Source organism: Tiliqua scincoides, chromosome 7 (assembly GCF_035046505.1).
Source record: "Tiliqua scincoides isolate rTilSci1 chromosome 7, rTilSci1.hap2, whole genome shotgun sequence".
Classification (NCBI taxonomy): domain Eukaryota; kingdom Metazoa; phylum Chordata; class Lepidosauria; order Squamata; family Scincidae; genus Tiliqua; species Tiliqua scincoides.
This window is the reverse complement of record NC_089827.1, coordinates 72,786,835-72,931,013: the sequence shown is the minus strand read 5'-3', so window position 1 is coordinate 72,931,013 and position 144,179 is coordinate 72,786,835. Positions and strand designations below refer to the sequence as shown.

General features: G+C 45.1%; 2 protein-coding genes, 1 long non-coding RNA gene and 1 pseudogene across 4 annotated transcripts; 2 read left to right on the top strand and 2 right to left on the bottom strand.

The window, feature by feature from the left end:
* The first annotated feature begins 23,690 nt into the window (after positions 1–23,690).
* LOC136657323 (uncharacterized) lies at positions 23,691–46,722 on the top strand. Its single transcript, XR_010794751.1, has 3 exons — positions 23,691–24,139; positions 25,758–25,804; positions 45,077–46,722. It is a non-coding gene; the product is annotated as an uncharacterized lncRNA (long non-coding RNA).
* LOC136657856 (5S ribosomal RNA) lies at positions 31,511–31,628 on the top strand (annotated as a pseudogene).
* Positions 46,723–71,072: 24,350 nt separating the features above from the next.
* On the bottom strand, positions 71,073–77,642 carry LOC136657208 (pleckstrin homology-like domain family A member 1). Its single transcript, XM_066633914.1, has 2 exons — positions 77,180–77,642; positions 71,073–74,939 (listed from the first exon to the last, which is right to left on the bottom strand). Exon 1 carries the CDS (start codon positions 77,610–77,612, stop codon positions 77,187–77,189), a length of 426 nt encoding a protein of 141 aa, XP_066490011.1. The 5' UTR covers positions 77,613–77,642; the 3' UTR covers positions 71,073–74,939; positions 77,180–77,186.
* Positions 77,643–85,021: 7,379 nt separating this feature from the next.
* LOC136656811 (nucleosome assembly protein 1-like 1) lies at positions 85,022–121,329 on the bottom strand. Of its 2 annotated transcripts, none has more exons than XM_066633134.1 (16): positions 121,205–121,329; positions 120,389–120,472; positions 111,241–111,277; positions 107,119–107,207; positions 106,417–106,519; positions 94,794–94,935; positions 94,481–94,561; positions 93,903–94,031; positions 91,274–91,345; positions 89,547–89,686; positions 88,481–88,626; positions 88,367–88,386; positions 86,930–87,052; positions 86,073–86,105; positions 85,841–85,891; positions 85,022–85,721 (listed from the first exon to the last, which is right to left on the bottom strand). In XM_066633134.1, exons 3-16 carry the CDS (start codon positions 111,255–111,257, stop codon positions 85,686–85,688), a joined length of 1,182 nt encoding a protein of 393 aa, XP_066489231.1. In that variant the 5' UTR covers positions 111,258–111,277; positions 120,389–120,472; positions 121,205–121,329; the 3' UTR covers positions 85,022–85,685. The 2 variants fall into 2 exon arrangements, with proteins under 2 accessions (XP_066489231.1, XP_066489232.1); XM_066633135.1 differs by having other exon boundaries at positions 93,903–94,028.
* Between the last annotated feature and the right edge of the window lie 22,850 nt (positions 121,330–144,179).

The following is a 144,179-nucleotide window of genomic DNA, read 5'->3' as shown; positions in this document are numbered from 1 at the left end:
TCACCACCAGATCCACAACCTCCTTGCCCCCGTTTTACCCTCTCCCCACCCAATTTCTTCCCCACCCCTGTTCCGCCCTCCCCCACTTCCTCCTGCCTTTCCTGCTGACTTACCTGATTCAGTGGCCTGAAAGCTACTTCTGGGTGGCCGGAAAGTCAACAATATGCACAACCTTCCTGGCAACATCTCCAGGAGCATACTATTCAGTGCGCTGCCAGAGCAACTTTACGATTGGTGCTAACTGCTTTACAACTGCTCCTTTACAGCAGTCAGGGGCAGCAGGAAAGGCTTTCCAACCACAGCCGTGGTAATTTGAGTACAGTTAATACCTCCAGTAGCGCTATTTCCTTCAGCGCTGTTTTGTTACAGCTCTCTTCATCTTGGTTTACTGGACAGATCTTACAGCCAATGGGATCTGAGCATTCTAGCCAATCTTCCTTTAGTTTCCTTTAGTGCTGTTTCAGGCAGAACTCAGGTTTCAAGGAATAGACCTCTGGCATCATCAAAGGTATTGCTGTACTTGGGAACAGGAGTCACTTAAATAGGAAACCCACATTTCAGTTTCTCGTCATCTAAAAATTTGTTTTGCCCTTCTTAGCTAGTATATGAAAAAAGTGTGATTCTGCCAATTCTGCTGCTTCACTCTAATTCAGTTGTAAGCGTGGAGAAGGATCTGTAAGGTAAAGCAGCCAGGGCCACTGAGAGAAATTTTATCAGGGGGTACAAAGTTTCTTTTGGGCCCCTTTGCAAAGGGGGAGGGGTGTGACAGAGTGGGGGAGGGTGGTGACAGGAGAGCAGAATGGAGGTAAGTATGGGCAAAACAGGATGGGGGAGTTTGGAGACAGCTGGATCTTTGGAGCCCAGGTCTACCCACCCATGTGGCATTGGCCGCTAGATACAGTAATATGGAAAACCAAACACACTCCTAAGTCTCTCTAAAATCTTTTAAATATAGAAAATCATGCAGAAAATTAGCATCATCATATTTAGACTTGCACTAGAATGGAAAGTGCCCTGCTTTTGCAGCAGCTGCACTCTTGCAGCTGTGTCCCTGAGCTCCTACATACTGCTTCATGGTAGGCAGATCCACAAGCCAAGGAGCTACTTAACAGGTCAGTTTCCTCCCAAATTTGCTACTGTGTTAAGGAACGTCTTGTATACATTCTTTGACCCAGCATATATAGCTTGCCAGTAGCTTGCAGCTGCATGCTCATGGTAGTATTCCTAGCATCCCAAGGCGGACAATAAGTGTGAGAAGATAGGGAAATGTAAGACCCCAGGAAATGTCTGGGCCTCCTTTGGCTTTTGGGCCCCCTTATTCACCCTGGGCCCAGGTACAAGTTACCCCCTCTTTACCCCCCTCCGCTAGGCCCTGAAAGCAGCTATTTTCAACCAGTGTGCCACTGCACATTGATGTGCTGTGAACTATCCACAGGTGTGCAGTAGGAGTTTGGGGGAGGGTCATTTATTAGTAGCACCACTGGGGGATGTGAGAACCCCACCTGCACTGCTGTGTGCTAATGGTGTGCCTTGACCATTTTAGCACCTTGTCAGTGCGCCATGAGATGAAGAAGATTGAAAATCACTGAGGCACAGCATCTCTAAAAGCATATGTCTTGGCTTCAAACTGACAGGCAACCATGGCTCCCCCTCTCCCCCCAAATTAGCAGGCACTAGTGTGTCCCCAACCCCACTCTCACAACATGCCTCTTTCCTTTTACCAAGTAGATGGCTCTGTGCAGTGGGGTAGCCAGAGGGGGGGTGCAAAGCACTAAGTTTTGCAGGGAGCCACACCGCAGTGTTCAACGAGCCCCTCCCCTTCGGAGCCATTCTGGATGGGGGGGGACAAAACAGAGGTGAATATAGGGAGGCAGGGAACAAATGCCTCCTTTTTGTTCTCCCCACTGGAATGGCTCTGAAGGGGAGGGGTCACTTGCATGCTGCAGTGAGGCTCCCTGCAAAACTTTGCACCTCCTCTAGTAACACCACTGCCTCTGTACAGCGAGGGATAGTCCCCCCTCCCTTTTGCACTGATTGCTTAAGCAGGGTGACATTTCTCAGAATGCCACATGCTGCTCAATGTAATGTGCCAGGTAGGTCACAGAATATTTGCTTCCAGTCCTGGCTCTCTACACGAGTACTGCCCTTTGAACTGTCAATGATAAACCTGAACATTTGGAGCTCAACTGACTTCATGTCATGCATTCAACGTCTGATATTTGCTGAAATGGAACATGAAAGGAAATGGGCAGCAAGAAGGGAAGCTGGGATCACGCCAGCAGCCAAAGTGCCAGCCTTTCCTTTCCTTTCCCTTTTTGGAAAGAGGAAGATCGTGTAATGAAGGCACACTGTTGAAGTCTAGGCTGATGGAGCGATGTGCGTATCACGGTGGAACCAAAAAGTGATAGTTGAGTGCAGGGGTGCCCAAATCCCAGCAGGTGTGCCATTTGCAGTTCTTGGGGACCCCCAATCCAGTCCTCGGGGAGCCCCCAGTCTCCAGTGAGCCTCTGGCCCACCGGAGACTTGCTGGAGCCTGTGCTGGCCCACTACTGTCCAACGCGAGCTGCGGGCTGAGTTTGCGCAAGGCCTCTTATAGGCCTGGAGCTATGGTGATACCTTCATGTTTTTGGAAACCAGGTAGGAATTTTTTGCCATCATCCAATTCAGCACCTGAGCAGATGGTTTTTTCCGCCTACCCCCAGACCAGCATGGGTTGGCAGTTTACTTGGGGCTCTGGTTCAATTTCCCACTTTTCTGTGCTTTTTGGGGTCACTTTAAGAAATGCAGATGACATGCAGGCCAGGTAGACAGGGCTCGAGTGATGGGCTACATCAGTCACTTGATTAACTGATTGAGTCATTGGAAAGGTCAGGGAATGAGCCAGGAAAACTCAGATCACTTACCTGGGTCAATGAGGCTGGCTGGCAAACAGATTGGAACAAGTAAAGACCAGACTAGGCTTGGCTGGGGACTTTGTGCTGCTCAGCTGCTGCGACAACACTTCAGGATTGGATCATCTTACTCTGTCCTTGATGGAGTTTGACTTGTAGTCAAGATGTGTCTCCTGTGTTAACCTGGGGGAGGTAGACAGCACCGTTTCCCCCCAAACGAGTGACCCACATGTATGAGTTGGAATTTAAGCTTACGTCCTGCTTCTGTTGTTGATTGTGAAATCAAGCAGCCCATGGTGCCAAGTCTCTATCTGGTGTGCTTTCTTTGGGGGTGGCGCATGGGGTGTGTGCTCAGAGGAATGCTCAGCTAAAAGGCTCTTATTGTAATGTTTTGTCAGATCCCAAGTAATGCAGTCCAATGTACGTATTAATGAATTACAATTCTGCCATTTCTCCCCCATCCTTTCTAATACCATAACTTGTGGCATTACTTAGTCATAACAGCAAGTAGTAAGCTCTTTCCATGGTGTGTAGTACTTTTACACACACACACACACACACACACACACACACACAGAAAGAGAGAGAGAGAGAGAATATGTGTACACAGCTAAAAGATAAAGAGCAGGCTTTGTTAAATCTGCCAGCATTTGGAGTCAGATTTTAATTGCAGTTTAAATGCAGAGGGCTTTGTGTTTACATTTAGAATGAATGTAATCTTTGGGTCTAGTGAGGCTCCCTGATTGCAAATAGCTTGGATTCTTCTCTGCCTTTCAAGTTCAGAGCTTTGTTTCCGACAGAGACCCTCATTTAACTGTGGAAAAGAGAAAAGAACATCTGCAAACAGTAGCAAGACCTGTGAATGATATGGACAGGGAGATCATTAACAAGGTTATTCCTTAGTTAGTATTCCTTTCAGGAGTCTGAAGCAGAAGTTTTTAATGGTTCTTTCATTTGCAGAGGTAGTATTTTTGACATTTTCCTTAACCTTGTCAGTGTTCTCTCTTGAAATACAAACTTGTATTCCTATTTAAAGAAAGTTGCAATGCAAATTCCAAAATTTCAGAAACAGAAGACCGATAAGGAGATTATTTAGAATTCAGCACTCTTCCTTCTGACGTTCTGGAGTTAATTTACCCAACGCCACAATTTCTAAACAGTTACTTATCCTATAGGGCCAATCTGCTGGCAGAACAGGTGCTCTGCAGGTGATGGACAGAGTGGATAGGGAGATGCTCTTTACACTCTCACATAACACCAGAACCAGGGGACATCCACTAAAATTGAGTGTTGGGAGAGTTAGAACAGACAAAAGAAAATATTTCTTTACTCAGCGTGTGGTTGGTCTGTGGAACTCCTTGCCACAGGATGTGGTGATGGCGACTGGCCTGGACGCCTTTAAAAAGGGATTGGACAAGTTTCTGGAGGAAAAATCCATTACGGGGTACAAGCCATGATGCGTATGTGCAACCTCCTGATTCTAGAAATGGGCTATGTCAGAATGCCAGATGCAAGGGAGGGCACCAGGATGAGGTCTCTTGTTATCTGGTGTGCTCCCTGGGGCATTTGGTGGGCCGCTGTGAGATACAGGAAGCTGGACTAGATGGGCCTAGGGCCTGATCCAGTGGGGCTGTTCTTATGTTCTTATGGGACAGGCCAACTGACCCAGATAAGTTAGCAGGGGAGGTGGAGCAGGGGAGGATGGAATGGGGCAGTCAGTGGCATAGCTAATGATCATGTAGCCTGGTGCTAAGCTCAAAATATTGCCACGGAAGTGATGTCACAACCGGAAGTGATGTCACATCTGGGTGTTTTTTTTTAAAGAAGAAAATTGGGAGGAACCCACCTCCCCCCCTCCCAGCAGCTCACCACCCACTCGCTCTGCTGCCTACCCCCAGTCAGGGGGTCAAAGAAGATTTTGTAGCTCCCCTCCATGATAAAATCAAGTTTAATTAAGTAAATAAATAAAAAAAATATTGGTTCCATGCTGTATCATCATAACATTTCATTGGCACTCAGAACAATCAGCCTCTTAGGTCAGGTTTGAGTTAAGCAAATCCACTTTTTGTTCCATAAAGGCAATTGTGTTTTCATTTTCTGGTTAATTGGCCATAACATTTGATAGAATACAGCTATTCCAATGCTGTTTGTTTCATTGCATTCTGCAATAAATTACCTTTCCAATGATATATAGCATGATTGTATTATTCATACATACTAAGATTTTCACAATTTTGGTCAATAGTGTCAAGCTCAGCTTGTTGCCCCCCTACAGCTTGATGCCCGGTGCAACTGCTACCCCTTGCACTCCCTTAGCTACGCCACTAGGGGCGGTAATGGGGGTGCAGTTGAGGGTGAATTGGGTCTGGAAAGGGGGCAGGTTTGAGAGTAGCAACAGCCACTGAATCCAAAACACCTCTCTGGACCCAATTCCATGACCCAAAATTGCTGGCACAGGTCCGAACAGACCCCTCCGAGCCTCAGAGGCTTATCCCCAGAGAAGGCCTCCGGAACTCCACCCCCACCCCCACCCCCATGCATGATGCAGCACAAGCCTTTTTGGCGCTGCTGCATTGGTGGAGGAGGAGAATCATAGGATTGGGCTGTTAACCAGTCTTTCATTTCCGTTTCAGTGGGTCTTTTCCAGAGTCTTGCTAAGGTGATTTTGTCAGCCACTGTTAAGCTAACACTGAGCAATCCTATGCATGTCTATTCAGAAGTAAGTCTCATTGTGTTCAATGGGGCTAACTCCCAGGAAACTGTATAAGACTGCAGCCTTGGAACACAATCCTAAAATTGCGCTAGGCCAGCATAAATCCCTTAAGCCGGCTCAGGAGTGTCACAGACATACCGTAAATCACGTTTGTGCCTCCTGCAGGGTCAGCCAGGTGAGTGCACCTGCCCACAGAGGCCAGATCCAGCCTCTGCGCCAAAGCGGATGGGTAAGTTTGTGCTGGTGATGGGCCACTGGTGTGGGGATTTAGGGAGGGCAGGGGTGTTCTGGGGGCATTCTGAGATAGGGGGATGTTAGGCAGTGGGCAGGCCAATGAGTGGGCCAGACCTGGGAGGGGGTGGTGCCAGGATCCAGCACTTTGGCCAGTTCCTAACCCCCCCCCTTCCTGAGCAGCTTGGCCTAATGCTGGGCTGCTTGTATCTGCAGCACCAATTTAGGTAGCACAGATCCAAGTAGCCCTGTTTAGCCTTCTGCTGCATTACTCAGGGCAAGGGGAATTAATTCCCCTTGCCCCGAGCTGCGCCACAGCTGGCCCCAGCCCTGCTCTGGATGTAGCACAGGCCTGTCAGCCTGCCTGCTCCAGGGCAGACTAGGTTTGGGCTGTTAATCAATTAGATCAATCAATAAAAACATTTTGATCAACTTAAAGGTTCATCCAAAGAAATCGGACAGTAGATTTTTTTTCTCTTTTTAAAAAGCCTATTTTTAACTCCAGTGCTCCTAAAAACTGCAGACGGCCAGCACCATCTTAATTGCTAGTCCAAGGAGACCCATTGCAGAGAGGAAGACTTACGCTGAATTTAAATCCCTGTTTGCCTCTGAAGCCTTCTGTTCCCCCCTCCCTCTGGAAAGAGTGCACCCAAATTTGGCCCAGCTGCACCAGTGGGGGAGGGGGGAGCTAGACTTTGGCTCTCAAAGTGCAGAAAGTATGGCGAGATGGGAGGAGGTTGGAGAACTTCCCCATCACTGCTTTTCGCCCTATATTCTTTTCCGACCTTGCAGTTTCAGGATAAAAAGTTTAGATGGGAGAGCATTAACTCTCGCCCTGCCCGTGCTGTGCTGTCTGTCACTCTCCACCCAGCTTCACATAGATTCAGCAGGGCACCCAAGTTGAGCTTGCCCTTGTCGCACAGCTAGTTTGACCTTGCCTCGGAATGAGCCGGAGACCGTTTTTTGGAGGAAGAGAAATGCTTTGTCTCATACATGTCAGACAGGCCATTAAAATAATGTTTCCACCCCATGAATGCAGCCGCAAAAATACAAGGTCACTTGGGTGCCAGCCTGCTTCTCCTCCCATTTTTAGCACTGCCAAATGGGAACTCGTGGAAGGGTCCTTTTCTGTGCCTTGGAAAGGCTCCATTCCCACCAAGTCTTTTCGAGCTCCATCATGTTGGAGTCGGCCTCTGCCAGCTTCCCACCGCTTTTATGTGATTGCCTACCAGGCAGTTGTCAGGGGTGTCCTTTTTGAATAAGCTGAAACTCTTGCCTGTATAAATCTAAGAGTAATTTGGTGACCTGCTAAGACTTAAGCACTCTGAATTGTGTTCTTGATTTGGAGCCATCTGCATAACAAGGCTTCCCAAGTCATTTCTCTCCCTCTTCCTTTCCCTCCTGTTGCTGGTTTTATTTGTCCTCTATTGAAAGAGGAACTATCCCCTGAACAATATGTGTCAGGCTTGAGAAGGGCCTTTTGTAACCACCAGAAGGGCAACCTGGTTTCTACTGCTTGTAGAATGAGGGTGCTGTTTCTACAACTCCTCAGGGGCTGAAGGAGAATCGCAGCCAAACTAAGAGTTCCAACAGTGGAAAAAGAATTTCACTGTCATACGTGACCATACAGCAGTGTGCCGTCGGTGGCCATATTGGAACCATTGTCACAAGCAGCAGTAGTGTCTGGCTACTAGTGTAGTGTTGTGTACTAGTGTAGTGTCTGGCTAGTAGTGTCTGGCAGGAGGTCTGGCTCAGTTGGTAGAGCTGCCCCCTTGTATGCCTGAAGATCTGAGGCTTCAGATCTGGTTCAAAACAACCAGAAGTACCAAAGAACTGACGACAGGCTGATATACTGAGGAGCAGACCCTCGGTGGCAGAGAGGAGTTGCCGTCAAGTGGAGCGTGGGAGGCGAAGGGCCAGAGAGAGGCCGGTCCAGGAAGGAATCCAGCTGGAAGGAGGAGTTCTATGAAAGACTAGAACTATTCAATTGTAAAAATCCCTACAGGGGTTTAGAACAGCCTGCCTATGCAAACCGCCTTGGATTAAAGTCTGCGGAGAAATCTGACGACCAAAGAAAGGCGGTATATAAATACCTGTATAAATATAAATAAATAGTGTTGCTTTGGGGTGTCTGTGGTAGCAGCAAGAGCACATCCTTCCGGGCCACTTGTACGTGGAAAGGCTGTGATCTGAAACCACCAGCGAACTTCACATTATAACCCCCTCGAGTTCAATTCCCCAAAATGTCAAGTTTAAATCTCTGATTGTTCTGCCTTCACATGTGGTTAGTGAGTGTAAACAGCTGTGGCCTGGCTGCCTGTTCCCTCCCATTTATGGCCAAACTGCAGAGAAACAGCGATACAACCAGAGAGGAGCATGGTTTTCCAGCGTTCACGCTTGTGATGAGTTGTAGACCATTACACATGACCACCCACTGCAGCTGACATATTATATGCTCAACTATGTGTTGAACATTTATAGCTAATTTTGCCCTCATCTGCACTGTAATTTTGTTTCATATCGTAAACATGAAATGAGCTTTATTGCTTTTCAATATGACTCTGCTTTACCGCATTTACATTAAGCCCTCCAGCATTTATGGGGATTTTTTTTTTTAAGCAACTTTATTAAATGAACTTGTTTAACGGCCGGGGAGATGCTGTTGTCATGGTAACAAGGTTATTTCCCAAAGTCGGTTCTCCGGCATCTTTGGTCTCGGCAAAGTAGCAGATTTCTCATTAAATCCCACAGTATACGGAATGTTTAAGATAATGGGCTAGCTACCTTTTGGCAGGAGCATCGCTGTGGAAAGGGGCTGGGATCGTACGCAATCGAAACCATTTCCCGTAAAAGCCTTTGGAGCTTTGGTGCAGCTCATCTCCGGTGCAGAGCAGAGAGAAAAATTACCCTAGAACCTCCGTTTGTCTTCTGGGGAAAAACTTATTTATTGAAAGTGGCTGCAGACAGACCTAAATAGATGCATTCTCTCCCTTCCCTTCCCCCCACTCTTCCTGCCATCCTTCGCCTTCTGAATCTCTTCCACTCAAGCCAGATGCTTTTGTCAGAAACTTTTTCTGCTCTGCTGATTTAACTTGCATCCCAGCCCTTGGGGTCCTGTTGATCTTCCTGCATGTCACAAACAATGTCATCAGAGCTGTTCTAGTGCCGCCAAAATTCTGGGTTTAGACTCGCCAAATGGCTGCCCAAAGCTCACCATCCCTCTGTTAACACAAAATGGCAAATTCCAGAGTGGCGACAGAGCCCAGAGAGTTTGAAGATGCAACACACTTTTAAGAGGGGAGACTGTGGAGCCAATTCACTTGAGATCCCGCCTATATACTATTTTTTTTCCCCACAGAGAGCTCTGAAACTAAGTTATGAATATGGAGAAGAAGCGCCATCCTTATTTTATTAACGGACACCCAGGAATTAACACTGAGAACATAAGAAGGTCCCTGCTGGACCAGGTCAAAGGCCCATCTAGTCCAACTTCCTGTATCTCACAATGGCCCACTAGACACTTCCGGGAGCACACAAGAGACCTGCATCCTGGTGCAACTCCCTTGCACAAGACATTCTGAGGTATCCTACTTCTTAAACCAGGATGCTACACATACCCATCAGGGCTTGTAACTTATGATGGACCTTTCTTTTAGAAATCTATCCAATCTCCCTTTAAAGGCATCTAGGCTAGATGTCATCACCACATCCTGTAGCAAGAAGTTCCACAGACTAATTACATGGAACATGGAGAGCCAGGCAGGCAAAGAACCCAAGGCTGGTCCCAAGGCTACTTTGCACAATTCATGTTGGGAAGTGATCAGAGGATGGATGTGGATGCAGGTCTCTTGTCAGACTAAAGTCTGAGTCGTACATTGGCTTTGCAAATCTGTATCTTTTCATGTGCCTTGTGACCAATTTAGACTTTATGGGGCATTTTTTTTTCCTTCCTGCGTGTACATTGGTGTCTGTAGCATTAAGTACAGTATTGTTAAATCTGATGAGGAGCTGAGTGCCTTCAGACAGTCAAGGGTATGCAACAGACACTCCCAAGAAGATGTGTAATGTCAACAGAGGAACAGTGTAAACAGAGTAAGACCCAATAAACAATGGAACAACAAATAAAGTAGAGCTAAAAGCAAAGAAAAAATGTTTCATAGTCCAACAAAAGCCCAGGAGACCTAAAATGCCTTCACCCAATGACATAAAAAATAGCAGAGTTGGTACCAGTTGAGCATCCCTGGAGAGAACATTCCACAAACTGGCATCACCAGGCCTCGAACCAGGGCCAGCCCAGAGAAGAAGCCAACAACATGGCATGACACTTCCTGTTTTATTTAAAGGGAATAGGCAAGGAAGTTGGCAGGGAAGCAGATTGCTGTCTTCTGTATTTTTTACAGAATACAGTGGCCACATTCACCACTACTACCACTACCCTACTTGGAAGTAAGGGGGGTAGGTAGTGGAGCATCAGTGGCGGAGAACAGCAGCAGCAAACCTTCTACCCCAGTGTTTCTCAAACCATGGGTCAGGATCCCCATTCATTTCAATATTTAATTTGTAATATATTAGAGTGATGCTACCGTAATATGTGACTGTACTTTTAACAGGCTGCTCTGTATATGCTTTTAACAATGATAACAAATGGGACTTACTCCTGGGTGAGTGTGGGTAGGATTGTAGCCTAAGATTTTTAAAAATTTTCCTGCAAATTTAAAAGCGAAAGCATATAGTACATCAAACCTCTGATAACTGAGTTTTTGTAATACAGCATTATCTCCAGTGCAGACCCGCTGTTTATGTTACTTTAGATTTGATTTTAACTGACAACATTGCCAATGACCTTAAGCGTGGTAACAGACCAGGTCGTGCTTATTTACAGGGATGTCCAATTGGAGGTGACTGTGGCCAACTTTGGGCCGTGAAGCAATTTATACTGCCTTTCTGGCTGCCTTACAAAAATATAATCAAGGTGCTTTACTAGCAAAGAACATACCGTTGTTTTCAAAGTGTGAGCCTGGCCATCCGTGTCTGTGAAGCTGTGCTTTGCAGGAAGACATTCACATTTCTGGCTTCTGAAGCACTCCTTGGAGATCGGAATGGCACAGGAGAATATATCAGGGATTCACATCTGGTTTATTGTAGAAAGCACCTGGGGACAGAGACTGACTTTGCAACAGGCAAACTCTTTCCCAACCTGAAGGCCCAGGCTGTGACTATGTTAGGCTAATCATGTAGCGGACTCCATGTCTCTCAAAAGCAAATGCTTTCAGACATCTCGAAATCAATCCAGGGCATGTCTGTGTTTAGAGAACAGGAAATTAAACATGATGAACTTAACTCAGAGCACCGCCTGAAGGGACATGAAGCTAAGCAGACCTCCATCTGGTCAATGCATGTATAGGAGACCACTTGGGAACCTGCTGTATGTGGACTTGAGTTCCTTAGAAGAAAGTTGGGATATATGTGTCATATATTATGTAAACTAGTGTGAAATGATTTAGTAATGGCTGAAAATATATCAAGAAACACCCTTCAATCCATTTACAACCATTTTTGTATATCACATCAGTTTACAAGTCCAATGTTTCTGGGGAGACTATCCCTTCTATTTATTTAGATTAGCCCAGTGAATTAATCACCCTTTGTTTATAGTCTAAATCCAGACTATTATTCTTTCACATTAATCTTTCCAGCTGCCCGTAAACATACTATTTATTACACTTGAAATTCTCCTTAAATAACATTCAATCATCTTTCGAGCAAATTCAGATGAGGAATGTTCCCATGGACTCTTTTACAGCATCTACTACTTTTTCACAGAGGAAAATGTATGCAGAGATAGATGGATAGCTCAGGCATGGTTAAATTTTTTTTTTTTTTCATTTATATGGTTTGTGCCATCATTGGTGGAAAAATAACCATAGTGTTTCTATTGGTCTGAAGCGTGCAGCTTTTAAGAAGTTGTTTGATAGGATCCTAATGCATTACAGAAGCCCTAACAGAACACCACCACCACCCAGCCCATTTTGGTGGGGAAAGGGATACGATTGGGCCGTTAATCATCTTCAGTGTGTACAGTGTCTTATGGGAATGTAGTTTCAACTTTGACACTGAAATAGGTGGAAAATCACCCTTTGGCAGCGGTTCCCAAACTGTTGTCTACAGTGCTTTAGGGTGTTGCAAAGTACTCAAAGGGGTGATACGGAATGTCCCTAGTGGCCAATCCAACCTGTTCTCCGAGGTGCCTCCATCTTGGATCTCGCAAATTTTTGCATGATTTGGGTGCTACCATCTTATGAGATTTTGAGGGATCCAAGATGGCAGCATCCAGCTGAGGTGGGAAGAAGAGGTTATTTGGCCACTGTGACCCTGGTAAGTTTGGGAATCACTTGTCCGTTGGAATTAACAGCCCATTCCTAACGTCTTCTGTGGTGATGTAGTGGTGCCAACTATATCTTATGGGACAGTTTCAGTCTCCGGAGGCCTCCTCAGTGTAAGGGAACATTTGTTCCCTTCCCCCAGGTAAGCCCCAGCTGGACTGTAGGGTCTACTTAGACCTGTGTGAGCTCCATAGCTTGCACAGATCTGCATGGACCCATGAAGATTGAGGCCAGAAAGGGGTTTGGATTCAGCAGATATCACTGCCACAAGCCTGTCCTCCTCCCGGTCCAGATCCGTCCTCTCCCCCACTCCCATGACCACCCTGTTACACTCACCCCTGCTTCATTTTGCCCACCTCTGCACCCTTCCACCCACCAAGCATACTTACCTGGGCCAGCAGCTCACTGCTTATGGCAGCAGCCAGCCCACACACTCCAGCTTGTTGCCTTTTGCAACAACCAGAAAGAGCCATACACTGCTGCTACACTTGGCAATAGGACTAGGCCCCAAATCTTCTCAGACCAATGAAAATTCATCACTCACCTATTAGTACATACTGTAACTAAAACAGTGCCTTTCTTTTGTAAAGCCAAACAGTTTTTAAGAGGTCAGCTTGGAGAGAGAGAGACTAAGACCTGGGTACGCTGGGGAGAGCAGGGACCCTGTCCTCCCTGATGCATTGTGATCTTCTATTCTTCCTCTTTGCTGTGCAGCAGTGGCATAGCTAGAGGGGGTGCAAAGCACTAAGTTTTGCAGGGAGCCTCACTGCAGCATGCAAGCGGCCCCCTCCCCTTCGGAACCTCCATTTTGCTCACCTCCATTTTGCCCCCAGAATGGCTCCAACGGGGAAGCAGAGGGACGGTTTGCATGCTGCAGTGAGGCTCCCTGCAAAACTTGGTGCTTTGCACCCCCTCTAGCTATGCCACCGCTGTGCAGAGTTGGCATCTATGCCTGAAACCTTACCTTCCAGAGCTCTTTTACATTGACAGAGGTGTGGCACCAACTCTTCCTCAGAAAAACCAAATCCTGGGGCAGGGGTAAGGCATGGCCACACAGGTGTCTACAGGTATGGTCCTTCCTTCCTTCCTTCTCTCTATGTTTACTGAATACAGAGGATTTTGTTAGAAGAGGACTTCAGAGGAAGAGACACCCAGAGAAGATGGCATGATATCTTTTCCCCCTATAGGTGGGAAAGCATTTGCAGAAGAAAAAAGGGTCTGCAAGAAAAGGGCTACCCTCCCTCCCCCATGACACAGTCACAATGCTAAATGTGATGTCTGTCACTGCTCTGTAAAAGAAAAAGAAAACCCTGGGGGAAGCAATCATGAAATTATGTCTCCTTTTCCATCTCTCCTCTCTTTATTGTGACAGCGTTTCTACTCAGTTGACTGTTGAGCTCCAGTGTCCAGCAATACCAATGGATAGCTCAAGTAATTCCCACTCACCGCCATAAAAGTCTTCTGAAGGTATCCCAGGGGAGAATCTGATTCCTTGTAGTTGAGATTAGCAGAACACAAAGCACCTCAATTAGAAAGAGAGCATCCAGTCAGAGAACAGGAATGTGAGATTATTTAGCGTTTATTTGCTGAGCCTTCACAATAACTGGAAGCAACAGATCATTGTTTAGATGTTCCGAGTTTTGATAAACATTATGTGTCATTAAACTAATGGGAACTAATGCATTTTGGAGACAAGAAGTCTTAGTCCATGGAGATGGGTGGATGCACACGCAACCCTTTCCAGTTTTTGAAGGCCAGACACGGCTCTCCGTTGCATTGTTCAGTTACATGCCCTTTATGAACTTTGCAGGCAAGTCACTCCCTTTGAATGCTTCCATAACCCCTGCAGCACATGGATGAATTTATTACTCTTGTGGGGTCTGCCTTATGTCGAGAGATTTGATGAGCATTTTACTTTGTATAGATCAGGCAGCTCATCTGAGAGAAGGAAAACTCTGATCCCAAATCTCCACTGCCTTGTGGCTACATCCAGTTATGGAAAAGGCTTTAGGAGGCAAAATCCAGAGCCCCTGAGGCAGTTCATGGCTGAACACAGTCACGTTCTGGCAACTCCTGCGACGCCGCTGGAACCAACCGTATTAATAATAATAATAATAATAATAATAATAATAATAATAATAATAATAATAATAATAATAATAATATACAGGTATTTCTATACCGCCTTTCTTGGTCCTCAGATTTCTCCTTAGACTTTATTCAAGGTGGTTTACATAGGCAGGCAAATTTAAATCCCCGTAGGGATTTTTACAATTTGAAAGAAGGTTTCTATCTTTCAAGAAACCACAACATTCAGATGTTTCTTTCTTGATCTGGTTGCACATTCTGGCCTCCATCCTCCCACGCTCAGAGCAGATGGAATAGCTCGGCTCAGCTTGTCAGCTGCTTCAAGGTCGCACGGTGCCGGTGGCCTCAAACTGGCGACCTTCAGATGTTATCTTCAGGCAAATGGAGGCTCAACCCTCTAGACCAGACCTCCTGTATTGGCTTCTGCCTTTCCATTGGACAATTTCAGCGACGTGGAGAGGGGGGGATTTGCTGCATGGGTAACAGCCTATCCTCCATATCTACTCTACCCAGGCTTTGTGCACTGGAGAGGACAATCTGTTCCGGAACCACCATTCAGAGCGCAATACCATAGTCTTCTGAGACTGAAGAATGCCAACATGAACACAAAGCCAAGAGGAGGTAAAGGGGCTGCTTGGATGCTCGGGTGAGGCTCCCTGCAGAAACTTAGTGCTGTGCACCCCCTCTAGCTAGACCACTGAGTCAGATTACACTGTTTCTTGTTGGCATCCTTCAGTCTCAGAAGACTATGGTTCATGGCTCTGAATGGTGGGTTCCGGAACAGATTGTCCTCTCCAGTGCACAAAGCCTGCGGTAGAGTAGATATGGAGGAATAGGACTGTTTCCCATGCAGCAAATCCCCCCTCTCACACTTGCTGAAAATGTCCAATGGAAAGGCAGAAGCCAATACAGGAGGTCTGGTCTAGAGGGTTGAGCCTCCATTTGCCTGAAGATAACATCTGAAGGTCGCCAGTTTGAGGCCACCGGCACCGTGCGACCTTGAAGCAGAGGCCAATACAGTTGGTTCCAGCGGTGTCGCAGGAGTTGCCAGAACGTGACTGTGTTCAGCCATGAACTGCCTCAGGGACTCCAGCTCTGGATTTTGCCTCGAGGTTGATTCCTGAAGCCTTTTCCATAACTGGATGTAGCCACAAGGCAGTGGAGGTTTGGGATCATAGTTTTCCTTCTCTCAGATGAGCTGCCTTCCCAGGCTGACGAGTCCCATCTACCCGGTGGCTGTTTAGTCGCCTCTTACGACAAGTACAGCCAAACTGAGGGCCTATACACAGGTAAGCTTGCTATAATTGCATGAACGTTAAAGAAACTCGCGGATCTATCCTCAAGTTCCAAATGTAGTTCCATGACCAGTGAGAATGTTTTTAAAAAGAAATTATTTCCTTGCTGTGATGCAGAAAATGAAATTTGACTTTTTCCCTACACCTAGGGAAGTACACGGACACGTGCACATAAGAGCAGTCATTGTAAACATACGCTGTAAACTAGTAAAGATTAATGAAGAACATAAGTACAAGGTCCCAATAAAATCAGAGAAGAATGGATCCTGTTTTGCCAAGATGCTCTGGAATACAAAACAGGCATGTCTAATGAAGATATAGCAGATAAACAAAGGTGACTCCCCGTGCAGTAATGAGATTCATAATTATGCTTAAGCAGCATTGTTTCTTGCCTAATTAATCTTCCTTAAAAACCCTATTACTAACCTGCTATATCAGCAACTTGATAATGATATTTTTTTATAAAAATGTAATGGCCATCTGGAAAGTTGTTGAGATAAACCCAGTGTCAGAACTACACCTATTCATTAGAAAGGTGCAATTACAAATTACTATATCATGGAACAGTGAACTCCGCCTTAACATTGAAGTTTCAATTCTCTTTCATTAAATGTTGTTAGAGGATTGTCACTTAACAGCACCATTCACGTTTACTCAAAATTCAATCACCCTGAGTTCAGTGGGGCTTACTCTTCCTTGAATGTGCATAGAATTGCAGCTGTGGTCATGCTAAGACAGAATCCAGGCAAGAAGGAGTTAATGCTGATCAGTGAGAGAGATGACTTTTGGATTATATACTCTGACCATCATGTGAGAAGGAGCATGTGTTCTGCATGTCTTCCACTGACCTGATATTTCATTCTCACATAGTCACGTGTGTGCGGGGAATGCAGCATCTGAGCTGCCTGTAAATATCTGATTTAAATAGTACTTTCAAATCAAGGGCACATTTAGGAATGGATGTTTGCCCCCATGTGACCATGTGGGGCTGGAACAGCACTTTGGGTAGGGAGACATGTACATGTTCCTCCTCACACAATAGCCAATGCCTGTTGTCTGAATGGGCTCACAATGATGTACTATTTTTTTTTTCACAAGTGTGAAATTTCACTGACCCCAGAATTTAGGATGAGATTCACATACCTGACTGGTTGTTTAATGCAACTGGGTTATATCATGTTGGCAACCTTCTGTCTCGAAAGACTATGGTATCGCGCTCTGAATGCTGGTTCTGGAACAGTGTCTAGTGTGGCTGAAAAGGCCGATTCGGGAGTGACAATCCCTTCCACAACGGGAGCAAGTGCAGTCTGTCCCTGGTCTGTCTCCCTGGCTGTGGGCCTTCCTTCTTTGCCTCTTTGCCTCAGACTGTTGGCCAAGTGTCTCTTCAAACTGGGAAAGGCCAAGCTGCACAGCCTGCCTCCAAGCGGGCCGCTCATAGGCCAGGGTTTCCCACTTGTTGAGGTCCACTCCTAAGGCCTTCAGATCCCTCTTGCAGATGTCCTTGTATCGCAGCTGTGGTCTACCTGTAGGGCGCTTTCCCTGCACGAGTTCTCCATAGAGGAGATCCTTTGGGATCCGGCCATCATCCATTCTCACAACATGACCGAGCCAACGCAGGCGTCTCTGTTTCAGCAGTGCATACATGCTAGGGATTCTAGCTCGTTTCAGGACTGTGTTGTTTGGAAGTTTGTCCTGCCAGGTGATGCCGAGGATGCATCGGAGGCAGCGCATGTGGGTTATACTGTAATAAGGAAATAGCTTCAAGCATAATTACAACAGCTTCTTTTACAAACATATTTTTCCCCATCTGTATTTAGGGGGCTTTAAAGGCTTTCAGCCAACCGTGATGAAATGAACCACAAAAACTTTTTACTTCATAGTATGTCCTCTTGCAAGCCCCAACACACACATATAGACAAAATAATAGTTTCTCAGCCAGGAGCGATTCTCATGTGATGCTCTCTAAGTGGTGCAGATGAAGGCCTAGATGGAATATTCAACGGTAGCCATAGTTACCATCCATTCTGTGAAGCTACAGTGAATACGATTCTCCTTCCTGAAAGCACGTACAGGAATCGCTGAGATCAAACCTCAGGCATTTTCCATTAGTGGTGATATTTTCCTTAAGTAGCAGTGCTATACAGTAATTTACGGTCTGGTCTCATCTGTACGTTGGTTCAGATGAGAAGTCTTCATCACCCAGCCCCGTGGGACAAATGATGGATGTCTCAGCCCCCTCCCTTCCTTTCTAGGACAGATTCGGACACTTTTGTGTCATCACTTTCCTCTGCATGTGCTGGAGGGGCCATGACATGCGTGTATCACGAATGAACACATCTTTTCTCCCATAAAGCAAGGCTGGGTGAAGAAATATCTTTCAAACTAACCCGGTTAAATCTGTAAATTAGAGAATTGCTTCCTGTGTTGTATATTACGAGATATTCTTAAAGCTGCAAGTTGTCTTCGGGAGCCGGGGCAGGAAAGATCTGTGTCCTTGAAGCCCTCAAACTTTAAGATAGCCTTCTTCTAGTAGCAAATTACAGATTTCACTAAGCATTAGTCACTTTCCAGTAACCGCTGCCAATCAAGGCATTGTTGATTAAGTAGTAGGACTAGAATGTCTGTGACAGCCAAATTATGCTTATCAGTTAGGCTTCCTCCCTTCCACCTGCCACCACTTCAAGGAGACTTCACCATGTTCCAACTTCCTTAAAGGAAATTAATTCCTTCTTCCTAACCAATGACACTTGGAAGGCTTTTGGGCAGGAAAATTGGTGGGAAAGTAAAGAGTTAAATAACCCCCTACCTCTGCACTGAGGTCCCAATCCAAATTGCAGACCTGAGCAGCTGTTTCTCACAAGGCATTCACCTCCATTTTGCTCCCCCCCCCACCCAGAATGCCTCCAAAGGAGAAAAGGAGGGGCCACTTGCATGCTGAGATGAGGCTCCCTGCAAAACTTTGTGCTTTGCACCCCCTCTAGCTACGCCACTGTCACCCATCCCACTGCATGGCACCATTGCACCCATGAAGCTAACCAATCCGTGTGTGTGTGTGTGTGTGTGTGTGTGTGTGTCTTTCTGTCTGTCCTTTCAGTAAACTGCAGGCAGTCTGATTACGTCTTTATTTTATAGATTTCTTTACTGATTTTGAGTAATGTCTCCAGGCAGTATCCCCATCACTTCAACTTACTGCTCCCCCCTTCCCCCCCACCCCGGTGCATGTGCTGGGCATCCAAAGTAGCAGATCCCTCCACCACAGACCGTTTTTTTCCTGCCACCCATAGCTCACCAGGCAGGAGAAAAGACAAAACAAACCACGGTAGAAGCGTTGTGATCCGTAAGCAAACCTCTGCAAAAGGTCGGAAGAACCCATTGAGGGAAGGTTCTGGTTATTCATTCTTGGGTCTGCAGTAAATGGGTTGGATTGGCCATCGGACTTCAGAGGTACGGTATTTCTCTACACTGCACACACCTGGACACAGGGTCACGATGCTCAATCAGGTCTGGTTTTCGAAAGGAGATCTGTGCTTTTCATGAGAACACTCAGAGCATCTGGGAAGCAAGCCAAGAGATGGCTCATTTTACGTCCCTGTGTGTGAAAACATAGGTCTTCAATGACTGCCTCACCCTCCCCAGCAAGATACTATTGTTTCTGTTTCGCTTTATTTGAATGGTTTGGAAGCTGGCTTGCGTAGTGTCCTAAAGACAGTTGCTCATGTCACCTCCAGGAGAAGCAGATGGTGGTTGGAGCTGCCAGCCTTAGTTTTGCTCGACATGGACGTGGCGGCCAAACAATTGCAATTGCGGCTCATGAATGGACAAGCCCACATATTCACAGGGCCAATCGGAAATCAGCCCTTATTCATAACTTTTCTCCTTCCATGGAGGGGAAACGCCCATTTCTGTCCATTTTCATTAGACAACACCAGGCGCCATCATCCCAAACTGGCAATCGTTCTCCCAGAGATAGTAATTATCTCCCGAGTCAGCAGACAAATTATATGAATAATTCAGTGTGCTACAATTTGTTTGATTTTCTGCTTCACCAGCTAATGCTTCCTTTAGCAGTGCAGCAAACGTGTCAGATCCATTTGCCATTGATATCTAAATAAATAACATAGAGCAGGCACAATGCTGAAAGTATACACTTTTAAATAGCTTCATCAACCAAAGCAGTTCGGCATTCCTCTGTTGACAAAGATCAATAGGGTTTTCTCCACTCCAAAAGAACAGTCATTCTGGGTTATACCAAGGAGGCATCATCAGTAAAGCAGATCTGATCAGTGATTATATCAGAAATCCCATGTTTTCTTTAAAATTTACCTCTATATTCGACTGATATTCTAGGGGAAAAAAAACAACCCAGATAGTATGGGCAAAGGATGTTGTCCTGTAGGCCTTGCCGAGACAAACAGCATGACTGTGAAGTGCCCATTCAAACTACAGTACATTTGATCCAGGAAAGAACAAGGTTTTCCACGAATTGATCCATCTCCATGAATCCAAGGGAGCACCATAAGAACATAAGATAAGCCTGGTTGGAACAGGCCAAAGGCCCATTTGGTCCAGCTTCCTGTATCCTGTCCTGGTGGACAGTGGTCCACCAGATGCTGCAGGGAGCACACAAGACAGCAAGGGACCTGCATCCTGGTGCCCTCCCTTGCAACTGGCATTCTAAGGTAGCCTATTCTAAGACAAAAGAAAATATTTCTTTACTCAGCGTGTGGTTGGTCTGTGGAACTCCTTGCCACAGGATGTGGTGATGGCATCTGGCCTGGATGCCTTTAAAAGGGGATCGGACAAGTTTCTGGAGGAAAAATCCATTACAGGGTACAAGCCATGATGTGTATGCGCAACCTCCTGATTTTAGAAATGGGCTATGACAGAATGCCAGATGCAAGGGAGGGCACCAGGATGAGGTCTCTTGTTATCTGGTGTGCTCCCTGGGGCATTTGGTGGGCCGCTGTGAGATACCGGAAGCTGGAATAGATGGGCCTATAGCCTGATCCAGTGGGGCTGTTCTTATGTTCTTATGTTCTTAAAACCAGGAGGTTGCACATACTCATCATGGCTTGTAACCTGTGATGGACTTTTCCTCCAGAAATCTGTCTGATCCTTTTTGAAAGGCATCTAGGTCAGACACCATCACCAAATCCAGTGGCAAGGAGTTCCACAGTCTATTAACACACTGGATAAAGAAATATTTTCTTTTGTCTGTCCCAACCACACAATCTGTTCAGTTGCAGCTTAGGCTCAGAGACCATCTCAATATCATTTCAACAGAAAATAAGTCATACAGACAAGATACACACCTGGCACACTGATAAAAGACAGAGCAAAATGTCACTACAGGGAAATTGCACCACTCCTCAGTATTCCTCAGTTACGATTATGGTCTGAAGATGTTGCTACAACTCTTTCCGGCTGCTCCAGCAAATAGTGCCTTGTTGTACATAATAAACATACATGCAATGAGAGGATAACCCAGATTATTCTATAAGCCAGTCATTTTCAATGCTTTTCTTACTGCACATTGACCTCTATGGTCTTCACTGCTTGTGATGTCACTTCCAGGAGGCTCGTCTGGGTTCTGCAGCTCTGTTTCTAGGGCAGACAACTGTAGTATCAAATTGTCTGTTCTTGCCAGTGGAGGAAGAGGGACAGTCAATCTGTTACTACAAACAGTTGCCCTTGAAACAGAGCTGCAGAACCTGGAAGAGTTTTTCAACGCCAGGGGTGTCAAACTCGTTTCATACCTAGGGCCAAACAGCATTCATGGTGCCTACTGAGGGCCAGAAGTGATGTCATTAGACAAGAAATGATGTAATTAAACAGGTCATAACCAAAAATAAGCACTTTTTCTCACTTAGGAACTCATTAGCTGCAAATGGTTGGTTGGCAACCTTCAGTCTCGAAAGACTATGGTATAAGCCTACAGCACCCGATATTCCCATCCAAGTACTAACCCATCCAAGTACTAACCAGGCCTGACCCTGCTTAGCTTCCAAGATCAGACAAGATCAGACATGTGCAGGGCAACAGAAGAGAAAATACACAAATCTTGATCATACGTCAAGATATGGGAGAGCCCAATTTTCATGTGGGCTGCCCTTACATCAGTAACACCTCAGCACTGCTCAGCAGCTGAGAGCCTGAAGGACAGATAAAGAGCTTCCGAGGGCTGCATCCAGCCCCCAGGCCTTATGTCTGACACTCCTGTTGAACGCTGTGCTCCAAAATCCTGTGGCGCACCTGCGAACCTTTCACACCTTGAAAATCGTTGCTATAAGCAACTCTGCCTCAACAGGGAACCAGACAGCCAACACTGAGCTCATGTGAGCTCATGTGGTGCGCTCACTTGACAAAGGGTTTGGGCTGATTGATGGCAAAACCAAGATCAAGCCATGAAATGCACACATGGCTTTGAGCAAGTCACTGACCCTCAGTCTTTCACAGTGTGTTACAGCAGGTGTCTTATGTAGCAAATATCTAATGCAGAAAAGTCTGTTCCTGGGTGCTATCACACTCTGGTAGAACCAGGAAATTGAGCCTAGGGTAAAACTATGAAGGGAGGTGGAATAGGTACTAGCAATTCTCAAACATTTTGGACTTTGGATCCTCCCATCGGTCACTTATAGTGTAGCATGGTTTGCCAACGCTGCCAGAACTATTCGTGCCAACTACTTGGGGGAAATAGCGGTAGATTGTAAAGGAGATTCCTAATATGATGGGTGTAGGTGCCTTTGTGCTTGATTTTGACCTAATTTTATTATTTTATCAATGTTTGTATTTAATGCATACCTGGATCCATATACTTTATCTTATCCTATTGTGATGGCTTTTAGCTAATACAATAAACAATTTTGACTTTGACTTGACTTTGGATCCCTTTACAGTCTTAAAAGGAGTCTTGGGGAGCCCCAGAGTGTTGGTGCAAACTGGGCAGGGGGCAGATGGTAGTCACTTATGTTGTTTCTGTTGAGCTCCTGAAGGGGTCCCAGGGAGCCCCAGGGCTCCTAGGAGCACACTGTGAGAAACTTTGAGAGAGTGTTGGACTATTAGGGTGACTTATAGTCCAATTCTATGTAACTCTCTCTGTGGCAAACAGTGGCACCAATGTGCTTCCACTGTATCCCATAGGGGGGTTTTGGCATGTAGAGTCCTCCTCAGGGCAAGCTCCAGCAGACCCAGCCACTCGCTGCTTACAGTGGTGGCCAAGTCATGTGCATGGACACTGTCATGGTTGTGACAGCCATAAAGGGGTTTATGCTGCTGGAACACTCATTCCAGCAGCATCACAGCCCCTTAGGATTGGGCTGTCATGCTCCAACCACCAGGAAGCTAACTGACCATAATCACTCACCTAATTTCCGCCTATCCTACCCCAAAGGGTGGTTGTGAGAAAAGAGATGTGGGGTGGAGAGAATTATATACATGCAACTTAGTGCAATAAATAAAGATAAGAACAGGCTTGGTTCTCATAGGTTTCAATGAAATTCTGTAGGACAACATCAATGGAATTGCTCATCGTAACCAGTGGCATTTTGTAGTGAACAGTAATTGAGAGCTATAGAGTTGCATTTTTGTCCAACTCTAACTTCAGATTTTCTTGAAATCAGCAGCTGGGCAGCGGCTCAAGCCACCTGCCTAATCTCTGTTTGCAAAGCTTTATCACTGGATAGCTTTGGTTTTAAGCCGCACTCCCATTCAATCCTCCATCATTTTATCTCCAGAGCCGAGAAATGTGTGTGACACAGTCCACTGCCAAAGAGGGCCTATCGAGGACCGACATGCCGCAAACCTGTATTTTGTGATGTGCTATCACCAAGGAAATGAGATCATACGTTGGACTGAGTTCCCTCTCAGGCAACGATTAGACAAACTCTGTTCCAAGAAAAACAGCTCTTTATCTGTTTTTTCCCTGGTGTTTTCTCCAACCTTCATGTCTGTTCACTCCTCTTCTATTGCGTCCTTGTGAATCACACTCCGCTTACCAAACAGCTGATGTTAGTCACATCTTAATGAGTCAGCTGATAGTACAGTTACCCCAAACAGCATATGTCTGTAGCTGAGAATGCAACAGCTCTGAAGTCAGGTCTATTTTTCCTCCGGCAGGAATTGTGTGAGAATTTCAAGTACTACATTTATTTATTTATTTATTCAGAGTTCTATACTGCCTCTCCTCCAAGAAGCTCAGGATGGTGTACGTAGTTCCTCCCCTCCCCCCTCACAACAATCCTGTGAGGTAGGCAAGGCTGAAAGAGAGTGACTGGTCCAAGGTCACCCAAGAAGATTCATGACTGAGCGGGGATTTGAACCTGGATCTTCCAGGTCTAAGTCCAGCTCCCAAACAGCTACACCATCCTGTTTTTCATCAGACAAGGTGAATATTGGCTCGCCGATGTGTGCAAGCATATCTTGTTCCTCGTGTCATTCTTTTAAAAAACTAGCGGTCTTCAACCTGTCCAGGTGTGGAAGCCACCTCAAACGCCAATTTCAACCTGCCTTCAGGAGTCCAGTAGACAAGAGGGTGAGCAGGTGAGCAGCTACAGTTCCTCTTCTGTTTCCCAACCAGTGGCTGTCAACCAGCATGTGCTTCTACCACATCATTTTGCCCCTTCTTTCCTTCCGGACCATATGCTTCCATTTTCCTCCCCTCTGCCCGGAATGGCTCCGAAGGGGAGAGGGAGGGTCCGGTTGCATACTGCAGCAAGGCTCCCTGCAAAACATAGTGCTTGGTACCCCCTCTAACTATGCCACTTGACAAATGTTCTAAGCTTCTGCTAAGATGCTACAGATTGTCCATTTCCTCTGTCTGCAACAAACTCCATTCTTGTGGTGCTTATTAGATCATTTCCCCCAGACTGAACACTTGGTCATTTCACTAAGGAAAGGTTCTAAAGACTTAATCTGGAATCAATTGCAACCATTTGCTTAGTAATCCTGGATATTTCTTGAAAAATCAGATGCCAAAATGAAGCAGCAACATTGCATGTCTAGCACATACTAGATATTGGTGATTAGTCTCTCCAGCACTCATTAGGCAGAGTATTTTGTACTTGGTGAATTCTAATGGCTGTGAAGTGCTATTGATGTAGTAAAAACAACCCATTTTAGCCAGCGTTGACCCATATTTGCTTCCAGCTATTTGATGGAGTCAGTAAGCCATTGTATGGTTCAAAGGAAACACAAAGACCTTATGTCTTTTCTCAGAAAAGAGGTATTAAAGTGTATTTTTATTTTTATTTATTATTAAGCGTATAGTAGAATGAGCCTTGCTGAAGGCAAATTTTTCAATTTTTTTTTTGCAAAAGTAAGTCCTACCTCACTTATGTTCTACAGCAGTCTTTCCCAGCTATGGGTCATGACCCACTGGTGGGTTGTGAGCCTCATGAGAGGTGGGTCGCGGGCTGGGTCCTCCTGCCTGCCCTTGCATCCAAATGGCTCCAAATAGGACCCATTCTGGAAGCATTGGGAAGTCCTGGAGGCTTCTTGTGGGTCTGGGTTCTAATCCATCATTATTGATAGTCTGCCTGTGCAATTAGGGTGTTGTGGGGCCTTTATAAAAAGAGCATTGCCATCAGAGGACAAATTAATGTTGTGAACATTATTTATGGTGACCCACTTAATTGAAAGACTTGTTCAAATTGCATTGGCAAGAGAGTCAATAGTACTGATAAACAAAAGCTGGGACAGGAAATATCCATGTTTGGTTTCTCTGGAAACAAAAAATAAAGAGTAAATGTAGAGCATTTTCAGAAAGAAATGCCTTCTTGGCATAGTACCGTTGTCCAGTTATAATTCTGGACAACTGGACACCACATATAAACTGGAGAGATTAATGTGCACATGTCCAGTTTAAATTCTAAAGTTTGCAAAAAGGACCATTCAAGGCAACTGAGCATCAAGGGCTATTACGAGCAGTGACACTTGGTTGCTATGGTGCAGGGTCGTCAAAAATGGCCAGAGATTTATCAAGAAGACATAAATCCAGTTTGTATCTCCATCAACATACTGTCCACGATTTGATTTAGCTAAGCAGCGGGGCTTGCTGTAAATATTTCAGCATCTTGATTCAATAAGGCCATAGACCCCAATGCCAAAACATGCATTCTTTTGAGGCTTGGATTTTGCAAGAATATGTTCTTGTTTTCAGGAATCAGGAACAGCACTTCCATCTATCATTATATGGCTTCAAATGGGGTAAGTAAAGTATCCTTAAAAAGTCTGAACAATTCCCCTGTGTATCCATCTAAGTCTGAAGGTTTAGTGTTTTCATCTCTGCTGGCTTGCATGATACTTTGGTGGTCTGCCAGCACTCGTGGTGCATTTGTGTTCCAAGCATTCTGTAAACACTAAAACCCACCCACTCTACCCACTTCCTGGCACAGTGGGGCTTGTTAGCTTATGGGGGGGGAGGGCATTTTGTCCAAACTGGTTGTACTTTTCCTACTTTAACTGCACAAGCCTCTTTCACTCAGAAGTAAATCCCCCACGTGCAATGGGACTTACTAACAGGTAAGTATGTATGGGATTGCAACCGAATAGCTCAATCCCACCGGGCATGTGCACACCCTGCACCTGTTCTTACCTTGCCGTAAAGCACCTGGAGACAGCATAGCAGTTACCAGCACTGACGCAAAGGCCCACGGTGGTCTGCACACACCGGCAAAAGGGGCAGTGTGTGCCGGAGAAGGTGAGTGCCATGCTGAGCAGCACAGAGATAGAAAAGGGTGAGGGGAGGGTGAGGAAGGGGCAAAAATGGGAGAGGGGTGGGGGATGGGTGTACTGCATCCTATTTCCCTTCGCAAGCCTGATTTGCTGACACGGGGCAACACAGACTTGCATGTAGTATTATCATTGTGCATGGAGGACCAGTTTGGATGAACCCTCTCCCCCCACCCAGTGTGGTTAAATTAAATGTTTCTGGTGTATCAGGATGTAGGTGGAAGAGGTGCGCTCAAGGTGCGCTACTATCACCTGAACCGGTCCAGAGTTTTGTCTACTGTTACTTTAAAAAAGGCCAGTTCGGATGAGACTTTAAACTCAAGCCATGGTGGGGGAGCTGTTGATGTGGGGAGAGGCTGTTCATCCAAACCAGGGATGCCCAAACCCAGGCCCTGGGGTCACTTGCGGCCCTCAAGGCCTCTCAATGCGGCCCTCAGGGAGCCCCCAATCTCCAATGAGCCTCTGGCCCTCTGGAGATTTGTTGGAGCCCGCACTGGCCCGATGCAACTGCTCTCAGCATGAGGGTGACTGTTTGGTCTCTCGCATGAGCTGTGGGACGAGGGCTCCCTCCACTGCTTGCTGTTTCACATCTGTGATGCAGCAGTGGCAGCAAAGGAAAGGCCGACATTGCTTTGTGCAAGGCCTTTTATAGACCTTGAGCTATTGCACGACCTTTAAAGCCCTATACTGGTCTGGGCCAGGTTATCTTAGAGATTGCCTATTCCCGTACAATCCGGCTCGTCCTCTCAGGTCATCAGAGAAGGCCTTTTTACAAGTGCCGCCGCCTAAGGAGGTACGTGGGGCGGCGGCAAGAAATAGGGCCTTCTCAGTAGTGGCACCAACGTTGTGGAACTCCCTTCCCCTTGACTTGAGAATGGCTCCCTCTCTTGAGACCTTTCGGCGAGGCCTGAAGACCTTGTTGTTTAACCAAGCCTTCTGACGTTATGGCCTTTTTAACATCTTTTATATATCTTTTAGTTGCTTTTTTACAGGCCCGATTCCTAAGAACTGCTGTTTTATGCTCTTTTATTCTGACTCTTCTGACTACTGTTTTTATGGGTTCTGCTAATGTGTTTTTTAATATATTTTTATCTGTTTGTGAAATTATGTTTTAATCTGTTTTATATGTTGTTAGCCGCCCTGGGTCCCTTTTTGGGAGAAGGGCGGGATAAAAATAAAGTTTTATTATTATTATTATTATTATTATTATTATTATTATTATTATTATTATTAAATGTAAATTAATTCTTTTTTTCCCCGGCCCCCAACACTGTCAGGGCGATGATGTGGCCCTCCTGCCAAAAACTTTGGACACCCCTGATCCAAACTGTACCTCTACACGTATTGATAAATAGATTTATCAGCGCATGCAAAGGAGTAATTCAGATTATCTGAATCTGCCCCGTGTGTGCAATTTAGGGAACTGCCCCAAATTCACCCAGATATCAGGTATTCCAGGATAAACCATGAGCATGCATGTCTTTTATGGTGTTGGACCAGTTTGGAATTCAAAGCGCTGACATAAGGGGTTAGGATTGCGCCCTTAGTTGTACAGCTGTTGGTACAATTCTTCAAAGAGGCTTTTAATTTCACCAGAAAGATTTGTGCTTTTTTTAATCTCTTATTTCTCAAATCCTATTTTGTGTCATTTTGTACGTTGGATGTTGGACTGACGTGACACGGTCGCTGCATGGATGACAGAACTGTGTCAGGGTTCCCATGGACAAGGGGAGCTATACTGGGAAGGTCTGTGCCAATGGAGTGTTGCCTGGACAGGCTGAGGACACGGCGGTCATTGCACATGTCCAAAAAGAATTGGGTTGTTCATGTAGGAATGCAATCAAATCCCAAGTACCTGCCTTGAGAGACAGAAGAGAAAGTGAACTCTTTAACATCTGAATTAGAAACTTTCCCAATGTCAATAAGATTTATGGAACTGGGAACCCGGCAGGAGCTGAAGGTATAGATTGCAATTTAGGAGACTCACCAGTTTGATTTAATTTTGGATTAACTACAACATTCAGGTGGCTTCCCAACAGAGCCTGTCTCTCTTTGAAATCCAAATATTTTGCTGAGTGTTAACTTAGGGCCCAATCCTCCGTCAGCGCCGCTGGCCCAGGGTGTGGCAAAAGTGCCTTATGTGCTAACAATGTGCCAGAAGTGCTAACAATGCACTACCAGCACTGAGGCCCGCGTCAGCTGATGCTGGGCCTCAGCGCCCAAAGATGGGCACCAAGAGCCCATCTCCTGGAGGTGAATATGGCTGCCAGTCTGTGGCAGGGTTTTTAGGGGCAGCGGAAGGAAGGGGGCAGAACTGGGTAGGGGGAAGGCGGAGGGAGGAGGGGGTGGAGGTGACAGCAGCCTTTGCTGCCATATCCTAACCCCTCTCTCATGCCAGGAAACCCAACACGGGAGCTCTGCACCTGCTTAATAGATCCATTGGGGTCGTCTGGATGTTACATGGAGTAAGGGAACTGCTGCGAGAGGCCTGGCGCTGCTTCCCTGCCCCCTAGGATACAGTGCTTTGCAATTTTGGTACTGCTGTAGCCCTGGGCACTAGGGGAAGCTTAGGATTGGGCAGTGAATAATTTGCCCAGAGAGGACAACAGATTGAAGTACCTAATATGACTATTACTTATCTGGTTGCCCCGTGCTTCCAGTTTAATAACAACAATTGGTGCTTATTATTTAAATCTCCTTTATACTGTAAAAGCCTTAAGTGCTTTGAGTGCCCGAAGACCACCTTCCTTTGTAGGTAAAATGCTTCCCCATATGATACTCAGATAATCATTTAAGCCGGCCTTGCTTTGGGTGCCCAGTGGCTTGTCAGAAGTGCTGGAACAGTGACAGCAACTACCCAGCAGATGTAGCCAGTGACTGTGGAGCTGTGGGCCTCCACCAGTAGAGGGGGTTCATTGCTTAGTCATTTAAAGCCTTGTGGGTTGCTTGCTCTCTCCTGTTGGTTCTCAGCTCTTGCTTGACTTCTTTTCCTGTTTTCTTGTTTTCTTCCAGTGTAACAATAACTGCAGTTCTTTCTCCATCTTAGTTCTTAATGTGGTTATTGTCTTTTGTCTTGTGAAAAGTCCATTTGTGCTTTACTTCTGAAAGAGAAGTAGTATATGTATCATTAAAGCTCCCATCCAAACCATATATCTGTGATGTTAGTAAGGGCTAAACTAGACATTACTTTAAATCAGTGATTTTCAACCTTTTTCATCTCTCGGCACACTGGCAAGGCACTAAAATGGTCAAGGCACACCATCAGCTTTTTGATCATTGACAAGGCACACTATGCTGTCAATGGGGGCTCATATCCCCCAATGGTCCTACTGATAAATGACCCCCTCCCAAATTCCCGCGACACACCTGGGGACCATTCACAGCACACCAGTGTGCCACGGCACAGTGGTTGAAAATGGCTGCTTTAAATCAAGCTAGCAAACTTGTTGACACAGGTCTTCATGGACCTGCACTGCAGAATCGGGTCCAGGAAGGGGGCTAGGATTTGGTAGCTGCAGCCATTGCTGAACCCACCCCCATTCTGGAACCTGATCCATTCTCCCCCACCCCCTTGCCATCCAGTTCCACTCTCCTCCTATCCTGTTACTGCCTCATTACACCATCCCACACCCCTGTTCCACCTTCTCTCCACCCCATCTCACCTCCCCCACCAACATACCTGCCTCGGTGGGTCCAGGGGATCCACTCGGGCCTTCCTGCCAGCACCGTGGCAGTACACACCTCCATGTGCTATTGGAGTGTGTTTTACAACTGCCATAAGGTGGTTAGCCCTCCTTGGCTAATTCATTCCACCAGTGGGACAGAATGCTTGTTCTGCCACTGGGGCAGCCCCATAGGACTGTGCTTCAATCTTACACACATTTACCTGGGAGTAAGTCCCAATGAACTCAGTGGGCCTTACTTCTGAGTATACAGGCATAGGATTGCACTGTTCAACTTTCCAGACATTCGCCTGGATTATTAATGAATGCCGTTGGTGCAATCTATCATTCTGTCTCCCAAGTAAATCTCCTGCAATGCTGGAAGTGAACCATCTTGCCAGGAAGGTGGTGCCAGTTTCGGTACAAAGCAAAGAAGAGCAAACACAGCTGTCTGAACATAAGGAAAACTCCCACATGAAAGGATGTGTCGTGCTTCACATCAACAGAACTTTTATATTACTTTGTATCACTGCCAAATCATCATCTATTCCTTTTCTTTTTCGCATATTCCACAAATGTGCGTAGGTCTACATTCCTGCAGTACGTAAAACCACTAGCATAAATAGGGCAGTTCAGTTATAAAAAATCAACAGCCCCAAATCCTGATTTTCCCTCTCACACAACACCAGAACCAGGGGACATCCACTAAAACTGAGTATTGCAAGAATTAGAAGGAACAAAAGAAAATATACCCAGTGTGTAATTAATCTGTGGAACTCTTTGCCACAGGGTGTAGTGCATCTGGCCTAGATGCCTTTAAAAGGGAATTGGACAGATTTCTGAAGGAAACGGCCATCCCAGGTTACAAGCCATGATGGGTATGTGCAACCTCCTCATTTTTGAAGTAGGCTACCTCACAATGCCAGATGCTTGCCTGGATGCCTTTAAGAGGGGATTGGACACATTTCTGGAGGAGAAGTTCTTTACAGGTTACAAGTCATAGTAGGTAAGTGCAAGCTCTTGGTTTTAGAGGCAGGCTACCTCTGATTGCCAGATGCAGGGGAGGGTACCAGGATGCAGGTTGCGCCTGTTGTCTTGTGTGCTCCCTGGGGCATTTGGTGGACCACTGTGAGATACAGGAAGCTGGACTAGATGGGCCTATGGCCTGATCCAGTGGGGCTGTTCTTAGGTTCAAGGGAGTGGCCACACAATGCAGATCTCTTGTTGCCTTGCCTGCTCCCTGAGGCATCTTGTGGGCCACTGTGAGATACAGGAACCTAGACTAGATGGGCCTTTGGCCTGATCCAGTGGCACTCTTGTTATGTTCTTGTGTTCAATTTCAGATAAATTGAGCAAGGGCTTAGTTACAGCATTAAAAAACTGCCTGGAGCAGTAGGGGGAGCTGTCTTCATTTTTGACTATTGTTGCCAATGAATAATGTTGTTTAAACCATTTTTGCCCAGCATTGTATATACGCAACGGGGATCAAATGCGTATACCTGTTGGCTGGGTAGAAATGGGTTAAAGCTTGTTACCCTGCACATGCCCGATCTCGTCTGATCTCGGAAGCTAAGCAGGGTCAGGCCTGGTTAGTACTTGGATGGGAGACTGCCCGGGAATACCAGGTGCTGTAGGCTTATACCATAGTCTTTCGCGACTGAAGGTTGCCAACCATTATCTATTTGGAAGCTGAAATGATTCATGGCCCTAATTGTTGGCGTAGGGTGTCACAAGCATGCAGTAAATCATATTAGCGGCACCCTGGGTTAAGCTGCCTGGGAAGTTTGGGTTGGCACTGAATCCTGGAATACCACCCAATGGAGCAGGTAAAATGCTAGCCAGGTCTGGGCACTTGTCTAGAAGTTAAACTGCAGGAACCTTCTTCCCCTACAAGCTCAATAGTTTCAAGCAAGGTTAACTTGAGTTGCATACACCCATAAGGGTCATAAAAACAAGAGGCAAATGGGATTTGTCCATGTCTTATGATGTTCTTATGCAATCACGGTTACGATGACCAGATGCTGGTCAACTTGGAATCATTGCACTGAAGTTGAAGTTGACTTCAACTTGGAATCATTGCACTGAAAATAGCACATCTCACTGGTTTCAGCACTGAGGCCAAACAAGGGTAAAAGCAAGGAATGTTTCAGTTAAAAAGTGTATGGACTGTTGCTTTTTTTTCTCCCAGTCCAATTACATTGCAATCAAAGCACCATAAAATTGAATGCTTCCGTGCTATGGGAACAGAAGTGACAAAGTAGGCGGAAAGGAAACAGACCTAGGGTTCAGGCTGCAGAAAGAAAGGGGAAGAATGGAGATGAAAATCCCAACTACACATCACAAGAGAAACATTGATTTTTCCCATATTACTGAGGTGGCTTTCTAGGGATAGCTCCTGCTTTTTGAGAATAACCCAGTCAGCAAGGCAAGAAGACTGAAAGAGATGAACACTAGTCAGAGGCATCACTACGGTTTGCGTCACCCCCCATGATGGACCTCCTCCCAAACCAGACCATACAGAACAAATCACAGTATCATATGCGCAGCCTAAATGCAGTGACATCACTAGGATTGGTATCACCCCAACCCCACATTAACATTTGTCCCCTTCCTCCACATTTGGGAGGAGGCCCAAAAATGGGGCTACCTGACTGTGTGCCAGCTATTTAGCCAGTGCCGAGTAAAACAGCTTCATGTTGGGCTGGGAGGCCCGACGTGGGGGGTCTGGATTTGGCAGAGCAGGGCTCTGCCTGTCCCACCCCCCTCCCACCCTGTTCCCTTCCTGCCACACCTTCCCCCTGTCCTCCCCCCATCCTGGAACTCCTCCCCCCGCCCCAACTCACCTTTCTGCCACCCAGATCAAAGGATGAGCTCCCAGTAGTGCATGAGAAGCCTCCAGCCGGCGCTGGCCCAGGACTTATGCTTTATGGCACATTTGCAATGCTCAGCACCAACACTGGGTTGGCGCCGACCACACAGGATCGGGCCCTTAGTAACTACATGCTACAATGTCGTTAGCCATCTTTAGCCCACCAGCGGTTTCCGTTTCCACATGGCGCTCAGAGGCAGACATCACTCCAACACAAACCCTCAAATATGCAGACAGTTTATCCTGCACAGTTTATCCTGCGAATGTATTCTGAGGAGAGTTTCACTTCTCCTGGGGTCTGGACCTAAAATTGTTTTAGGGGCAGACCATAGCACGTGATTTGGAAGCTCGACTACACTTGTGCTCCATTCACAGTGTCATTCCTGCTCCCCCAAATGTTGTTTCAGAGAGAGAGAGAGAGAATTAAAAGATCTGGCGATGGTGATAGCAATTTCTCCTTGCTGGCCATCCCTTAACTCATTGAAGGTTGCTGGCCCAACAATGAAACCTGAGTCCAGCAGTGGGGAGGTTGTTGCTTCACCTGTCCTCCACCTCCTTCACTTGTCTTGTGGTTCCTTTCCTTGGCTTGTCCCAGCCCCAGAGCAACCCCCAGGTAGCCTTCCAGAGACCTCTCATCATCATCAGCCTTTCATTATCATCAGGTTTGTGAAGGTTCAGCTGGAGTCCCCATGGTGGTGCCCGAGATAGAGGGGCAAGGCTGGAAGTGGATACAAATGTGTCTGACATTTCTCCATGGGCCAGTACCAACACCTGTTGATGCACCAGCACGGTATTAGCAGATAATGAGGTCACAGTTATTAAGAGTTAGGTGACAATTCTGCCCATCACAGATAGCAAATTCGCATATAAAGATATCTGACTGTGGACCCAATCCTATCCAACTTTCCAGCTCCAGTGTAGCCACAATGCAGCCCCATCATAAGGGAACACGTGTTCCCATACCTTAAGAAGACCCCAGTGACTGCCCCTCCATCACAGGATGCAGCCCAGACCCCACTGATACAACTGCACCAGCACTGGAAAATTCGATAGGATTGGACCCAGTACCACTTGGTCAACAAAAGTTCAAATAAGTTAAGATAGCAAAATAAATGAAAAGTTTCTTTCTCACCCCAAAGTCCTCACAATATAAAAAAAGATGCATAAGAGACACTAGCTAACAGTCACTGGGAGGGATGCTATACTGCTCTCTCCTTGCTGAATATAAGAGAACAGCCATTTAAAAGATTATTCTTAGCCCAGCTGGGAAAAGCCAGATCAGTTTTGGGGAAAACCCCTGAAAAATTGCCATGTCAGCCAAACCTTACACAAGCTCAATAAGAACTAGAATACATCCTAAATCATTTGTCACACTCGTCAGGGACTATCTACATCAAACTAGCAGGAAGCAAAACTACAGCCAAGCAAGTACAAACCAATGACTCTGTCTGAGCTCATACATCCCCTGGCTTTCAGAGTACACTGCAGATATGGCTCAGATTCAGACTGCCCAGTGGCGTACAAATGGGGACCAGGGGGCCATGGGCCCTAGGTGCCAAGCTGCGAGGGGGGGTGTGGCAAAGGCCACATCCCAATTTTTAAAACTTTGGTATTTTTGCATAATACGATCATTTTGTATATCATTTGACATGTAGCTTCATGCAGAATGCAATGAAACAAACCAGGTTGAAATATCTCTATTCTATCAAACATTATAGTCAAAAAACCAGAAAAGGAAAACACAACTGCCTCATGTAACAAAAAGTGGATTACACTGAGCCCTGAGTGCCAAATGACATTCACAAGCCACTGGAACTGCCTTTCTTTCCTGAGTGAAAAAGCCATGCTTTATTCATCATGCCGATTGTTTCCATTTACATAAAAGTGGTAGTCTGATATTTAAGAGGTCATTGACTTCTTAAATTAAAAGTACAACACCTGTGACATGCTCTACATCATGTCAAACGTAATAAAACAATTGCTCATACTGTGCGATCCCTTTTCCACTAAGCACCTCAATCTTTTCACCTCAGTGAAAACCCTCTCACGCTTCTGCTATCACAAAATGGCTACCATTTTAGGGACATAGTCATGCAAGGGGGCTCCAGGACTGTTGCCAAAGTTGCCTACACTCACCAGAGCAGGTAAAGCAGCAGCAACGGTGGGGAGGCAAAATTGCTAGAGCAGATTTGAAGTACCCATTGTGGTTTGGGAGGTTTTAAGGTTTTAACGCAGGGGTAAGGGGTTTTAAATTCCCTTTCCCCTCTGAAGCTTCCCTCCTCCCCACTGGATACTGCGTGCCTGTTTTCGGCACAGCTGCACCAGTGGGGGGGGGGAATCTATCAGTTCTCAAACTGTGGGTCCTGACCCAATTTTTGGTGGTTCGTGAAACTGAAAGGGAAGATTAGGCTATGTGCATCAAGACTATGTGCTACTTGGGGGGGAGGGGCACTGCTGTCCAATCACCATTATAGCCACACCCCTTGAGAAGGTCATAGTGAATCCCCCTTCTCACTAGCCATCATTTCAGAAATCGAACATTATATCCCACCTGGAGATCCATAACAAAACCCACTTGCTACCATTGCCATTCTTCTCCGTCCATGGGTGAAATCCTACACAGGCGCAAAGCCTGCTCAGATCTGACGGTACGAGCAAGGCCTGAGACGGTCTGCATTTTCAAAAACATCTGAAATCTGGAGTTCTGAGAACAGCATTAGTCATTGTGCCTCAGCACCGGTTTATCCCCAAATAGCTGCCGCTTCGTGAGAGCTCTGTCTAAACAGCCATCGGCGAAAGCAATTGTTTCATAACCAAATTTGTCAAGCATGTTCTGATGCTATCTCACCTACCACATCAAGCAGTCGCCCTCCTCCATTTCAGAAACGGAAAGGGCATCTTCTTTGAGGGCTTGGGGTCACCCACACTCACTGCTTGGGAAATGACAGGCGCACATCAATGGTTAAATGCGTGGGAAGGATTTCCCCGAAACTGACAATAACATTATTTGTACAAGTACGGGAAGCAAAAGATGATCATGAATGACGAAAGGCAGGAACTCACTGCATGCAAGGGATAATGTAGACTTTTTTTTTTTCTTTTTGAAAACAAAATATGATCGTGCATTTGTGTGCCATCTGCGAAAGAGTACTGGGCTTCTGTTTTTTTCAGGCATATAGATGATTCACTTTTAAAATCAAATCCTGAAGCTCTTCCCAGATTGGCAAACAGTACCCTGCAGAAAAAGCCTATAGTTTTGGAGCCTTTCCAAACCTCAGATACTGACAGCATTCAAGTCTTCCTATTTCGTTTGTTAACAGAGAATGCTCATGACACCAGATTGCAATGGAGAGGCTGATTTCAATCAAACCATGGTGGAAATAATGGAATCTGCTTCAAAACAAAATCTATTTATTTAATCTTTACATGGGCACTGTATTGAACTTTCGTTGGCCAGACCCCAGATGTTTAAAAATATTCATTCCCTCCAGCAATGTAAGCTGAAAACAAAAACACAGCCTTCTTTTGCTTTCCTTCCAGGACTTTTTGCGGCGCGCTGACATTTCAAGAGTTCTAACTTGGTATGCTTTGCTCAGTGCTGCACTAGCTATTGGTTTGCAAGTGTCTTTCTCACAGTTACTGAAACATGCCTGACCTGTAATGATTTGGAAAAACAACACACTGTTTGCCAAGAACCACACGAGCGAAGTCAACTTGTTGGTCTGCATTGGGCCACTTTATTGATTACATTTGTTCAAATAAATTCTGCAGCAGTTGCTGGTTAATAAAGCTCCTCCCCTTTTAGTATGAACAAAACTTTAGTAAAAACAATCTCAACTTTTTCAGAAGCTCATGTCAGAAACCTCTTCAAGTTGAAACATTGTTACAGCAGGAAGCAAGCGACAGCCAAAAATAGAACCTTTTCAGCTGGAGATACAACAGCAGTCAGGTGGTCCAGTGATACGGGCTAAGATGACATTTTAAAAAGGATCTTATGTATACTAAACAAGAGGTGGCCAACAAACCCTCAACCTGACACAGGAGGGTTTCAGAGACATTGGCACCAATCGTGCCTTCCCATACAGTTCTTCTCAAAGGACTGAATTAGTCCAGCAATGTAAGGAAATGCCCAGTGGATTAATCTCACTGCATCCACCTCTAGGAGCTGTCTGTCTCTATAGGGAAGTGGCAGCCCAATCCAAGGGGCCAGTTAATGGCAGCAGAAGTGTCCTTCCGCTGCTGTAAATGCAGTGGCATCGCCACAAATGTCAAGCCACTGCTAGGCAATTCAGAGCCACCAACATATAGGTTGGCAGCTCTGTGTGCCCGCCACCAAGGATCCAGGCTCCTGCCATCCCAGGGAAGTTGGTAGACAGGACAGTTTATGGGTGGGAGGGAGTTTTGGGGTGGGGGGCAGGGGTGAGAAGCAGGCTAGAGGGGGTGGTTGGTGGGAAAAGTGAGTGCCAGATCCTATCCCCCATTTTCCAACCCACTCTGCCCCCTTTATCTCCTCAGACACATAGCTGGCATTGATCCAAGGAGGCTTACAGGTGGCCAGAAAGCCTAACCAGAGGTAAGGTTTCTACTTACTTTGGTAAGAGAGGCATATGGGCTGCGGCACATGTCTCTCTTACATCAGGCACCATCTGCAATGTGTAGAGGTGTTTGTTTTTGGTGAGTAAGATAGGAATACAGCCTAAGTCTTAGTGAACACAATGGGCTTACTTCTAAGTAAGGTAAATAGCACCATTTTTAAACACCTCTAGAATGTGGATCAAACATGGAGTTCACCATCCACATCAACCATCTCTTCAAGAATTAGTTGTGGTAGATCTGTGGGGAAAATATGATAAATGCAAATGGATAGCTTTTGCTTTTCACCCTAAGCTGGCCCAATTTTCAACCAGAGTGTTGCAGCACATTGATGTGCCATGAATGGTCTGCAGATGCAACACAAGAGGGTCATATATTAATAGGGCTATTGGGGGATGTGAACCCCTGGCTGGCAGTGTGGTGTGCCTTGTCAACACTGCCTAACTCTTCAAGCCATTGTAAAGGAGTCTAGTGCAGTGGTTCCCAAACTTTTTAACACCGGTACCCACTTTTAAAAATGATTCTCTATTGGGACCCACCTAGGTTTACAAGACTTTAAAATAAGAAGATCTACTGTAGAAAGAAATAATATATTTTTTATTTACTTCCATGTAATAATAACCTGGAAAAAAAAATGCTCAGACATTTATCCTCCTATATTTACACATGCTTGCAAACTGGAGGAGCTGAGCTCTTTGCAGGGCAATTAGCAACTATCTGATTTTTGAATAGCCTCAAGGATTGAGGCATTTAGTTGTCTCATTGGAGGCTCTGCTTGGCTGCTACAAGACCCACCAAAAATCAGGTCGCAACCCACCAGTGGGTCCCGACATACACAGGTCTAGTGCTGTACTTGTGCGGGGGGTTGCTTTGTTTTAAACTTTGTAGTTGGCTGGAGCATCAGAAGGGAAGCAATTAGACTTAGACTAGGTTAACGGTCATATGGTAGTCAAAAGGGATTTTTTCTTTCCAACGTCTTGGCACGGCTGCTGTTGTGGATAATTGCTTCCCGTCTCACACCTGCACAAAACCCAGCGGTTGGCTCTGGCTGTTAGGCAAGAATGTAATTGCGGCACCTTCAATCAAAGGAGAATATTGATTTGGGCATAAATCAGAAAGCCTACCCATCCTACAGTTTTATTTACTGGAACTATACAGAGCACTATAAAAAAAAAATTAATGGAACCCAAATCCTAGATTTAAGAACACTCTGTCAGCGTGTCCTGACAAAGCCTTTTTTCCTTTGAACAAAACATAAATCAAAAGAAAACGCATGTGCACATAAATCTCTGACAGAGAGCACACTCAGCGCTACTTGCTTCCTAGAAGAGTCACTAACTGTAAAGCACTAAGTTTTGCAGGGAGCCTCACCGCAGCCTGCAAGCAGCCCCTCCTCCCCCCTTTGGAGCCATTCTGGGTGGGGGAGCAAAATGGAGGTGAATGCCTGCCAAGGTGGAGGGGCTACTTGCACACTGCAGTGAGGCTCCCTGCAAAACTTAGTGCTTTACACCCCCTCTAGCTATGCCACTGACTACTTTACCTCCCACCTGCCTGCCCTTAACTTTGCAGCTCTCAGCTATCCCACACATCTGCTTTTCTTACTAAGCATGCCCCTGCATTAATCATGCTTCTCCCAATACCAACGCAATGTGTGTGCTACTCATAGGACCAGGACCAGCCCAGACACGACACTAACCAAAGCAGTTGTCTCAGGCAGCAGATTGGGGGGGGGGGCACCCACATCCACCCACCTGCTCTGGCCCACTGTTGCTCCTCCTGCTCCCTGATTTGGAAAAGGAACATGCAATGTGGAGTAGAAGAAGTATGGGGAAGAGGAAAGTGATGGGCTACCGCATCTCCAGAGATTGCAAGAAGCAGACACTGGTGCATTAACAGGTAAGGGAGAGGCAGCATTTTACATAGCATCTCAAGCACCAGGAAGTCATGGGCCTGCACAGTACTCACCCTACCTCCCTCCCGATCCCTGTGCTGTCCTACCTGCTCCAGCATCTATCTTTGCTCAGACTCAGCCACCTGTTATCTGGTGTGCTCCCTGGGGCATTTGGTGGGCCGCTGTGAGATACAGGAAGCTGGACTAGATGGGCCTATGGCCTGATCCAGTGGGGCTGTTCTTATGTTCTTATGGACAGTAGCCAGGCAGCGCACACTGTCACTGTCACAGTTGTGGCAGCCATAAAGCTATTTTCACCCTTAGAATGCACGTTCCACTGACATAAATGGCCAATAGGATTGGGCCATTAAGATGGTTTGTGGTTAAATCATGATGCAAAATCTACAAAGTTTAGACTGCCCACTCTATTCCTTCTCCACATTGTGCAATGCACTTCATCAATGCACAAATGTGGCACAAATCGCACAAGAGAGACACTGCGGCCACTTTTTGTGTCAGTGTGAAAATTGTATTTGGTTGTGTTTTGAAATTACGTGCTCGCTTCCTGCTTTTTGCACCACAGGGGAAGCAAACAGTTGTAGGCCATCTCTCCCCCTCTCCAAATGCTAACTCTCTCTGAATAGCTTCCCCCCCCCCTTTGCATTTTCATGGCCCTGACCCCCTCTATGCATTCTGTATTCCAGGCAGCCCTGTCCTCATCACTGATTCTGAGTTAAGGCAGCCTGGTTGATGCAGATGATTTATGTCCAAATTACTGCACGTCAGTGAAATATCACGATTAAGAGGATCATTACAAAGCAGAACATTTTTAAAGTCAGGTTGCCATCGACATGACCGCAAAATTCTGTTTTCACACCCTCTTGTGTCCAGGGGAAACTGAGGGTTCATCCAAAATTAGTTTCCTGGATCCAGCATGCTCTCTTCTGATGACTGCTTCCTGTGGGATCTTTGACCTATCTCTTGACCTCCCAGCGGGAAGGCCATGTTCCCAAGTACCACCAGTGATGTGTATGCGACACCTTTAGGAATACTTCCAGCAGGGGATGCAACAATAAATTCATAATAATTACATCCTATTAGCATAATGATGACTTCAGACCACCCACCAGTTTTATGAAATGTTGGCCAGAGCAAGTACTTTAGAGTCAAATCCTGAGCTTGATGCACCAGCCTTACGCCAGTGCTGCGTGTTGCAAACATGCCGTTAAGGCACACCTGTGACATTCTGCACTGGGTCAGCGCTGGCACCAGCCCAGTGCCAGTGCACACAGAGCCCAGGGCCAACCACACACCCCTTGGGGCAAGGGAACAGCTCCCGGCAGGGAAGAAGTTTGTTGGGATTGGAGGGAGGCATTCCAGGGCAGGGGGAGGGGAGGGAGAGAGAGGATGAAACCAGCAAAGCTGTGCTCCACCGGATCCAGAATTCAGGGTCAGGCCTTCTGGGATCCTGTTCACTACTGAGTGTGGGAGCAAACAAGAAAACAGCAGCAGTCTTCACATTGCCACTGAAGAGGTAGTGAAGAATTTTGCTGCTGCGGATAAGACAGGAATAACAGTTGTTTGGAAAGGCAAATACAGTATGTGAACACATCGGTTTTCATTGGAGCACCAACTGTAGTGTGGTTATCTCTGTGCACTTCTGTGAGCATGGGACTATCTTGTTTTCTGTACTGGGCTCCTTCCAAGTTCTTCATGGAGAATGTGGCAGCTGCTTGGTTATCACCCGGCACACGAAATCAGTGGCCATGTGCCTAGCTGCCTGTGGGAAAGTTTGCAGAAATAGTGACACCCTGACAGACACAAAGTATGGAATGGCCAAGTCTGAGTTGTTTTAGGAAGCAGAATCTAAAGAGTGGAATAAGCTTGTCTTCCAGCATGAATAAGTGCGCGACTCATGAAAGATGAACAAGTCCTGCGTTATTCCTACTCAGAGAGATGTGGGTTCCCAGAACATGGTTCTGAGGGTGCCCTTGAGTTTTCACAACTTAAATGAACATCAATAGGATTCCAGATGCAAGGGAGGGCACCAGGATGCAGGGCTCTTGTTATCTGGTGTGCTCCCTGGGGCATTTGATGGGCCGCTGTGAGATACAGGAAGCTGGACTAGATGGGCCTATGGCCTGATGCAGTGGGGCTGTTCTTAACTACAATTCCCAGAAAGCCTTGCAGGTCTCTTGTTATCTGGTGTGCTCCCTGGGGCATTTGGTGGGCCGCTGTGAGATACAGGAAGCTGGACTAGGTGGGCCTATGGCCTGATCCAGTGGGGCTGTTCTTATGTTCTATGGCAAAGCAGATGGTGCTTTCTGACCATGTATAAAATGAGGGAAGATTAGGATCACACCTCAAGCACACTGCCTCCCCCCGCAACAGGCATTCAGTATAACTTCTGAAAAAGCCAACACTTACGCAAACTGTGCATTTAGTACCTGAAAAGAACAGGATCCTGATCATACATGTACTCTCTCAGAAGTTATCCTGTGCATAGGGAGCCAAGAAGACATTTTTATGAGAACTTTTATGAATACTTAGATTAGGAAAAAGAACCATCACCCTCAAAAACCACATACTCCAGTTGGCCTGTACAAATTCTTTCCTATCTTAAAAGCATATTAGAACTTACCACTAAAATGTCCTGAACTACCTATAGAAAGACCACGAGTATTCATCTTTATTCTCTGCACCAGGGGTGCGCAAACCCCAGCCCTGGGGCCACTTGCGGCCCTTGGGTTCTCTCAATGCGGCCCTCAGGGAGCCCCCAGTCTCCAATGAGCCTCTGGCCCTCCAGAGATTTGTTGGAGCACACACTGGCCCGACGCAACTGCTCTCAGCGTGAGGGTGACTGTTTGACGTCTCGCATGAGCTGTGGGATGAGGGCTCCCTCCACTGCTTGTTGTTTCATATCTGTGATGCAGTAGCGGCAGCAAAGGAAAGGCCTGCCTTGCTTTGTGCAAGGCCTTTTATAGGCCTTGAGCTATTGCAAGACCTTCATTCATTCATATGTCATCTTTAATATATTCATTTATGTAAACTTATATAAATTTATTCAAACTTTTAAATGTAAATTAATTCTTTTTTTCCTGGGCCCCCGACACACTGTCAGAGAGATGATGTGGCCCTCCTGCCAAAAGCTTTGGACACCCCTGCTCTACACTATAGTTTTAGTGGATTTCTGTCTTCCATTTAACATCCCTCCAACTTCCCTCATGAAACAGAGCCCGGTGGAAGAACTTCTGTTAAGTAAACAAATGCCTCTCTGAGTAATCCTTTTATACTTGCTGACTTGGCAGTACTTTACCTCACACTAAATGTATCTGAGCTCCTACACACTCTAAGGTTTATCTTCATCAGCCAACAGGGATGGTTATTGACGCTATTAAGATGGTCTGTTACACTCTGAAGGCTTATGCTTGACTTAAGTGATGTTACACATGCTTTCACAGAGAAGGTAGACTAGCATGTTGGCAGCCGCTCTTTAGATGGCGCAGATTCAAGTAGCCCCATTGGGGCTGCTTCTGTTTTATCCGGGAGAAGGGGAATAAATTCCGCTTGCCCCGGATTGAGCCGCAGGCAGCCCCAACTACACATTGGATACGGGGCAGGTCAGTTGGCCTGCCTGTTCCAGCACCGGTTAGGATTGGGCCGTAAGGTTTGAAATTGTTCTCTGTGCTATAAAATCACACAAACACAGCCCACCCTATTTAATCAGCTAATTCAGTTTGCTTCTCTCCAATCGTTCTTTTCTCAGAGTCACTGCTTTCTGAACCACGTGATCTGCGTGATGTGCTCTGCACCACAGGTCAGGTGTTGCCTTGGCTGTGAGTTTAATTTAGTCCCAGTCTCCGCCAGGTAGACTAGCATGTTGCCAGCTGCAAGGAGAAAGCAGTACTATCGCCCTTGGGTTACGTGGCATCCTAATATTCCATTCTTACTTTTTGCCAGGGTCTGTTGGGACAAGGCTGGATGGGCAATTGGTCGTGTCTAAAGCAAGGCACAGAATCCCCATTTCAAAATCTGAGCAACGGCTAGGCAGGAAGGCTTAATGGAGACTGGACTCAGCATGTGTAGCACAAGAACTGCCATTTCTAGAAAGGATGTTGCAAATCTTTCTTCCACATCAAAAGAGAGGTGCAGCAGATTCTATGTATAATTTACTCAGGCATAGCACTGAGCGAGTCCAGTAGGTGCTCTCAAATAAGTGTAGATAAGGTTGCTGTCCATACCTCAGAATAGTACCATCACAAAATTAAGCATACTTTCTCAGTGGTGGCTGAAAAGACAGTGTTCATATGGAGCGAGATGAGCCAAATCCCCCACATCAAAACTAACAGTGTTAATTTGCCAAGAAGTTAGTTGGGCTTGAACACAGAATTTTCACCAAGGAGCTAAAAGCAGGAACATCATTCTAATTTTATTTGTCCTATCTGATATAATACATGATTCCCAAAGATACAGTGCGCAGTTTGATGGGGGAAGAGAGAGGAGGGGCAACCAGAAGACAAAACTGGCACTGAGCCTAGTGGTTGGCAATTGCCCTTCTCCCTTGCTCTCTGTTCTACTCTTCCTTCTGGTTAGACTGGGCTTTACTGGGGGGAAAGATTGCTTTCACTGCCACCATGAAGGCTGGGGAGCCTAAACAGAAAGAGATTGCTTGGGGGGGGGGCCTTCCTCTGATGACCAAAGAGTTCCAAAATCCAAGGGGGGTGTAGTTGTGGTCCCTTTTCTTCTTGAAATTACGCAGTATGGGAATGTGACAGTCAGAGAGAAATGGCAAACCTGCTGTCTCCTGAATGAACTTGGTCCAACAGGTTAATTCATGAAAAAATAAGGGTTATTTAAAGCGCTGAAGAGTATTCGGTTTCACAGATATATTGCAAGGGAGGGGCGGATCACAAAGAATTGGCACAGGGATTAAAAAGCAAACAACACAATAAAATCAATTCGGCAGCCACTGAATCAGGTTGATCAGGCTGGGAGGCCGCATTTGGGACGTCACCTCAGGAATCAGGAGGCCTTGGACTGGGCTGCCGAACACCTCTGTTTTGCTCCCACTGCCCGGAATGCTTCCGTAGGGGGCGGAAGGGGGTGCTTGCGTGCTGTGGTGAAGCTCCCTGCAAAATCTAGTGCTTTGCACCCCCTCCAGCTACACCACTGGTTACATTATTGAAATTAAATAGCTGTAGGGCTGAACAGTGGCTTGATGGGAAAATGTGGGGAATATCTTGCATTGTTAGCCAACTGCTGTGTGTTTTCCAAGGAACAGCAAGTTCTAAGCATGGTTCAGGGTAAACCCTACTATCCCAGAGTGAACTCAGTGGGAGCAGGTGCTTTTCAGTGCAAGGCCCGCTTCAGTGCAACCTTGAATAGGGACAGGCTTATTGATTTCTGTAATAAGTGCCAGGGGATGTTTTCTCTTTGGGAAAATGCTAAAAGCAATCAACAGAGGAGCCCTGACCCGGTGAAGACTCATGAGAGATGTTGTAAGAGCTCCAGCCTGGTTGCTGATAAATGCTGCAGCAATTTGGAAGTGCCCTTGAAACGCCTCTGGCAATAAACTGCTGGCAACAATATTGAACCGGACAGATGATTTTTGTTGTGCTCAGAGTGTTTGCAGCTTGTCATCCTCAAAGAATTTGGGTAGGAAAAGGCCGTTTGCTGACTCACCCATAAAAAGGCTGTCTGTCCCTGACCTTAGGGTTTTGTTTTTTTTCCAGGCCTGAATTCATAACAGTACAAAAAGAAAAGAAGTCAGGAGACAACCATAACACGGAGAGACGTCGGGAGAATTTCTTAGGAGGGCAGGCAAAGCATAAGAGTGACTCCCATTCATTCCAATGCTGTGTGTGCAGGAGTTGATCCTAGTTAACTGTAGACCTATCTAAATGTGTCATCTTCCCGCATACCACCCCAACCTCCAAAAAAATAGTTCCTGTATTTTTACACCATTAAATTTTTCTAAATCAAAAAGGTTCCTGGGGGAGGGAGAGAGAGAGAATTCTGACAGGTGAGGGCATGCAAATCATTAAGTCACTCTGGCTCCTGTTAAAATTACTGAAATATATTTAACTTTGCTGGGGCAGCATCAGGGATTGACCAGGCTAGATACTAGCCAAGAGCCATACCCATCAAAGGGCCCACCCAGCCAGGCTGACCTGGGATACCTAGAGATACAAATCCTCACCCTTTAATTCTGCAGATAATTCCACTTTCCTGCTCCGTGGTCCTGGATCAGTTGCATAGCTAGAAAGGGTGCAAAGCACCAAGTTTTGTACGGAGCCTCACCACACAATGCGAACGACCCCTCCCCTTTGGAACCATTCCGGGCCACTAGACCAAAACAGAGGTGAGTACCTCTGTTTAGCTCTAGCGGCCTAGAATGGCTCTGAAGGGGAGAGGGAGGGGCTGTTTGCACACCACAAGGAGGCTCCCTGCAAAACTCAGTGCTTTGCACCCTCTCTAGATATGCCACTGTTTCTCAGGCTCAATTCCTGTACTGTTACAAAAAGACAGCTTCTAAGTAGCTGGAGCTCTTCCCTTCTCCTGTCATATGCAACATATACAACCTGCAGCTGTTTGAGTGACCCAGGTTGCCTGCTTAATTTCAGCACCAGTGTCCTCCAATGGAAGCGCATGGTGGTGTGAGAATGAACCACCGAATCCAGGCAGCAAACATGCCTGCTGCTGGGTGGTGTAGTGGTTTGGGAGGTGGACTTAGACCTGGATGATCCAGGTTCAAATCCCCCCTCAGCCACAAAGCTTCCTGGGTGACCTTGGGCCAGTCACTTTCTCTCAGCCTCACCTACCTCACAGGGTTGTTGTGAGGATAAGAAAGAGGGGAGGAGCAGCTGTGTAAACCGCCCTGAGCTCTTTGGAGGAAGGGCGGTATAAAAATGCGAAGAAAAATAAATAAATAAATTTTACAACCAAGATACAGGGCAGAGTTCTGACCTATTTATTTATTTAAAATAAATTTTTATACTGCTTTTTTCCAACGCTCAAAGCGGTGTATAACTATAAAATTACAACACCACAAAGTTGATAAAAACATGGAACAAAACCAATTAAAAAATTAAGCAAAACCAGATGGAAGTCGCCTTTAGAAGTGGTCTGTAACATCACTGTAGTAGAGGAAATAGACCAATGATGCACAATATTTTGCAATGTTCTGCCTTAATGGTCCACACACAGTATTACTGACCTCATTCTCAATGCAAGCAGCACACTGACATCAATAAGCGTGCTCTGTGATGAAATCCAAAAACATTACTCAATGGTTAGTAAAGAAATTACTACAGCATTGAATGTGAATCACAGTTTTAAAATCTAGACATAAATCATTACAACTATTTTGGGTTTGCTGCTTGACAGATAATATTTTAAATATGAGTGTTGAAATTACTATCAAAACTCAGGTCATTTCCTTGACTTCTTTCTTGTTCCCTTCTTATACTGTTATCCCCACCAGTCCCAAATTTCAGTTCTGCAATATTTTTCCTCAAAGCCATACCACTCAAGTATGTCTTACAGGAAGAATTGAGATCAGCATTTCCCAAACTGTGGGTTGTGACCCAATGTGCGGTAGGTCACAACCATCCATGCTCAATGCTCCACTGCCAAACCTTAATAGGAGTCCACAGAGACCATTTCCAGGTCACACTGGGCCTGTGACCCACTCTGCAGGCCCTAAAATGCCTCCCTGAGCCAGAAGTCATGAAGCAACCAGAAGTCATGGAAGCAACCCAGAAGTACCGTATTTTTTGCTCCACAAGACGCACTTTCCCCCCCAAAAAGTGTGTGGGGGGGGAAGTGTGTGCGTCTTATGGAGCGAATACTGCAAAAAAGAGTGCACGTTATGTTATGCTTCATGCCAGTTTATGCTCACATTCACCCTAAGAAGGGGGAGGATCTGCCAGTTTATGCTCAAATTCACCCTAAGAAGGGGGAGGGGGATCTTCATGCCAGGATGGATGGATGAAAATGGAATGAGAATATGGGTTGAAAAGGTGTGGTCCAAACGTCCTGGAGGACTTCTGAAAAAATGGGTGAAAACATCATGGGACTCAGTAAAGGAGGAGATCCTTGTACAGTCATTCAAAAAATGTGGCATTAGCAATGCCTTAGATGGAAGTGAAGATGGTATCTTATATGAAGACAGCGAAGAAAGTGATGTCAGTGATTGTGAGCAAATGAGCTTCATGAATTCTGACTCTAGCGATGATGAGTTCTTGGGGTTTCCAGAAAACTAGAGTACTCAAACCTTTAAGTCTCTCCATTTGTTAATGACAGTGATAATGGTTCTTAATGCCACTGTTGACTGATGTTCACTTTACATGGTTCAAATGTTATTCTGTTATAGTTTATTAAATATTTTATTACACTATTTGGTTCAGAATATTTTTTTCCTGTTTTCCTCCTCTAAAAAATAGGTGCGTCTTATGGTCAGGTGCGTCTTATGGAGCGAAAAATACGGTAAACTGGATGTCACTCCCATAAACTGGAAGTCGCTTCTGGCCACTTTCCCAAGGCACTCTGTGTCCCACATAGGCCAACAAAGTGGGTCGTGGGCCCCGGGGCAACCTGGAAGTGGCCTCTGGGAGTTCCCAGAAAAGTTCTGTGGTGGAGTATTGAGCAGCAAAATGGAGGCGAACACCTTCTAGGTTTCCTGGGAGGCCTTCTGGGCATACATGTTCGTTTTGCTCCCACTGAGGGAGGGGCTGTTTGCGCACTGCGGAGGGGCTCCCTGCAAAACTTAATGCTTTGCACCTCCTCCAGCTATGCAACTGGTCAAAGCTGGTCATCGGCCGGATCTGCCAATGTTCCTGGGCTTCTGTGGAGGGGGCAGTCTCGAAGATGTGTAGGTTTCAGACCATGAAGAGCACCATGCACGTAAGAGATGCTGAATCTGTGCCACTTTTGAAACTCCAGGAAGCAGAACCAAAACAAAGCATTGTCATTTGATACCTACTTGAGCGCCAGAAGAGTTACCCATGGGGCTTGACAAATACACCTCACAAATGTATGAAACACTTTCATATACTGTAAAATGGGTGTGTTTTCAAAGAGAAGAAATGGTGCAACCAGGCCTTGAAACTGGCAATTGCTGTTTCTTCATGGTTAGTCATGAAATGATGCCTTCGAACAGGAATGCGATACTGTTTTCAGAGCAGTCCATGACAGTTTTTCAAATCCGTGCTGTATTACAAACAAATCATGCCTGCCCTAAAGGGTGTGATTTCAGATTCATGCAAATCACTGCAATAAAATTCCTCTCCACCATCAAAACAACCAGAATGCGATTTCTCCTATGGAGAACAGAGACCATGTACCATAACAACTGTTATGAGATTGAACAAGGTTTAGGATAAAAAATGGAACTGTTATACTCCATGTTCCTTAACCCCTCACTCTGCTAATGTCATCATGCTTATACCACATACAATGGGGCCAGAATTGCATGTGCAGACTCAATGTTCCTATGTGCAATGTCATTTCAATAGAAAGAGTTAAGCCACCCATGCCTTCTTCTGCACAGATGGATCAAAGTGCACACGGCACACATAAAATCCTGCAGCTGCAGGCTACTTTGAGTGACACTTGTCTGATTAGTTCCCTGTGAGTAGGGGTGGGGTCACACATGTCCCAGTCCCACTCCTTCTCCCGGTGTGCCTCCTCCTTTTTCCTAGTCATGTCGAGAGGGTTCATCAAACTGCCTCCTGACACATATCCAGATATAACAGATACCAGTAGCATCCGGATGGAGGAGGCACTGGGATGACATCCTCCTAGATGCAATAAAGAAGAGAGAAATCATAGTGGGAGGAGAAGCAAAATATGTGTGGTCCGGTGATGGGACCATTGCATCCTGGACAACCGTGTCCTGATCAAATGCATCCCAGTATTGGACATTTGCATCACTTCTTCTTGCGTCCCAGACATTTGTGTCCCAGTATATGTATACTTCTCTTAGATGTACTTTTTAATGTTTAAAACACTAAGGTAGGGCCAGGACAAGAGGCTCAGGATCTATAGCATGCAGTTTGTCGACCAGTTTCAGTTTGCTTGTTACACAGTTATAGTAGAATGTAAATGACTAGAATGCAAAACCAGAAACAAATGTCCAAGAGTGCCAAGGACCAGGATGCAATTGTCCAGAGTGCAACTACCCTAGTACAGTGGTTCCCAAACCTTTTAGCACCAGGAACCACTTTTTTAAAAACCACTCTATCGGGGGACCCACCTAGGTTTACCAGACTTTTAAAAAAGAATCTCGATCTAGAAATATCTATCTATCTATCTATCTATCTATCTATCTATCTATCTATCTATCTATCTATCTATCTATCTATCTATCTATCAATCAAACACAACAAGGAAAAAGACCATCAAATATTTATCTCCCCATATTTATTTATTTATTTATTTATTTATTTTAGAGCCAGGGTGGTGTAGTGGTTTGGGTGGTGGACTTAGACCTGGACGATCTAGGTTCAAATCCCCCCTTAGCCAGGAAGCTTCCTGGGTGACCTTGGGCCAGTCACTTGCTCTCAGCCTCACCTACCTCACAGGGTTGTTGTGAGGACAAGAAGGAGGGGAGCAGTTGTGTACACCGCCCTGAGCTCTTTGGAGGAAGGGCGGTATAAAAATGTGAAAAATAAATAAATAAATAAATAAATAAATAAATAAATAGAAAGCGGATAGTATCTCTTTAAATTCACAGGTTGTGGGCGACCTTCCTTCCTTCTGCTAAATACAAAAGCAGAAAATATCGCTGAGTCTGTGAAACCCATAAGACCTTTTCCAGCGAAATGCCAGCATTACATCAAGACTATCCGAGCAGAATGTATAAGTTCCCATTTCGCTGCTCTAGTCTTTTAAATACCTATTTGGTAATAGAACAGTAAGGGCATGGATGTTAACACATCTTTAAAGGGTAGGTTTCTGTGCCTTTTACATAAACTGCTTAATACCCTTTTCAGCCAAGGTGTGGACAAGATACAGGATGGGAAGAGTGGAGCTGATAGCTCAGAGTGCTCAACTGATCAGTGTCCTCGAACCCATGGTGGTGATTTAAAGAATGGAAAGCGGATCAATGTGGCTGACACCCGTGATGTGCTGGAGGCAGAGGCAGCAGGATAAAAGGCACCCCAAATCCACCATTGCTCATCCTAATGCAGTGGCGTCACCCTAGCGGCGTCTAGGGTTTGCATCACCCAGTGCAGGAGGCTAGCATGTCACCCCCATGATGGACCTTCTCCCATACAGTGGGTGTAATGATGCACCATCACCCCTGCTGGGTTTTTTTTTTTTTTTTTTTTTTGGCTATTTTGATAGAATAGAGATATTTCAGTGTGGTTTGTTTCATTGCACTCTGCATGAAGTTACACATCAAATGATATATAACATGAAGATGTTATTAGAAATACCAAGATTTTAAAAATTTTGGCCACTAGTGGTGTCACACACCCCCATGCACACATCACCTGGTGAGTCCTGCACCCCCCGCACCCTCCTAGCAACACCATTGCCCTAATGCAAGCTGTATCATTTCCTTATAATGAATGGCAAATCCTCTACAGACCACTTCAGCAAAGCTGATCTGGACCAGTTCCATGTACATATTCTAAGCAGGGGAAAGGTCAGGGATTGACCAGATAGGTCACTGGTTGCAGGCCACACCCATCAGTATGTCTGCCCACTTTGGCCAACACCTGAACCTCTGTGTCTGGATAGTATACAATGTGCCATAAGGGGCCATGCAGGGATGCCACTGCAGTGCAGGGTGTCACCCCAGATCTCCCAGCATCCTGCCACCAGCCCTGATCTGAAGTATTCTCATGCCCTATACATTTCCTCACTGTTAAATGCAGTATTAAAATCAAAGGTAGTGCGCTGGGCACTGTAGTCAACCCAGCCCGGGAAACCTGTACTAATGTCTGTGCTTAAAGATACAGGTCATATTAGTGTGTCATGGATTAATTCTGAGTGCCAACAGATTAAATTTATACAAAGTGAAGCACTTTGTTTAAGAAAAATGGTATAAATAATTTTCGTTAACCTACAGCACATAGGTCTAGTTCAGGGGTGCTCAAACTTTCAACTTTAGGGATGCTAGACCTTTAACAAGTGTATAGAAGAGAGAATTTCAGCAGGTGTAGCTTATCATCTGTGGGATGACAAGTTGCACCTGCCGCAATTCTCTCTTCTATACACTTGTTAAAGGTCCAGCATCCCTAAAGTTGAAAGTTTGAGCACCCCTGGTCTAGTTTTTCTAACCTTCGTTCATACTACTGTGGATGGAACTGGCCTTTTACTCTACATGTAAGTTGCAACTATGCCTCAAGTGATCTGATAGCTATTTGTGATCTGAACACCATTTGCTCTGGTGTTCAGACTTTACCCGTGCAATTAAATCAATGGGAAAAACTAAGAAAACTCAAGTATAAATACTGTTAAAAAAAAAAAGAAAAGAAATACAAACCCATAAGGCTTCTTTTCATTTGACACCAGATCCATTAGATGGGTTTCTCTAGCTAGGGAGCTGACTGAAGCCAGCAGGGCTCTAAGACTTCTTTAGCAGGTGGGAAGGATTTGGCCAGACACAAGGAAATCCTTGTCCATTCTGCCAAAATTCCTCTGCAATTTCTATGGCCTGAGCTCATTAACTATTCTCAAGTTGTAACATAATGGGTAAGGTTAATTAGCATGTCCCAGATAGAACAGGCCAGCTGTCCACTTTCAGAAATGTGAGATCCCTTGAGAAACTGAAGGAGAAGGCCTAATTTTTCTTCTAGGAGCAAAGTATGTATTATCCTACTGAAATGCAATTCATTTCGGTATAAGAGATTCCAGTTGGTTTGCCAGCTTATAGAGTTCTTGTCTTGAGACCTAAAAACTTTCATTTTCTGTTTTATTTCATATATATATATATCCCACCCTTCCTCTCAGGAGCCCAAGTTCATGGTTCTTGTTTGACCTTTCCCTTTGAGGTAGGTCAGGCTGAGGGATGGTGACTGATCTAATTATCCAGTGAGCTTCATGACTATGTGGGGATTTGAACCTGGGCTGTCCTGGTCCTAGTCTAACCACACTAACTCTCAAAAATCATCACAAGAAAATTTTTAAAAATTGCCTATCATATTCAGACCCCCCCTTTCCCTTTATCATGGAACTCAAGTTGATGTACTTTGGGTTCTCCAGGTGGTTACCAGACATGCACATGAAGAGGAACAAACGCAGCCAGTTGGCTCATGACACATGGCAACAGGAAACTAAGCTAAGAGGAAACAGGTAACTAAACAGGGACATAGCTGTGGTGGGACTCTGTATTTTGGAGGCAGGTTCAAAAGAATAACATAGACCTAATTAATTCCACCAAAATTCTTCCATTAACTTGCTCCCAGCCATACAACACCCTTAGCCAAAACACCAGTCCTTCTGAGATGAGATGGGTCTATGCTCCTTTGTGGATAAAGGCTACAGAGCTGCACACTCAGAGGTAGGGTTAGGTTGGTTTTGCGGTTTCTAGAGCTTTCTCCAAGGAAAGGATTCTGGGCTCCCACCCTCACAGGAAAAGGACGATTAGAACACAGACGTGACGCATAGACAAGCTAAGGAGACAGATGAGTTTATAGGTGAGAGCACCATGATAGACCACCTCGTTGATGAGTTGGAAGGAGAGGATCATGTAGAAAGGGCTCTGCAGCTAAATATCACGCTTGTGTGTCTGCGGTGACAGCGTGCCTGGAACGAGAAGCAAGGCAGTAGCACTCCGAAAAGAAAGCAGCCTACCTGGAGAAACTGAGAAGGAAGAGAAGGGTATCCCCTACCCCCCACATCCTCCACTGTACTGGTTCTCAGCCAGTGCCCAACATGGCCAGACCCAGCCCCATCTCTGGTAGAGGGGCAGTGAAAGATGAACCCTCCATTGTATAGCAAGTGACCTCTGGCTTCTAAGGTACCTTCCTCTTCTATTCAACAAGGGGGGGTACCAATGGCATAGCTAGAGGGGTGCAAAGCACTAAGTTTAGTGGGGAGCCTCAACATGGTGTGCAAGCAGCCCCTCCCCTTCCCCTTCAGAGCCATTCCAGGTGGGGGAGCAAAACAGGGGCATCCACCTTGTTTTGTTCCCCCCTGCCTGGAATGACTCCAAGGGGAGGGGCTGCTTGCACGCCACGCTGAGGCTCCCTACGTTGCATCCCTCAAGCTACACCACTGTGGAGAGCAAATGTCCCTCTTCACCCCAGCATGGTGTCTTTTCCAGTGGCTGTTGCTGGTATCTCTTCAACATCTTTTTTTGAGATTGTGAGTCTAACACTCCTACAGAAGCCCTTCGTATTCCAATTTATACATGACTTCTGATGTCATTGCTGTTTCCAATGCACTGTTTCCATAGCCCTTGCCTTTCTTTCACCTCTGAAATCTTAGACACTCCATTTTTAATGTGAGACAGCTGTCTCAGCCTGCAGGGTTTCATATTATTTGGAGGGGGGAGGGAAACCCACAAAGATCTACCCAACAGGTGTTCTAGCAACACATGCATTGTTGCTTTCTCATTGCAAGGAAACACCATAACTAGCAGATAACAGAGGGAAGTTGCCAGGAAGGTCCAAAAGGCCACCTTATAGGAGGACCAGACTAGATATGGCACATGGGAGTTCTGTTCTTGGACCCCTCAAGAGTTCTTTATTTTCCAAAAAGCAAGTTTGGCGGTGGGATTTGGATCAGAGGTGGGGTAAAAATAAAATAAAAAGGGCAGGTTCCTTTTAAGATGACGTTAAAGAGAACCCCTATAAAAGCAAATAAAAAATGAGTTTATGTACATGAAAGCATAAAAATGAAAAGTACTGCCACTGTCAACGCAATCCAGACTTGCAGATAAGCTGGCACAAGTCCCTTGTGCAGGTTCCAGGTGCCGCAAATGTGCCATAAAGCAGGTTCGTTCCACTGCAGGAATTGGGGAGGCCGGCGCAAGGACACCCACTGGCTTTCTCACACCAAATCCAGCTCTGGCAGAGAGGTGGATTTGCACCAGGCAAAGGTGGAACACTGCTGGGGATTGGGGAGGGTGGGACATGGGATTGAAGAGGGTGGACCGGTAGACAGACCGGTAGACCAGGAGGGGGGTGGGACTGTCTTCCAACACTTAGGCTGGATCCTAACCCCCTCCTGAGCAATCTGGCATTTCTCCAGGTTGCTCGGATTTGCACCAGTGATTTCACTGGTGCAGATCCGAGTAAGAACATAAGAACAGCCCCACTGGATCAGGCCAGAGGCCCATCTAGTCCAGCTTCCTGTATCTCACAGCAGCCCACCAAATGCCCCAAGGAGCACACCAGACAACAAGAAGACCTGCAAGGCCTCCTGGGAATTGTAGTTAAGAACATAAGAACAGCCCCACTGGATCAGGCCATAGGCCCATCTAGTCCAGCTTCCTGTATCTCAAAGCAGCCCACCAAATGCCCCAGGGAGCACACCAGATAACAAGAGACCTGCATCCTGGTGCCCTCCCTTGCATCTGGCATTCTGACATAGCCCATTTCTAAAATTCTGAGTAGCCCCATTGAAATGTCTACCGTGCAACACAGGGTAAGGGGAAATAAATCCCCCTACTCTGAGTTGCATGAGATCCACCTCAAACCCTGTGCTGGATACAGTACAGGCCAGTCAGCCTGCCTGTTCCAGTGCAGAGTAGGATTGGGCTGTGTACTGTAATAAACTGAAACTCAGTCCAGACAAGACTGGTATGACAGCCTGTTCTTGATGTGATGGCACTCTCCTTGAACGGCCATATTTCCAATTTTGTAATACCTCTGGATCCAACTTTGGAGGACCAGGTATTGGCTATACCCAGAAGAGCGTTTGCTCAGTTTCAGGAGATCTTATACGTAGAGCTATAGGGCTCCATACCAGCCTAGTCACATACTTGAAGTATCATCATGTGCTCCAAGTGAGACTGCCATGGAAATTCACCCAAATCCTCCCCTGTTTGGCTTGCTGCCCACCCCAATCTCCCCCCCCCCCCCCACTGCTACATCCCCTGCTCTGGTGCAGCGTCTGGAGCCCCTGCAACATGCAGCCATTTCCACTGGTGATCCCACTGCATGCAACAGTGGCGCACCTTTTGTAACACAGTAAGACAACTTCAGGCAGTGGATCATGAGATCCACTGCCATAGGCCCTCCATAGATTATTACGAGCTGGAATCCCTAGCATGTATGCACTGCTGAAACAGAGACGCCTGCGTTGGCTCGGTCATGTCGTGAGAATGGATGATGGCCGGATTCCAAAGGATCTCCTCTATGGTGAACTCGTGGAAGGAAAGCGCCCTACAGGTAGACCACAGCTGCGATACAAGGACATCTGCAAGAGGGATCTGAAGGCCTTAGGAGTGGACCTCAACAAGTGGGAAACCCTGGCCTCTGAGCGGCCCGCTTGGAGGCAGGCTATGCAGCATGGCCTTTCCCAGTTTGAAGAGTAACTTGGCCAACAGACTGAGGCTAAGAGGCTAAGAAGGAAGGCCCATAGCCAGGGAGACAGACCAGGGACAGACTGCACTTGCTCCCAGTGTGGAAGGGATTGTCACTCCCGGATTGGCCTTTTCAGCCACACTAGACGCTGTTCCAGAACCACCATTCAGAGCGCGATACCAGAGTCTTTTGAGACTGAAGGTTGCCAACAACAAGGTACAGGAGGCTGTACTACCTGTACTACCCAGCCTAGTACGGGAGGGTACTTCAGGAACCTAGAAGGTGAAAGGATATACTTGTTTACATTGTGTAGGCCTCAGGCCTGGGGACTTGCCTTTGTAGAAGATCCCAGCAGTGAACTGCTTCTTAATGGATGTTGGCATCCTTCAGTCTCGGAAGACTATGGTGTCACGCTGTGAATGGTGGTTCTGGAACAGAGTGTCCTCTCCAGTGTGTGAAGCCTGGTAAAGTAGGTATGGGGGATAGGCTGTTACCCATGCAGCAAATCCCCCCTCTCCACGTCGCTGAAATGGTCCAATGGAAAGGCAGAAGCCAATACGGTTGGTTCCAGCGGCGTTGCAGGAGTTGCCAGAACGTGACTGTGTTCAGCCATGAACTGCCTCAGGGACTCCGGCTCTGGATTTTGCCTCGAGGTTGACTCCTGAAGCCTTTTCCATAACTGGATGTAGCCACAAGGCAGTGGAGGTTTGGGATCAGAGTTTTCCTTCTCTCAGATGAGCTGCCTTCCCAGGCTAATGAGTCCCATCTACCAGGTGGCTGTTTAGTCGCCTCTTATGACAAGTACAGCCAAACTGAGGGCCTATTCTTATCCCCAGCCCCCAGGGGATCTTAATGCTTCTTAATGAATCACATTGTAAACCATTCTCTGGAGATGAAGGAGGAAATGATTCAGAATCATTAACCTTTACCCTTGCAGAGCAAAGCACAGCACAGAGACATATGTGAGCTTAAAGGAACTGGAGCCATAGCATTTTCCACTAGAACATATGGTTAACACAGATAATAGATCATATGGTTAGCATAAAGTACATGTTGCCTCCAGTTTGCTTAAAAATCCTAGTCCCAGTTAGAAGCACTGAGGTTTGGAAACATTTGACTTGGAAGAAGGTGACATGGTGAGGGGAGGGAGAGATGGAAAGAAATAGCCCAGTTTGGAAAGGGTATTGCGAAACCGTTTCATCCCAGTTTTTATAATATGAGAAATACCATAAAAAGGGCAATTTCCATATGCTCCCGGTGTGGAAGGGATTGTCACTCCCGGATTGGCCTTTTCAGCCACACTAGACGCTGTTCCAGAACCACCTTTCAGAGTGCGATACCAGAGTCTTTCGAGACTGAAGGTTGCCAGCATACAAGAGAACCCCTATAAAAGCAAATAAAAAATGAGTTTATGTACATGAAAGCATAGAGATTTGGTGCTCCTATTTTACTTTTAAAAAAGGGGGGGGGAAAGCAGCAGTATGCTACAGTTTGCTTTATACCATTTTATTTACATCCCCTGGAGACCTGAAAATATTGAAGGTAAACTTTGAAAAGAAGAAAAACAGGCAGATCCTTAAAATATTAGCTTCTAAATCATCCTATAGCAGTCATGCATGATGAGTGGGGTGAAGGAAGAAGCTAATACATCACCAAGCCACCTACCACCCATATAGTAGGGCCGAGAGTGGAGGACCAGGGCACTGCTACAACTCTACACCTAGTGTGACACCCTTACCACATTGCATCATTGTAAACCTATTTGATGATGAAGAGGAACTGAGCAGAGCTGGCTGCCTTCCTCACCCTCCCTTGTGCCACTGTGATTCCGTTACTCGAAACAAGGGCCAGAACTCCTTCAACCTGCAAGGTGGTACTAATACAATATTCAGGACTACACCAATGGGACAGAAGATTGGGTTCACAGAAATTTATATACGTATAATACAACGCTAAATAATCCATAGCAACATCTGCAGTGGGGCCCAGGAATTGGAGCCACCAACTCCATCAGATATGATTGACTAAAGGCAGTAGCAGAGCCGGGGGGGGCAGAGTTGTAAGTACCGCTCTGAACTCTTCATGTAAGTTGCATCTCCCCCTCATTCATGGGGCCATACCAAAGAGCTAAAGCAACATGGAGGCATCTCCTCCACATTGCTCTTGCTCCCAGACAGGGTCCAAGAGCGAGGGAGAGAGGCAGCTGACACTGCGAGTTTCAGAGCAGAACTTACAGTTCCACACCCGCTCTGGCTCCGCAACTGACTAGAGGTTTTTCTGATCATTCAGACCTGGCAATTATGATCCAAGCTTTTGAAGCCTCAAAGGCAGCTGTCTATAATGTTCTTTGTGTGGTACAGTATTTGCTTTGGAGGTATAGATAATGTCCTGTGCAGCAGAAATGCCCTAAGAAGAAATAGAGCATTAGAGCAGAAGTTCCCAAACTGTGGGTCGGGACTCACTGGTGCGTCACCATCTGAGTTTTGGCCAGTCACAGAGCAAAGCCTCCAGAGTAAAGACAGGTGAAGGCAAGATCAGATAACTAATTGCCTCAAGCCCTGAGGATATTCAGAAACCGGATAGCTGCTAATTACTCTGCAAGCCGCTCTGCTCTTGGAGTTTGCAAGACAGCTGCTGCCCTACAAAGAGCTCAGCTCTTACAGTTTGCAAGCATGTGTAAAAATAGAGAGATAAATGTGTTGATGCCCTAATAAAGAATTTTAAAAAAAGAACAACCCAGAAGATTTTGTGTTTTTTTTTATTTTTCTGAGGAGAAATGGGAAAGGAAGGAGGGCATTCATTAAAGTTCATCATCGCTGGTACATTACAAGAAATTGATCATTTTTTGTAAAGAAATAAAGATATTATTTCTATATCTCTTTTCTGGGGGGAGGGTGTCTCAGAAATCTAGGTGGGTCCCAATAGAGTGTTGTTTTAAAAAGTGGGACTTGGAGCTAAAATATTTGGGAACCACAGCATTAGAGCATTAAAATCCTGGATGCTGTGGACAAGACACTGCACTTGAGGCCAGGGTAAATGTGTGTCATAGTTTAACTCACAAACAGAATACACAATTTGACTACCCCGGTAATGAGTCTTGATTCGTCCATAGTCAAAGCTTGTGCTCTACCAATAAACAAAGGAAGTTGAGACCGTCTAATTTCCCCTTGATTTTTACATCCAAAGTTGTGCAAGTAAGCATTGATTTGAGTTTCCCAGCATCAACTCTAATCAAATCTCAGTCCTTCCTTTATCTGTCATTTTAACCTGACACCTAACTCAGCAGAGATGGATTTTCAGGTTGCCCAATAAAATCATAATCGGAAACACCTCATTAAACAGCAGGAATGTCACAGATAGTTAACAACAAATGAAGCTGTTCAATTTCATTTCCCATGTGCTTTCTCTGACCAACTACTGCAGGAAAGAAAGGGAAAGTCAAACCACCAGCACCACTAGGGTCAGTGCAAATACCTTCAAAAGCAAATCAACTCTTCTTTTTATCTAATTCTTACACAACCTGGATGTCGGGGTACAGTTAGTATCTCAGGATAGGTGATATTTACAATCGTTGCTTTGACTTAATTGCTAGCCATTAATGCTAACCAGCTTTAATCATCAGTCAGGAGATGAGAAGATAAGAAGAGCCCTGCTGGATCAGGCCAAAGGCCCATCTAGTCCAGCTTCCTGTATCTCACAGTGTCCCAGAAGCACACAAGACAACAAGAGACCTACATCCCGGTGCCCACCCTTGCATCTGGCATTTAGAGGTAGCCTACTTCTCATGGCTTGTAGCCTGTGATAGACTTTTCCTCCATAAATCTGTCTCTTTTAAATCCCCTTTTAAAGGAATCTAGGCCAGGTGTCATCACTACATCCTGTGGCAAGGAGTTCCACAGATTATTTGCTAGGTAAAGAAATATTTTCTTCCGTCTATGCTATCTCTCCCACTACTCTACACCAGAGACTGGCGCTAGAGATCTACTCTAGAGGTAGGGTTTGATAAGGCTTTTCACAGGCCCCTTAAAGGAAAAACTGCATAGCAATCCTCTTACTAATGTTTGTCAGCCAGGCCCCTGGAGGTAGCAGGTTGAACAGCAGCAGATCTGATGGTCGTGACTGTGGTGACAACAGACATCTGGATAATTTCAGGAGGCAGGAGGTCTGGTCTAGAGGGCTAAAGATAACAGCTGAAGGTCGCCAGTTCGAGGCCACCGGCACCATGAACAGCAAGACCTTGAAGCAGCTGACAAGCCGAACCGAGTTTTTCCATCTGCTCTTTGGCCGCCCTTCAAGTGAGATATGAAGGATTGTCAGCTTGCGTGGGAGGAAACTGGAGGCCAGAATGTGATACCAGATCATAAAAGGATCCATCTGAAATGTTGTAGTTCTTGAAAGACAGAACCTTCGTCAATTGTAAAAATCCCTATAGGGATTTAGTATAGCCTGTCTGTGTAAACCACCTTGAAATAAAGTCTGCAGAGAAATCTGAAGACCATGAAAGGCGGTATATAAATATCTGTATTATTATTATTATTATTATTATTATTATTATTATTATTATTATTATTATTATTATTATTATTTCCATTGTGCTGAATGGTCATCTGGATATGAGGTTGCATCAACATACAAAACAGTCCAATGTGGTGCTAAACAGAAATGGCTCAGCCTTTCACAAAGTAATTTAAGCATCCACGGTATTCTTTTTTTCCTCTCTGGTTTGTTTATATTGGCCTTTTACCAGAGTCCAGTGTCGTTTCTGTGCCATGTGGTAGTTATATGATGAGGTCGTTTTTCCTCTGGGTTTCTGGTGTAGCAGTCAGTTTCTGTATGAATGCTTTGACATGTCAAGATCATTTATCCCACATCCTTCAGAAAGTGGGTTTGACCAGAATTCCCGTGAGCTTTACATAAATCCGAGTATTTGACGGACAAATGGAAAATGCATAATCTAGTTCCTGGAATGTGTTTCCACAAGTTGTGGTGATGACCACTAGCTTGGACAAGCCTCCTGTACATACATACATGGGAGGAAATCTGACCAACAGAAATAAATGGGATTTACTTCTGAGTAGACATGCATAGAATTGTGCTGCAAGATATTTTTGTTGTTGCCCAGGACCCATCAGTGGGATGGAAAACAAAAAATGACTTGAGTCAGTTGCAAAACTGTCCAAAGTCTGTTAAATCAACAGACAGTGGAACGCTGCCCACACACAGGGTTGCCAACTGGTCAGGATTGGTCTGGAGACTCCAGGATCTGGTATCAATTGTCTATGAAAGCTATCTGGAGTTTTAAACAGGGCCTCCTTGACTTAGGGCCCAATCCTATCCTATATTCCAGCGCTGATTGAGCTAAGCCAGTGGGGCATGCACTGCATCCAAGCGGTGGGGGGCCAGTCATGGAGGTCTCCTCAAGGTAAGGGAATGTTTGTTCCCTTATCTTGGGGCTGCATTGGCACTGAAAACTTGGAGAGGACTAAGCCCTCAATGACATTACTTCAAGGTGGGGGGAAAAATGTCTAGGAATGGCTTCAACCAGAATTGGCAGTCCTACCCATAGACCTTGCCTTGCCTGTGCCTCTAGAATATCATTCATAAGCCTGACAGTGTATGACCTCCCTCCTATTCCCATTGATTCTAAAGTCTTTGCCCAACCCAGCATGTGGACAAAGCTATATTGGAACCATCAGTGGGACGTGGCTACTGGGAAGGCAAATGCAATCTTGTATTAATTAGGCAGGGCACCGCTGGTAAAAATAGGAAAATTAAAACCTTCCTATTCGGTGGAAATCAGATTGGATTCCATCAAGTGGCCATAATCCAGCAGGAGCAGGTGTGGGAGAGGGAAACGGGGAATGAAAATCAAACCCAATGTTTCCCAGAGTCTCCAGGGCCACGTTCACTGCTATTTGGGCAAAACCCCTCTAGAAGGCAATATCCTGCAGTCTTGAAATTAATTACAGTGAACCTGTCACTCCGATTCCAGTGAGACTGCTCCAAAGGATGTGTTTTTAGGCGCGTAGCCAAGTTTTCAGCTTACATTAATTGCGGTTGGGTGAGAAAGGTCCAAAGGTCCTGTAAGCTCCAGTCCTGTGAGGCCTCTTCTGCATGAGGTTTTGACTGCATGTTAACATCCACTTGACCCAGACGGTCTGCAGAGAGAACACGCAGGCACGATTGTTTGAACAGAGTCCTGTTATCCTGGCTTCTCTTACTCCAGTTCCAGCATGCGCCTGGGTAGCATTGCAATGGGCACTTTTGTACAGGGAGCCGTGGGGCATACGGAGGGTGTGGGCTGCACTGAGTGACACGCAGTGGGGTGACACTATTATTGGCCAAAATTTTTAAAATCTTGCTATTTTTGGATAATACCAGTATGTTATTTGTCATTTGATCTGTAATTTCATGCAGAATACAATGAAATAAACCATGTTGAAATACCTCTATTCTATCAAAAGTTATAGCCACAAAATCAGTGGAGGTGGGCCAATGGTGCATCACCACAACCACCGCCTGGGGGGTTGTCCCACCCACTGCATGGGAGGAGGTCCATAAAGCACACACCCAGGTCTTTGTCATTGTCACACAGGAGGGAGTCAGTTATTTTATATCTATAATTTTAAAAAATATATATAAAAGAAGGTTGACTTGAGAAAATAAAGCCTCCCCCAAGAGCCTTTTATCTCTGTCTTCACAGCAGAGATGTGCAGTGGGTAGGAAGGCAGGTGAGGCAGAGCCTCCCCACTGAAGTCCTTCAAAAAGTGCCGCCGCCATGTGAGATGCTCAAGCACTTCCAACCCATGTGCAGAGGAAAACATCCAATTCCTTATGAATAAATGTTACCTGGGGCGAGCTATCTTGTCCAAGCATTTTGTGCTAAAACTGCACTTGGATCAGACTGAGCTCCTGTGCATCTTGAAGAGGACAGTCTCCCCGTGATGGGGCTTTTGAGGTGGGTAGCACAAAGCTTACCTAAGGGTACAATGAGATTATCATTTGTTCCTTCTTCAGGCAGCTCACTCAGCTCTGCTTCAGATAAGTAAAATGGGTACCAAGAACCAACCAACACTGTCACCCACAGATGGTAGTTAGAGCTCCTATTGAGAATCCTACTCCATGAAATAGAGGCAGAGGTGTTCTTAAAACGTTTTTATCTTTTGCCGATTTCAGGGGTTTTTTGGTGTTTTTGTTTTGTTTTTTTACAAAAATGAGAAGTGCTGAAAGCAGTGTTTGGTGTCTCATTATCACCAAAAAAATCACACCTCTAACTACAGGTTGAAAATAAAGCTATGGCCATAACCAATGTTGGGAAACTTGAGTTAGTGACTTTGACTTGAGTCGTGAAAATGCGTGATTTTGGGTGACTTGGTGACTCATGAGTCGCGTGCGTAGAAGACTCTGAAAAAGAGTCAGGGCCCCCCAAACTCAGCACTCATCCCCACCCTCCTCCCTCTTGCCGCTTCTGTCCCTACTCTCTTGCTATCCCTACCACCTTGTTTACAGATGGGTGAGGACAGCAGGGGCCAGAGTAAAGAGAACTCCAAGACACTCTCTCTCTCTCTCTCTCCCCCCTCCCCATGGCAGCAGTCCTGTTTTATTCATGGCTGGGTTTTTAAAGGGGGGGGGCAACTCTACTCAAGTCCATTGAAGTAGAGGGCGACTCGGAGACTTGGAAAGTGCCCCCGTTAGGACTCTTTTCGAGTTGAGTTGCAGGGGGTAGTTCGACTCGAGTCAAGCCACACTGGCTTTTCGCAGTGTAGGAAAACCCTGGCCATAACACAACTGAATGGAAGAGCTCTTGAGAATGACGCAAGGCAAATCCTTATCCTTCCTAAGCAATCAGGCTTACTACTCCCATTTATTTACAGCCACTTGAAACCACTGCTACTTTAAAAAAAGGAGAGGATGGGAGAAAATGACAGCTGCAAATGCAAAGTAGATTACACCTTAATGAAAACCATTCAGGAAGCACTGTTTGCAGCTGTGAAAGGCCAGAGCAATCCAGGCTCTCTTCATACCTCTAATTGCTTTTAAGAACTGTGGAAAAGGCAACACTCCCTAAAGACAAGGAAGAAAGAACATTCTCCAAGGCCAATCACTGCAGGATTTTAATTCTTGAAAATAAAAAGAAGGAAAAAAAACCTCTAACTACATATGCACACGGTTATCATCCTTAGAGTAGCTGCAAGCCAGTGGCATAGGTAGAGGGGGTACAAAGCACTAGGTTTTGCAGGGAGCCTCACAGCAGCATGCAAGCGGGCCTTCCCCTTCGAAGCCATTCCAGGTGGGGGGGAGCAAAATGGAGGCATACACCCAGGATGGCATCAAAGGGGAGGGGAAGGGCTACTTGCACACCACAGTGAGGCTCCCTGCAAAACGTAGTGCTTTGCATCCTGCGGTGAGTCTCCTTGCAAAACGTAGTGCTTTGCACCCTCTCTAGTTACACCACTGCTGCAAGTTCACCTCTTGACTTCCTGTCCACAAGCAGGATGATGAGAATACTCAGTGCATTGGAAGAACTAAGTTGAATCACGGGGATGTTGTAGGAATGACCCAAACCCAACTGTACTGAGAATTACTTTCTCGAGGTTGAACCTAAAACCTAAAGCCATGTTTGAACTCAAGGACAGCCTTGTAAATTGAGATTAAACTGCACCCCCCCATCACTCACCATCTGTTTCACCATGAAGTCTACAGAGATCCTTGTTTGCAGTTGTGGCACTTAACATTAGATGAGGACATCTCCAATGACAGTTAACACTGCGTCCAAGGAGACATAACTAGAATGAAGGAGATACTCTCAGCTCCTAACTAGCTGATGGTGCAAGAACAGGATGTGGGGGGACCACTAAGGGCTGGTGCACATATTACATCCGCCAAAGAGACACTGCTGAACTGACAAATGACTGTTGTGTGTCTTAGCCATAAGATCAGCTCGCTCACAAGCTATCCACCCATATCCATCCATCCTGCTTTTCTGTGACAAGTTACAGCCAAAGTGGCTCCCAAAACATGAACCCAATAGTCAATAAAAAATATGCAGATGGGAAAAATTAAAAGCTACAGTTGAAAATAATAAAATGCTATAAGCAGACCAAAAGGTAGGAAATTGTTTCAAAGCTGAATACCGTCAAACGAAAGTTTAAACGATGAACAGCCCCATCCTAACCAAACTGCCCGCACTGCAAGTAGTGGCACCAAAATGGCTGATGCTGCATCCAGTGCAGGCAACAAGGCTGTTGGAGGCCTCCCCAAGTTAAGGGGACTTTCGTCCCCTTGTCCCAGGGAAAGCCCAGCAGCTGCTATGGGGCTACTCAATCCTGCACCAGCAAAATTGCTGGAGCAGAAAGAGGTAACCCCATGTTGGCAGATTGGGTCCAAGAGAGGAAAGAGCATCCAGCAGAAGCCTCTGCTGCCTTCCCCACTCCCCTCCTGGAGCTGGTCTGCCCACCAGAGTTTGTTTCTTGTACCCACCTAGCTTATCTATCATGGGACAAAGAGTAGAGCCTCTGAATCTGATCTAACATGTGCATACACTAAGGGCCCAATCCTATCCAGTTTTCCAGTACCGGTGTAGCCATGCCAATGGGGTGCGCACTGCCTCCTGTGGTGGGGAGACAGTCACAGAGGCCTCCTCAAGGTATGGGAACATTTGTTCCCTTACCTTGGGGCTGTATTGTGGCTGCACCAGTGCTGGAAAGTTGGATAGGATTGGGCCTTAAGGCAGCAGTTCTCAAACTTGTCACTTGCCAAGACACACTATCCGTTGAATGGCCTGGAATGAATCCATTGACACAGGGCACAGAAATGGCAAAGGTGCATACACACTTTTCCTTTTAAGACAGAATACCCAAGAGCAGGGGTGCCCAAACCCCGGCCCTGGGGCCACATGCGGCCCTCGAGGCCTCTCAATGCGGCCCTCAGGGAGCCCCCAGTCTCCAATGAGCCTCTGGCCCTCTGGAGATTTGTTGCAGCCCGTACTGGCCCGACCCAACTGCTCTTGGCGTGAAGGCAACTGTTTGACCTCTTTGCGTGAGCTGTGGGATTAGGGCTCCCTCCACTGCTTGCTGTTTCATGTCTGTGATGCAGTAGTGGCAGCAAAGGAAAGGCCCGCCTTGCTTTGTGCCAGGCCTCTTATAGGCCTTGAGCTATTGCAAGACCTTCATTCATTCATATAAGTTCATCTTTAATATATTCATTTATGTAAACGTATGTAAATTTATTCAAATTTTAAATATAAATTAATTCTTTCTTTCCCCGGCCCCCGAAGCAGTGTCAGAGAGATGATGTGGCCCTCCTGCCAAAAATTTTGGAGACCCCTGCCCAAGAGAATGGGTGTGTATGGGTGGGGGGGAAATAATTTTTTTTAAAAAACCTCAAATTCTTAACATCACCCATCACTTTGACATGACTGCCATTGTCGGGAACTCAGAGAAGTGAGTTGGAATTTTCACAGGAAAATCTTTTAAGCATTGCCGATCTCTGTGGAAAGCTACTCAAACAATAGCTTTGGCTTTTTTCAAGTATTTTCATAAGGAAAAGGCACACGATTCACATTTACTGTAAATGAAAGCATACGTCTCCCCACTCTTCTGGCACATTTGAAAGGTCACGGCATCCTCAAGGGAACCTCTTTTGACATTCTTTAACTGCCATGTCTTAAGTTTGCTTTCCACTATTACGGAACAGCCCTGCAAAGAACGTCTCATAAAATCTTTTTGCAGATCATTTAAAACACTACCTTGAGTTTTTTTTTAATCCCCATAATGCAATGGGGCATCTACACAACTGCTTCTCATTTGAAATGGCCCCAAAACAAAGAGAATGCACCTCACTCTATTTGGGGCTGCTTCTGAAAAATCTTCCAATGCTTCAGCTGGTGTAAAATGTAGTTTCCAGGGTGCCAGGCTCTAAGATCATGTTACACCATTGTTGATACAGCTGCACTATTTACTTATTTAGTTTCTCAATAGACTCAGGGCAGCTTAAATAGGCAGGCTGACCACAAATCCATTTTTCAATGAGGTTTCCACAAGCGTGGTTTCACAAGACAATCTCATAGAACCACAGTTTCTCCATGGGCTTCCCTTCATGTTGCGGTCATCATCCTGACTGCCGGCTCTTGCACCTTCCAAGCTCTTGCAGGCAGCTGCAGCCGAGCTGCAGACGGACTTCTCAAGGATGTTGCCCATCTTTTTGCCAGCTGATTCCTCCACGCTCTGCTTCTCTGCATAGCAGCTGCTTCGGTCTCCCATCCAAGCAATTGATCCTGCTCAGCTTTCTCAGGCAAGGTGACAGCTCAACTCCCAGACCACACCTCCTGCCTTATTGGTTACTAGCTGGTTATTTCTTTCCAATTCAAGATGATCCTTAAAGTTCTGAACAGCTCGAGACTGAAGCGTTCCAAGGGAAATCTGGCCCAAGCCTTGTAGGCACCTGGAACCGATTTTTGGAGTGCACAAGAAGTATATCATGCTAGCTTCTCCCCATCTTAGCATCTTTGTGGGACAGTGTTTCACCTGCTGCTATCCCTTATGCACCTCTGCCACCGCTTCCTCCTACCCTAGCTGGTTAGCCTTGCTTTTCTGCCTCACCTTGCCACTCTTTTCAAATGGCAGAAGTGGGGGTGGGTCTTTGGGGCAGTGACAACAGTGGTTGCCTCCCTTCGTGCATCTTGGCAGGGCACCAAGCACACCTCTGCCACTGCTTCCTGTGCCCTTCTCAAGCAGCAGGAATGAGGCCAGCTGGGGCATGAGGTGGTAGCAGAAACCCCATGAGTGGCAGCAGATGAAGTGCTATGCCGCAAAAAGGGAAGGGAGTGGGGGCCACTGGCTGGTTTCATATTTTGCTGCACGCTCCCTCAAATGCCACCTGGCTTCCAGGTCCTATTGGAGGGGCAGATATGTCTCAAGAAGCACCTCCCTTCCATGTGAGTCTACATTGTCCATAAGACCTTGCAGATTCCATACTTTCTGAAGTTTAGTTGACAGCCACTAATGAGAGGGCACTTGCAGTGGTGGCCCCCATTCTATGGAATTGCCTGCCCTGTGAGATGTGGCAGGTGTCATCTCTGCCAGTATTCCAGATGCAGTTGAAGGCCTACCCAATTTTACAGGCCTTTTCTGATTAGTTTTATAAAGCATTCCTGTGCTGGGACTGAAACTGTTTTTCTGCCAATTTTCCTACTGGGTGTTTTTTTTTTTATTTCTGCTGCTGTTCTGTTGTCTTTAGCTTTTGGTTTTATCATGTTTTCACTTGTATCGGTTGTAAGCCACCCTGAAACATGTGAGAAGGGTGGTTTCTCACAGCATCATTAATTGGAAGGAAAGTAAGCAAAACCTGTTTGCCCCCTCTGAACCCGCCACTCTATCCCACTGCCATCAAGTGGAGTGTCCTTTTATAAAGCTGCCTCCATTAATCAGCTTCTTACCTTGGGGAAAGCGGTTTGGTTTAGTACCCAGACATCTTGCTGGTAGGGTGGAAATGCCTTCAGCAAGAAAATTTTTACTGAATCCTGTGTATTGGGTTAGAACAGTGGCATAGCTAGTGGGGGTGCAAAGCACTAAGTTTTGCAGGCGCCTGAATTTGCCCTGCAAGTGGCCCCTTCCCCTCCCCTTCAGAGTCATTCCAGGTGAATCCAGGGTGTGCTTTTACAATCCAGGGAGTGCAAAAAGGAGGAGCAGCACTAGAGGCAAGTAGGTAGATGGAGGTCAACTGCCGGAGGCAACAGCATCAGTTGGCTCTACCAGCAACATCATCATCTGCAGTTATCAGGAAAAAAACTGGCACTACTGAATGCATTACAGACCTGTTTCAGCAATTAAAATGTGTAATTTCAGAGTCACCATACAATCACTCAGGAGGCCAAGTATATAGCCCTCCCGCTGACGGACTGCTGCTCTGTGACCAAGCAATTTCCTTTGCATTTTATTCGCTGGTGTATAATAGAGGTCGGAATGTCCTGGTGTTGGCTAAATGCTTGCCAGACTTGACAGGGCAAAAAAATACCATGCTCAGACAAATATAGCCTTGTTTCAAATCATATAGAATTTGCAGTATCCCCCCCCCATTTCTTCCAAGAAACCACACAAGCATGCTAAACTGTGACACAGTGGCTCCTGCTATTCACAAAATGCCCTATGTTTCATTGTTGTGCCAATCCCCCCTTTATCTATGGTCAAATAGGCATAACAACCCCTGCTAACAGGTTAAGAAGCACTTTTTCAAGTGGTGCTCTCTTTTATTTAGCAGGGGGAGAGTAAACTGGCCCACCTCACCCCAGCAGTGTCTTTTCTAGTGGCTGTCTGCTGATGTTGCATTGTGAGCCCTTTTGGGACAGGGAGCCATTAGTTATTTGATTTATTCTGTAAACCGCTTTGTGAACTTTTTGTTGAAAAGCAGTATATAAATACTAATAATAATGAATTTGAACATGGAACTTAGATGTGGGTTGACATCCTAGCTCAGGATGTGAATCTGTCAGCGACTTGCACAAGCTCATCTATAGCCTAGCCTGTTCCGCAGAATAGGCAGTTTAGCAGCCTATTTATAGAGTAAGCTTACCTGGCCTCTGGTGAGAAAAACTTCCCCTGAGGACCAGATCTGCTACTACAGCAGTAGTCACAATAATCAAAGGTATGACTATGAGAATTGCTCTAATTCTTTCTTCTAGTCTTCAATAACTCTGGATGTTTAAGGTTAGAAGCACATTTGCAGCATAGCTTAATGGTGCACCATTATGTCACTGCCCAGGGTGTTGCCCTCCCACTGCATGGGAAGAAGCCCATCTTGGGGGTGAGATGCACCCCCTGCACCTGGTGACAAGAACCCTAGTGCCACCACTGCTGACCAGCAATAGTAGCATAGCAGAGAAGCAAGGGAAAAGGCATTTGCAAAAGGAATGAGTGTCCTCCTGGTCAATGCAGGTTTCATGTCCACATTACAAATCCAATTGAAGCAAGAGCTTATTGGTAAAAAAGAGCCTTAGAAATGAGACATACTTTCAGAAACTGAGGCAGTCAGCTGATGCAAAATAAATGTTAGTCCCAAATTGTGAATTATGCAGTTAGTAAGTGATCAGAGTATTACCAAACCTTGCTTGTCATTCAAATCCCTGGATATCAGAAAGATGCTGAACTGTATTTACCTGCATTTTGTGCGGGTTGCATAGCCATTGAGCTTTAAAGTGGCTGATTGATTGAAAGGGATGCTTCTGCTTGAGCTCGTCTCCCCCCCCCCCTAAAATTATTACAAGTTGAGCAGTATCTTCACAGTTATTGTTACAGAGACATATAATGATATCTGAGAAATGTGGCAATCAAATAGCTCTGAAAGTACTTCACAATTGGCAGAGTGGCTTCATTGCCTCAGAGTGCGATATGAGATTTGGCTCTGACTCACAGTAATGTTAGTTTCTTTGGAAATTCTGGATGCAAAATTAGGACTTAATCTTAATCCTATTAGGTACTGTACACTCTTGAACTCAGCTCAAAATCACTGGGGCTATAGTCCACAATCACTAGATTCAAATTGTGGCCATATTAATGTCATCAGGAGTACTTGGCTCGATTTGCACACTTATTAAGGTGTACTAGAATACCATATAAGGTGAAATGAGACAGATGCTTGTACTAGTGGTAAATCATTCTTCATTTGCTGGCTAGCCCCAAAGATTTTCAGTGACCTCACCAACTCATGATGAACTTTCAGATTGTTTTGATGACAAGCAGAGGCTTTCATTCAAACAGAGTCCAGATCTATTTTAAGTACTCGTACAAATAACAGATGAAATAACCAGGCCACTATCTGCATGACTTGGTTACATCAGCCCTCCTTTTAACATACCAAAATGACTATACATTTCTGCCTGCCAATTTTACATATCCAGTTTGTACTATATATTTTTACATTTTCTCTAGTAAAGAACAGACTCTACAAGCAAAGACCTGAACACAAAAACAGACACACCCCCTTCTTGAAAAGATTCCAGTTGTAATTACCATTCTTTCTGTGTCTGGCTGGCCTCTTAGGGAATGTTCATGAAATGTAGCACTGGACTGGTTACTTCGAGTTATAAGAAACTGTCTATATACACCATGACCTTAGATTGAGATAAATGAAAATGATCTTTCATTGATGTGAATGAGATTTACAGTCATATATTAACAATTTCTAAGCTGAGAAAAATGCTTTGGGTGCACCCCATAGCCTAATATTTTCACACGACATCAACAAAAAGTGTCAATAGATACTTCTTTATTTGAAATGGAATGTATATTGAAAAATAAATCACATCTCTCAGAAATCATTTGAGACATATTTACACAGTTGCTTGATATTACTCGATTCAGCTCACAACAGGATCTGCTGGAAAGCATTTAGCGCATCACTGTAGCTCATTTGCATATATTTGCATACCATGGTCTTTAATGAGGCAACACTTTCAGAATGTAACAGAAAAAACACTGGACTGATTTTAACATTATCCATACAGTGCAGAGAGCGGCTAAGTATGAACCAGGATACTACATTTTTCCCCACCAACTATCCATGTATCATCAGTGAAAAGCTTCTTTTCGCTGGTGTGTGATATGGAAGCATGTTGGTAAGAAGAACCTATGCATCTCGCTTCATGTGTGCGCTTCTCTATAATGTAGTGAGCAAGTGACAGAAAAAATACAAGGCCCCCTCTCCTTATTACTAGGTCATCGAACCCTGAATTTTCTTGGTGAGATTTGGCCCCTGCAGGCTCATCTATATAGTACCAGTCTGGGATGAAGATAGAAAATGTGATCTTTTCGGCTTAATATGTTCATACTAGGCAGATAACCAGGGACACCTTTCTCCTCAGCTGAAATTGTTATATTATTTCCGACGCAGCTCTATCAGTCCTGCATTTTCTACGTCCATGTTCCCTGATGTGAATTGGCTTCACTGCTAACAAACCTCAAACAGGATTTTCATCTGTATCCTAGGCATGTATATTTGGAAAAAAAATCCACTAGGTTCATCAATGAGACTTAGAGCCCAATCCTATCCAACTTCCTAGCACTGATGCAGCCGTGCTAATGGGGTGTGCATTGCATCTTGCAGTGGTGGGGCCAGTCAGGAAGACCTCCTCAAGGTAAGGGAACATGTGTTTCCTTGCCTTGGGGCTGCATCAGCACTGGAAAGTTGAATAGGATTGGGCCTTTACATCCCAGTAGGGATGAACCGAAAACTATCTGCCTCACATAGCCTACAGCTGACTTCTGCAGTTAACATCTAAACTGTGCTACAAATCACAATTTAGGCTGTTTAGCTAAAGATGTTTAGCAGAGATGCAGCAGCATCTAGGTCACTTCTGTAGGAAATGACTGGAAGTGGAAGTGAAAGAGGCAAAGCCAAACACTCTGAGATGAAAATTACCACGACAGGCTAGTTGGCTTTATACAAGTCAAACATTATTGGTACAAAAAAAAAAATCAATGGTGGACTGCAGTACAGTTTGTTTAGAAAGCTGCTTAGTTGGAAGATTACAAACAGTGACAGGCTTGTTCCTGATGGTCAGAGAATGAAGACTCTCATGCTACCTGGAATTTTCCTACATCTTGTCTCCAAGATGCCTGCAGGGGGTGGTGGTGGATTGGTCTTTCATCTGTGGCCTATAGGCTATGCTGCCAGGGATGCACAATAGGTGTTGCTAGCATTTCACCAGGCAACCTGGTTTCGATCTATCATAACATGATGTGACCAGACCCGACACCAAAATTCTTCACTGCCTTGTGAAAAATAAAGACTGCCGGGAAAATAATTGAATCACTGCTTTTCAAAATGTTTACAATATAATGAGGAGTTGCAACACTATTAGGCAGGCATGGGAAAAGCAGCACAAGATTCAGTATTTTGGTCCAAACCTTAGTTCCAGAACATTAACAATTTTTTTCAGAGATGGGATGGAAGAGAGAATACCTACTGCTGTTGATTTGGGTGCAGAAAGAAAAAAGGGACAACTCATGTTCTCAATGCTTCCAAATTCCACCCGTGCCTGTGGTTGACTGAGGACCCAGTCCTATCCAACTTTCCAGCACCGGTGCAGCCACAATGCAGCCCCGAGGTAAGGGAACAAATGTTCCCATACCTTGAGGTGGCCTCTAAGACTGCCTCCCCAATACAGGAAGCAGTGCATACCCCATTGGCACAGCAGCACCAACACTGGAAAATTGGATAGGATCAGGCCCTTATTTTGCAAAGACTTCATTATGATGTGGATAATACTAAATAAATCAGAAATGCTCTTGTCCTCCACCTAGCTTATACTTGAACTCAGCAAGTTGAAACCTTAAAGGCTGTTAGGAACTAGACAAGATTAGGACATACCCGGCTGCTTTCAAATTTCAAGGTGCATCATGTTGTAACTAATCTGAGGTTAATAGGGGCAGAATGAGCTCTGCATCTTGCAGAATTAGACTGGCCTGGAAGAAGAAAAAGACCACCACGAGGTATGCTTCAAAAGACAAACATACTGAAGATGAGACATGTTTTTTTCTTATCCAATTAACTATACACAAGGATCCTTATAGCTGAATGAACTAATTAAAGTTATTTTTAGATAACAAAGCTATTATTAGAAGGCCTGTTTATGCTACATTAAGCTGCAATCCTATATGCACTTACCAGAAAGTAAACCCTATTGTAAACAGCAGGACTTACTTCTGAGTAAATGTATACAGGATCCTGCTGTAAGATTGTAACAACATCAACATGAAGAGCAGCCTTCTGACCAAGAGTCCAATCCTATCCAATTTTCCAGTGCCAGTGCAGCCATGCTTGTGGGGCATGCACTGCATCCTATGGTGAGGAGGCAATCACAGAGGCCTCCTCAAGATACGGGAACATTTGTCCCCTTACCTCAGAGCTGCATTGTGGCTGCATTGGCAATGAAAAGTTGGATAGGCCTGGGCCCTAAGCTAACAAGAAACTAGGGTTGTTCCAAGGCTGGCATCTCTTGCTTATACAGGCTTTATAAAGCTTTGTGCTTTTCAAAGTAGCTGCTTCCAGAAGAAAGAATTGCAAATATAGCAGGTGCCTAAGGAAAATGTTGTGTTGAGGCTCATCAGGGAAACCCAATTATAAGAATTATGGGTAAACTGCTCAGTTAAACACTTTAAGACATGTACCAGATGGGATCGTTTTAGTGTGGAATATGAGGAGGTTTCAGAATGGCGTGAGCAGAATCAAGTAAAATTACTCTGAGAATTGTTAGGGATAGCATCCCAAAAGACAAAGAAGTGCAAACAGTTCTCAGTATGGTTCTATCTAAACCAAAACATTAAATTAATGTATTTTATAATTTACATATTCTCCTCAACAGCTGATCAAATCAAATTTCCTCAGCCCATTCATGAAACAGAACATGGATAAGTGGTATACCCAATTGTAATTACTACTGGAATACAAAACATAAGGTCCCTCAATGAATGTATAATAAAAATTAAGAATAACCTAGAAATAATCTTCCAAATCACTGTTTTCCTTAGAGGAGAGACTCTTATGCAGTCAGATTTTTGACACAAATTCTTCAACAGACTAGGATATATTTTATACATTAATTTATAATGATCTTTCACTTGTGGAGATTAAAGTCAATGTCGATATGTGAAAAACTAGTTGGAAAGTTCTCATTCTGTCAAGTCTCTTCCTTCCACCAACATTCTCTTCTCTTCAATTTCCTCTTCCCTCCAAGGGTAGCAAAATATACAGCCAATACAAATACGCTCAGCATGTGATTCCTCTCTAGATGGCCTACATTCAGAAATATCTTGCAAACAAGCCTTAAAAAACTAATAAATAAACATAAAAAATAAAATACATTAGAATGAAAATGGCAGTACAATGTGTGTCCTTTGAGACCCAGCAAGTCAAATAATCCTGGCAAAGGTTCATAAATAGTAGTCAAAACCTACAAGAGTTAAAATGCTCCCCCAAAGCAATGATGAACCGGGTCAAAAATGGAAAGTCTCCAGTGGCTGTATGGATGTTCTCTGGTGTACCTGCGCTCCTCTTGTTTGCCAAGTTTGTGATCAACAGAAACAGGGTCCACTTTGAAGTGCTTCTTCAAGTCAACCTACAACACAGTACAGAGATCTGAATACCTGAACAGTAATTCTATTAGTTTTTGCAGCCGCAGCTACAACTTGCTACCTTAAATCCAACAGTAACCGTGAAAAAGTCAAAGCCAGGGGCTTTTGCAAAGTATCCTTGCAGGATGTAGCAGTCTAAAGGACTCTTCTTGCACCAGATTTCACAAGTAGGTTCAGATGTACCTTAACCACACACACCCCAAACAGAGTCACAGTCCTAACTGTGCATTGCAAGGCGTTCTCACCTGTCCACAGGCACATGTCTGCAAGGACATAAGACATGAGTGGGATGATTGCAGATATGGCTGGCAGCATTTTTTCTGACTGCAGCAGTACTTCAGTGACTATTATCATGGGAACTGCAGATGATCATGATCACTGGTGCACATATCACAGTTGTCCATCTATCGATACAACCCTTTGGGACTGTCCATACCCATGAAAAAGTACTGTGGGAACCAGTCCACAGTCTCCTCAGCCTCTCAGATTTCTGAATGAAATAATCAACTAAGAACTGGAAATTGAGGTCATGCACACACCTGAAAAGACACACAAATTGGGTCAATTCCAGGGTGCCCAAGAGACTAACTTGTTGAGACTTGCTCTCAACTCTAAGATTCTAGTCAACCATCACTCAGCCCTCATTCAGCCCCATGAATCCATCTCACAGCATGCCACAAGCATAGAGGAGATGCTGTCTGCCTCAAAGCTCACAGAAAGCTATTAACCCAGTACATAAGGCAACTTTTTCCAAGGGAAAAAGATGCATTTTATCAAGAGATGCTTCCCATGTTGTTCTTACGTACAGAGGAAGAGTTCTATGTAGGAAAAAGCATGAATGCCATGCAATCATCTTTCTCCCTGTCTTGCAGACTGAATACAAGCACATGTGCAAGAATCACATGCGATGATCTCCAGTTGTGGTTCATACTCCCCCCTCAACATGCTACTACTTGCTAGAGGTGTAATTAGAAGCCCTGCAGTCTGGGACAATGATGTCATAATGACACGTGATGTCATGATGCCTCAGCACCTGGAGCCGTGATGTCATGATGTCACATGACACACTGATGCCACTTCTCAGTTCTCCATGGAGGTGGTGGTGCTGGTGGTTCCCCCCAAAGGGGAGCCTCCACACGAAAAGGAATGGAGGGGCAGGAAAGCCACCAGCACCTCTTCCTCCAGGGAGAACCCAGAAGTAACTGCATTACACATTGTGCCCCCCATAGCACCTGGGGCAGGTGCTCCTCAGTCTCCACCCTAGTTACACCTCTCCTACTTGCCATGCAGGGAAACCACCTAATGGCCCCATCCTAACCAACTTTCCTAGACGTGATTTAGCAGCAATGCAAAGGAGTAAGGAAAGAAACATTCCCTTACTTTAAGGATTTATCCATGACTGCACACTCATTACAGGATACATACCCCATTGACATGGCTGCTGCATTGGTGCTGGAAAGTTGGATAGGATTGGGTCCTAAGTTGGCTGCTGTGTATGAAAGCAGCAGGGGGATCGCTGCACTTTTGGTCAGGTTAGAAGAAACTAATGCTGATCAGTGGTGTGGCTAGAGGGGGTGCAAAGTGCTAAGTTTGGCAGGTGCCTAAATGCGCCAGGCAAGCAGCCCCTCTTCTTCTGGTCAGAAGAAACTACCACCAGCCAGTGGCATAGCTAGAGGGGGTGAAAAGTTTTGTAGGCCCCTGAATGCGCCATGCAAGTGGCCCCTCCCCTTCAGGTCAGAAGAAGCTATCACTAAGCAGTGGCACAGCTAGAGGGAGTACAAAGTTTTGCAGGCACCTGAATGTGCCGTGCAAGCGACCCCTGCCCTTTGGGTATGAAGAAAGTACAGCTGGCCAGTGGCGTAGCTAGAGGGGGTGCAAAGTTTTGCAGGCGCCTGAATGCACCATGCAAGCAGCCCCTCCCCTTTGGGTTAGAAGGAACCACCACCGGCCAGCGGCATAGTTAGAAGGGGTGCAACGTGCTAAGCCTGGCAGGGGCCTGAATGAGCGGTGCAAGCGGCCCTCCCTACTGAGTTAGATGCTGGCTAGTGGCGTAGCCAGAGGGGGTGCGGAGCGCTGAGTTCTGCAGGGAGCAGCGCCGAGCAAGCGGCCCCTTCCCTTTGGAGCCATGCCGGCGGCATCCAACACTTGCACCCTGCAGAACTGAGCGCTTCGCCCCCCCCCCGCATCCAGGGGGTGGGCGCGCGAGCCTCAAGAGCGCTGCTACCTGGCGGCTAGGCGGAGTTGGAGGCGCTGCGGAGGCGCGGCTGCGGGTGCTGCTGCTGCTGGAGGAGCTGCTGCTTCTGGCGGCTGGACTGCACGGCCAGGACGGCCTGGCGGTTCTTGTAGCGCACCAGCTGCAGGGTGATGGCGGCGTTCCAGCCCTGCTCCTGCGCGCCCCGAAAGTCGATCTCGCGGCCCTCGCTGGTGACCACCGTGAAGTAGACGTGGCGCCCCTTGCGCTCCACGCAGTCCACCGTCTTCATGCTGGCGAAGGGCAGCTCCTTGGCGCGCGGCGCGCCCGCCTCGCCCTGCTCGCGCCCGGCCGGGCTCAGCAGCAAGCCCTCCTCGGTCAGCACGCAGCGCTTCTTCTTCCACAGCTGCAGCAGGCCGTCGCTGCGCTTCTCCAGCACGCCCTCCTTCAGCGCGCCCTCCGGCATCCTCCCGCAGGGCGGCGGCGGCGGCGGCGGCCCCGGGCGCTCCAGCGCGCGAACCGCACACCCGCCGGCCGGCCAGCCAGCCACTGAGGGCGCCGCGCTCCTCCCGCCGCTTTTCAACGCCGCTTCCCGGCGAGGGGCGGGCTGCGCCTGCCCAGAGGAGGCTGCGCCGGGGAAGCCCGTGCGCCCTGCTGCGGCGCGCCTCCCTCCAAGCGCGCCGCCCACAGCCCTCCCCACCCTCTGGCCCCAGCCACGGGCTGCTCTGGGGAGCACCACGGCACATGCCCCCAGCCAGCTCTCCAGAGCCACTGCAGCCCTGAGGTGAGGGACAGGCATGCCCTGGCCCTGAGGGGACCTCCAGGAAATTGCCCCCCCACAGGATGCAGCACATGCCCCATGGGGGGGCGGCCTCAGGGTCCAGTGGTGTGGTTGGGGCTGCCCCAGCAGTGTGGGCAGTGCCTCCCCACCTGAGTCCTTCAAAAAGCACCGGCGTCTTGGGAGGTGCCCATGCACCCACATCCCATGCACAGAGCGCTTTTCAAAGGACTCTGGTGGGGAGGCATGCCTCACCTGCACATGCTCAGGCACCTCACACAACAGCAGTGGCGCTTTGTGAAGGACTCCAGAAGGGAGGCACCGCCTCACCTGCCTGCCCGCCCACCGCACATCCCTGTGCCCCAGGCACCCCCCCCCCCCCGCTGCTACCCCTGCCCAGGATGACCAATGTCATAAACACCAGAGGACCAGACAGCCAAGGGACATAGAGCATGTGACAAAAACTAAAAACACTTGTACATGGATTTCACGTGGTTAATTTAAATACTATATTTATTAAGAACTTAATATACTTATTAAGTGGAAATGGAAAAGGTGCAGAAGAGAGCAACCAAAATGATTACTGGGCTGGGGCACCTCCCTTATGAGGAAAGTCTACAGCATTTGGGCTCTTCAGTCTAGAAAAGAGGCACCTGAGGGAGGACAAGACTGAGACATACAGAATTATGCAGGGGATGGATATGGTGGATAGAAAGATGCTCTTTTCCCTCTCACATAACATCAGAACCAGGGGACATCCACAAAGGGCCTCTACCCTATTTAATGTCCCTTGTGCTGTTCACACAGCCCAGAAAACCAGACAGGAGCCTGATTCAGAAGTGGATGTAATGGAAATGGATGCTTTTTTTCACATTTTGGTTCTTCCACTGAATTTTATGTTGTTTAAAGCAGTGGTATAGCTAGAGGGGGTGCAAAGCACTAAGTTTTGCAGGCACCTGAACTCAGAGTGAAACTGCCCCCTCTTTTGGAGCCACCCTGGGCAGGGGGAGCAAAATGGAGGCATATGCAGCAAGCCAACCAGGCCAATGGGGTAAACATTGCATTCTGCAAGGGGGGCAGTCAGAGGCCTCTTCAAGGTAACGAACAAATATTGCCTTACCTCAGGACTGCATTATGGCTACATTAGTGCTGGAAAATTGGACAGGATTGGGCCCACAGTGTATGGGTTGTACCCATGTGCACCATATAGGGGCATGCCGAACATCCTCCCCTAACCAAGATGTCTGAAAGTATCTGCTTGTGAGACGTGGAAGCCACTACATGATTAGCCTAATGTAGTCCAAGCCTGCCAGTGGCATAGCTAGAATGGGTGAAAAGCAGTCACTTTTGCAGGAATCCTCACCCACAGCATGCAAGGGACCCCTCCCCTTCAGCGAAATTCCAGCATACACCTCGGTTTCGCTCCCACCAACAGAATGGCTCTGAAGGGGAGGGGTCACTTGCATGTTGTGGTGAGGCTCCCTACAAAGTGCTTTTCAAACCCCCCCCCTTATGCAACTGCTTTAAAGAGGCATAGCTGTAGGTGCAGCATCTAATTCTGAGGCAGTCTCTTCATGCATGTTCTTAAAAGATGGAGGAACATTTAGCCACACAGATGTAGCACTTTATATAATACATTTAATGTGTACTTAAGTATGCACTCAGAAAAGGTCCCTACCACTGCTATTTGAAGCTGAATTGAAAAAATTTCCTGGCTTAGTACATTTGATACTGTAGTTCTAGGTTTGTGTGCACCCTTCCGGAGTAGCTGTATACACAAACGCAAAGCTGAACTGTGGTGCACAGCTGCCCTCTAGTGTCAGACCTAAACCTTGATGCACTGCATAGCTATATGATTGACCTATGGCTGCCCCTTGTATGGCTTCACCTTTTGGCCTCACATTGTAAAAACTAGTCACTGTTTCTGTGCCTCTGAATGCAAATGCTGTAATCACAGCATGCATCTGGCAAAGATGGTCCATCCCACAGAACAGCTCATTAGTGTTCAAGGTGCCATGAGGTAAGAGCCCCCTTGGATCAAGCCAAAGGCCCATCTTGTCCAACTTCCTATATCTCAGTGGCCCACCAGATGCCTCAGGGAGCTCACCAGACAAGAGATGCATCTTGCTGCCACTCCCCTGCATCTGGCATTCTGGGGCAGGGGTGTGCAACAGCATATTTTCAAAGTTGTGAAGTGCAGAGAGCCCTGCAGAGGGTTCCCTGCAGCTCCAGGAGGCTGGCACAGACAGAGGGTGGACAAAGAAAAGCTCCTCTGCCTCTGGTGGTGGCATACATTAAGAGGCATAGCTAGTGCTTCTCAGGCTGGTGGCCCACAACGAACAGTTTGAGAACCACTGTTCTAGGTGTTTTTGCTGCAACAGACATTGTATTTAGGGTTCAAAGGGTAATAAAGAACCCCACTGTAACACCTCAGGGTCAGTTTACCCTCCCCCCATACTGTACCTCATCAATACATCAACAACTTCAGAACAGGTGTAAAGATGTGAAGGTATCATACAGGTAAAACGATGTGGGTATCACATTTCAGAATGTTTAGGAGCTGAATGCAGTTCTGTTACAGCTAGAATCAACATGACAGGAACTATACGCTTTCCTGAACTAATGTCTCAGAAAAAGTGAAAATATTTTGCCTTTTAGGTTAGAGCAGCGTGCGCGCATGCACGCGTGCGCACGCACACACACACACACAGCAGAAGGGGCTGGTCACAGCTGCTTTGCATCTCCAACTTTGTTGCAATAGGAAGGCTGCAACCTGATCCTGAATAAGCCCCATTGACTGTTATGGGGCTTACTTCTGAGTAGACACACATAGGATTGAGTATTAAGTCCTTGCCTCCTCTGCATGCTAATTGGGCAACCAGAGAAGCTTGGAGGTCGTGGCCAGTGGAGTGAGAACGAGGGAGTCAGGAGCAGGCAAGCAGGTATGAAGCGAGTGAGTCTGCTGAGGCCACCAGCCTAAGAACTGGCTGGCTCAAAGGGTCCTGGATAGTCCCTTTTCCTTGCCAGTTTGCCTGCAACTCCCCAAAGCAACTCTCCCTGCATTGCCTTTTGGGGGAAGGGCATTGGGCCCCAATCCTCTCCATACTTAACTGGGAGTAAGCCCCATTGACTATAATGGGGCTTACTTCTGAGTAGACATGCCTAGAATCGGGCTTTTGGTCACACTCTTTTTTCTTAAATACAGGAGCAGGCAATAGGCAATTGGCACTTCTCCCCACCCCACTCCCTCCCACAGGCACACTGCCCCCCAAATCTCATAATTGCAGTCAGCACCTCTTACTGCCCCTCCCTTCACTCCTCCGCACCTTCCAAAGGTTCAGAATCACTTGCTTCAAGTTCTCTCTTCCCCCCACTCCAGCTGAACCCTGTAGTTGTTTCACTCCTGTCTCTTCATTGCCCCTCACAACACAGCTCTGTTACCTTTTTGCCAGCACTTTCTCACATAACACTTTAATAACATTTTTCATTCTTTTCACAATCACATATCCTTTCCTCTCCAAGCATCTTGTGAGTTTGTCATGTAATATAATTGTATTAATTATATTAACAATTAATTGTAATGTAGTGATTTAATGTAAATAAAAAACTGGTAGTGTGCCTTGACAATTTTAGTGCCTTGTTGGTGTGCCATGAGCTGAAAAAGGTTGAAAATGGCTGGTCTAGATCAGGGGTGCCCAAACCCCTGCCCAAGGGCCACTTGTGGCCCTCAGGGGCTCTCAATCAGGCCCTTGGGCAGCCCCCTGTCTCCAATGAGCCTCTGGCCTTCCAGAGACTTGCTGGAGCCCATGTTGGCCTCTCAGCAAGAGAACGACTGTTCGACCTCTCACTTGAGCTGTGGGACAAGGGCTCCCTCCACTACTTGCTGTTTCACGTCTGTGATGCAGCAGTGGCAGCGAAGGAAAGGCTGACCTTGCTTTGTGCAAGGCCTTTTATAGGCCTTGAGCTACTGCAAGACCTTCATTCATTCATATAAGTTCCATCTCTAATATATTCATTTATGTAAATTTATTCAAATTTTAAATGGTAAATTCTTTTTTCCCAGCCCCCAACACAGTCTCAGAGATGATGTGGCCCTCCTGCCAAAATGTTTGGACACCCCTGGTCTAGAGGAATACTACTACTAAGGGCACAATTCTAACCACTTTCCAGCACTGACATAAGGGCAATGCAGCTCTGAGGTAAGGGAATAAACATTCCCTTACTTTGAGGAGGCCTCCGTGACACCCAACTGCAGGTTGCAGAACATGTCCCATTAGCACCGCTATGCCAGTGATGGAAAGCACTGACATAAGGGGTTAGAACTGTGCCCTAGCAGTATCAATTTCTAGAATTGTTTTGCAGGTCAGCCTACAATCAACATTTTGGAGGGACCAAGTGTGTGAGCCTCCATTTCCTCTTTTCATGCTTGTGAACCATTATAAACTTGCATGCTTGTAAACCATTATAAAAGAAAACCTATTTCTTATGTTTTATTGCTTTTAACTCCGAAAACTACCCTGAGCTTCCTTTTTCAGAATTGGAAAGGTGGGGTAGCAAATCTTAAATAAATAGAACAAGGAAGATGTTCAAACCCCAACTTTGAGGTATAAAAGCAAGTATTATCTCCCCGAGGTTTCTCATTTCCTCTCCTTGTCACTTCTGATAGTTGCTACTGCAGAACTAAGTGATTGGATTGTATTTTAATGCTCATACTATGTACATAGTTATATGCTTGCATTTGCCATTTAGCAAAGGAGAAGCACAGGGAATAAATATGCTTCAGACACACATGTCAATTTCTTGCAGCACTGAAATCTAGTTTACAAATGGTTTAGAGGCCACAGCTGAACCTGGACCTATAATCTTGCTCCCCTCCCACCCCAGTAACTGGCTAAGAGTCCATGATAATAATGGGAATGTTTAAGTAAATCTACCATTTAGAGCAGTGTTTCCCAACCTGGAGGTTGCAACCTCGCCTATGCATTGGGAAACATTTCCCCCTTAAGGGTAGTGGCAACTTGGCTGCAGTTGCACTTCTGAGTTTACTCTGCTGCCACCACTGAGTAAAAAAAAGGGGCTTCAGGACTTACCTATGAGGTGGGAGCTGGAAACACTGCAAGATCCAGGTTCTCTTACTTAAGGAGCAGTGAGAACCCACAAGTGCTGTCACCATCAAGTCATTTCCCCCCCCCCCATGGCACCACACCAACTCTACCTTCAGATAAAGGTTGGGAATCACTGATTTAGAGGACAATGAGAGGTGTAGAGGTTAAGAATATATACTGTGTGTGTGTGTGTGTGTGTGTGTATTTTTAAGTTGCCAAAGATTCTCTCCCAGGAAGCCACTGAAGGACAGAGGAGCAATCCTGTTTTCACTGCATTAAACTCGACATTGTTCAAGCTGACAAAACAGATTTGTCAGAAAATGTTTAAGGCCAAACTTACATGAAATGATAAATCTCATACATGAAATCTTAAGATAACACTAACTACAGCTACAGGCGACCCTGATGCTGCTGAGGAATATATCACAGGGTTTTACCCCTCCCCCATTTCAGTAAATAGCTTCAGAAGGAATTTTCAGTAGGAAAATAGTATGGGATGAGTGTTGACACCCTACACCAGATAAAAAACCTGAACCCAGATACAACAGTGCATTTAACACATGCAATTTTGTTGTTATAAAATGTACCTACCCAGGGAGCACAGGGTATCTTTGTGAGTTACTGCAGTTAAGACTAAGTGTTCCCCAATGCGATTACTAAAACAGGAATGCGATTACTAAAACAGGAACTAAAACAGGGAAGCAGGACATATCCATAACATATAGCTCATCCACAGCATATATTAGAATGGACAAGGCCAGTATGGAAGCTAGTTTGGAACTAGCCCATGATTTCTTTGAAGTAAGGTGATCTGTGGCCCCAAATGACTGGGTTTTGTTTTTTTTAGCAGATTTGACTTTGACTAGCTTTTTTTCCTAAACTACCTTCCAGACTTTTATCCTGTACCATTTGGAGAAGCTCCAAAAGGTGGGCTCCCCCACAATAGTAAAAGGATAAAAACGGAGGCTTGAGCTGGTATCATTTTAAGAAGGGGGCCCTGGTGCTAAAAAAATTTGGGAACCAGTGTTCAAGAGGGATAAGACGAGTAAAGATGCAGTACGGAAACATCTTAATGGAAGTATGAACTAGAAAAGACAGGCGCCAGTGTAGTGGTTATCTACACAGGCGCTGGGCTTAGCCTTGGTAACATGGCAACCGGCAGGCAAACTTGCTGGTTCCCCCCCACCCAGGCACACCAGAGTGGGCCAGTTGCTGAGTCTTCGCCCAGAGCCTGTAAACAGAGGATGTTATGAAGAAGCGCTTATCTAGGAATGTGTATTGCGGTCAAGCCAGAGCCAGCAGGTTTCTTAGCAGTGCAGATTTCAGCAACTTTCAGTAGTTTTCCTTAGTGTCATCATGTGTTTTGAGAATGAATAAAAGTCTGAGGAAGCTAGCCGGGAGGGCCGACTTCTCTCTCAATCTCATACCGTCCTACTTCCGGCTTAGTTCTCCCTGCATCAACCCTCTGAATGTCTGCTATGTCTCTCATTGCTCTGACTTCTTGCTGCTCAAGTTCTAACTTTCAAACCCTCAGAGTGCTTCTGCTTTTAGCACTTTTCCTCAGGCACCAAGGTTCTAAACCCTGGGTGCTGCCCAAGTAGCGCTGCCTTGCAACACACCAGCAGCAAAGTGCTACAAATTTGGTGAGGTCACTTGAGCAAGCTTACTGAATCCAATGCAAGCTGTGCAAAAATGATGGCCACAGGGACATTTCAGTGCTGGGCCAAATAATCCTGACTGGCTGGGGGCCCCCTCTGAGCAAAGGTTTTCTCACAGCAATTATGCATACTGCTTTTCTATAATGGTCACAAATGGTTGAGCCTATGTAATAAGATCTGGTTGGTTAAGGTTCGAGGTGAACTGTCTGATTCATGCATCCCTCCATCCTATCTTTTGTTTTACACTGTTTGTATTTTAAATATGCCAATAAAGGTTTCTTGTCTCTTGCCTACTGCTTTTAACAATGAAAATGTGTTCACACAGGCACACAACTAATTTCTGAAAATACTAGGTTTATTCACACCCCAGTGGTCAACATTAATATGATGTCTCTAGTTTTTCTGTAGGTCACCGTCACAAAATACAAAAACCTAGAGCATAAACAAGCAGACAGTTATGAATGTTCAATGTGGTCTTGATGGAAATTGAACAGATTATATGGAAGTAGCCAAATTCAAAATGCATTCATCTCCTAATTAGTACAAGTCACTGCCATTTCTATAACAAAGTAATGAAGGCACAGCTAGTGCAAGCAGACTTAAACCCATTTAAACTACTGGGCTGAAAAATACTTTGGTTGGTTCTTCAGGAAAGGATCTTCTCTAAACAAATATTGGTCTCCATCAACAGGTCTGGTATCTTCACAGCTGCAGTCTAATAGCTACATGACAACAGACTTCACAAGAACCAAACTATATATAGCAATGAATTAACTATTCATGCTTTAGGAATTTGCTGCATTCTACATATTGGCAGAAAAATACTAGTAAAATGCTAGGTACAAGGAACCTACATTTTTAAACTGGTTCTGTCAATTTGTTTTAACAAAATGTTTACTTAATTCTACCAAGATACAAAACATAAGGCTGTAAGTAACTAATAGTTGTGTTTAGGCTATTACAGTGCAGATAATCCTCAAGGCCACATACACACTGTTTCACTGCTGCTTGCATTCTGCTGGGTTTTGATCCTTCTGTTGGAAAAGAAAAAAGGACACGTCAGTGTGAAAACAGCAGGTGTGCTATAAGAACCTGCAGATTACAGGTAATTTCTCTCAATGCAAGTATCAAAGTACACACAGCAATTACTTACTTTTGGGTCATAATCTGGATCATTTTCTTCATCTGCTTCCTCTTCCCCTTCCTGAAATACACAAGCAATACATTAAAAGTGTACTTCTACATTACAGAAAGCACAATCAAGATGCTACAGATATTCTAGTATTCATTAGCACTTTTGTTTAACCATAAAGTAAAAACAGCATTGGAACCAGTCAGACAGCAAATCTTACATTTCTGTGATTCTAACTAAGCTTACAACTTACCTCATCATCAGCCTCCTCCCCTTCTTCATCATACTGTAAGTGGAGGAAAAACATAATCAGTGTGTAACAACATCTAGACCACAACACTGCGAATTATAGTCTTTGGAACATAGCTATTTCCACATGTTCATCTTTGTATACAGACACTATGGAACAAACCCATGGCTACACTAAAGCTGCAATTTTATTTTATAGTACTACTGCATTAGTGGCTGGCTAAGAGGGTATGGAGAACAGCCACTGATTGAGAACAGCTGAGCTTTGTAGGCTGAATCAACACTCAAAATTTCACTGACTCCATTGACTCAGCCTTCCATCCTTCTGAAGTCAATAAAATGAGTTCCCAGCTGGCTGGCAAAAAGGTAATATGACTGTGGAAAGTAATGGCAAACCACCCCGCTTACAGTTTGCCATGAAAGTGTTGTGGAAGTGACAACACCCCAAGGATCAGTAATGACTCAGTGCTTGCATAGGGAACAGGAAGTTGTTGGTTCCATCCAAAACTGATCCCTTTCCCAGCCTGGTTCTTACCAGGTGTGTACTTAAAAATACCAGGTAATTCATTATCTCCAATCACTGTAGGTACTAATTTAAAAAAATGCACTCTGGATATGCCCCAACCTTTGTCCCTCGTATATACAAACAAAGCCCCAGTGACTAAAAAACTTGAAATTCAGTGTATGCTCAAATTCAGCACTGTATGCAAGCTGCATGGAATTCAGTGCCATCACATGTACTAAGTTATTATATGATTAGTGAGAGAAGCGTATGCAACTCTGCTGAACTGTGGCTTAAGCCCTTAGATATAAAATGCCACTATTGCAAGGAAGTTTTGAGATAGCTCAAACACTGCTCACATCATCATCGTCATCTTCAATGGCTTCTCCCGTGAAATACAATACTGATCGTGGAACTATGCGTTCTCGTAGAAAGTGACCAATTTCAAAGTCAGCTGCAAGAATGGCTTCGGTATCATCATCCTGCACAAGTATATTAATTCACAGATCTATTAGTCAGTCCTTAAGAGAATTACACTATTCTAAACACAAAACTTGGTCTAGAATTGGATTTTCCCCAATTAGTCTGTGCATTTCTTTGCAAAAATGAATTAACTGCAGTAACATTTTAGTCAATTTTCCAAATGAGTGTTGAACTCTGAAGGTTGGATACCTAGAAATAAGACCAAGTGATACCAAGCTAAAAGGTCAAAATCCTGAAAAAACAAAATGATCCCCCGCCAGAAATGCTGATGGTCACAACTTTTAGATGGATGAGATATCTACTGTCTGAGTCCATCGCAACACTTGCAATATACATTGGGAAAAGAACATAGAAACTAGGTTCTAACAGAAACTTGAGAAAAAATTTTCTGAACAAAATGTTGGTTTGAAATGCATTTGGAACAGCATAGCTTCTATTAGGAGCTATTCAAATGCATTTCAACAGCTTCTATACACGTTATTTCAATTCAGAAATCTCCAAAACACTAATAGCTTCAAATAAAAGTCATGCTCTCATAAATGAATTTCAAACTAATAGTTTGTACAAAATAATTTGCTCCATTGAAAGGCACTCTTTTCCAGCATGTTAATGTGCAGAGGGAATGGGGTGGGAATCAAACACTGCAAAAGACACAAACTATTATCATCCTCCATTTACAAGTAATGGCCACCAGCATTTTTGGTTAGTGGCTTTTTTCTTTTTTCTTTTTTTAAGGATTTTGATTTGAACTTCAAACTACAGCTTGGCAGTTGGACTCAGTTTCAGCATTCCCAAATATTTTGGAAAAAATGCCTTATGAACCGTATTTAGCCACATTTCTGAGAAACTGCACGACTCCCATTTCCTTAAACAGTAAAAACCCATGAGGACTCTTTCTGCCCTTTAGTGTCCATGACTATTCAGTAGCTTGCAGCTTTTTAAAAATCTTTGATGGCCATTTTAGCCATTATAGTAACTGTATGTATGTTGGCAGCCTTCAGTCTTGAAAGACTATGGTATCGCGCTCTGAATTTTATTTGCCATAATAGAGCATACTGCCTTAAACTACAAGTTTACACACGCAGATGAGATCTTTTAAATCTACATAATACTACCAACCAACCTATGACCAGAATACTAGCCGAATACCAATATTATTTGACCATTCATACTGGATCCAAGGGGTTAGTTGGTCAACTGTGATTTTCATTGACACAAGTGGCCCCAGCTACTGTCTATTCGCATGTGGCAAACAAGATCACACTTTCCCACTTTATACTTTTCACAAGCAAAATAAACTGCAAGGGACTTACCACATCTCCACTTTCAGGATCTGTAAGAAAAGAATTAAGATGTACCATTATAGTTTTTAAAATGCAATATGTTTTACAAAGATTTCACTGCAGTTAAAATTAAGTACCATTTACCTTCAGGAGGACTGAAAAAATTAAAGAAAGAATCGTTGGAAACTGTTTTTGTCACTGTCCGAACTGTTCCACGCCCCTTGTGTTTTTGTTTCTTTTTGATGGTTTTCAAAGTAACATTCTTCCCCCTTTTCCAATCTATTTGGCACCTATGGAAAAACTTGAGTTACTATGGAGCATGTGTTTGTACATTCATCTTAGGTAGTTACAACATTGCTAAATTTTACTGCAGTTCACCACTGAATAGTTGTTACATTTTCTCCCCACTCAAGTAGAGTTCTTGGATAAAAGGTAGCACCTTAATTAAGTGAAGCCAGTATATCTTTCCACCTCAGAAAACAGTTTAAAAACAGGTATTCTCCAAAAATTCAGATCCCATATTCTGTTCATATACGATTGGGAATATGAACAATGTAACACAGGCTTGAAGAGGTTTCCACAAGAAATTTCATGATCGGTGAAAGTGCAGCTAATCCTGAATGACACCTTCCTTCTCTAAAAACCAGTCCACTGACAGCCCTTCAGACTTTAGCTGATTTGGAGTTTATTTTCAAGCATGCCATTGGTGTGTCTCTAGCTGTACTGCAGTAGTTTATAACTTGCCTCTTATCCTGAATGTCATATTGAACTTCAAGCTGCAATTCATCATTCCTGTACCCCGCACAGAGAAGGTCTAAGTACTAGTAGATAGAAGTTTCAGGTGTGCTCAGCTAGCCTTCTGATAGGTAATAGGAATGTATAGTAATGCACTAATTAATTCCACCTTCAGGTTGACAAGTCAAGAGTTGGGCAGAACTCTCATTCCAGTAGTGATTACTGCAGAGCTGGTCAGGAGTGCAGGGGGATAGTTACCACAGCTTCCAGAAACAATGTTCAAGTCACATGAATGTTACATTCCCTGATTCAGATACTAGGCTCAAAAGAACCTGGTTCCAAAGAAATATAACTGCCCCTTTCCCTGAAATGCAAGTCAAATCTCAAACCACTTGAGAATCTCCACCTCCAAGTAAGTGTCAGAGATAATGTTGCATTATAGAAGATGGTCAATCATTAAAAAATATATACTTACCCTGTACAACCCATAATTTCTGGTCCATCAAAAGAGAAAGGGTCCGAATCATCAGGTTCAGATCTCATTCTATACGTTTTTGTCAGGAGTTCATTTGTGAAATATTCATTAGGTTCAAAGTGGAATTCTAACGTGAAAGTCTTTAAAAAAAGTCAAAAAATTAGAAACAAATGAATGATGCATTATTAATCTTAATAGAACAGATACCCAAGGTACACTCAATGAACCAGTTTTATTGTTTTGCCAATAAAGCATCCAACTGTACTGCTACATTCTTTAAATGCCCATTCTACTTCTCGCTCGGATGAATACAGTTATTTATTATATGTCACCTTCTCATCACATTTCAATAAAAACACAGATTAACATACAAAATATAAACTCTAAAATATTAATAAAAACTTATTTCTAAATTACAAATATAGTTTTTAACTTCATTTGTCACAGTCAGAAAATAAGCAAAACCTCCATTATAAGCTCTGTTTTGGCATTCTGTCACTATATGCTGGATACTTTGTTTTTCAACCGCACAATCACAATTTGGAGAAGATATTGTGCCCCACTTATAAAGGGCATCTGCCCATCTGCCATGTCCAGTGCGAGTTCAATTTAATGTTATCCATACTGCATTAGGCTGGTCAAATCCAGGTGGTTTTTTAGAAATACATGGCAGACTTTAACATTGTGGGGGACAGTTTTCTAGCAATGTTGTCACCACATCTTATGAATATTAAAGTCTACAGGTGAATACAGTGAATTACAGTTGTCTAGACCAGCAGTTTCCAACTTTTAGAAGCCTACAGACCACGAAGGCAAGAACTGGAATCATCGTAGACCACATGCAATGCTGGCTGTGGATGGTCCATTCTAAGCACTTGCAGGTGATCCGTGGAGAAGTGCTTGCTCAGCAAGACTCTGGAAGCTATCAAAGACAATCCCACCCCACCCGCAAGACCACTTCTCAGGGTCTCAGACCACAAACATTATTACACCTCAAAGAAAGATTTCCCACTGACCCAGACTGGATTACAGCTTTTCTTCTAACCTTTACTTGGTTTTTGCCAGAAGGCAGGTTATTTTCTGCATACATCAGTTTATTAGTCTTAGGTCTGGTTCACAAAGCATGTGCAACCATGGTTTAATCCTGGTTCCAAACATCCCATAACCTTGGGCAGGCACATTCTTGCCTTCCACATGAAGAAAGAATTTTATTTCTGAAGCTGCCTTGAGTAAGATCCCTTTTTAGAACACTTTTAAACAGAAACTAATAAGCAACGCTCAACTAGAAAGACCAACTTATACTTCAGGCAAAGCAGAATTAGTGATATTTGGAGCAGGTTATGAAATTGTAGAGTTTGGAACATGTTAAGAATCTTGAGGTGCACACTGCTTTCAATTGATGGCCTAAATGAGAGCCCCAACAGACCAACTTCAGGATCCCTCCCTGCTGTCACATGAACTCCATAATTTTCAATGGAAGCATTTCACATATTCAGCTGCAAGTCACCAAGTTTTCAAATAATGAGGTAAAATACTACATACATGTGACAATATGAAGTACTTAGTAAACAAGTCACATGGGCCATATTATTAAATTGATGGTTATTATGAATGCAGAACAGACAACAATTTGAAGGGCCACATTTGTTAATGAAATGGAAAGATATACACAATCCTTCAGTTGTCTCAATGTTGACATAGATTGTTATAAAAAAAACAGAACCTACCATCGGCTGCCCAGCCTCTGAAAACTTCACTTTGATATCTTTCAAGTGTTTCAGAATAGGTTCATCGTGTTCCTTTAAAATAAAATTAGTTTATGTTGGCATGAAAGTATTTTATTTTAATATAGGTGAAAAACAAAAAACAAAGCAAGAAAGAAATATACCAATAATCTGGAGTGAGATTTGGAAATTCAGATTTAGCTCACCAGATGATAGCAACACACATATCTACTGTGCAACTTGAACATCTCTATTATGCAGAAATGAAAAGCAGCTTATATCTAATATCATGCCCATGTACCAGGGCTGCATAATTTCCAAATAAACTGCAAATACAGACTGCAATATTGAGTGTGGAGTTCAACTTCCTAAGACCCCAAGTTTTCATTTTACAGTACGTTTTGTCCTCATTGCTCCAGATGCAGGCTAAAAACATACCAGTGGTTCCCAAAGTGGTTGGTCACAACCCACCAAGCAATAAGAAGTGGGCCATTCCCCCTTAAGGAGAGTGGCCCAGTAATGGGTGTCCCAACAACACCACAACAGTCACAATGCTTTGGGGACTAAGGGGATTTCCCCCTTACCTGGAGTTACACTGACCTTGGGGAGGGTCTGGGAGACCCACAGCCCCATCCACTGGCCTTCCTGATACTTGACATTGCTCGGATCAGTGATCAGAGCACACTTCTGGCTTTCATGCAAAAACTGTGAAAAAGTTCCTGGAAACCAGATATCTGTGTGAAATAGCTCTACAAGAAGTAACTATAGCACTGCTGTAATGCTGGTATGTTCACAGTATTGCCATATACTAGGAGTTCAGTTCCCAGGGCTCCAAGGATAGGCCCTGTTACTTTAAAAAGGGGGGAAGAGTAGAAAGTTATACTAGAAGTTCATCCTATTCAGGAAACGGGTGGGAGTAAAATGAAGGGAAAATGTGCACAATGCAGCCATTCTTCCTCCCCACCCACCAGTACCCATGAAAAGAGCAGAGAGCCATTAGGCCAGCCCTGGTCAAGTCAGTCATATCTATGACATTGAGGGAGAAGTTGGCAAAGGGTACACAATGCCCACCTGCAGCCTCCCCCAGTGTTCTACCTCTGTGGACCAGACTCGATCCATTCTTGTCTCTTAAGAAAGTGGCTAAGAGGGGGATAAGGAGAGGTAATCTCTCCTCCTTAACACCCAGCACTGCTGCCACTGCAACCTCCTTTAAAAGTTGTAGAGGGACTGCTGGGTCTCTATGGCCATTAGAGGCAATGGCAGTGCTGGATCTCAAGGGAGAGAGTTAAAAAGTGGACAGGTGGGCAACTGGAACCCACCAGCGTGTACCCATGAATTGTGAACACCTGGGAGGCTGCGCACACTGGGTGAAACTAGGGTGGGATTCAGGCAACGGTTCAGCCTGGACTAACCATGGATTTAACTGACACCACGGGAGCAGCCACGGAGTGTTCCTGTAGCTAGAATGAGCCTTTATAGGTTTCCCAACAGACTCATAGGCAACATTTTCTGTTTCCTATGCCATTTCAATCCAAGTACTGAGCATTTAAGCAGGAGTAGATGCAGAAGGACCCTATTCATGCATAGGTAGCTACCAACCAAGGGAAGAAATCACAATGATGATGAGGCCAATGATGAAGGCACTCATCCATCTGCTCTCTGGCAACCAGCAGCAAAGAAAGTCTTTAATGCACTCTGGGTTCACATGTCATCTTAAAACCATCCACTAGCCTATGCATGCACTTTCACCCTCTTCCCCCCCACCACAAAAACAAAGAAGAGAGGCAGAGAAAAAATAATCCCTGCTTTAGAAAGAAACTGTTGGGTAATTTCACCCAGGGCAAAGAGTATTATATGGAATAGTATTACAGGAGACATGGCTGCACTTCACAAGATGCACAGTTAACTTATATAATTCATGGCCATGAGATGTGGCAGCAACCACTAACTCAGACTGCTTTAGAAAGGGAACTAGATAAATTCAGGAACAAGAGCAGCTGACAGATCTATTAGCCATGATGTGTTTTTTTTAAAAAAACAAAACCTTTATTAGGCATAAATTAGCCATGATTGTTAACTGGAACTTCTATGATTGGAGGCAGAATACCACTAACTATGAGATGCCAGGTTCATGCCTGCTTGTAAGCTCTCAAAGGAATTAGCCACTGATCTGAGAGGGAAGAAGGCAATCTCATCAAGCCGTGTCTTTTGAAGAATCTAACTGCCATATTGTCAGTTGTCTATGGGAAGAACTGTGTGGCAGGATCAGCCCTGGTCCAGACACATTGGCTGTATGTGAATTGTTCCAAGGAGAGACTGCTTCCATAATTGGAATGTTCTGTGTTACACGGAAGTCCAGGATAGTGGCAAAGTGGAGTATAACATGCCAACAACACACTGAACTACACAGATCCTCAATCTGATCATTTGATCCAGGAAAACTCTCCTGCCCTTATAGTGCAGAAGTCTGCTTTTTAGCACTGAGTACACACTCCTGTTCATAGATAATAGGCAAATCCATTATTTCTAGAAGTATTTCAGAAATCAGATTGACTGGAATTCCACTTTAAAATGTTTCCCCAGAGATCTCAGAGGGTATGAAAAATGCATCTAATAATTCAAGTTTTTTTACCTGAACCATATCACTGAGCAAATCAACATTCTTGAATACAGTCAGCCAAAATTCAGGAATTCCTTTAGGGTCATCTTTTTCTTCATCTTTTTTCTCTTCTTCAAGCTTGGCCTTCTCTTTTATTTCCTCCTTGTTAAAATGAAGAAGTTACTCTAAAATTTGAGCATTGCATACTAATCAAGAATTTTAGTATTACAGAATCCACAAAAAAGACAATTTTAAATTCTATATTTCCAAGTTACTTTACATTCCTACGTTTAGGATGGGCATCTTACTTCTGGAAGCTACTAAAATCCCCTCTACAGGCTCAAAACACACTAAAGTATTTCAACATCTAACTAAACATTTTCTGGCTCTCATAACAGGCCAAAGAGCCATGTTACTCATTTACAAATTTATAAATTGCATGCTTTGTCATTTACTAGAGAAGGTGTCAATCCTTAACTAGGAATAAGTTCCAGTGAACTCAGTGGGGCTGAATTCTGAGTAGATGTACATAAGATTACACAGTAAGCCTATTTCAGACTATTCTAGCACAGCTACACAAGAGTTTTTTGAAACCATGTTTAGGTACTCACTGAAATTTCTTCTTCAACATCAGTTTTCCATTCACATTCTTCTTCAGTAGGTTCATAAATGGCATTGATGATTTCACTCCTCTGGAAGATTAAGTCATTGATCTTTCAGGTTATCATGCCTTTTAAGTCTCACTTGAACGATGCAACACCCATCATAAGACAACAAAACCCAAAGACTGCCAGGTCACATTTTCACAAATGCAAGTTGCAGATGTAATGCTCGAATAGAAATTCCATCTCATCTTCCACTTTTACAACAAACAGTATTTTAAATGAAGCTTTCAAATCTAAGATGTTTAAGTATATCGATTACCTTGTCAAACAAGGGCTGATAAAGAGCTGCATATTTTCTTTCCAGTTCATGAACTTCTTCATAGAACTTTGCTTCTATTTGTGCACATTTAACTTGGAGGTTCTTCAGTGCATTTACACGTCTCTTGACTACTTTAGGCAAGCTGGAAAAAACAAACTGCACTGTTACATCAACAATCATGTAATGTTATTCCATTAGCAAGGTTACTTAAACATAATGAATTGTGTTTTTATTTTTATTTTTTAAAGATAGAGTTTCAATTGTATGGCCACTGGCCGACAAAACACAAGTTAGTCTTAATTAAGAATTCAGAATTCACAGCAAAGTTTTCGAAGCATGCACTAGCATTCAACCCAGGGCCTAAAAATACAATGACATGTTCTTTATGCATGGAGTATATTAAGTGCACTCAATTAAGATCAACAGTTAAAATGAAAGACATGATAGGATCCTAATTTATCTGAAAAGGTGAGTTTAAAGACTGTTCTGCCAAATTCATTCCCTTAAAATTAGCCAATTTTAGGATATTTGGATGATTGGATGATTGTCAGACTGTTACATAGTTTTGCCATTCCTGGTCTTTTAAAATCTTATCACCTTAAAATAAGTCAACACAACCCTAAAGTGAAAGAAATTTCTAGTGAAAACAAACAGAACAAATTCCACTACTGGAAGAGCAGTATGCTCTATTTAGCATAGAGGAGATAAGTTTGGATGTTCAGGACACTCTAACTTATCTCCTCTATGCTAAACAGCCTTACAAAGGGAGATTAAACAAGCTATGAAAGATTGCTGCTATATAGGCTGGCCCCCATATTCACAAATCCAGTATCCACAGATTCAATTATCTGCAGATGTGGATCAGGGTGCCCCCCCCCCCACTTTAACTTTACCATCTATCTAAGCCATTAACTTTACCATCTATTTCTGTAGCTGCGCAGCAAGCACAAGTAAATCTTGCTTTACTTTGTTAAACTGAAGAACAGAGCATGCAGTTAACCAGCCTACACACTAGAGGGAACTAAATGAATATTAAGGCAAGTAAGTTCTCTCTGGGGACTGTGTGGGACGGGACTAGGGTCTGGCACTTTTACCTGATCCTAATCCCGATGCCCAACCTGATCAGCCTTACACAGGTTGCCCAGATTTGCAAGAGTGATTAATTGTACAAATCCAAGTAGCCCTATAGGACTGGCTGGGGCATTACTTGGGACATTACTTGGGGTAAGGAGTGCGCCTGACCAAAGATTAGCTAAACACAAAACTGTAAGCATATTTTGGTAGTATGTATGATGGTATCAAGCAGGCCCTAGGTCCAACACAGAAGAAAATTGCCCCTCTGAAGTCTGCCACAGGCGAGGTCATCCAGGATCGGGCGCAGCAGATGGAACGCTGGGTGCAGCACTACTCTGAGCTATATTCCAAAGAAAATGTAGTCACCGAAGAATCACTGAACAACATTGAGTGCCTGCCTGTGCTGGAAGAGCTTGACAGTGAACCAACCCTAGAAGAACTTCACGTGGCCCTGGACTCCCTTGCCTTTGGCAAGGCACCTGGAAAAGACAGCATCCCTGCTGAAGTCCTAAAATGCTGCAAAGAGATCATCGTCACTGAGCTGCATGAAATCCTCTGTCTCTGCTGGAGAGAAGGTGAAGTACCTCAAGACATGAGGGATGCAAACATCATCACGCTGTACAAGAACAAAGGTGACAGGGGTGACTGCAACAACTACCGCGGCATCTCTCTCCTTAGCGTTGTAGGAAAGCTGTTTGCCCGAGTTGTACTAAAGAGGCTCCAGGTACTTGCAGAGAGCGTCTATCCAGAATCGCAGTGTGGATTCCGAGCCAACAGGTCCACCACTGATATGGTATTCTCCCTTAGACAACTGCAGGAGAAATGCAGGGAACAACGACAGCCACTCTTTATAGCCTTCATAGATCTCACAAAGGCTTTCGACCTGGTCAGCAGAGACGGCCTCTTCAAGATTCTCCCCAAGATTGGATGTCCACCCAGGCTCCTAAGCATCATCAGATCTTTCCACAAGGACATGAAGGGCACTGTTGTCTTTGATGGCTCCACATCAGACCCTTTTGACATCCGAAGCGGAGTGAAGCAGGGCTGTGTTCTTGCACCAACCTTGTTTGGGATTTTCTTCGCTGTCCTGCTGAAGCAGGCCTTTGGAACTGCAACAGAAGGCATCTATCTCCGGACCAGATCAGACGGAAAGCTCTTCAACCTCTCCAGACTGAGAGCAAAATCCAAAGTCCAGCTGAAATGTCTGCGTGACTTCCTCTTTGCCGACGATGCAGCTGTCACTACCCACTCTGCCAAAGATCTCCAGCAGCTCATGGATCGTTTTAGCAAGGCCTGCCAAGATTTTGGACTGACAATCAGCCTGAAGAAAACACAGGTCATGGTTCAGGATGTGGACTCACCTCCCTGCATTACAATCTCTGAGCATGATCTGGAGGTTGTTCATGACTTTGTGTACCTTGGCTCAACGATCTCCGACACTCATTCTCTCGATACCGAGCTAAACAAGCGCATCGGTAAAGCAGCTACCACGTTTTCCAGACTCACAAAGAGAGTCTGGTCCAACAAGAAGCTGACGGAACATACCAAGATCCAGGTCTACAGAGCTTGCGTCCTGAGTACACTTCTGTACTGCAGCGAGTCATGGACTCTTCGCTCACAACAGGAGAGGAAACTGAGCGCTTTCCACATGCGCTGCCTCCGACGCATCCTCGGCATCACCTGGCAGGACAAAGTTCCAAACAACACAGTCCTGGAACGTGCTGGAATCCCTAGCATGTATTCACTGCTGAAACAGAGACGCCTGCGTTGGCTTGGTCATGTCGTGAGAATGGATGATGGCCGGATCCCAAAGGATCTCCTCTATGGAGAACTCGTGCAAGGAAAGCGCCCTACAGGTAGACCACAGCTGCGATACAAGGACATCTGCAAGAGGGATCTGAAGGCCTTAGGGATGGACCTCAACAAGTGGGAAACCCTGGCCTCTGAGCGGCCCGCTTGGAGGCAGGCTGTGCAGCATGGCCTTTCCCAGTTTGAAGAGACACTTTGCCAACAGTCTGAGGCTAAGAGGCAAAGAAGGAAGGCCCATAGCCAGGGAGACAGACCAGGGACAGACTGCACTTGCTCCCGGTGTGGAAGGGATTGTCACTCCCGGATTGGCCTTTTCAGCCACACTAGACGCTGTGCCAGAACCACCTTTCAGAGCGCGATACCATAGTCTTTCGAGACTGAAGGTTGCCAATACAAATACAATTTTGGTAGTAAGAACAAAGTTCACTTTTTTTTACAAAGCTCTTAATGAGAACATTTTACTCATTTGGCATTAATCAATTTCCTTATGTGGAGTTCAAGAACCATGTAGCTGCAGTAGCTCATTACCCACAGATAGTTTATTGTACTGATTTCTTCTTATCACCTCCAACATTAATTACACTTTGTACAAGAAATATGTTAAAAGTTGGTCTCAAAGCTTTCAAAGCTTCAGTTACAAATAGAAGACACTTGTGCCATGTTCTGGGTAATGCAAACACAAAAATTTTCTGATGAAAATAACTCTGAACAGAAACTTTTCCCACCAAGAATTTACAGCAGCTGTGTAAAAGCATGCATCTTATCCCAGCAGAACTGACTTTCAAGAAAGAAAACATGAAAAACAATGGAGCAGTGGTTCCCTGTGTTCTCTAGAGCTACCAGCAGCCTGGTTCCCAATAGGACACTGTTTCCCCAGTTACTGAGGCCAGGCAGAGCTAAGATATTCCGAGTATGAGAGGGAGGGATGTGCTCTGCTTGGCTGCTGGTGACTGGAAAGCAGCCAACATCTGCAATCCCCAGGAACAGCTGCAGCAGAGAATATGCTATGTATTCTAGCAGAAGAAAATTATTCCTTAGTAAATGCTGAAAAATGAAGGTGGACAAATGTAAGAAGAAACACTACTTGGGGGAACTTCACTCTTGGCAAATGGCAGTCATTAGCCATTACAGGAACCATAACAACGACTTAACCATAAGCATTACAATTAAATGGCAGCACTTGTGGAATATGAAATCATTCAGCTAGCATTAAGTAGTAGGTCAGGAAATTTGTCCATTATATTTGCACATTCTGACATGAGTATATCGTAGGTTAGTATTAAGGGGAAAAGTAATACTTAGGAGAATTACTGTGTTCAAGTCGGGGCACTTTTTTGAAAACTTCAGAGGGGACGACAAAAAGGCTGGAAACACTGCTGTACAACATTATACACTACTTAAATGCATATCATCTTTGTTCATGAGCACAGCATAACAATTTTACCAGAATATAATGCACTGAAGATTAGACTAGAAAACAAGACTTTGTTATTGCGAAGTGAAGTGCCAGCAAACTAGCCAAAAATTGTTAGAGTACACTGATTTGCCATGCATGTTTAATATTTTAAGAAGAATTGCATAAAGAGCATAAACAAAATCTGTAGTTCTTAAAGCAGTCAGTCTCATCCATGCCATGTAATCTGAAGACATAAGTCTGACACAAAATCTATACATTCACGTAGAACAACTCAGAATGACCAATGCCAAGAAATTTATTCAAGCAAAATCCACTCCACTCCTTCACCTTCCCAGAATAATAAGGTTGTGTCCTGGTAGAATGTCAGCAGTTCCGTGACAACCCTGCAAATATTTTAAATTGGTTATGTACTTCCTAATGCACATGTCTGAGCTCTCTGCTTCCCCAAACTAGCCCAAAATCCTTCCCAACCATTTAAGTGCCGCTAGCCCCCTGAGGCAAAAATAATAAAATAATCATCTAGCATGGTGCTGGGCTGTATTTCTGCTTTGGCAACTAGGCTTTAAACTGAGGATGGCCCAGTCAGTTCACACCTCCATCTGCTTGCCAAGGGGCAATGACTAGCCACACAGTTGCACAGCTAAGCAAAGTACTAGATTGATCTGATAAACTCAAGCCTCATGACAAAGCATATCAATGTATTTACTCCAGTATTTATGTATTTATGTATTTACACAGCAATTTTCAATTTTCAACTGCTGTGCCATGGAACAGGGGTGTTCAAACTTTTTAACAGGACGACCACATATCTCTGACACTGTGTTGTGGGCTGGTAAAAAAGAATTAACTTACATTTAAAATTTGAATAAGTTTACATAAATGCATATATTGGAGATTAAACATATGAATGAAGGTCTCAGGATAATTGAAGGCCTATAAAAGACCTTATGCAAAGCAAGGTCAGCCTTTCCTTTGTTGCCACTGCTGCTTCACAGACATGAAAGGCAAGCTGTGGCGGGAGCCTTTGTGCAAGAGCAGCTTCTCTCCTGTCACTTGACATACCTTCCTTGCACTGGGTGAGAGATCCATTTGTGTTAATTCTGCTGACTCATGTGCACTTAACTGTTGCAGGAGATGAGGTGACAGAAATGGAGGACTGAAACCGAAGCTCATCAATACTATTAACATTCATTGAACTTTGAACAATTTTAACAAACATTTTTAAATGTTAAAATATATTCCAAAAAAACTAATGGTGAGCCTTGACAATTTTAGCACCTTGTCAGTGAACCATGGGATGAAAAGTTTGAAAATTGCTGCTATAGAGCAAGTTACATTAAAAATTTAACGAAAGGATAAAAATGGTAAAAACAGACATAAGCAGCTGTAAGATACTGCTAGTAGGTATCTAGCTTATTGGGATAACCTGACATATGGGGGGGGCGTGTTGGAAGACATGAAGGTTCTCTCTTGAAACAATGTGGCTAAGACTTTCAGGACATTCTGTGCTTAAATAGTATTGCACCAAAGCTGTTTGTTTGGTTCTTGTTCAGAAGATATAACTCTAGAACAGGGGTGCTCACACTTTTTTGGCTCGAGAGCTACTTTGAAACCCAGCAAGGCCCGGAGATCTACCAGAGTTTTTTTACAATGTTTGCGCCATCATAACATATAACATTTATGTGTACAATGTATGTTGGTGTACCTTGCATAACCGCATGAGCCAATATTGCACAACACAACATAATTAACTATAAACATTTTTTGTAATTACTTAAGTTTACTTTGATGACTTGCACTGAAGTGAATCAGCCAAGGCTGCATAGCCCGGACAGTAGCTGCTGACAGCCAGCTTCAAGCACACTTCCAAATGTTCATCAGTCATGGTGGAATGGTATTTGGACTTAAAGATCTTCATGTAGGAAAAGGCTGACTCACATAAATAAGTGGAGCCCTTCCTGCCTCAGGTGCTCTTATATCCCTGAGGGCCCTATTGCCTTCAAGTAGCTGCAGCTGTGCAGCACACTCTGCTGGATGCCCAGGCCTTACCCTTAAAGAGGCCACTGCTGACACCACAGCCTACCTCCTCACCAGATCTTCCTTGATTCCAATACAAGTGGGGAGGGGGAGCAGATCTCTAGACAGACCAGTGCAAAAACAAGGGAAAGGTGTGGGGGAGGGAATATCTCTATATAGACATCACAGCAAGACCAGTGCAAAACCCCTTGCACACAGAACCAACAGATGGAAGTGGGGGGGGGGGCAGATCTCCATACATACCAGTGCAAAAACAGGGGAAAGGTAAGTCATCCCCAGGAGAGTCAACGGGGCTCACTCCCAGGGATGTGTGGACAGGAGAGAAGCCTGCCAGCGGCTCCTCTCCAGGTCCATGCACGAGTCACCCCAGTAGAGTCAACGGGGCTCACTCCCAGGGATGCGTGGACAGGAGCTCACTCCCAGGGATGCATCACTCCCAGGTAGCGTCACTCCCAGGACGGGGCTCACTCCCAGGGATGCTTCACTCCCAGGGCGGGCCTCACTCCCAGGAATGCGTGGACGGGAGAGAAGCCTGAGATAGACTCATTTTGCCTGGCGATCGACTGGTAGATCGGGATCGACTTATTGAGCACCCCTGCTCTAGAAAATATCAATTGACACACACAAGTCACCTGCATTAAGTTTTTAAAAAAGGCATGCAAACACTAGATCAATTCAAAATTACACCAATTGTGTAGCGATGCTTCAGCTATATAAAACTTTATATACTCCACACTTTATATACTTGCTATATATACTTAAGAGTAAGTTACTGTACTTGAACCAGTGAAGAACTGGCTTTATTAGTAACAAAACACATCAATTGAGACAGCATAATGAAAGGCAAGGAAGACTTGCTGATTTTGAAAAGAGGACCTTGGTGATTAGTAGAGGTTTACTTACTTTACTAGTGAGAAAAAAGAAAGTCCACAGATCAGAAATCAACTGTGGCCAGCAACTGGAAGGTATGGGGCAAGCTATATGTTATACGCCATGCACGCAACAAGGCCTTGAACCTTCCCCAATTAAAATTCCTCTCAAAATTGCTTTGTTGAACGAAAAGTGCCTATCATAGTATCAACACATCTCTGTCTCTACGAGTACTGTCAATAGCCATATTATAAAACAAGTTCCCGTTGAAATGACAGAATGGATAATTATGCATACTTTCATGTAACATGTGGTTTGTCCCTAAGCAGGTGCATCACTGGGACATAAGACTTCCAGTCCATAGAGATTTAACATTTGAGGCATAAGCCTCTCCCCCTGCAAATGAGAACTTGCTCTGCAACAGCATTGTAGGACTGTAGCTCTGTACAGTAGGGCATGGTTTTCCACTTTAATAGTTCTCCCAATTGTGGTATTTGTCTGAAGGATATGGTATATGAAGACACCATTTATCTGCCACTTAAAAAGGAGTACACTCTAGCCAACATCAATTTTAAACAGCTAAGAACATAAGAACAGACCCACTGGATCAGGCCATAGGCCCATCTAGTCCAGCTTCCTGTACCCCCCAGCAGCCCACCAAATGCCCCAGGGAGCACACCAGATAACAAGAGACCTGCATCCTGGTGCCCTCCCTTGCATCTGGCATTCTGACATAGCCCATTTCTAAAATCAGGAGGTTGCACATACACATCATGGCTTGTAACCCGCAATGGATTTTTCCTCCAGAAACTTGTCCAATCCCCTTTTAAAGGCATCCAGGCCAGATGCCATCACCACACCCTGCGGCAAGGAGTTCCACAGACTAACCACACGCTGAGTAAAGAAATATTTTCTTGTGTCTGTCCTAACCCTCCCAACACTCAATTTTAGTGGATGTCCCCTGGTTCTGGTGTTATGTGAGAGTGTAAAGAGCATCTCTCTATCCACTTTATCCTTCCCCTGCATAATTTTGTATATCTCAATCATGCCCCTCTCAGGCGTCTCTTTTCTAGGCTGAAGAGGCCCAAACGCCGTAGCCTTTCCTCATAAGGAAGGTGCCCCAGCCCAGTAATCATCTTAGTCACTCTCTTTTGCACCTTTTCCATTTCCACTATGTCCTTTTTGAGATGTGGCGACCAGAACTGGACGCAATACTCCAGGTGTGGCCTTACCATCAATTTATACAACAGTTATTGTAACAGTTACAAATATTAGCAGTTTTGTTCTCAATATCTTTTCTAATGATCCCAAGCATAGAATTGGCCTTCTTCACTGCTGCCGCACATTGGGTCAACACTTTCATCGACCTGTCCACCACCACCCCAAGATCTCTCTCCTGATCTGTCACAGACAGCTCAGAACCCATTAGCCTATATGTGAAGTTTTGATTTTTTGCCCCAGTGTGCATGACTTTACACTTGCTGACATTGAAATGCATCTGCCATCTTGCTGCCCATTCTGCCAGTCTGGAGAGATCCTTCTGGAGCTCCTCACAATCACTTCTGGTCTTCACCACTCAGAAAAGTTTGGTGTCGTCTGCAAACTTTGCCACCTCACTGCTCAACCCTGTCTCCAGATCATTTATGAAGAGGTTGAAAAACACCAGTCCCAGGACAGATCCTTGGGGCACACCGCTTTTCACTTTTCTCCATTGTGAAAATTGCCCATTGATACCCACTCTCTGCTTCCTGGTCTTCAACCAGTTCTCAATCCATGAGAGGACCTGTCCTCTAATTCCCTGACTGTGGAGTCTTTTCAGTAGCCTTTGGTGAGGGACCGTGTTGAACACCTTCTGAAAGTCCAGATATATAATGTCCACGGGTTCTCCCGCATCCACATGCCTGTTGACCTTTTCAAAGAATTCTAAAAGGTTCGTGAGGCAACACTTACCCTTACAGAAGCCATGCTGATTCTCCCTCAGCAAGGCCTGTTTGTCTATGTGTTTTGAGATTCTATCTTTGATGAGGCATTCTACCATCTTACCCGGTATAAATGTTAGGCTGACCGGCCTATAGTTTCCTGGGTCCCCCCTAATCCCTTTTTAAAAATCGGTGTGACATTTGCTATCCTCCAATCTTCTGGCACTGTGGCCGTTTTGAGGGACAAGTTGCATATTTTAGTCAAGAGATCAGCAACTTCAATCTTCAATTCCTTAATAACTCTTGGGTGGATGCCATCAGGGCCCGGTGACTTATTGATCTTTAGCTACATTGAACAGCTAACTAGCTCAATTTTATGGAGCAACATAAAGTGCATCCCAACTGTCAAGGCTACTTAATTCTCCAACTACTTATTTACAATTGAAGCTAGAGTTATGGAAATGCTCCTTTGAAAGACCCATGTCATAATGATGGAGGCCCGTTAGCACAGCCATGAAAATGGTTACTATAGTGCCTGAACTCAAGCCATGATCTATATCTTGTACTTTCACAACAACTGAACTTGCACCTCTGCTCAGGCTGGGATCAGCCTAACATGCACCTGGGCACGACTGCACGGGCATAGTATCTAATACATCTCAAAAGTAAAATACAGTGCACCCTCATTATTTGCAAGGGTTTGGTGTCAGAATCCCCCTTGGGTGAAAATTCTGCACATCCTCAAGTTCCTTACCAAAAAACAGGAAAAGTTGCAGGGCGGCCTAACCAGCCACTGTTCAAAAACTTTTTTTAAAAATTTCCCTACAATTTACCAGTGAGGCGCCATTGTCTCTCTATGCCAGGGATGTCAAACATAAGACCCAGGGGACAGTGGCCCACAGAAGCTCCAACTCACAGGCTCTCAGCTGCTGAGAAGTGCTGAGGTGTTACTGCTGAAAGGGCCCACATGAAAACTGGGCTCTCCCATCTCTTGAAATATGATAAAGATTTGCATATTTTATCTTCTGTCATTTGCAGCAAATGAGTTCCCAAGTGAGAAAAAGGGCTTAGTTTTGGTTATGACCAGTTTAATGACATCACTTCCTGCCTAATGATATCACTTTTGGCCCTCACCAGGCATCATGAAAGCTTCGACCCTCTGTATAAAACGAATTTGACACCCCTGCTCTATGCAGCAGCACTTGGGTGCTAGCAGGAGAAAGCTTTCCTCAAACTGAAAGTTTGAGTGTTTCTCAAACTGTGGGTAGGGACCCAACAGGTGGGTCACGAGCCAATTTCATTTGGGTTCCCATTCATTTCAATATTTTATTTTTAATATATCAGTCTTGATGCTACCATGGGATATGACTGCATTCAAGAAATGTTACACATCTGTACTTTTAACAGGCTACTATGTATATGCTTTTAACAATGATAGTAAATAAGACTTACTCCTGGGTAGGATTGCAGCTCAGGATTGTCAAAAATTTTCCTGCTTGATGATGTCACGTCCAGTCATTACATCATCACTTCTGGTGGGTCCTGACAGATTCTCATTCTAAGAAGTGGTTCCAGTGCTAAAAGTTTGAGGGGAGACAGTTTCCCCCACAAAGTGGGGAAACCTAACTTGGTTTTTCAACCTAACACGGACAGGGAAAAGTTGCCCAAGTTAGGTTGAACTTCTGCAGCAGAAAAAGACTCTGTGCAGCTCTGTGGTAAATCAAGAGATAAAAGAGGAGCAGCAAGGCAGAATGAGCACACACACGTTCAGAAAGTTCAAAGGGTATGCCTCAAACACAAAACCCTTGTTTACATTCTGAAACATGCAATACACTCATCCTCAAGCACCAGGGACTGAGATCCATCACTAGGCATCCACGTTGTAATTTTGTGGTCTACTCCTTTTTAACATTGAACATTCCAATTTTCTCAGCACTGCGATCCACCCATCCTCCACAGTGGGTTGTGACATGGGAATGACTTACCAGGTGGGTGGGGAGGCTCTTCTGAGTCACACTGTACTGGCCTCTGTGGGCCAAAGAAGATCCACGGAAGCCTTGGAAAGACACATCTGCTTTTCGGAAGTAAACTGGAATTGGCTTTCCAAGACTTTGGCAGGCCATTCAGAGGCCAACAGAGTGGGGATGCCGGCCCAGCGCAACAACAACAAAGCCTCTCCATTCTCCCAGTAATTCAGCTTCCAGAGTGGCTCCAATCTGAAGCCAAACCAGAGTAAGGGCAGGTGGGAGGTTGTGACTCACTGCATGTGGGCTTACGACCCACTGTTTGAGAAACCCTGACAATATTCTGGAGCATTATTTACCTTGCTGAAGCAGATCGCTTTGCTGTGATTTAATCTCCCAAAACTCCTCCATTTTTATCCTAAGAAACATGCCTCCCAATGTAGCATTGCAAAAATGAATACTACTTGGTACATTGCAGGCAAGAAGCAAACAGTAAAAAAAGAGATGGGCAGCTAAGGGAAAGCACATTGTACCTTTCTATATATCCTGTAGGTGTTCCAACCAAACCATCAAGCCTTTCCTGAAGGGCTGCAAGGATTTGCGGATTCTGCATCATCTGTACAGTCAGCTGTCGTGCTAAATAAAGCAGAGAAGAGTTAACACATTATACAACCTGTTATGAAACTTTCAACCTCAATATTGAACATCTTAATTTTGTCACAAAAAGATATGGAAAAAGCATTACCATGCATTATTTGCCTAGAAATAAAGTACCAAAAGCAAGCTGCCTGAACAAATCTAATGTCAGTTCTATAAAATAGCATGCTAAAAGGCTAGTCAATAGAAGTTGCAAGTCACTCAAAAAGACTACTCCATATGAAGGTTATGCAAACTAGAACAGCCAAACATAAAAGGTTAAATATAAAATTCTAATTATTTTAACATTTCAGGTTAGTTTCTTTTGGGAAAAGGCAGTTACACAATTTTTTAATTTAAGCAAATTTACTGAAATATTGGTTGGCAAGATTACACTGATTCTCAAGTGGACAACTTTACCTAAAGGTTTAAGTCAAATATTGTGTAGAAGATAATTTATTATTTTCCCTTTGAACGACACCTAGTGAAGGTGAATGTTACACTAGCAGGTTTTAGATTAAGCTGAGAAAAGTGCTTTTCACATTTACCTACACAGAACACAGCTTAATGGTTTCAGCCTTATCTCATTTTGCAGTTACCTTTGCTGTTTGCATCTTCTCCAGTTTCTTCTTCTTCTACTTCTTCAATATCTTCCATGTCTTGCTGGTCAAGTTCAGCCTGTTCTTTGCTATTAAAATCCAAGTAGAATGAGAAATTTAAGTATGCAAGTCTTCAGATATAATTTGGCGCCACTAGTTAAGAAAATGTTCAGAAACTAGTTTCAGAGGGGTCTTTCCCTGTTGCAGTGGTACTGCTGTAAACTTTTGTTTAGGATCTCATAACACAACCACATGTACCTGCAAACAATCAGTACAACCAGGAACAAATACGAGTACTTTTTTACTGCCTCTGCCATTATGGTACAGATTCAAAATGCACAAGGAGTTTTGGCATGGTAAGTATAATTTACTGGTTTCCCTTCTTTCCCTGTAGCCCTTTCCTTCATGATTCTGTTAACCACAAAATATCACAATTTTAGGTGGATTGGGTGAACACCTGTGCTAATGCAATACACAAAAAACAAGGACAGTTTTGCAGTTACATGTGTAAGTGAAAGGCATTTGGGAATAGCACACAGGGAGTAGTACATGTGAACATGAAGTAAATATGGCTTCCTCAAAAGCCAGCAGCCACCAGAACAATTAGGCTGGGGTGAGGACTGTTGCCATCTCAATACTTCAGCAAATGCTGCTGTGAGAAGATGAGGTAGCAGCCAGGAGCCACTCTCTCATCTGCAGCCAATAGAAGGGGAAAACTTGGATTATTTTCTTGTTGGTTTCCATTGAATGCAAACCACTTGGCAGTCTCAGTTGGAAAGAAAGCATAATTAATTAATTATGCTTTAATTAATTAATTAACTAACAGTATTTATATACCGCTTTTCAACTGAACGTTCACAAAGCGGTTTACAGAGAAAAATCAAATAACTAAATGGCTCCCTGTATACAGCTACAGTCAGCTCTCATTGTCCTCTAGGGCAGGGGTCTACAAATTTCAACCCGGGGATCAGATGCGGCCCGCGACAAGCCTCTACCTGGCCTGCAGCAAGCCTCTGGTTCCCTGAAAGCCTCTGGCCCACTCAACTAAATGTTACCAGAACTGTGCTCCAGTTGTGTCTGGAAGGTGTTCTGAGGGCCAGGGAGGCCATTCACATCCTCTCAGAATGCCTTCTAAAGGTCTAAACATCACTTCCTGGTTTTCCTGAAAAACCAGAAGTGATGTTTTTTGGCCTTCTGAAGGCCATAGGCTTTCTAGGTCTAATGTATTTATTAGAATTTTATATTGAAAATTTAGCTATTTTTTCTAGCCCTCAACACCATGCCAGATATTTGATGTGGCTCTCTGGCCTAAAAGTTTAGAGACCCCCTGCTCTACTAGGTTTCCTGGAAAACCTAGTGGATACTGAATTAGTGAATACTGAATCATTGAGCCTACAAGGAAAATGGAATTTGGTTCCAGGGGATCTTTTTTACCATACACTCTATGAATCTTAATCTTAACTTTAAGATTAAAGTTGCGTGACAGAGGGCTCATCAACATTTCCAACATTTAATGCTTCCTACTCCATGCTGGCTATCCCTCAACTTGTAGAAGTTGGTTGGCCTTACAATGAGGCCTCAAGAGTTCAGCAGTAAAGAGAGGGTTGCTTCACTCATCCTCCTCTTTTTTGGCACCTTCCCTGGTGGCAAACCTGCCTCCTGCAGATAGCAAATTCACATATAAAGAGAACTGATTGTATATCAGCTATTTTCATTAGAAGATACAGCTTATCTGCACTAAATCAGGGTCACATAATGTAAATTTGTATCATATCACTTGTATCTCTGGTCTTGGGGCCACAATGTTGCTCAACTAGTTGACAAGAGAGCAACATAAGGATTCTCAGGACACTCTGAGAATGATAAAAGATATTAGAACTTTAAAGTTTGAATTTTACACTCTTGAACATACAACTTTGCCATCTAAGTTAGGCTAATCTACATTAGTATTTGTTACGCTGACTGGAAGTGGTTCTCCAAAATTTCTGATAGTGGGTTCCCTCTCCCACCCCAAGCTACCTACAAATGCCAAAAACTAACCCTGCAACTTTCCGAAAGCTAAGCATATATTCTAGTACTGAGCTATGGTCTGTCTAATCAGTAGAGGTGGAGAGAACCGTTTTTTCCACGAATTTTAGTGTTCTCCAAAGTTAGAAGCGCAGAGAGTAGTGTTTTTATTCAAAATGTACATTATAATTACAATTACTTTAAAAGTGTACTAGGTTGGTGACCAGTAGTATAGTGTCAGCAGATGCAGCCACAGTCGTTACTCATGTACCCCCCCCCCCATTAAATAAATAAAACAGGGGTTTTTGGGAGTGGGTCTTTTTTTACAATAAATTTTAGAAAGCAGTGTTGTGTTTTTATTTCGTTATTGTTTTCTCCCACCTCTACTAATGAGTTGGGAAGAATTTGTATACAGAACTTGCAATTCACATTCTACCTGGACAGTTGCACTGAAAGCTGACTGATGCACAGGTCTTTAAATACATTTTTCCACTTACATTTTTTCAAGTGTGTACTACCTTGCCTTCAACACCAAAAGCAATTGTAACTGACGTTTTTAGGAAGAGGTAAGACAACCCTGTCTTTCCTACTTAGCATTATTGACCAAAACACTAAAAGAAGAGACAGATTCACACACAACTCTACTGACTTTAGACATGTTAAAAAATTTCAAGTCTGCACTAGAACCAACATCTGACTGATGCCCTGTTCTCACAGTGAGGACAAAATTCTGTGGTTTGCACTTTTTATGCATGTCAATGAGATAAACATATATGAAGTTGTTTTGATTTAAAATATCTTCAGAAAGACAATTTGCACACTACAAATACTGTTCCATGTCCTGATGTCAAAGTAGACCTTTAAGGCAAGTCTTTGTCTTAGTTCAGGTACTTACTGGACCAGCACTTCAACCTATATTGTGGAACAGCATACAACCTGCGCCTCCACAAGGTGAAATACAACATATGATGCTGGTGCTCCAACGAGGTCTTGCCATCCATAGGGCTTCTTCACACTGTGGGGAATGTCCATGGAATGGGGCTTCTACCCTGTTAGCCCAGCCACGACGCATCCACCAGGTGATGGAGCTTCACAAGACCCAGTTGGCAGCAGCCATGGTTTCATTGACTGGGAGAACAGCAGGGAGTGGGCAGGGGGGCTTTAAATACTGAAAAGTTGAGCAATGGCAGGGGGACAGGAGATGTGAGACGAGAACACCAAGTGCAGAAAGCGACAGGGAAGCCAGAGGAGAGAGATGCAGAAACTGGGACAAAAGGAAGTACAGAAGGGAGGAAAGGAACTTTGTGAAAGAGGGAGAAGTCGTGGAATAGGAGAGGCAGGAATAGGTGGAGGTCAGAGAAAGAGAAGAAAGTAGGGAAGGGAAGACCACCAGCAATCACAGAATCTTACCCTGAGGGCCCTGTAGAATTATTCCCTCAACCCAGGAATCAGTTCCAACCTGGGCTTTCACACTACTGTGACATTAATTGTGTAGGTTAAGGTTATCACAAGGAGTCAAGCAGGGCTTTTAAAGAGCCTCCATTTAAACCCCAAGGGACAATCTCTGACCCACTGCATGAAGCAAAAGGCAATGAGGTAAGATTATACCCTGAAGATAAATTATCAAACTCCTCCTTCCTTCACCTTGAACATACATACTGCCTTTCAATAAACCCCAAGCATCCATTTTATGCCTCTTTATCTTCTTTCTGCTTCAGTAAGCTATTCCCCAATCCTTATGTGGGACCTTATATATATGGTTACCAAATGAAAGACCCATGTCTCATATGTATCTGTTCCTTATCACATGAAGAATGTGACTTCCTGGGTCAGAGTCTGAACCAGATCTCAGATGCACCAAATATTATCCACAAACATAACTAGAATGTTGCTTTCCTTCACCCCTTTCATTAATGCAAGCCAAGATTCTAGGGATACTAATTTTGCAACCGGATAGAATACACAAAAGCCTAGTTGGAATGGAGGATGTATGGTTATGGGCAACTTCTGCCTATGGCTCTTCCTTACAAAGATTCCAGCAGCACCAGATTTCATAGCACAGTTCTTCTGAAAGGCATAGTCTTACTTCAAACAAATGTTAAAGAACATGCTTACTTGTCAATGTCTGCCATTTTTCCAGACCTCAGAAAACCTTTGGGGGAAAAAGAGAAATTATTATTTTACATTTTACATATTACATTTTACATATTTTACATTTAATTGAAGATTAAGCAATAATTATACCAAAGCTGTACCCCTTTGTAATCAAAGACAGATATGCTTTTGCTACAGGAGCAATTTTTAAACTTTATGAGATTGCCAACTTCTTCATTGTATTGCATTACAACCAATATACTGTAAAGGTTACTTAAAAAGGCTAGCAATTAAAACCATTAGTACTCCACAAACTATGTACCCCAACCAAAAGAATGGACACATAAGGTGAAGCATTGTTAACGTGCAAATTCTTCATTACAAATAATTGCCAATCAATACAATGTTCTAAGATCAATTTTTCCACTGTAGCAGTCACGCTGCAGATTGCTTGAAAGGCTTCTGCTCCACAGTGGGCACAATATAGCTGACCTCTCATGTGGATCACTCAAATCATCCTAAGAGTCTTCAACCTCCAGTTGTTTCACCAAAATCTCATATGCTTCATTTCAAAACCTCCTGTTGCACACAAGACTGTTTAGTTTAGCCCTCTGATTCAAAGTTAACATCCTATCACCACCTTTTGCAGATGCCAGGCCTGAGCTGCAGAGGGTCTCAAAAGACCTCCAGACAGAACCAGAACCCACTTCTCATTCTGAGAAACCTCCCTGACCTAAGAACACCTTCTGGATGCAACCGGAAGTTACCTGCACAAACTGGAAGAGGCATCTGGTCGTGTCCAGGAGGCCTTCTAAAGAGGCTGGGAGGTGGGCATAACTCCCAGAGGGCCAGGAATGGCCTCCAGGTGAGCAATTGTTGCACCACACCAGGATCCCCCTGTGGCTTCCTGTATTCATTGGGGGGGGGTCCTAAAAACAAATTCACCATGAATACTGATGGCCCACTATACTGCTGTAATCACAGAAGTCGCTGCTTATAATTTCCATGTACTACCAACTGCATACTATATATTCCAGTGTTCTCATTTCTAATCTCCAAAATTATCATAGCAAAGGTAATGAAGAGTCCCCCAGCTTGGTCAGAGATTGTCACGCTGAGCTTCAAAGAGCACCAATCAGCTACAAGAGAGGGTTTCCTGCTCCTCTTCCTCCCCAAGCTGTAAAATGACTGGGGCTTTCCCTTTTGGCACTGGACGTTCATATTTAGTCATATTCTTCTCTATTACATACCTGCCTCAAAACCGTGGAGAAGTTGCAGCACAGTAAACTAGATCACAAACTGTATGTTAAATGAGAGGTAACAAAGTACTTCAGCTGAGTTTGGGGAGGAAGGAAAGCAACTTCTTAAAATCAAAGCTGTATACAGTTGGCTCTTGTTATCCATTCCCAGACCCTCTATAGAAAACAAAATCTGCGATAATTGAATCTGCAGGCGGTGGCCATCAGAGGTCCTCTGGATGTGACCACAAGTGCCTTCTGGTCATGCCCAAGAGATGTTCCGAGGTCTCAAAAAGGCACTTTCAACTGACAGATGTAGAGCACAAAAAGATGGCACCTCAAGGATTGGCTGCAATACTAACACCACAAAAGATATAGGGAAAGAAAGCAAAGAGTGAATAGGAAGAATGGTTGTGGGAAAGGGAAAAGGAAGACAGCTATATATACTGTAAATTACAGTAGATCTTCCAGAACTACCGTTTCTTCGTCATATCCATGCTGACTTTCGGCAAAGCAGAACAAGCCACTGAATCTCTCATTGGGATTCTCTATTAGAATTCTCTATCAAGTATTTTCATCCCAGCATCAGGACAGCAACAACAGTGACATTCAAAAGACCTTCATCTGAGATTCTAAAACAGTTCTCTCTCCCTTGCCAGAATTGTTGGCACAAAGTAACAAGACATACTGACAATGCCAGGGCTTACTTTGAAGTACCAATCAGTGCCATCAGACTTCACCAAGACTGCTACCGTCATCCACAAATAAAGGCTAAACAAGATACTAAATGGGGAGAACATGGAGAAGCACTGCTATAAAAATGAGAATACAGGAGAAAACAGATGGAATACAATAAAAGCTCACAGCTGGTCCCTCAGTCACACTCTGGCTTATTCCTGGTTTCTCAGATGACATGAGAGATACGCACCAGTTAACTGAATGCTAGCATAGATGTTAGTCTTGACTCTCTAAGGTTGGCACTCTGTTTTTAAAAACACTGACATATACACCTTTATCATCTTCATGAAAAGCATTAGCACACGCAAAACTATTGTCTGGTAAGGGAAAGAAAGAGCAAGATGGTGGTTGCTTTGCAACATTACTGGCACAAGAAAGAAAAGAAAAAGTATCAACAAAGCAAGGCACCTGTGTATGTGCGAGCACATGGGTGTTTACAGAATAAGGCAAGAGAAAGAACATTTGACATCCAGCTGCATTTTTTTCCACCAAAAAAATCACAATGTATGGAAAGGAAATGTGTCTTTCACTCTTAACAAAAGGAGAAAAGAAATACCAATATAAAATATAACATTTTCATTACATAATAACAGTATATATGCCCAGAAGTAGCTTCACAGATAGGTTGAAGATAAACATACAGTCTTTTAAATTAAGTATCTGCACATCTCACTCAGTAAAAAAACTATTGCAGAAATGGCCTTTTAAATTGAACTCTCACCTGGATCATTCTGTAGACATTGTAGTCTCCAAAGCTGACCTCTTCCAAGCAAAAGTCAAACAACATGATCAGAGACTGCTATCATAACTTCAGCTCTGAACAAATGAATGGGTAATTCACATAAACATTATTAAAAACTGCCTGTTAACTCTCTAGTATCCTGGCTGGTTCCTGAAGTTGAAGTGAGATATTTTCCAACAAAGGATACCATCCCAAGCTTGACACAGCCATGCCTCTAACTGAAGCAATCAACTTCTAAAAATACCGAAACCACAGGGAAGTGTCCACTGTGAACACAATTGAAATTTTAAATACTCCCCAAACAAATTTCTCTTTACTATTTTAAGAATCAAGTATACTGTGTGCTATTTACATAACATTATAATACTCTTATTTATGAAAAAATGTTATTCACATTATGACACAGAACTGCAAACTTCTGTATCCCAAGATATACAAGACTATTTCTACAAGTTAAGACTTCTTTTAAAATTTACTTAGGTCTACTTACTTCTTAGGTCATCGGGGGGGGGGGCCCTGTTGGCCATCAAGAGTGGTTAGGGGGATGGCAGCCAGAAACAGGGGCTTCTTGGTGGTGGCACCTGTCTTATGGAACTCCCTCTCCTTTAAGCTGAGGACAGCATCCTCTTTGTTAACCTTCCAGTGAGGCCTGAAGACATTTTTATTTCGGAAAGCTTTTGAGGTCCTATGATGCTTTTATGAATCTATTTTATTGTTTGTTATTGGCATTTTTATTGCTGGCTGCTTTGTTTTATACTGTTTTTATTATTTGTTTTTTATTGTTTATACTGTTTTTATTATCTTTTATAGTTTTAACTGTATTTTAGTGTTTTTGTATTTTTATTGATTATTAGCCACCTTGGGTGCCCTTCAGTGAGAAAGCAAAGTATGTATGTATGAATGAATAAAATTAGAAGTATCCCCACCCCCGTTAGTATTATAGTCAACTAAAATGAGTATTGAAGCAAAGTCATCTACACACCTCAACAATGTCATTTGAAAATATGCATCAACCTATAACACAGTCTGTAGATCTTATCTGAAAAATCAATAGTCAATTTAAATATTGACAAACTTTATAACCATCAAGTTTGTTTTTTTAAGATTGGTGGTATATCACACAAATTGGACTTGTACGTAAAATGGAATACACTATCCAGGTTGGCCTGAGCAGTTGATGCAAGGAAGCAACAGGTGGGGGTCTCTCTCAATATTGAGAGAGAGAAGAAATACTGTGCACAACAGCCTGGGTAGTGTATTCCATTTTGCATACAAGTCCAATTTGTGCGATATACCTCCATTCTAAAAAAACTTGATGGTTGTAAAGTTTGTCAAACATTTATTCTGATCTGAAGTAGAACCATGAAAATAAGCCAAGTGTCAAGATTCTCCTTTTCCCACTTCATTGGTGGGATGGATAGAACTGTTAAACCCATGTTCTATTCTGCAGTTCCAATATTGAATCTGGCTTCCATGCAAAAACCCTGATCTGCAATATTCATTAGGAGCCATTCTACATTCACTGTAGACACAGGCTCTTTTAATCAAGAAATGAGACCTGTGCAAAAATATTAAGCAGAGGCCAAGATGAGCATACTCAAAGCAGCCCAACGGAGACCTTCATACCACCTAGTGTGCAAGAAGTCTGATTTCCTTGCACTCCACCCACAGCATATGTGCATGGAATCACACAAGCAACACACAGCCACTTTGGGAAATGGGAAGACCGTGCACACTTACCATATGTCTGTTCAGGAGCACTCTGTATTGCATCATCTACAGCTTTTGGGGGGAGGGGGAGCCTGGGGAAAGCCTTAGACCTCCCCAATGATGGGCTTTCTCCATATTTTATAGGGCACATTGTCAAGCCCCAAATTTACCAGAAACCAACTCCTGCAGCAAATTGACTGGCTGCATTCCATCACTCTTAGGAGTGACAACAAGCCTCCTGAGTACAGGCAAGGAGGTTAGGGTACACGCATAGCAAGGACAGCACAGGATGGGAAGGGTCCTTGCTCTTGGAGGTGGTGAGGCAGGCGGGGCCGTTTATGGGGCCAGATGGGGCTGCCTAGGCAGTTAAAACTCCAGCCCTGGGAGCCGAGGAGGATTACCTGGCCTGAAGCCAAGGCACAGGACCCTTCAGGGATGCAACTCAGCCAGCCTAGCTAGAGGAAGACCAGGTTAGAGGAAACCCCCCCCCTGTCATTACTCAGATTCTGTGTCAACACTTGCCTGATCTGGTCCCAAGAGATTGCCCCCAGCCATACCTGCCCTAAGGATTGCATGGGGGAGGGGCAAGACACTCAACTCTCTGCCCCACCATCCTTCATATGTGTGCGCAAGCTGCTACCCCCCTCCCCTCTAGGGCCCAGAAACCAGGCAGTGAACGGGTAACAGTTCACCTTCACAGTCACCAATATAGTTATAATTGATGGCATAAATGAGGATTTGTGCTAATGTGGCAACCTGTTCCCCACTGCTTCCTGGTAAGTTTTCCCCATTGGGTCCCAGTCCCTGGCTGCCTTACTAGGCAATAGCTAGGAGCACCTCAGGATGTGGCTGGTTGTGTGCATGGGCTCCTGGAACATTTTGTAGTAGGTCCATCTATGGAATACCTTGTTCCCTGCACTTTTAAGGAATGCCAACAGAAGAGAAAAGCTGAACATGGAAACGACCACGGCTAAACAAGACACAAAGGGGCCTGTGTAAGCCAGGCACATTGAAAGCCATGAACACATGCCACAGAGTGGTGGTGGTGGTCTCTTCCCCCCTACCCTTACAGAGTGTACCCACAGTAAGCTGGAACAAGTTCAAAGTATTAGAGTATGTTTCACATAATTTTATTACACCTGACCATTCTGAAGGACTGGTGATGCTTCCAATTTCATCACTACTTTTAACATAATTCTTGATGGTTCCTGAATATCAAATCCCCTTCACCACAAAAGTGGTCAGGAATTGCTGCCTAGAACTTCAATTTTGTTGAGTTCCAAAGAGTCCAGGACAGTCACCTGAAAGATATACATCAGGTGCTTGGATGCCTGGGATGCTACCACCTCTGCTGCAGTGTGCTGGGAGAAAACCCTGTTACCGTGCTCTTTACCCCTTACCATCTTCGCAAACCTGTAAAACTCTTGTTTTATTTAAAGAAAGCATGCAAACAGAGCTCCATCCCACTCACTCAAATACAGCTGCAGAGAGGTGGCAGCAGACCTGAAGTGCACCCCAAATCTGCCATCCCCTCATCCTCCTTGCCATTTGCCACTGAGGCAAGCTATGATCAGCTACATGGTGGTTATCAGGTTATATCAGGGACTGCCTACTGCCATGCCTAAGCCTGAAGATTAGGATCCAAGGCCATGCTCCCTGGGTTACCATTTTCGGAGGCTCATTTGGCTGGTACCAGACAGAACTTTTTGGGTCATGTTTATGGAATTCTTTGTTCAGAGAGATCCAGTAGGCTCCTTGTCTCACTACTTTTATTTATTTTTCACAGTTTATAGCCCCCCTTCCTTTGTGGAGCTCAAGGCAGCGTACATAGTTCCTCTCCTCTGTTCGTTCTCACAACAACCCTGTGAAGTAGGTGAGGCTGAGAGATGGTGACTGGCCCAAGGTCACTAAGGAAGCTTCATGAGCAGGAATTTGAACCTGGATCTTCCAGGCCTTAAATCCAACTCCCAAGCCACCACACCATCCTGGCTCTTTTAAACATTATTTAAATACATTTTTATTCCACAAGGCTCTTTATGATTGTTTTATCACAGACACATTGAGTTTATAACTGCTACTTTTAATGTATCTTTGATACTTGGGGTTTTATTGCATTTTTAATGTGTTGGCCACCTTAAAACTAATAAAGAGCATTATACAACAAGGGTCACTAAAACATCCCTAAACCAACTGCACATGAGCAAGTATTGGGTCAGAATTTTCAGCTTATTTACAGCCCGACTCTATGTATGTCTACTGAGAAGTAAGTCCCATAATAGTCAATAAGCTTACTCCCTGGTCAGTGTGGATAAGATTGCAGTCTTACTCATGTTGTTGTTGGCATCCTTCAGTCTCTAAAGACTATGGTGTCACGCTCTGAATGGTGGTTCTGGAACAGTGTCCTCTCCAGAGCGCAAAGCCTGGGTAAAGTAGGTATGGAGGATAGGCTGTTACCCATGCAGCAAATCCCCCCTCTCCACGTCGCTGAAATGGTCCAATGGAAAGGCAGAGGCCAATACGCTTGGTTCCAGCACGTCGCAGGAGTTGCCAGAACGTGACTGTGTTCAGCCATGAACTGCCTCAGGGACTCCGGCTCCGGATTTTGCCTCGAGGTTGACTCCTGAAGCCTTTTCCATAACTGGATGTAGCCACAAGGCAGTGGAGGTTTGGGATCAGAGTTTTCCTTCTCTCAGATGAGCTGCCTTCCCAGGCTAACGAGTCCCATCTACCCGGTGGCTGTTTAGTCGCCTCTTACGACAAGTACAGCCAAACTGAGGGCCTATTCTTATCCCCAGCCCCCAGGGGTATACTCATGTACACAAGCTTTACTAACGAACAATTAACCACTGCTTAGAAAGAAAGAGTTTGCATATCCTTGAGGAATTAAGTCTGAAGATACAAGAAGCATCCTACACCACAGCCTTGCATGACTCCAGTTCATTTTTTAAACCACAAAGCCAAAAGCCATATCAATCTTGAATACCTTCAAGTTCAAAGACTTAAAGCATACAGAAGCAGAGTAAGACTTCAATCCTGTGCATTTCCTTAGAAGTGCTGGGTTGAAATCCATGAGAACACCACATACACACAGGACCAGTATATTAAGGAACACTGACAGCATCCAGATGCAACAGGGAATCAAGGTCCTTCCAAGCTCAAACTCACACTCTACTCCTGCTTCCTCTTACACATAGCAAACACACACTTCTGTTCCTGGTTTAACCAGGATTGCCATGTTCAGATTATATAGCCAAGTTCTAGTTTTTCACTAAACCAAGAATGGAGGCTTCAAATCACCACATATATGGAGGGGAAAGAGGGAGAATGGATGAGACTAAGTATTTTTCTCAAGTCTTATGTGCATATTAAACTATGATTTGGGGTGCTGCAACTGAATCACCTCACTATTGATACTGCTTGCCTATATTATTGTAATAAACAATCCATTATCAAAAGTTCATCACTACCTGTCAGTTACAGAACAGGGCAAAAGCATTTTGCAGTTCTGCACGTAAATCCTTAAGTGCCTTAATATTAATTCCCATTTTTACAGGAGGGCAACAGAAGCTGAAACAGGCTTCCTTGAAGCCATCACCAAATTTGTAGCAACATAACGCAGACTTTGTGGCAATTAGATTTAAGATCACAAGTTAGCACAAATCAAAATTTAAGATTTAGTTAGGTATGCAATATGCAGCACAAGGACATCTTCAACTGTTACAACATCAATAACCCCCCCCCCAACCGCCTTCACTAAAGAATAAGAGGCTCAAGGTGAATATGGCCCTTGAAACCCAATGCTCAGAATCTGAAGCCAATTCTAAAGCTTGATTTGCTTGGCACTTGCAATTCCTAACAGCTTGCAAAACTTCAAATTTGTTGTGCCAAAATGTCTTGGACCTTCTCAGCAGTTATCTGATCACCTGCATCCTTGCTGAATGTTAAGCAATGTTTGCAGAAAGCAACTATGCACTGAAGAGTTGAATACCACACTAAGCCCTTCGACTTACCAGCATACTAGAGTCCTTAGTCTTCTGTACTGCCTTTCCAGACCCAATACAAACTATTATCTCAACCTACAATGAAGAGCCATTTGTACACATCCCCCCCCCCCCACTAAACCACTTCTGACTCCAAACCACTGTAAGATAGTGGAATTGTTGCTGGTGGGGTTCAACATTAGGCAAGGCACAACTTATGGGCTAAAACCAGTCAAGCAGGTAAACAGTATTCCATGACACACTTAGCCTAGTCCCTGCCTCTGGCAAGTATCACCAAACATACGCTATCATTTAAAATGCAACCCACCCAAGCAGCTGTAATCTGATGTTATATGTATGGCTAAGACAATTTAAAGTTACCACAGTGACCCAATGAGCCAGAAATGGTTTGAGATTCATTCCACTCACTGAACCATCAGGAAGGTTCAGCACACTGTTTTTTCATGCTCCAAACCAGTGGTTCTCAAACTTTTTCAATTGGCTACCCCCTTGACCAGTAGCTGCAGCTCCCCATTAGGGGTACAATCCCACACAATGGGTAGGCTGGCTGGTTTTTGTGAGGATTCCCCCTGGCTGGTTAGTGTGGCTCCCCAGGAACCAGGGGCTCACACTTTGGGAACCAGTGCTCTGAAGCACCATTGCCTTCTACCAGTGCTCTACCAGTGCTCTTGCTGATCTCCAGAAAGTGTATCAACACCATACAAATCAAGAGAGACAGAGACCAAGGAACTGCCTATTACCTGGTGAAGTGCTGGACTCCAGAGGGAGAAGAAGAGAAGCCCTTCCACAAGTCCTTGCCAAAACTGACTGGTGGTCCTTCTCGCCTTCCCAGATCATTGCAGGACAAGGAAGAACACGAGTGAGTGAGTAAGTGGGCGGCAGAGCTTCCCGCCACAACAGGCGCCCTCCCAGCCTTGCCCAAAGCCAGCCCCTCCCTTCAGTCCTCCGGCCAAGTCCCCCGCCTGCCTTCTGCCCCCCAACCCACCCACCAACGCCACACTGCACAGCTGTATGATCTTCATGCCCAGCAGATCCCACCGCTTTCCTGCACACCCAGCCAGGGCCCTTTACACGGAAGCAAGAGCCACCCCCTGCACGAGTGCTCAGCAGCGGTCCCCTTGCAGCCCCCGGGCTCACTCCCAGGGAAACGTGGCAAGGACGGCAGCCTCGAGCCCAGTCCCCCGGCTGTCTACTCAGAAGCAGCCCCAGTCCAGGGCTTCCTCCCAGGGAAGTGTGCGGGCTGCGGCTTCAGAGCCAACGCCGATGCGCGTCTACTCAGGAGCAAGGCCACGGTGTCCAGCGAGGCTTCCTCCCGGGAAAGCGTGGCGGGAGGGCAGCCCAGAGCCCTTGGGGGGGCAGCCTGGAAGAGGAGGCGGCCCGGCCCCACGTGCGTGCCTGGGCCAGTCTGGGCCAGGCCCAGCCGGAGCGCGCCGCCCGCCAACAGCCCGCAGGGCCACTGAGCGCGCCGGCCCGAGGAAGCGCGGCTCCCACCCACGCCTCAGGACGGCCCCGCCCGGGGGGCCCACGGTCGCCATCGCCCCCCACCCGGGCAGTACCTCAGCGAGGCCGCCTCTGCCGTGACTCAGGAGCGCCGCGCGGCTGGCTGGCGGGGAGAAAGACCGGGGCTCCCGCCGCTCGCGCTCATATAGAACGGACGTCACCACGCAACTCCCCCTCCCCTCCGCGCGCGCCGCGTCTCCAGGCAACCGCGCGCGCGCGCGCGCCCCTCCCTCGGGAGGCGTCGAGCGAACATGCCGCCTGGTGACAGGCAACGCTCTCTTCCCCTCCGCCCCCTCCCCTCCGCGCGCGTGCGCGCTGCGTCTCCGGGCAACCGCGTGCGCGCGCGCCCTGCCTCAGGAAAAGCGTGCCGCCTGGTGACAGGCAACTGTCTCGTCCCCCCTCCCCTCCGCGTGTCTCTAGGCAACGGCGCGCGCGCGAGCCCCCCTCCCTCAGAGAGAGAGAGCGCGCGCGTGCCGCCTCGAGGCAGGGCGACGGTCTCTTGCTTCCCCTCCCCTCCGCGTATCTCTAGGCAACGACGCGCGCGCGAGCCCCCCTCAGGAAAAGAGCGCGCGCGCTGCCTAGTGGCAGGCAACGGTCTCTTTCCGCCCCGCGCGCGCTCCTTCGTGACAGGCAACAGTCTCCCCTCCTTTAACCCTCCCCTCCGCGCGCGCCGGGTCTCTCAGGCAACCGCGCGCGCCTTCCCGCCTGCCCGTGCCTGAGGAGGAGCGAGCGAGCGCGCGCGCGCCGCCTAGTGACAGGCAACAGTCTCTTCGCCTCTTCCCCTCCCCCTGTCCGCCAATCATCCCGCCGTCCGAGCGCGCCAGCCAATCCGCGACGCGGACGGGCTGACTGACAGGGCGCTCCACGGGCAGGCCACGTGCGCCCTCAGACGAACAACAGCGCGCGTGGGGGGGGAGGGGGAGAGAGTGAGGGTGACGGTTGGCAGGCAGGCAGGCAGGGTGGGCCAGGAGCCTGAGGGCCAGACATGTCCAGCTTCCCAGCGCTGGTGCAGCCCTGCCAGCGGGAGGGGGGGGGCCGCTGCCTTTTGTGGTGGGGCAGGCAGGGAGGGCCCCTCCAGCTGGCCCTGTCTCCTCTGGCCAGCTTTGTACTGTAAGTGGCTCGGGACAGAGACCTGTGCTTTGTAAGGCTCCATGCATGTCAATGGCAGTGGCAGTCGGTAGCTGAGCCAGGTGGGGGGTCGGTGCCTCCACCACCAGCACACAGCGTGACAGCCAGCCTGGCTGACCCTGTCCCCACACAGAGCCCTGCAGCGCGTCCCGGTCAAGGGGTGCGTGTGAGGCAGAGAGATGGACGCATAAGCAGCTACTGCGCTGGCGGTGCAGTCAGGATTGCAGTAAGTGCCGCAAGGCTCCGAAACGTGCCGCGTAAACTGCCCCTCCCGCTGGCTCCCAGAGCCAAAGGCGGCAAGTTTCGGAGCCGTGCGGTCCTCCTCATCAAAATATATGCCACTTTACAAAGCACAAGAGGACAGTTCTCTGCCCTGTTGCGCTTACAGTCCAAAGTTCACCACAGGAGACAGGGCCAGCTTTAACTCCTATCTGCCCAGCCCACAGATGTACACATTTGTTCCCTGTTGCATATATGCAACCTTGGGCAGAAATGGCTTTAAGCTGATTGGACCAGTTGCTCCCAAATGGGTTGCACGCCTAAGGGCTGCCCCCTTACAGAGTAATCTGCTCTATAGTCTTGCATGAAATTTTGTATTTAAATTTGCTTAGATCCATTTTGAGTGCTTTTCATGCTGCTGTAGCGATATAAAGTCTGTAATGCTGTAGCGAACATTGTATATATATCTCTTAAAATTTCACAGACCTTAGGTGAGAACCCAGGGCCTTGCAAAAAATGTTTCCAATCTGGCAGCTCCTAAGGCCAGTTGTTGCCATGATGCCAAGAGCTCTCACTACTGTTAAGGTTGTTGTAAGTGTAACAGTGTTAAGTGTTGTACTGTAAGTTTGTCAGCACTCTCTCTCTCTTTCTCCTGGGTCTATCCCTGTAGCAGTGATACACTGTAACAGAGACCTCCCAATCACAATGATTGACAGGTCACTGCTACATTGAGAGAGATGGATGGTTGGAAAGAGCAGTTGAAAAAGGAGATGATAAAAAGGATTAGTTACCCCAGGAAGAGATTTTGGCAGATTTAGGGAAGGCAATTAGAGTGTTTGAACTTCTGTCCAATTTGATGATAACAAAAATTATATTTGTACCACTTACAGGTCTTTGGTGTCTGTCCAGTTTGTTTGTCCAGGCTCCACATTACACAGTTCTGACACAAGACATAACAGACGGAGAGGTGGAGGCAGGGGAAGAATAGGCGATGATTCCAGTTATGTTTACTTAGGCCTGTTACAACAGGGCAGGGAGATGGTCAACCCAATCCTAAAGCCAGTGGCTCCACTAGGTGCAGCAGTGCCAAATCAGCTATGGTTGCATCTAGCGGCACCACTGAGGCCTCATCAGGGAAAGGGGACTTTTGTTCCCTTCCCCCAGGAAAACCCCCAAGCCCTGCAATGGGGTTTCTCAAGTCTGATCTAGCTGTTTTGCCAGCACAGACTTGAGAGACTCCATGTCAGACTTTCTGGCCTGACATGTAGTTCAGGACCCAGCAGAGCAGGGCTCTGCCACTCCCACCCCCCTCCCACCCCGGTTCCTCAGCCTGTCATCCCTCCTCCCCATTCCGCCCACTCCCCACCTCCCCCCCAAACCGGTTGGCACTACTGGACCACCAGGTGGCCCTCCACGCAGTACTGAGGCTCAACACCCATGACCCCTCTTCTCTGGGTGCTGTAGATGTGTCTTATGGCACACTTGTGACACCCAGCACTGGCACTGGAGCTCGGCACTGGTGCTAAGCGTGTTTAGGATTGGGCCCTAAGAGCACAAATTTATGCTTGTCAACTCAGGAGTAAGTTCCACTATCTTCAGTGGGGCTTACTCTTGGGAAAATGTGCATAGGATTGTAGTCTTATGTTACAATCCTGTGTACACACTTACCCATGAGTTAATCCCATTGAATTATGGGATTGCTCAGGGGATGCAGGGGTGGATAGAGGGATGTTCTTTTCGCTCTCACACAACACAGAACCAAGGCACATCCACTCAAACTGAGTGGTCATTTCAGATTTTTTTCCAATAATTGGGGTATCTTGAATTACACATGGACTAAATTTCACCTGTCTGGTGTAGAAGTACCTTAAACATTTTTAAACCTTTATCTGAATGCTTTTGAGCGTACCGAAAGTGCCTTCCCTTCATCCCTTGAAAAATGGCAGGCAGCCTCACCACATCTGAGATTTAGGAGGCATTACTTCCAGGTCAGAGTGGTTTGGCTTCCAGGGAGGGTTGAGCCCAACCTCATCTCTTTGGAATAATTAAGTACAAGGTTCCTTGACCTACTTCACCATACTTTAATTTGTGGTTGGACTCAGTATCAGAACAAGCTTTCAGTTTTTAGCTCTGGAGTTTATGAAGTAATGGTAATTACTAACTACTGTATAGTCTTTTGAAGTAATGATGTTGACATGACCTGTGAGCTGTGCTGAATGCCTTTCCCCTACATCCAGCCTGCACAAACTTGAGTTTGGAGGGAAGAGTGTCATGGAAAGACAGTTGTCTTCAGCATCATTTGGGCTTTTTAAAAATTGAAACATTGACTCACAACTTTCATCTCCAGCCAAAGAGAAAGGAGTTACAAGGTAGTTACAAGGAAACCGGAAGTGGGCTGCGATAGCTATTTTTAGACATTATGAAGCAGTGGCATACCCAAGGGGGCAAGAGACGCAAATACCCCAGGCGCTGCGCTAGGGAGACAGTACTGTACTCCCCCTTGGCCCCCAAAGTACACCAAGAACCTCATCGAGCGTGGCTGTGGGAGTGCTTTAGAAGTTGCTCCCCCTTCCCCTTATGGCATGTTTGACTCCACCACTTATGTTGGTACTGAGTGTTCAGGGGTATCCTGTTTCAGTTGCAGTAGCAAGTGAGGTTGATAATTGGTCCAAAGCACATCCTGGTCAGGATCCCAGACAGCTCCAAGGGGAAGCAGGGATGCAGCTGGGTGCCATAGTCCGAAGGGTTCAGCCTTGTTCCAGCAAGGAACTGTAAGTGCTACCTCTGATGGTGCAGGGGGGATGTGGGCTCCTGTTCAGGTCCCTCAAAGAAGTCCTCAGAATCCAAGGAAAGGAGCAAAGTAATGTCCTCAGGCTGGAGCAATAGTGGTGGATCTGGTTCCTGAGGCTCCCCTCATACAGAGGGTTCAAGTGGACTGAGACAAACTCAGACTTACTCCAAGCAACTTCTCCATTCTGTCTTTTTCCCTGGGAAACTCATATCTAAGGCAGCTTCAGTTCAATTCAACATGGACCTCTCCCAAGGCCATCTGTATGAAGTGCACAGATTAATACACTGCAGAAGTTCATCAATTACCACTTCAGCTCTTCATTCTGATTAAAATGAGCTCAACTAAGAGGGTTTGTGCCACTGCGCACTTTTGCAAATGTTCCGTAAGGCATGCCGGAGGGAGGGCAGGAAGCGCGTCCATGGAGCTCCGCTTCACCGGATCCAAGGTGTTCGTGTGGAGCTCGGTGCCCTACATGAATGCCTTTGCCAGCAGTAAAGTGAGTAGCCCCATTGCGGGGCTGCTTACCTTACTTACTTACGAAAGTCCCCTTCTCCCAAGGTGCTGCCTGCAGTAGCCTGATGTGCGCAGGATCCAGTGGCAGTCGTTCTTGGTGCTGCCGAGCCTGGGCGCGCCGGGCAGCTCAGGATTGGGCTGTAAATCATGCTGTGAAAAATAGCGTTTGCTTTGTGGCAGGATCAAGAGCAATATAGGTTTAGTACTGTCCAACTTACTGCAGGTGGAATCAGTAAACTGAAAATAATTCATAAAAAAAAAAAATCAGGTCAGTGCAACTAACTTCAGCGTAGTAGAGAAGCAGACAGAATTAGTTTATATGTCCAGTTGAAATGATAGCAAACCAGGGATAGAAGCATCAGCTCACAGATTGTTAGGTAACCAGTTGACGTAAGGAAAGAATGTTCAAAGAGGTTTTTAGCTGTTGACACAATGGGCTGGCACTTTTTAAATGAATGTGATTTTAATAGCATGATCCATTGGGGTCTGATTGATTTTAGGTTTCAATGTTTTAGATTGTGTTAATCTTTTACTTGTGTTTTTTTATGTTGTAAGCAACCTGGGTGCCCCCATGTGTGGTAGATGGGGGATAGAAATTATTTAAATAAATAAATATGCAAGGTATCAAAAAAGGTCCACATGTTTTAATGAACTCTAATCCTCACATACTTTAGAGAAGAAAACCTGCAACACTCAAACATCTAGGGAAGCAATTAAAGTGATGTGTGGAACAATCCCAGCATGCACATGTCCAGTGGATGTCTGCAGACCCCTGAGAGTGCAGTCCTAACTTGGAGTTGTGCTAGTGCAGGCCCCCTTTGCCACCTCCTGAGCATCACAAACATGCCATAAAGCATATCTGTGGTGACTCAGAAGCAGGCCACACCTGCACCAGGACACACACCAGCTTTCCATTTTATAATAGCAGAAGCCTCTTCCACTGTCCTAAATGACTGTGCATGACAGCCCAATCCGGAATAGTATTGGGCTGTAAGTGTATGTGGTTCACCTCTTACTCAGGTGTAATTCTCATTTGATTGTGCAGAAAGTTCACCTTTTAAAGCATACTGGATCCGTTCCTATCTTTATCCCAGCTTATCGAATGCTGCTTCTTTTTCTTGCTCTCTCTGATGTGGAAACTCTTACCATATCATGTGCTGTGGGCATGAATTATTAATTGCTATTATCAAGCAGAATCTCTTTGGGGAAAGTTGATTAATTCTGTTGCCTTTTTGCTTCATTTTTGTGACTATGAACTGTCGCATTCCAATGTATTCTTAATACTGTCATCTCAGCCTTCCAGCATTGCATCTCTTATGGGGCTGGGAGATATTTTGCTGCTATGAATCTTATTTAGATTAGCGTTATGTTCCCTTCTCCACAGAATAAAGTATATTTGCCTGACCCAGATCAACCAATGTATAATATATGCATTAAGTTAAGCAATTTCTATCCAACTTTGCACATATGCAATAGGGATCAAATGAGTACACTTGTGGTTTGGGTGAAAATGGGTTTAAAATATCCCTATGCATCTTGTGGGAAAGCCAATAACTTTAAGTCAAACTGCAGGATTGCTTTAGAAAATTCACTGTCTTTGATGCTTATTTTCTTCTAAGAAGCTACTGGTAAAATAGTGAAATGGTTTTTTATATACTGAAGGTTATTCTCACATGGAGTTTTGTATTAAGGTAGGATTTACTTTTACAGAATTGTTACGAAGACAAGATTATACCTCTGAGTGTAGTTTTCCCCCTGGTCTTTACCTTAAATAAAATATTGAATACTCTACATACTCCAACCCATTGCTTCATATAATTGGTTGGTGGGGAGAGGAAGTTTCATACTGCAATGATGTCATGTCACAAGTTGTTTACATTAGATATACTTTGGGATGGATGGACAAATGCCCCTCCTCTTGTTTCAGAATCAGCTTGGTAATTACAAGTTACATGCAAGTTAACTACATGACATCTTAGAGAACAAGCTACGTGTGACAAAGTAGGGCTTTGTTTGCACTATCTAATGCAGTTCTTTTCAGAAGAGTAAAAATGATACCAATTGCACATAGTACACAGATGTCTCAGTCAGTGCTTTTGCACAGATGCAGTACATCTTTTGGTGGTGCTTTTACATAGGCATGATAGTGCTGGGCTAGCAAGAACTGGGTGTTTCCACATATATACATGTCAACTTTCATACAGACCCCTGCAATCTAACCTGTATGTACTTAGGGGACTTAGTGTATGCCTTCCACAAACTTAAGAGAGATCAACCCTAGAAGCTATTTTATTCATTTATTTTAAAAAGTGTATATCTCACTTTCCCTTTCAATTTTGAAGGTCTTCATGGTGACTAACAGCCCAGTCCTGAGCTACCCGGCAGACAAGGCTGCAGCAGCGCCAAAAATGGCTGCCACTGCATCCCGAGCGCAACCCGTGCGGTGATAGTAGCTCCTTGGGAGAAGGCAACTTTCATCTCCTTCCCCCAGTAAGGTCAGTAGCCCCACAATGGGGCTACTTGATTCTACAGCAACCCAAGGGTTGGTGTCGAATCAAGAGTTTCCACGTTGGGCTGGTGGCCTGACACAGAAACTCAGGATCCGGTGGAGCTGTCCCGCCTCCCACCCCACTCCCTCCCCGGCATGCCTCCTCCCCACCCTCTCCCTGCCCTCTCCCACCTCCTCCCACCCTGGAACGCCTCCTCCCCACCTTCCCACCCCCACCTAGCTCTCCACAACCCAGCAGTTGTCATGAACACAGAGTGGCGAAGCAGAGGCAGTCCACCGGTGCTAGCCCAGCACCAGCTGGTACTGAGCTAGCACTGGCATTGGACTGGTACTGAGGACCGCAGGCATGCCTTATGGCATGTTTGCAACAGTGCACAGCGGCGGTAAGCCAATGTGCTCTGTTTAGGATTGGGCCCTAAGGCAACAATCTGATATAAGCTCACCTGGGAATAAGTCCCAGGGACTTACTTCTGAGAAGACATGCACTGTAACTAAAGTTCACTTTACTCAAAGTGGCATAAGTGACAACAGTTCATCATCAACAGCAACCATGAAAGAACAAAACCTAAAGAACTCAAAAACGCTTGTTGAAATAGAAATATTTTTACCTGGCAATGGAACACTGCCTCAGATATTTCCGTACACTGGATGCCACCACAGAGAAGTCTCTCTCAGACTGCTGTAAAGGACTGTAAATGCCGTCCTTTACAGGATAACAAAAAGGATAACATTCAGCCTGCTGTTATCATCCTAGGCCCACAACAAAGCAAGAGACCCAGGGCCATGACTGCACAACAGTGTAAAAATCCAGAGACACAGAGGTTTATGTTATGTGGTGGAACAGGAACTGCACCCTGTTCATCTATACTGTCCATTGCCACCTGAAGCAGTGAGATTTTTTCTCTGTGCATGTTGTGTTTGAATGAAATTGCTGCTATATTAAGCTGCAGCTTGTCCTGTTGAATCATTAGAACTTCCAACATCAACGTAGCAGACTGGGTTTTACTCAGCAGCTTTTCCAAAGTGTCAGAAATGCCGATGGAAGCATTTCTTTCTGATACTCTGGCTATCAGATGCCAGTGCTGATAGCAAATATCCAGCAGAAATCTATTTTTATAGCCCCAGAGAGAGCAAATAAGGTGGAAGCAGCCAAGCTGGTATATACCATATAGACCAAGGCTTTGTCCAACTATTTGCAAATGGCTTATCAGGTTGGTTTTTAAATCAAAACATACCTCTCCCACAAACAGATAGAAGAATGATTTGAAAATATGCTACAACCATATCCTGAAAGAGTTTACTGGGATGTAAGATCCCTGGATTTCAATGGATCTTACTTGCTCACAAGTACTTCTGCAAAGAAAGCATATAAGACCTGCTACAAAGACCAGTATGCCCATGCGACAACACAGTTGTGAGCCAATTTAGAAGAGGCAGTACATTGTGGTGGTGACTGCTGTTATCATCTGATGCAGCCTGGTGACACTGTTGACACAGAAGGGGAGGACAGGAAAGGGCAATGGGAAAAACAGGATGGGTAGCCCTTTGAATCACTTGCATAACTTCCTACAAGCTTTCTGGTCAGAGTCCACTCTGGCAGTAAACTCTGTGCACTTCATAATGTAGTACATTGGAATTATGGTTCACAATGCAGAAGTGACCTTCTGACTTCTGCCACCAGTAAGAGGACAAAGGGACACCAGGTAGTTGCATTCTTTTTTCTGTCTAAGCAAGAACACTAGCAAGAACACCTTGACTCTCTACCTCCCTTGCCTTGTGTGTCTTGTCTCTAGTTCATAAGCCTGCTGGCAAGGCCTGTGTTTCATGTTTTGGCTGCTGTGAGACACTTTGAAAAGTGTGATTAAAATATGGTAGAATAAATAAGAACAAATACACAGATTTTTTCACAGAACACCATTGTAATTACTCCTTTCTGTGCCATTGCAATAAAACAAATCTAGAGAATCGGGGCTCTTTTAACAGGACAAACAAAAGAGAAGGTTTCTTAATATTCAGTTTACACAGTGTTTACAATGCAAATGTATCATAGAGGGATGAGCGAACCCCACCAGTTCCACTGTAGAAACTGTTTCGATTTACACACACACAGACACACACACACACACACACACTCTATGATATCACTGACTTGGGGAAGAAATTCTGTTTGTTTGCACTTAACAATGGAGGAAAGGTTATGTTTGCAATGAGATGCTTGATCCATTATTTAAATGAATTCCTGGTTGTGTTAGAACTTCTCCTGTAGTTTCCTGTACTCTCAGTTGAGAGCTGTAGCACCCAATCAGGAATCTGGGAATCTAATCTAGGAAAAGCAGGCATCTCTTATCTTGGAACCCTAAACAGCCCCTGCTATTCTTACCAGTCTTGTGAACTGTTGGGAATGAGTGCAAGTTGAAGCACTCACCCACTTAGTCCAGGATTCAAATATGTCATCCACACAGTGTTCTTAAAGAGCTGCTGGTATCCCAGATACAGACCACAGAGCTAAATGCAAGATAGGGCACTCAGTTTTTATGGTATCGTATTTAGTGTGAGAAGCAGGTTTTCTCCAGAGTGCCCTATCTTGCATTCTCAAGTAACGGGTTACAAGGACTTTGCATAGCAAAAGCCAGTAAACAACTTCAGTAAGAGCTGTACATCTATCATGCCTACCAACTGTATCAAATGATCTACAAAGATAACAAAGCATCTGTCAGGTGACCTTTTGTAAAAATACAATACAGCCTAACTATAATAGTCAAGGAAGTGGAAGTCAGATGGAAATCTTGATGTTGTTCCATAGCTGTATTAAAAAAGCTCTTTTGCTTAGTCATAGGAATTATAGTATGTATACTTACATATAGCATAGCATTTGATTTGCAGTACAAAAGAGTAACAATCTCGTACTAATGTGCTATTACCCAGCTGTGATATTAATGCTTGAATTCATAGTGCAGTTGTGAAAGGTTTCCATGTTTCTCTTAGGTGCTTCAATCATTATGAGAGACATGATCTTACGATGATGACCTTACACAAAGATACAGGCAGGTTGTTTGTAAAAAGGAGTTCACTGTAGTGCAGTCCTTCTGTGGAGAGAAGAAGCAGAGCCAGGAAACATTCTCACAACTGGTTCCATATGTTGAAAAAAATGGTATGTATTAAAAAGAAACAGTAATCTGAAGAAGATCAGGAAAAAAAGTATGCTTTAACGCCTAGCATTTAATCAATTGAGACAGAGTAAATGATTAATATTGTTATGAAATTACGTGATGGGTTGTTGTCAGCTAATATTCGTAATCATAACTAACTCCTTTCTAACCTGCAGCATACTGGTTGGCACCTCAGGAAATTACTGATGCCCAAGAAAGAGCTGATTAAGACTCCAGGATACTTTGCTAGTGGGAGATTTCCCTAGAAAGGGAAGAAGGAATAAGAGCATTGTAAAATGTTGCTAAATTAGATTTAACTGAAATTCAGTTGACTCTGTTGGGTATGTGTTTTCTGCAAGCCCTTTTCCCCCATCCCAAGAGGTCTAACATAAACAGGAAGATCAGAATCAAGCAAACGTATGAATGATCCTGGCTGTGTTCGTTTTTCGGATAGGAAATAGGAAAAGTGACATAGCCAGGGTCGTTCATACATTTCTTGATTCTGTGACATGCCTTAAGCATGCTTCTAGCACAGTTAATTAAAAAAAAACACGACAAACTAGCATGTCATACAGGAGTCATTGAAATAAAATGCGTGGAGGTTGTCACCATAATGTATGGAGGCCACCATGTTCCTGCCAGTACAAATAAATGCATGGAGGCATTTATATGGTGCCATCTTTTCTAGCTCCAAGTTTGTAATTCAAATTGCTTGCAAAGTGAGCATGCTAGAATGTGACCCAAGCATACTGGAAGGAGAAAAAAGAACTGCTTTCTACAGGCAGATAATCCCTTATCCAGACATCTGAAATCCAGACTATTCTGAAATCTAGACATTTTTGTCCAAGATTAAAAAAAAAACAACTTTCTGTAATGTGAACACTGGAAGGTCTTGTGCTTGTTCCCACATGCAGTGCAGGTACAGGCTGTAAGTTCTGTTCTCTGCTCTGTGGTGTGACCTTCGACTCACACCTGCACAGACATTGTTGAAAAATTCAGATGCCAACAGACACCCATATGGGTAACAGTGAAAGGAGTAAAAGAAAGCATTTTTGATTATATTTATGCCGAAATCCACACAAATCTAAAATCCAGATGCCTTCCCATCCCAAGCAGTTCAGATAAGGGATACTAGACGTAGTACATCCACTTTCTGATTATGGAAAGCAAGACGTCACAGGCGTTGCGGGCTAGGGGCAAAAGTTTGGGTGTGCACATGCTGGCTAACAAGATAATAAGCAACTGTTATCTTGCAAAGAAGATGTAAGATGCAGGGGAGGGAAAAAAGGACAAAAGATCTTGGGGAGGAAGTGGTTGTGCCTGGACACTGTATGATGGGGTGAGGATAAGTTCTTTGGGTTACATTGTTCAAGGATAATGATGAGCACCAATGAAGAAAAAATAGACTCTCTCTCTCGCTCTCTCTCTCTTTCTCTCTCAATAATGGTATATTTCACATTAATGATCCCACTGTAAACATAAATTGAAGTGAATCCACGGGAAACTGCTCTTTGGGGGGTATATGGTGGGGGTTGATAATAAAGAAAAACATTCTGAGCATGTGAAAAGTGCCTTTCCTTCAAGCTACACAGAGGTCTAGCGTTAGAGGGAGAGTGAGGGGGTCAGACGATTTGGGGGGGATGCTGGCCTCTTCAGTCCCCCTGGCATTGCCTGTGCTTGTCTCATTTGTCCCAACCCACATTTTCAGATTCCTCCACCCCTCCCTCTGCATTATTAGTTGGGTCTCTATCCCATTTCAGTTAAAACGCTCATGAAGGAACTCTTTCTGACAGTTGTTAACATTCCTGTGCCTAGAGTGGGATTTGTAGAAATTGTTCAACAAGTGCTGCAGGTAAATCCTACAAAAGCATCACTTAATTAAGCGATTGTAGCAAGTCACATCATAAAAGAAGGCAGCTTGCTATATTTTAAGCAGATGTTACATCTTTAATGCTTAAGACCTGAACATGTAATCCCTCATTGCACAAACACTGCCTTTAGTTACTCAGATATTAAAAATTTTAGTATAAAATCCTTCATTATTCATTTGCAGAGATATTTGCTTAATTAGAAGGAGCTGATTTGGTTGCAGTAAAATTTAAAATTCAGCTGAATTAAAGATGCTTAGAATAGCCAACTAGTGCTGTATCTCTCTCTCTCTCTCTCTCTCTCTCTCTCTCACACACACACACACACACACACACACACACACACACACACACACACACACACACGTGTCCTTCAGGACTATACTAGCAGATTTAATTTATGCTGTACAGTAATCTATTATGATCTCCATTTAAAAGTGGCACAGGGAGATCAAGATTCAGATTCTGCCCGTACCATCAACTAGATATTGTGAAGAATGTTCAGCAGGTCCATCTGACACAATACGACATCAGTCTTCTCAACATTTTCCAGCCCAGGAGAGGGGATAGGAAATGGTGGAAGCCTCTGCCACCATCCCCACCCCCTCCCTGGACTGATCCACCCCCTCCCACTTGCCCCATTACACCCCTTTCCCCTGCCCTTGAGCTGGCCTGCAGAGACCTTATCTTCTCCAGATAAGAGGAGATGCAGCATGGTAGTGGCCACACGTTTGTCCTAATGTGTAGTTTGGGCTTCAGCAACATATGTGGCAGCCTAAGCTGATTGGATGCCTGAGGCAGTGCTGAATTCCATTGCCTGCCCCCCCAGCACATTCTGTCATACACCCCTGCAAGCCTGCCAGGACCCCGCCTTCCTCCTCATCTGCTCCGTGTTCAGGCACTACTCATAATTGCTTAGCTGCATATTAAAAACCAGGGCTTTTTTTCTAATGGAACGCGGGGGGACGGAGTTCCGGCACCTTTTTGCAGGGGCCCCTCCCCTTTGGAGGCATTCCAGGAGGGGGGGAGCAAAATAGAGGCATTTGCTGGGTGGGTGCTGGGGGGTGCAGGGTGGGCAGGCGCCTGGCCCCTGCCTGACCGCACAACGACCCCCTCCTGCCCCCATCTCCAAGCTCTCACCTGAGCCCAGCCTGCCTCCCCTCCCCCCGCGCTCTGCTTCCCAGCGCAGCTTCGAAGCCGGTGGAGGGCATGGGGGGCACGTGCCGATGCCTAGGAGGGGGACGGACAGCCAGCCTGCCAGCCAGCCAAGGAGACGGGCTGCGGCACCCACGGAACACCCAGATACTGGCTTGGCGGAGGAGGAGGGGAAGGAAGCTGGCTGGTGCAGCCCCGTGCCAATCTGCAGCATGAGCCTAGGCGTGTCTACTCAGAAGTATGTCTCATTGTGCTCAATGGGGCTTGCTCCTGGGAAAGGGTGCATAGCCTTGCAGCCTGAGAGCCCAAGCATGTCTACTCAGAAGTAAGTTCCATTGTGTTCAATGGGACTTACTCCCAGGAAAGTGTCATAGCCTTGTGGCCTGAGTAGACAGGCAGAGGAGGGGCTCTGAGGCTGTAGTCCTCTCCACACTTTCCTGGGAGGAAGCCCCATTGCCTCTAGTGGGACTGACTTCTGAGTAGACAGGCACAGGAGGGAATCTGAGGCTGCAGTCCTGTCCACACTTTCCTGGGAGGAAGCCCCACTGCCTCTAATGGGACTGACTTCTGAGTAGACAGGCACAGGATTGGGCCCTGAGGCTGCCATCCTATCCACAGTAAGCCCCATTCACTAAAGTGGACTTCTGAGTAGACATGCATAGGATTGGGCTCTTAGGCTGCAATCCTAGGCACTTTCCTGGGAGTAAGCTCCATTGACTAGAAAGAGACTTACTTCAGAGTAGACATACCTAGGATTGGGCTCTTAATCCTGGCAGAGATATATATCTGCACCCGTTTTCACATGCTAAGGGCAGGTGAAAAGGGATTCTCCGTGTGTACAACGTGCTGTCCAGCCTTGCCAGAGATCCTCCTCAGCCTTCCCCCACAAGCATGCCCTCCACCAGCCAGTGTTTGCAGCTCCTCTCCAGCAATGCACAGCAGCTGCTCAGGGAACATACAATTGCATGCCCAGTGCCTTCCCAAAGTCACAGAGTATTCTGATACCCAAATTAAACCATATTTTAATATTTCACATATTTTTAGATTGTGAGCCCTTTTGGGACAGGGAGCCATTTAGTTATTTGATTTTTCTCTGTAAACCGCTTTGTGAACATTTAGTTGAAAAGCGGTATATAAATACTGTTATTATTATTGTTATTATTATTATATTTAATTGCTTGTTTGCAAACGTAGCTTTTTCTATGTGCACCTAAGGACCCCTCTCGTGTAAGAATTCCTTTTTTGTTCTTACTCCCACAGTTGCTTAGAGTAATCTTATTACATGGAACTCATGTAAGCCATTTTTCGGAATCCATTCACTCCTTCCTCTCCTCAAAGTAGTGCCACACACATACTACACGCTACAAGTGCACCTGTACAGTATTTTCCCCCATGTGTAGAAAAAATAGCTAGGGGGAAGGGGATGTGGAGATTGACAGCCCAATCCTATGCATGTCTACTCAGAAGTAAGTTCATCTTTAGGGGGGAAGCACATAAAAATATTTTATTTCTCCAATAAAAAATGGTTTATAAATAAATAAATAAGTAAAAGATTAGCAAGTTGTGAGTTCCTGCACCTTTTTATTTACAAAAAAAGCACTGTTAAAAACCCTCTGGCTTTCAGTGGCCTGCAGATGAGTCTGACCATTATGCAGGCCTACAAAACTGAGGGCCAGAAAAGTTTTTCCCAAACTCTGTGGTGGTTTGATATGAATTTGAGGTGCCGATTCCAAAAATGGCAACCGTTTTGCCCTATCACGTCTAGTTTTGGAGATATAGTATAGCTTCATTAGTGAATGGTTCAAGCAGCTTCCTCATGAGGAAGCCATGGTGTAGGCTTCCTCATGAGGAAGCTGCTTGAACCATTCACTAAAGAGGCCGTGCCGTGCCTCCAAAACTAGACGTGATAGGGCAAAACGGATGCCATTTTCGGAATCAGCAGCCCAAATATACCCAGGAATTGGTGTAACATTTAAGGAGGCAAAATGTGCGTTGGCCTGTGTTATCTTTGCAAACTTACATTTGAAGGTGACAAAAATGCAGGGGCAGAGGAAGCATTTATAGGGGAGAATTGGGGAGGGGGAGGGGAGTTGACCTCTCTTGTACCCACCCCCCCCCTCCATTCTCCACTGCAGATTCTATTCAAAGCCATTTTTCTCTATGGTTTTGGAATCTGGCCAGGGAAAAATGACAACAGTGGCATCGAGGGCATTTGTGGGGTGGGGGTGGGGAATGATTGCTTGGCAGAAGCAAGTTTAAGCCCTTCCCTTTGCTTGCCACTTCTTCCCTGTGAGTTTTGCCCTGAAAAGGAACATGTCAGTTCCCTTTTAACACCCTTTGAACTGCAGCTAGGGTGGTTATACTTGTGTACTGGGTATTGCCATGTTTAGCACCTCGACTGGCTGCATTGCATTATTTATCCACTGAGCTGTTGCTCCTGTGCCACCATGGAGATAGCAAATAAAAGGCCCATTCAAATGCCACTGGCCTCTTGCATGCAGGTTACTGAAAACAGGGACACAGCAGTTTTCTTTCTTTGTTTTAGAGTCCTGGAGCAGTGGAAACAGGTACAAAATACTCCCACCCCATCATAAGAACATAAGAACAGCCCCACTGGATCAGGCCACAGGCCCATCTAGTCCAGCTTCCTGTATCTCACAGCAGCCCACCAAATGCCCCAGGGAGCATACCAGATAACAAGAGACCTGCAAGGCCTCCTGGGAATTGTAGTTTAAGAGCATAAGAACAGCCCCACTGGATCAGGCCATAGGCCCATCTAGTCCAGCTTCCTATATCTCACAGCGGCCCACCAAATGCCCCAGGGAGCACACCAGACAACAAGAAGACCTGCAAGGCCTCCTGGCAATTGTAGTTTAAGAACATAAGAACAGCCCCACTGGATCAGGCCATAGGCCCATCGAGTCCAGCTTCCTGTATCTCACAATGGCCCACCAAATGCCCCAGATCAGTCTTCCCCATATCCCCCATATCCCCTGCCCTCTCTCTACTCCTGTATTTTCAAGAAGTTATCAATGAAAACTCCATACACTTCTGCTTTGCTCCCCCACCCAGAATGGCTCGGAAAGGGAGCGAGAGGGGCCACTTGCGCATCACAGGGAAGCTCCCGGGCAAAGTTAGTGCTTTGCACCCCCTCTAGCTACGCTCCTGAGTGGAACATTTTGTCCTGCACATTGTATGCACAGGGAGATGCAAAGCAGCTTGTGGCCATCAGCGGTTAATTCCTGGAATGCAAAAGAAATGTTTTGAATATTGACAGACAGCATCCCTCACCAGCTTGATGGAAAATGTGCCACAAGGATCAGCCGGTCCTTGGACAGGATCAGAGGACACACTCCGGTGAGGGTCTTTTCAGATGAAGAGGTCCTGTGTATGATAGGTATGCATGGGGATATTCAGAAAGTTTGAGACTTGATGTGGTAAAGAGAAAAGGAATCCAGCTCTTCTGCTGGAAACTATTCATATAGAACAGGGGTGCCCAAACCCCGGCCCTGGGGCCACATGTGGCCCTCAAGGCCTCTCAATGCGGCCCTCAGGGAGCCCCCAGTCTCCAATGAACCTCTGGCCCTCCGGAGATTTGTTGGAGCCTGCACTGGCCCGACACAGCTGCTCTCAGCATGAGGGCGACTGTTTGACCTCTCGCATGAGCTGTGGGATGAGGGCTTCCTCCACTGCTTGCTGTTTCACGCCTGTGATGCAGTAGCAGCAGCAAAGGAAAGGCCAGCCTTGCTTTGTGCAAGGCCTTTTACAGGCCTTGAGCTATTGCAAGACCTTCATTCATTCATATAAGTTGCACCTCTAGTATATTAATTTATGTAAACCTATGTAAATTTATTCAAATTTTAAATGTAAATTAATTCTTTTTTTTTCCCCAGCCCCCGACACAGTGTCAGAGAGATGATGTGGCCCTCCTGCCAAAAACTTTGGACACTCCTGATATAGAATAATAAGAGTGAAGTCTGTAGCCCCTTTGGGTCCTAGTATACATGGTGCCCTTGCCATGAGTACTATAGGGGAATGCAAAGCTCTCATTCCCTGTCATTAGGATTACTCTGTGGGGTTTTTTGAAATGGTCCTCGCAACATACAGAAAATTGCTGGGTTATTATGTGGTTCGAAAGGCCTTTCGCATCACCAGAATTATGAAGGGCTCTGCAAAATCATTATATGTTAATCTTACTTTTATCTCCTTGGAAATGCATTTGGCATGAAAGGCTGTGCCGGCTGCCCAGTTCCTCCTCCCGCTGTTAACATTAAAAGATTTTGACAGGCCCCTGTCTTGGACGCAGTTCAGCCGGCAGCATTTTTCAGCTGCCACCTCCTCTATGGGAATCTTGCAAAACATTTGCTAACCTTTTCTGGTAGAGAAAGTTGGCACTGCTCCATTGGCACCAGAGGTGCTGTGCCAGTGGTCCCCAGCAAAGAATGGGAGCAATGGAGCTCAATCCATGCTAGGTCCAGTTCCTTCCTTCCTTAAATGTCTACAAATAGGATAGCAAGTGCAGGGTTGGCCCATCCATGAGGCCAACTGAAGCAGTCTCCTCAGGCATCAGACTGGTGTGGGGGGTACCCATCTCTGTCCACCGATTTGCCTCCACCATCCCTCCTCCCTGGATTAGAAAAGGGGGACAGGGAGGAAGAGGAAATCTGTAGGGAGCTAGAACTGTGGAGAGTGGGATGAGCAGAGGTTGACATATCTCCAGGCAAGGAGGGGGATAGCATTTGACTTGCCACCTCAGGCATCAGGAGGTCTTGGGCCAGCCCTAAGCAGGTGTGAGCACACGGCAATCTTGGTGTGACTTATTTCTGACATGAACTTTTAAAAGGTGGAGCCAGTGGTGGCAGGAGTTAGAGGTGTAACTAGGGTGGAGCCTGAGGGGCACCTGCTCCGGGCACTATGCCAGAGGGTGCAATGTGCAAGGCAGTTCTGGAATCTCTGCAGGGGAGGAGGTGCTGGTAGCTTCGTGCCGCCTCCCCATTCCCAAAGGGGAGCCTCCACAGGAAAAGGAATGGTTTGTGCAAAGCTGCCAGCACCTCCTCCTCCATGGAGAACCCGGAAGTGACATCACACTGTCATTACACTGACAGGGTCTCTGGTGCCGGAGCTTCTAGTTACACCTCTGGGAGATGTGCAAAGCCTGAACAGAATCACAGGTGAGCGACAGAATGAGCGCATTCTAACCCACAGAGCATCCACGAAAAGCCGGTTATGTTCCATTCATGCCATTGCAGCTGGCATGGGAAGTGCCCGGTGTTAGTCCTTGTTGTTTTAACCTCCCATGCTGCAACTAAAGCCAACAGATTTCTGTGGAGTTCCCCTGCAGTCCTTGTTTTCGGCAGCAGGCCTTATGTAATCACGAAAATAGAATTCACCAAGGCAAAGAACAGGAGATCGCAAAGAAGGTTTTCATTTGCTTGGATTCTCACGTTTAATTGAGTGGCATTTTTAGGATTTGCCACTGACTTCAAAGAGACTTGCACAGTGGCTCATTTCTGCATAGCATCTCCGTATATGCCAAAGAGTGATGAACCTATAGCATAAATGTCAGACGGGCAGGAATGACCCTGCATTGGCTGATGGCTGTGGTGTAACCAGGGGCTGAGATTTCCTGCCACCTCCCTAACGGTGACACTGATACAGTTAGAGGAGGATGGAGTGCTTGCATATTGCATAAGCGAGCCCCGTTGCACAGCAATCGCTCTGGAAATTAATGAACAGCGTGGGTGGCGCGTCATGACAACAGCTGCACAGATCACCAGGTCTTACCTCCAGCATTAGCATATCCTCAAATCTCAGAAGCCAATCATATTTTACGTACTCCCCGGTGGCGAGTTTTTAACTGAAAAGCAGCTTTTGCAAGGTGCAATTTCAAACAAAGAAGCAGCAGGAAGGGAGAGGAGTCCCCTTTTTTTACCACTCATCAGCCATTGATCAACTCCAAATCACTCCCTAACACTATTTTCTCCCCTGAGGGATTCCAGATGCATTTGCAAAGGTCATCATCACTCTTGGAACCCCACTTAGGGATACCACCCTTGGGAGGGGGGATAAGGGAGAGAAGCAGCATTTTCTCTGGTATTTGACTAACATAATAGACAAATTCTAAGAAAGAACAGAAAATTACTTAACCCAAAACCTACACTGCGCATTGGCATATATAGAGGAGGCGCAAAGCACTAAATTTTGCAGGGAGCAGACAGCGTACAAGGGGCCCTCCCCCTCCCCTTTGGAGCATTTCCAGGTGGGGGGGAAAGCAAAATGAAGGTGTACACCTGTGTTTTGCTCCCCTCACCTGGAACAGCTCCGAAGAGGAGGGGGAAAGGCTTGTTGCACACTGCTGTGAGGCTCTCTGCAAAACTTAATGCTTTACACCCCTTCTAGCTACACCACCGACCATGTAACAGGTGTGTTCCTTTGCCACATCAGCAAAACTCTAGCTGGAAGCAGAGCTAATCTGAACCAATGAACTGACTAGTCTAGCACACTGATGGTCCTTGAGCTGCAGTTTTCAATCACTTTGCTGCAGCACATTGGTGGGCCACAAATTGTTCACAGGTGTGTGGCGGAACTTTGGGGGAGGGTCATATAATAGTAGAGCCTTTGGGGGATATGTGCCACCAGCAGACAGTGCAGTGTGCCTTGACAATTTTAGCACCTTGTCAGTGTGCCATGAGATGGAAAAGGTTGAAAATTGCTGTCCTAGAAATAATATCTACACAGGAAAATGAAGTATATATAAAATAGGGGTGAGTGTTCAATATGGATAAAATTGCACTTGGAACCAAATCACCCTACTTTGGAGAGTCCCCTGAACAAAACAAGGACCCCTTGAACCTTTCCCAACTGGCAGGCTGCTTTGTTTGATTTTTGTCTCCCAATTTTTTTGGTCTCCGACATTACAGGTAAGATGGGGAGAGAAGGAGGGTCAGGCAAGAGCCAATGTGATTGACAGCTCTGTGTGTATCACAAATGTAATGTGTGAATGTGCAGGGGGTCTGTTCACTCAGGAGTACTTGTGCTGAAAAGCTGATTGTTTACTGACTTCCCAATCAATGTAACTAACAAAATAGACACCTGGCAATCGATCATGCTTTTTCCTACATGTAGCTCATCTTAACAGACTTGAAACTAATGTTCATTCTATCAGTATGTACTTTGGGTACATTGTCACAGGGACTTCACTTTAGGTTGCAGTTGTGTGGGACGTTCTGTTTCTGCTCGTTAAATAGTATTATATTTGGTGTCACAGAAGGACTCAACAATGGGACAAGAATGCAGGAGATGGAGGAGATGGAGAAGAAGCAGAATTCTAAGATTATGCCAACGTTGTGAACACACCAAGAGAACTCCCGGCAATTTCCTTCCTGTCTGCAATGACCTGAAAGGCAACCAAAAGCACAGTGGGCTGAAAGCACAAGTCCAGCTTTGATAATGGAGTCAGGTTAGAACACTGGGGCAGAACTCAGAAGGCAGGACCTTCAGATACAGGTCAGACTCCGCCAAGTGTAAGAGACTCGGATGGGAGGCAGATTTAACCCTAGATCTAATCCTGGATCTCATTACAGGAGCGGAACAGAGTGAAATTGGCCACTTCAAGTGGCAGATTTGGAGGCATTTACTTGCCTGTTTGAAAATGAACTTGTAGGGCTGGTCAAAGACCTCCTGGAATCTGAAGTGATGCACCAAACGCTGCCCCCTCACCTGCTGGTGTCCATCCTTTGATCCTCTTGCCCTCTAGGCTGGAAAGGGAAGAGAGCTCTAGTTCACCACTCTCCTCTCCATTTCATTTTCTGTTCCATCCCCCTCTTCCTTTATCCAATTCAGGGAGGAGGAAGAGAAGAGGTTAGTGGGTGGACAATGGAGGTTAGTGGGTGGACAAAAGTGCGTACCCCATGGCATTCTGCTTCTGCCTGAATCAACTGTCTCAAGTGGCCTCACTGATGGGCCAGCCCTTAAATGTGTTTCATATCCTAATATTTGTGTAGAGCAGGGGTGGCCAATCCACGGCTCATGAGCCACATGCAGCTCTTTGACATATAATGTATGACTCATGGTAAATATGTTGGCTGAGCTCCTTTTTGCATCACAATTAATATAAAAGGTGAATAATTTTTTTTCCAAGTTTTAAAATTATTTACCTGGTACAAGCTGAGATTCCACTGGATTAAAACACAAGTTGAACGTTCATGGTTAGCAAATACATTTAAAAATTAAAATGCTTTTTAAATATTGCGACTCTCAAAGATCTGAAGTTTACCGTATGCGGCACTGATGTTAAGCAAATTTGGCTACCGCTGGTATAGAGAGATAAGTAAATGAAAATCTATAATTTCACATTTCCTTCTCTAAGCAGCTATAAGGGTCTACTGAATGGTAAATGAAGGAAAGGGGAGCGATTTGAACAAATGAAGGAAGTCAGAGCATAATTTGAGCAGAAATACAGAAAAGGGGGAGAGAAGGCGCTATGTGGTATTCTGCTTCAGGCAAGACACGTCATGAACTAGCACTTATAGTCATCTCAAGTCACAATGGTGATGTCTCCCTATAATAGTAGAACAGTGCGGTCAACTTTCAGTACATAACCTAGTTAAAATGATCCTCCTGTTTCCAAGGATGACGTGAATGTTCATAATACAAACTTAACACTGGTGCCACTCTTGACCAGCTATTGAAATGTTCAGAGATAATTACATCAGACTCAATACCATTCAATCTGCTGGTCCTACTTCATAAGTTCTGGGGAAACACATTTCTGAGATAACAGGTAGGCTGACATGTTCCCTGCTAAGCCTGGGTTTGCAATCTGAGAGACAAGCTGGAACCCTCCAGAGCAGTGGTTTTCAATCTTTTTCATCTCATGGCATGCTGAGAAGGCGCTAAAATTATCAAGGCGCACCATCCTTGTTTAAATTATTATTGACAAAATGGAGCACACTTTGCTGCTAGTGGGGGGCTGTTGACAAAGGCACGCCATGCTGCTGGTGAGGGGCTCACATCTCAAATGGCCCTACTAAAAAAATTATCCTCCCATCCCCGAACTCCCATGGCACACCTGCAGACGATTCGCGGCAAACCAATGTCCCCTGGCACACTGGTTGAAAACCGCTGCTCAAGAGCACAGAACATGTAGTATTTAACATCCCCAATTAACACTCCAGCAGAATGTTCAGTGACAATAACAGTTATAATTAGGTAGGGTATTCTGCTCTATATCGTGTTTCAACCAACCTGATTCCTAGTCAAATTACAAGTTTAGTCTTCAAGAGGTGTCCTCACGCGAATGAGGGCATCTTTCAGATTCCAGGAGAAATACTTAAAACTTTATTTTGATCAAAAACTGCCTTGAGGGCACCTTGCTGCAGAAAGGTGGGGTCTAAATTAAAAATGACACTAAACTAAGCTAAACTTCCATTTGTAGAGAGCCCTCTGCGAGATCTGGCTTGCTGAATCTCTCCCTTGTGCTAAAGGAACATACTTTATACTAGGGACATGTGACCCCAAAGCACTCACAACCCATGCGCTCTGAGCTTTTTGAAGGTCTCCAGTGGGGAGGCTCTGCCTCACCTGCCTCCCCATCCACCACATGTCCCTGCTTTATACCAGGAAATGAATCTTGTTCTGACACTGGATGGTCACCTTGAAAACAATTGCTCCATTTTTCTTCATAACAGAACCGAAAGG

Bases quoted from the DNA above. Each gene is read 5' to 3' on its own strand.
- LOC136657208 (XM_066633914.1), bottom strand. From the start codon at position 77,612: ATGCCGGAGGGCGCGCTGAAGGAGGGCGTGCTGGAGAAGCGCAGCGAC.
- LOC136656811 (XM_066633134.1), bottom strand. The intron at 94,562-94,793 runs GTAATCGATATA...TTAATCTTCCAG, and splicing joins ATCAGCCCTTGTTTGACAAG to AGGAGTGAAATCATCAATGC. The intron at 86,106-86,929 runs GTGAGCAGTGTT...CTCCACTTACAG, and splicing joins TTGAAGATGACGATGATGAT to TATGATGAAGAAGGGGAGGA.